At 41.9% G+C, this 110,381-nt stretch overlaps 2 protein-coding genes and 1 pseudogene across 2 annotated transcripts; 1 reads left to right on the top strand and 2 right to left on the bottom strand.

Annotated features, from left to right (window-relative positions):
* Positions 1–10,030: 10,030 nt before the first annotated feature.
* Positions 10,031–28,201, bottom strand: LOC130683129 (olfactory receptor 1J4-like; annotated as a pseudogene).
* Positions 28,202–39,120: 10,919 nt separating this feature from the next.
* Positions 39,121–67,131, bottom strand: LOC130683128 (olfactory receptor 1J4-like). The gene is given in 5 exon segments (XM_057499409.1): positions 39,121–39,966; positions 39,969–40,111; positions 59,473–59,481; positions 64,977–65,494; positions 66,979–67,131. Coding segments are annotated over 5 exon segments (1,623 nt in total). The 3' UTR covers positions 39,121–39,166.
* A 28,037-nt stretch (positions 67,132–95,168) lies between these two features.
* On the top strand, positions 95,169–96,184 carry LOC130683037 (olfactory receptor 1B1-like). Its single transcript, XM_057499001.1, has one exon. It carries the CDS (start codon positions 95,177–95,179, stop codon positions 96,182–96,184), a length of 1,008 nt encoding a protein of 335 aa, XP_057354984.1. The 5' UTR covers positions 95,169–95,176.
* The last annotated feature ends 14,197 nt before the right edge of the window (positions 96,185–110,381 follow it).

Here is a 110,381-nt window from a genome sequence, read left to right as displayed (position 1 = left end):
CCCATATATATACAAATCAAGTACAGTGATAAATATATGTGTGTTTGTGTCTATGTTTCTCTCTATGTACATGTCATTTTCCATAAGTTAAAAATGATCAAATATTGGTTATTTCATGTAGCCCAATCTAATATATTGAACAATTAATATTTATCCGGTAAATTACTATGACAAAGGGGCAAGAATACACACTGGAGAAAAGACAGTCTCTTCATAAATGGTGTTGGGAAAACTGTACAACTACGTGCAAAAGAATAAAACTGGACCAGTTCCTTCCACCATACACACAAAATAAACTGGAAATGGCTCAAGACTTTATGTAAGATGTTAAACCAGAAAACTCTTAGTAGAAAACATAGGCAGTGAACTCTTGGATATTGTCCATCTGGATATGTCTCCCAGAGAAGGGAAGCGAGAGAATAAACAAGTGGGACTTCATCTAAGTAGCAAACTTCTGCACAGCACGGTGCCTAACTTTCTCTACCTGGGATGGTAAGTGCATGTGAAGGGTCAGGAACCTGAGGGCCTCAGTCACATGCAGGTGTGTGACAGTGACAGGAGCTCCTCTTCAGGACAGAGTGCTGGGGCACCAGTTATCTCAGCTGGCAGGGCCCCACAGGGAGGTTGCGTAGGACATACTGGAGATCATGGTTGCAGGTCAGAATCCCCCAACCATGCCCATGTGCGTGTGCGCGCGCGCACACACACACACACACACACACACACACACACATTGCTGAGTTGAGGATCCATTCACCTGTGTCCAATTCCCTTCTAAGGGGAGGAACGCCAGTTTGTGTTTCATTCCTAAACAGTCATTCACATACAGGTCATAAATTACACACAAGCTAACACATGCACAATATGCAATAATGTGTCACCCACAAATACACTCGTAATCCATCACTGACAGAGAAGCACCACACATCAGCTAAAACACACAACTCACACACCACAAATACCTAATTCATCACTATACATTTATGTCAGCAAAAACACACAAGGCCACACAATAGAAAAATCTCACAAGAAATCTGCTGCAACAACGCCCATGCACACCCACTATAACAAGTCGCGCACACACTCCCATCCCTGAGAGGCGAGCTTCAGCCTCTTCTGATCTACCCCTTTCCCAGGGATGCCCTCAGAGGAAGGCAGGTAGACCTATTTGGTCACAGGCACCTTCATGAAACCACCACCAGCATCCATGCACCACCAACACACACATGGTGCTGACAGGCAGAGGCCAGCACTCCAGACACATCCTGCTCTCACACCCGGACGCGTCCCCACAGAGTCCCACAGCACTAGCACCCGCTTGAGCCCTATGACTCCGCTCCTCAGAAGGTTGGGAGGCCTTTCCTCCAGCAGCAGAGACAACAATCGTACCCCCACTGCTGAGCTCTGACCCGCTCAGCTGTGACCCACCCAGTGGGGAAATGTGCCAGTCCTGACAGCAGGATGCAAATATTGAGGCTCACAGGCCTGAAGCAGGAGTCAGTAGTCACATGCTGGGAGGCTGATCACTTGGTGTGCATGTGCTAAAGAGAGCCCAGATAGAATCTAACTCGGGAAAAGAATCAGCCTGTAGTCAGATAGATAGTACACACACACACACACACACACACACACACACACACACACACACGCACACACTACTGTCCAACCACACACAATAATGCATGCACACACCCACACTCATGAACACAGATATTCATATGCTCACCCTCAAGCACACAGGCAGATCCATAGCCAAGTGCAGATATCCAGCGCCTCTGACCTGTTCCACTCATCTTTGCATTTAGACACCTCTTCCAGACTGTGGCCCAAACCCTGTTTGTCTTCACAGGTAAGGAGGCGCCATCATGGGTTAATTGGCCAACTTCTTACCACCAATTTGGATAAGTGTGTCCAGGGAGAACTGAAGTCACAGGGGACAGTGTTCCTCATAGGGATGTTTTGAACCTATACTATGAGGGCTCAGTTCCAAGGTCAAATTTTCTTTGCTAGGTTCTTGTTGACACCCAGATATTTAAATTTAATTTTTAAATGATTTCATGCTTAGAAAAGCTGTAAAGATGATAGTCTGAATTTCTGGACCACCCTCACTGACACTGCATTGAGGTTAATATTTTACTAATTTTTATTATGTGTGTATGGCAGGTGTCAAGTTTGGAGATTCAGGCTGTGGATGTTTGGTAGGCATACCCCAGTGTATTATCAAAAGACACATTTGGTTCAGTTGTCAGAAGCCCCCACTCTTCACTCAGGAAGAGAATGTAAGGGAAAGTTTGTTACTCACCCGAAGAACTCCTGGGGAGAGCTGAGTGGGTGCAGGAGGTCGAGTAGGTTTGGTGAAGCAGACGGAATGGTATTGGGATTTTGTAGTGGTTAAGGGAGGGACTGGGGGAAAGTTTTGTTGAAGAAACACATCATGTACAGCGGTAACTGAGCAAATTGCCTGTGTTCGTTATCCACATGTAGCAATAAGCACCCGAAGGGACCAAATGCCCCTTGACCGGCCAGCAGAACGCCTGAGGCCAGGGGTCATCAGCAACCATAGCTGGCACATGGCATTGCGTCTCATTCCAGGCTTTCAGGGCGGAGTCAGCTTAGATCACATGTTTGGATATTATTTTGCACGTTTCCTGACTGGCATCAGTGATTTCATTTTGTTGTGTCATGTTGTGGCCTCCACGGTGGCACCGGGACCCCCTAGTCAGTCAGCACAATAAGGGTGATGGAGTGGTTGAGTTGAATGCAGGCTGGCTGGTGAGCATAAGGCTGATGAGCTTTAAGAAGCAATGTGAGTGCTGGTCACTATCACCACTGCCTAGAACTCCAGAAGGGATGAGGCCTGTTTTCTGAGGCCCCATATTGTACGTTGGGCAGTGACAGGAATGGCAGGGTGGGCACGATGCCAGTGGAGTCACCTGCCAAGGTCAAGGCATTCCTCAGAGGCATGTCAGTTTGGCCTCAATGACCCAGAAACTGTGTCCACATCACTACGTAATCCCCATGATGCCACCCCAGTGATAACACACCCAGTGCTGTGCCCTTGCACACGGGGGTCAGGCTTGTTGCCAGGAGGGCCATGGCGGAGGAGAGGGAATGCTGTCTGCACGTAGCCCAGGGCCGAAGGGTGGAGGCTTCTCTGTAACCTGATGTTTCACATGCTTACTGAGCCAGAGGGAAAGAAATGGAATATGGACTGTGATCTTAGGAAGTTTGGGACTGGTGTCTATAAAGATATGTTTATATTGATCACTTTAATCATAAGATTGGGCCTTAATAGTCTGAAGCATTGTGAGGACAGAGACATGTGTGCTCTTATTCTGTCTCTGGTATTTGAGAGGCAAGGAATTCTCAGATTTCTTTAAGAAGAAAAGTAAACCCTGAATAAGAAATCATTGTGACCATTGGTAAGGACACATGGCTACACCACTGGCAAAGGCCAACAGCTAAACAGGTGAAATGGGGTCAGTTGTTAGCGAGGGCATCTTCTGATGTCAGGATGTTTGCCTGGGTTTGGCCAACTGTACTGACCCTTGAGGACATCCTAGTTGAGGGATGAAGACGAGCATCGTTCTATCAGCCTCCATCAGGGTGCTGGTGGCACTCTGTTCAGAAAACAGATGAACTCACTTTGAAGTTCCTTTTGTTGAACCCAAAGGTTCCCCAGGAATCCCAGGGATCAAGGAGGTGGTGGCCTCCTCCAGCACTGTGACATCAGAAGTGATTTTTGGCCAGGGAGGCGGCCTCCCACAGGGGGAATATGTCCAAGGCTCAGGTTTGCTTTGTCCTGTGGATGCCGTCTCCATCTAACTGGGTGCACCCCACGTCTGTGCTGAGCTTGCCAGGTGCTGCCTCCATGACCAGGACACAGTAGACAAAGGTGTGCAGAGCATCACAGGTTCAGGTCTTGTGCGAATCTCAGTTTCTCTGAGGGCCCCGTTTACAGGCAGCAATGGTTGCTCTAATGGTGTGCAGCATGGGGCCTAAGCAGGAAATTTCTAAACGAGAAACCCACAGGCAACTCTTAGCCATTACATGTGGTCTGTAGACACTAAAGTACATACTAGGTCATGTCCTGAGCTTTAATTGCAAAGGAGTCTCCAGGAGGCACTAAGGGAAGTGTCTGTATCACGATCATCTTTCATAACCCCAGTGCCTTCTAGGTAATGGGCCCCATTCCAAGTGGGCTCTAGTGATCATGTAAATAGTTCTGAGTAGTGTTTGCAAATGTGAAATACAATGCCTGCAGAAGCCAAAGAGATCTAACAGGTGTCGGCCTGCTTGAGAGCTGACAAAGTTGGGAGTGTCTTTAAACTCTATCTATGAGATATGCAACATCCCTCAGTGGACCAGATGGTGCTTAAGAATTTCACTGGATTGGCAGGTCCTTGAACCTTAGTTGGGGAATATGCCATCCCCTTTAGGAAAGGCCGTAGCAAGTGTTTGAGTAGCTTCTGTGTGTCAGTTTCCTCCTAAGGGGTATGTGATCCATGTATTGACACCCCTCTGTGCCTGGGGACAGCTAGATCTGTTCAAAGCCTTTCCAGCAGGAGGCGTGTGTGGTGAGTGGACTCTTGAGGCTCCCCACAGGCACCCAAGTAAAGGTGTATGGTGTCCCTTCAAGAGTGAATGTAAATTGAAGCAGACCGTCTGTTAAACTTGGCTCTTATTATATGTGGCCGTGTAAGAGGAGCACCTATAACTGCCCAGGATTTGTCAGTGAGGACGGAATGGCCTTGGTCATTTTAGAGACTTAATGGATGGGACCACAGTATGCAGGTTATTGTATGCACTACAAGTGACCATTCATCTAGGTTTCAGAACAGGCCAAATTGGGCAGTTAAATAAAAAACAGCAGGAATAATTACCCCTTTTCTTAAAAGATCTTGGCTAATTGCTCTCAAGCCTGGGGAGTCTCATTTCAGTTTATACCGAGGCATACTAACAACTTGAAAAGTTGCAGCAGATGCCCAGGCTCCCATTTCATGAAGCTAACAGTTTTCTCCAGTTTTGGTTCATTGCAGTGGCCACATAGCCATCTAGAACATCCCTCCCAGTGATGGAAATCCAAGGCGGCTGGGAACTACCAGCACTGAAAAGTTAGACAAGGTTATTCTGCCAATGGTCGGTGTCAGGCAGGCTTGTTTTCCTTCCATCTGTGTGTAATAACACCCGGAGACCATGGAGAGCTCTTTCCTGAAATTCAGTGGACTCCTAGGATTGCTGTGATTTGACAACTGGGATCAGTCCAGTCCATAAAAGGTTTCTTAGTGTGTGGTGATGAATGGGTCACCTGGGGGGCGAAAGGGTGATGGTCCCTAGGTGGCACCCAGGCCCAGGGGCATGCCATGTCCCTAATGAGGCTGTGTTAGATCAGGGAATGCACAGTGGGTTCTGCACCAGGGACCTGGGTTCAGGGGAGGAAGAGATCGGATGCCCTGTGTAGCTTGTCAGAAGAGCCTGAAGCTCCTTGGGCTTCTTATTGAGAATCATAACTAGGAAGCCAACACCAGAGTCACCAGAGGCAAGTCTTTTGATGAGGGTCCTGCAGTGGGGGAAGCTGGTCCTGGAAAGTCAGGGATGGGGGTCTGAGTCCATAGTAGGCTCTGTGACTGTGGTTAGCTTTGACCTGGGGATCAGGTGCTCCTCAGAGCAGCCAATAATCTTAGGCCATCAAGTGACTCTCTAAGAGTAGGCATTTAACTAATTAAAGGGAGCAGGGAAGCCTTAGAATTTGCTGGTGTTCCCTGAGGAATAGCTACTGGCTGTAAGCGTCAGCGGTTGTCTCCTCAGGACTGGATAGAACTTCCTGTCCATTGGAGCACTCAGCAGAGGGAAACACCCCTTGATCGTATCAACGTTCCTTAATACTCGGTGTCCCTCTTCTGAAGCTGCCATTTGGTGAGGACATGTGCTTTAATGAGTACAGGAGGAGGGTGGGCTGTTTTCCAGGCCATGGACCCCAGTGCAGCGGAGGAAAGTCTGCGGATGGGCCCGGGTGTTGCAGTGGGAGGTGCTCCCATTTCCAGGAATCTATTGGATCCTGCTATTCTTTGAGAATCTGATGGGATCCCTTATTAATTGAGGAAGGACAGTTATGCCCGCCAATTGTCACACCTTGTCAGGAGGTAATGATAATATGAGCCAGCACTGTGTAAGCGCAAGAGCCATTTAGCATCTTTTTCATATGATAACTGCATGAAATTAATAATTTTGCATTTCAAATTGAGTGATATCTTAGGCCCCTTCATCGGTTTCCTCCCCTTATTGTTGTGTGAGTGGTTATAGGATATACATTCATGGGTCTTCTCTACCCAGAACCTGGTGGTAGGCTTCCTCCTCCAGGCAGGCCCCATCAGTACCGTCACACTTAGGGAACTGCCACAGTAGCTTCCTCATTGGCTTTAGGGGAACCCTTTTCCTAATTGTCTGTGGCCCAGGACGGCTCAGGACCACAGTCCTTGTTGCAACAGAGGCACAGAAAGCAGCAGCAGCCGTGGCTTTTCAGGACCTGGTGAGCCTTCCTCTTGGCTCACAAGTGATGGAGACGTTGCTGTTCTCTCTCTCTCTCTCTCTCTCTCTCTCTCTCTCTCTCTCTCTCTCTCTCTCTCTCTCTCTCTCTGTCTTTCTCTCTCTCTCCCTTTCCCCTTCTTCACCCTTTTGTCTCTCTTATTCACAAATGCTGGCTCATTCATGAACGTTTATCCAAAGGGCACGTGAGTAGGTTTACTAGGGTTACATTTTCCCCTTTCAAGAATCAAGTTATCTGAAATGCCGGGAGGGTAAATAAGTTCGTTTTCATTCTACTCTTCTTGGTTCATTTCTTCTTTGTTTGAAAAGTTGAAAGATAACATCATCCAAATTACCCAAACAGGTGTGCTGGTCTCCCAACTTTTCTACCCCATTTACACCCACACTTGTAATAACCAAACTCGGTAGTTTATTTTTAAATAAACTTTTTATTTTGTCTACTTTTTTTTCATAGAAAGATTATAAAAATAATACAGAGACTTCCTATACCCTTCACAAGGTTTCTGCTATTGTTAATATCTTACATAACCATGGTCACTCAGCACCATCAAGACATTAGCACTGGTAGCTTACCACTAAGTGAACTACAATCTCTTTGGATTTTGACGAGTTTTCCCACTCACGTCCTTTTTGTGTTCTGGGATCCATTTCAGAAGAGACTTTGCATTTAGACCCATGAACTTTAATGTAATCTTTTAATTTGAGGAGCTGCCCCTGTCAGTAAGAATCAGCTGATAGATAAGGCAGGATACAGCGGACCCAGGAAAGCTGTTTCTAAAGCCGCCCCAGCCGTCATCTAATCAAGAAATGACGTGGCCTTCTCGAGTGAATTGACTGTAGAATCCATTTCAGATTCATTGTTTTCTGGTACATTATTCTTGTTCCCTTTACTCAAGTGAACAGGTATTAAGTATATTATTCCCTCTTCATTTTATTTATTGCACTAATGTGCATATTACATGAAATTGATCATTTTAGCCCTTTGAAGTGTATAATTCAGTGGCAGGATGTACATTCACCATGTTGTGCAACCACCACCAATATTGAGTTCCAGAGTCTTGCATTCCTTCAAACAGAAACCACGTGCTCGTTAAGTCACTCCCCATTCCTTCCTCCCCACAGTCCATGGGAAGCAGTAGTCTTCTTTCTGTCTCTATGGATTTGCCTGTTCTGGATATTTCATATAAACAGAAACATGTAATATGTGCCCTTTTGTGTTTGGGTTATTTCACTTAGCGTATTTCCAAGGTTCATCCGTGTTGTAGCATCTATCAGTACTTCATATTACAACCTCTCCACTGTACATATTACAACCTCTCCACTATACATATATACATGTTTTGTTTATCCATTTATCTGTGGACGGACATTGGGATTGTTTCTACCTTGGGAACGCTAAACAGAGCTGCTGCATTCACGTACAAGTGTTTGTTTTAGTACCTGTTTTCACGTCTTTTGGGTATAGAGCCAAGAGTGGAGTTGCTAGATCATGTGGTAATTCTAAGTTTAACTCACTGAGAAAGAACCAAAGTGTTTCGGTTGGAGGCACAGTGGCTGCACCACAGTTACCTTTCACCAGCAATGTGTGAGGGGTCCAGTTTCTCCAAATCCCAGCCAACACTGGTTATTTTTCATTTACAAAATTATGAGGATTGTAGTGGTTTGGAAATGGTGATTTTGATTTGCATTTTCCTAACGTCTAAATATGTAGAGCATTTTTTCATGTATTAGTTGGCCATTAGAATATCTTGTTTGGAAAATGTTCACTTTTTGGGCCCAGTTTTTATTTGGGTTGTATGTCTTGTAATTTTCTCAAGGTTTGCTTCATATTTTTGGGGTGTCTGTTATTAGATGCATATGTTTATAATTGTTCCTTCTTCCTAGTGGTTAACAGTTTAATCAATATAAATTATTCTTCTTAGTCTCTTGGTCCAGTTTTTTATTTAAAGTCAATTTGTCTGACATGAGTATAGTTAAAGTTATTTTTCAGTTGCTATTTGCAAGGAATATCCATTTCCATCCTTTCATTTTCAACTCCTTTGCCTTTGAATTTAAAGTGAGTGTCTTATTACCTGTATACACATGGATCATGCTTTTTAAAAAACACATTCTGCCAATCTTGGCTTTTTAATTCAAGACTTTAGTCCATATATATTCAAGGCAATTATTGATGAGAAAATTCTCACTTCTCCATTTTGCTATTTTGTTTCCACATGCTTAGTAAATATATTATTACTAAATTATCCATTACCTCCTTTTCTGTTTAATGTTTTTAGTGCATTTTTTATTTTCATGTAATTTCCTTCTTCTGTATATATTTTAGTTGTTTTCTCAGTGGTTACCTTGGAGATTCCAATGATTGTCTTAAACATAAAGCCACATAGATTGAATCACTACTACTAAGCTCCAATAGCACACAAAAAGGCTTGTCCTATGTTTCTCCATGTCTCCCTCTCTACATTGTTATTGTAACAAATGACATCTCATTGTTACATATTGTGTGACTATTTACATAGATTTATAGGTATTGTTTTATGAATTTGTGTTTTAATATGGTAGGAAATAAAAATGAAAAATAAAATAATACTGGCTTTGATTTTTACCTATGTAGTTGTGTTTTCCATTTATCTTTATGTCTTCTTATGATTTTAAGTCACCATATGATATCTTTTCATTTCAACCTAAAGGACTCTTAGTCAATGTATTAAGGTGAATGGAAGATTTGAAATCTTTCAACATTGAGAATGAGTTAACCCTACACATACTGAATCTTAAAAATGGAATATAAGAGGACTTTTGGATGCTATATATAAGGATCAAAAACATCCAAACAGGTTATGATATGAAATGATATTAGAAACCAGGATAATGGCAATATAAAACAAATGCAGGATTTCAAAGTCACACATTTGAGATTGAGTCTTAGGCCAGCTACTTATTTAATATCTATTGGCTTTAGTTTGCATCTCTGGAAATTTGGAACATATTAGCACCCTTTTAAGTGGCTTGAGCTGAGGATTAAATAAAATGTAAATGATTAATTAGGACAGATGTGATAGACACCATTCAGTAAATAAAGCAGTGTCATAAGTTCTTCTGATTTTCGAACACATGAAATGAATGAAGTTTGTGGTACTAAGAAAATTCATATGAATATGTATTCATAACAGTACCAGATAAAGAGGGTTATTGAGGAAAAAGATGGAGAAAAGAACACTTATCTTAAAGCCCTGGGTCTGGGCTCACAGGCTCACAAGCTTGCAGTGAACATACAGGAGGGACTGGAATGTCACTGTAGAAAACTTCATCCGTACACAGTATTCCAAGAGCAGGCAGGGTAAATAATCAGGTGAAGAAATAGGTGAAGAAACATAAAATGAGACTGTGAGCAGAATGGTGATAGCAATAAGTATTATTCAAGTAGCAACTTACAAAGGAGACCTATTTTACAGCCCCCACCAGTGCCCATGACAACAGGATTGCATTAATGACTTAAGGTGGAGACCTTGCCTCTGATAATTTTCTGAAAGGCACATTTCATATCATTGTTCCTCAGGGTGTAGATGAAGGGGTTCAGCATGGGGGTGACCATAATGTACATCAACGAAGCAATGATGTCCTTGTCTTTGGACTTTCCTGATGAGGAGAAAAAGTAAACACCTGCAAGTGTCCCATAGTATAAACACACTACGAAGAGGTGGGAGCCGCATGTAGACAAGGCTTTGGAGATTCTTTTGAGAGATGGGACCTTCAGGATAATGACTGCCATGCGGATATAAGAGCCCAGGATCCCACTCACCGACACCATGAAGACCAGTCCACCTTCCATGTGGATGAGCAGCTCATTGAGGGAGGTGTCTGAGCAGGAGGACTTGAGCACAACAGCAAGATTACAAAACAAGTGGGGAATGATCGTCCCTGCACAGAAGGACAACCAGCCCACAGGGAGGGTGTGCAACAGAGCCTGGGCCCAGGAGGAGAGCCAGCACCCAACCATGAAAATGTGACACACATTGTCCCTCATGATGGTGGTGTAGTGGAGAGGGTGACAGATGGCCACATACCTGTCATACGCCATCACTGTGAGAAGGAAGCCATCAAGGGAACCAAAGAAGATGATGAAATACACCTGTGAAATGCATCCCAAATATGTGATAGATCGGCTCTGACTACGCATGTTTGTCAGCATCTTTGGGACAGTGATGGATGAAAGGGAGACGTCAGAGAGGGCCAGGTGGCTGAGGAAGAAGTACATGGGGGTGTGGAGGCGCGAGTCCAGCCTGATGAGCAGGATGATGAGCAGGTTCCCCAGCACCGTGGTCAGGTACATGCCCAGGAACAGGGCGAAGAGCACACCCTGCTGCTCTGGGGGGACGGGGAGCCCCAGGAGGAGGAACTCAGACACGCTGCTCTGGTTCCCAGGCCTCATGCTGGGCTGCTACCTCCTGGGGATAAGGGAGGGAGAGGAATATGAGAAGAAACAGTGGAGATACATTCCAAGTTACAACTTTTGTGAAATCAGCAACTTTTAAACTACATTCCTCTTAATTTGTCCTGCCTGTGGGTGGTGCCTCGTCATGTATACCAGGCTGGCTCCAGGAATATATGTATACATGGGAATATTATATATGCCAAATATATGGAACACACACATGTGTGATATGTTACATGTATGTATATATCCCCATATATATACATATATATACAAATTCAAGTACAGTGCTAAAAATATGTGTTTGTGTCTGTGTGACTCTCTACACGCCATTTGCTGTAAGTAAAAAATGATCAAATATTGGTTATTTCATGTAGCTCAATCTAATATATTGAACAACTAATATTTATCCGGTAAATTATTATGACCAAAGGAGGCAAGAATACACACTGGGAAAAAGGCAGTCTCTTCGTAAATGGTGTTGGGAAAAGTGTACAGCTATGTACAAAAGACTAGCAGTGGACCAGTTCCTTCCACCATACACACAAAATAAACTGGAAATGGTTCAAGACTTTATGTACAATGTGAAACCAGAAAACTCTTAGTAGAAATCATAGGCAGTAAACTCTTGGGTATTGACCATCTGGATATGTCTCCCAGAGAAGGGAAATGAAAGAATAAAAAAGTGGGACTTCATCTAACTAGCAAACTTCTGCACAGCACGGTGCCTATCTTTCTCTTCCTGGAATGATAAGTGCACCTGAAGGGTCAGGAAACCGAGGGCGTCAGTCACACGCAGGTGGGTGACAGTGACAGGAACTCCTCTTCAGGATAGATTGCTGGGGCACCAGTTATCTCAGCTGGTCAGGCCCCATAGGGAGGGCACGTAGGACATACTGGAGATCATGGTTGCAAGTCAGAATCCCCCAACCATGCATGCACCCACACATACACAGACACATTGCTGAGTTGAGGATCCATTCACTTGTGTCCAGTTCCCTTCTAAGGGGAGGAATGCCAGTATGTGCCTCATTCCTAAACACTCATATGCATACAAGTCATAAATTACACACAAGCTAACACATGCACAATATGCAATAATGTGTCACCCACAAATACACTCGTCATGCACTACTGACACACAAGCACCACACATAAGCTAAGGTGCACAACTCCCACACCACAAATATGTAGCTCACCACTTTACATGCATGTCACTAAAAACACACAAGGCCACACACAATAGAAAAATCTCACAAGAAATGTGCTCCAACAACACCCTTGCACACCCACCACACACTCACTACAACAAGCGGTGCACACACTCCCATCACTGAGAGGCAAGCTTCAGCCCCTTATGACTGACACCGTTCCCGGGAAGGCCATCAGTGAGGGGCAGTTAAGCATCTTCGGTTGCAGGCACCGTCATTAAACTACGGCCAGCATCCATGTACATGGTAACACACTCATGGTGCAGACACACAGAGGCCAGCACACAGGACATGTCCTGCCCTCACCCTGGATGTGTCCCCACACAGTCACACAGCACTAGCGCCCACTGCGAGCAGAGGTGTGAGCCCTCTGACCCTGTTCCTCAGCAGGTCGGGAGGCTTCTTCTCCCACAGCAGAGACAACAGTCTTACCCCCACTGCTGGGCTCTGACCCACTCAGCTGTGACCCGCCCAGTGGGGAAGTGTGCCAGTTCTGACAACAGGAAGCAAATATTGAGGCTCACAGGCATGAAGCAGGAGTATATACTCAACACATTAGGAGGCTGACAACTTGGTGTGCGTGTGCTAAAGAGAGCCCAGATTGAATCTAACTCGGGAAAAGAATCAGCCTGTAGTCAGATAGTAAACACACAGAAACACCCAGACACACATGCGTGCACATGCTACTGTCCAAACATACACAGTAATGCATGCACACACCCACACTCATACACACAGATAATCATACACACATCCTCAAGCACAAACCCAGATTCACTGCCAAGTGTACATTTCCAGCGCCTCTGACCAGTTCCACTCATCTTTGTGTGTAGACACCTCTTCCAGAAGTGGCCCAAATCCTCATTTTCTCTTCATGGTAAAGCAGGAGCCATCGTGGGTTAATTGGCCAATTTCTTACCTTCAGTCTGGATGAGCGTGTCCAGGGAGAACTGAAGTCACAGGAGACAGTGTCCCTAATAGGGATGTTTCGAATCCATATTTCCTGGGCACGGTTCCAAGCTCAAACTTTTCTTGGCTAGGATCCTGCTGAGATTTGTATTTACATTTAATTTTTAAATGATTTCATGCTTAGAAAAGCTGTAAAGATGATAGTAGGAATTTCTGTACCACCTTCACTGACACTCCATAAAGAGTAATATTTTACTAAATTACATTTTGTGTATATGGCAGGGGGTCGGGGTTAGAGATTCAGGCTGTAGATCTTTGGTAGGCATGCCCCAGTGTGTATTATCAAAAGGCATGTTTGGTTCAGTTGTGAGAAGCTCTCCTCTCTTCACTCAGGAAGAGAATTTAAGAGAAAGTTTGCTATTCATACACAGAACTCCTGGGGAGAGCTGAGTGGGTGCGGGAGGTCGAGTAGGTTTGGTGAAGCAGAGGGAATGGTATTGGGACTTTGTAGTGGTTAAGGGAGGTGCTGGGGAAATTTTCCTGGAGAAATACATCATGTGCTGCGGTAACCGGGCATATTGCCTGTGTTCCTTATCCACATACAGGATAAAACACACAAAGGGGACAAATGCCCCTTGACCGGCCAGCAGAACACCTGAGGCCAGGGGTCCTCAGCAACCACACCTGCCACAGAGCCCTGCCTCTCAGTCCGGGCTTTCAGGGCGGCGGCTGCTCAGATCACATGTTTGCCTAATATTTTGCATGTTTTGTGACTGGCATCAATGATTTCACTTGGTTGTGTCATGTTGTGGCCTCTGTGGTGGCACCAGGACCCCCAGTCAGTCAGCACAATAAGGGCGATGGAGCTTGAATTGAACGCACGCTGGCTGGTGAGCATAAGGCTGATGAGCTTTAAGAAGCAACATGAGTGCTGGTCACTGTCACCACTGCCTAGAACTCCAGAAGGGATGAGGCGTGTTTTCTGAGGCCCCATGGTGTACCTTGGGCAGTGTCAGGAATGGTGGAGTGGGCATGATGCCAGTGGAGTCACCAGCTAAGGTCAAGGCATTCCTCAGAGGCATGTTAGTTTGGCCTCAATGACTCACAAACGGTGTCCACGTCACTATGTAATCCCCACGGATGCCACCCCAGTGATTGCACACCCAGTGCTGTGCCCTCGCACACAGGGGCTCAGGCTTGTTGCCAGGAGGGCCATGGCGGAGGAGAGGGAATGCTGTCTGCACTCAGTCCGGGGCCGAAGGGCTGAGGCTCCTCCGGGACCTGATGTTTGACATGCCTATTGAGCCAAAAGGAACGAAATGGAATATGGACTGTGATCTTAGGAAGTTTGGGACTCGTGTCTTAAACATATGTATGTATTTATGACTTTAAGCATTGATTGGGCCTTAGTAGTCTGAAGCATTGTGTGGACAGAGACATGTGTGCTTTTATTCTGCATCTCTGGTATTTGAAGCAAGGAATTCTCAGAGTTCTTTACCAAGAAAAGTAAATCATGAATAAGAAATCATTGTGACCATTGGTAAGGACACATGGCTACACCACTGGCAATGGCCAACAGCTAAACACATGAAATGGGGTCAGTTGTTGGCAAGGGCATCTTCTGATGTCAGCATGTTCCCCTGGGTTTGGCCAACTGCACTGAGCCTTGGAGGCATCCTAGTTGAGGGATGAAAACGAGCTTCTGTCCACCAGCCTCCATCAGGGTGCAGGTGGCACTCTTTTCAGAAAATATCTGAACTTACTTAGAAGTTCATTTTGCTGAACCCAAAGTCTCCCAGGAATCCCAGAGATCAAGGAGAGGGGTGGCCTCCTGCAGCACTGTGACATTAGAAGTGATTTTTGGCCAGGGAGGCGGCCTCCCACAGGGGGGATATGCCCGAGGCTCAGGTTTGCTCTGTCCTGTGGTTGCCATCTCCATCTAACTGGGTGCACCCCACGTCTGTGCTGAGCTTTCCGGGTGCTGCCTCTATGACCAGGACACCGAGGCCAAATGTGTGCAGAGCATCGCTGGTTTAGATCTTTTGAGAAGCTCAGTTTCAGTGAGATCCCAGTTTGCAACCAGCAATGGTTGCTCTAATGGTGTGTGGCATGGGGACAAAGTGGGAAATGTTCTAAACGAGAACCCCACAGGCAAGTCTTAGCCAATATGGGTCATCTTTAGACACTACAGAACATACTAGGTCATGTCCTGAGCTTTAATTGTAAAGGGGTCTCCAGGAGACACTAAGGGAAGTGTCTGTATCATGACCATCTTTCATAACCCCAGTGCCTTTTGCTGTAATGGGCCCCATTCCAAGCAGGCTGATTGCTGGTGGTCATGTAAATAGGTCTCAGTACTAATTGTAAATGGGAAATATGCCACCTGCCAAAGCCTAAGTGATCTAACAGGTGTTGGCCTGCTTGAGAGCTGACAAAGACGTGAGTAGGCTTTAAACTCTACCAGATATGCAGTATCCCTCAGTGGATCAGATGGTGCTTAAGAATTTTACTGGAGTGGCAGGTCCTTGAGCCTTAGGTGGGGAGTATGCCAGTCCCTTTGGGAAAGGCCGTAGCAAGTGTTTGAGTAGCTTGTATGTGTCTAGTCAATCTCCTCCTAAGAGGATGTGATCCATGTATTGACACCCCTGGGTGCCTGGGGACAGCTAGATCTGCTCAAGCCTTGCCAACAGGAGGTGTGCGTGATGAGTGGACTGTTGAGGCTCCCCACAGGCACCCAAGTACAGGTGTATCATGTCCTTTCAAAAGTGAATGGAAATTGAATCTGAGAGGCTATTAAAGTTGGCTATTAATATATGTGGCCATGTAAGAGGTGCACTGTTAACTGCCCAGTACTTGTCAGTGAGGATGGAATGGCCTTGGTCATTTCAACTCTGTTATGTAGAGGAGACTTAGTGGATGGGAACCCAGCATGAAGCTTATTGTATCCAACACAAGTGACCATTCGTACATCCAGGTTTCAGAACAGGCCGAACTGGGCGGTTAAATAAAAAAAAAACAGCAGGAATAATTACCTCTTCTCTTGAAAGTTCTTGGCTAATTGCTCTCAAGCCTGGGGAGTCTTGTTTCAGTTTATACTGAGCCATACTAAGAACTTGAAGAGTAGCGGCAGGAAAACGGCATCCCATTTGGTGAAGGCAGCAGTTTTGGCCTATTTTTACTTAATTGCAGGGTCCACATAGCCATCTCGAACATGCATCCCAGCGATGGAAATCAAAGAAGGATGGGAACTATGACATCTGAAAAATTAGACAAGGTTATTCGGCCAGTGGTCAGGGTAAGGCAGGCTTATTTTCCTTCCATCTGTGTGTAATAGCACCTGGAGACCATGGAGAGCTCCTTCCCGAAATTCAGTGGGCTCCTGAGATTGCTGTGGTTGATACTGGGATCAGTCAAGTCCAAAAAAGGTTGGTTACTGTGAGGTAATGAACGGGCCACCTGGGTGGCGTAAGGGTGATGGTCCCTAGGTGGCACCCAGGACCAGGGGAATGCCATGTCCCTAATGAGGCTGTGTTAGATCAGGGAATGCACAGTGGGTTCTGCACCAGGGACCTGGGTTCAGGGGAGGAAGAGATCGGATGTCCTGCATAGCTTGTCAGAAGAGCCTGAAGCTCCTTGGGCTTCCTACTGGGAATCATAACTAGGAGCCCACTCCAGAGTCACCAGAGGCAGGTCTTTTGATGAGGGTCCTGCAGTGGGTGAAGCTGGTCCTGGAAAGTCAGGGGTGGGGGTCTGAGTCCATAGTAGGCTCTGTGACTGTGGTAAGCATTGACCTGGGGATCAAGTGCTCCTCAGAGCAGCCAATAATCTTAGGCCATCAAGTGACTCTCTAAGAGTAGGCATTTAACTAATTAAAGGGAGCAGGGATGCCTTAGAATTTGCTGGTGTTCCCTGAGGAATAGCTACCAGGTGTAAGCGTCAGCGGTTGTCTCCTCAGGACTGGATAGAACTTCCTGTCCATTGGAGCACTCAGCAGAGGGAAACACCCCTTGATCGTATCAACGTTCCTTAATACTCGGTGTCCCTCTTCTGAAGTTGCCATTTGGTAAGGACATGTGCTTTAATGAGTACGGGAGGAGGGTGGGCTGTTTTCCAGGCCATGGGCCCCAGTGCAGCGGAGGAAAGTCTGCGGATGGGCCCGGGTGTTGCAGTGGGAGGTGCTCCCATTTCAAGGAGTCTATTGGATCCTGCTATTTCTTGAGAATCTGATGGGATCCCTTATTAATTGTGGAAGGACAGATGCCGGCCAATTGTCATACCTTGTCAGGAGGTAATGATAATATGAGCCAGCACTGTGTTAGCGCAAGAGCCATTTAGCATCTTTTCCATATGCTAATTGCATGAAATAATTAATGAATTTGCATATCCAGTTGAGTGAAATCTTAGGCCCCTGCTTCTGTTTCCTCCCCTTATTGTTGTGTGAGTGGTTATAGGATATACATTCATGGGTTTTCTCTACCCAGAACCTGGTGGTAAGCTTCCTCCTCCAGGCAGGCCCCATCAGTACCATCACACTTAGAGAACCACCACAGTAGCTTCCTCACTGGCTTTAGGGGAACCCGTTTCATAATTGTCTGTGGCCCAGGACAGCTCAGGACCACGGTCCTTGTTGCAACAGAGGCACAGAAAGCAGCAGCAGCCGTGGCTTTTCAGGACCTGGTGAGCCTTCCTCTCGGCTCACAAGTCATGGAGACGTTACTGTTTCTCTCTCTCTCTCTCTCTCTCTCTCTCTCTCTCTCTCTCTCTCTCTCTGTCTTTCTCTCTCTCTCCCTTTCCCCTTCTTTACCCATTTGTCTCTCTTTTTTACAAACGCTTTCTCATTCATGAATGTTTATCCAAACGGCATGTAAGTAGATTTACTAGGGTTACTTTTTGCCCTTTCAAGAATCAAGTTATCTGAAATGCTAGGAGGGTTAATAAGTTTGTTTTCATTCTACTCTTCTTGGTTCATTTCTTCTTTGTTTGAAAAGCTGAAAGATAACATCATCCAAATTACCCAAACAGGTGTGCTGGTCTCCCAACTTTTCTACCCCATTTACACCCACACTTGTAATAACCAAACTCGGTAGTTTATTTTTAAATAAACTTTTTATTTTGTCTACTTTTTTTTTCATAGAAAGATTATAAAAATAATACAGAGACTTCCTATACCCTTCACAAGGTTTCTGCTATTGTTAGTATCTTACATAACCATGGTCACTCAGCACAATCAAGACATTAGCATTGGTAGCTTACGACTAAGTAAACTACAATCTTTCTTTGGATTTTTAATAGTTTTCCCATTCACGTCCTTTTTGTGTTCTAGGATCCATTTCAGAAGAGACATTGCATTTAGACCCATGAACTTTTATGTAATCTTTTAATTTGAGGAGCTGCCCCTGTCAGTAAGAATCAGCTGATAGATAAGGCAGGATACAGCAGACCCAGAAAGCTGTTTCTAAAGCCGCCCCAGCCGTCATCTAATCAAGAAATGACGTGGCCTTCTCGAGTGAATTGGCTGTGGAATCCATTTCAGATTCATTGTTTTCTGGTCCATTATTCTTATAGTTCCCTTTACTCAAGTGAACAGGTACTAAGTATATTATTTCCTCTTCATTTTATTTATTGCACTAATATGCACAGTACATGAAATTGATCATTTTAGCCCTTTATAGCGTATAATTCAGTGACATGATGTACATTCACCAGTGCTGTGCAACCACCACCAATATTGAGTTCCAGAGTCTTGCATTCCTTCAAACAGAAACCACGTGCTCGTTAAGTCACTCCCCATTCCTTCCTCCCCACAGTCCATGGGAAGCAGTAGTCTTCTTTCTGTCTCTATGGATTTGCCTGTTCTGGATATTTCATATAAACAGAAACATGTAATATGTGCCCTTTTGTGTTTGGGTTATTTCACTTAGCGTATTTCCAAGGTTCATCCGTGTTGTAGCATCTATCAGTACTTCATATTACAACCTCTCCACTGTACATGTATACATGTTTTGTTTATCCATTTATCTGTTGACGGACATTGGGATTGTTTCTACCTTGGGAACGCTAAACAGAGCTGCTGCATTCACGTACAAGTGTTTGTTTTAGTACCTGTTTTCACGTCTTTTGGGTATAGAGCCAAGAGTGGAGTTGCTAGATCATGTGGTAATTCTAAGTTTAACTTACTGAGAAAGAACCAAAGTGTTTCGGTTGGAGGCACAGTGGCTGCACCACAGTTACCTTTCACCAGCAATGTATGAGGGGTTCAGTTTCTCCAAATCCCAGCCAGCACTGGTTATTTTTCATTTACAAAATTATGAGTATTGTAGTGGGTCGTAAATGGTGGTTTTGATTTGCATTTTCCTAATGTCTAAAGATGTAGAGCATTTTTTCATGTGTTAGTTGGCCATTAAATATCTTGTTTGGAAAATGTCTGTTCACTTCTTGGGCCCAGTTTTTATTTGGGTTGTATGTCTTGTAATTTTCTCAAGGTTTGCTTCATATTTTGAGGTGTCTGTTATTAGATGCATATGTTTATAATTGTTCCTTCTTCCTAGTGGTTAACAGTTTAATCAGTATAAATCATTCTTTTTTGTAGCCTTTTATTTTATATGATTTTATTTTATTTATTTATTTTGTATTCATTAATGTACAATTACATAAAGAACATTATGTTTACAAGGCTCTCCCCTACCCCAAGATCCCCCCACAAACCCCACTACAGTCACTGTCCATCAGCATAGTAAGATGCTGTAGAAACACTACTTGTTTTCCAGGTGTTGCACAGCCCTCCCCTTTCCCCACCCCCCACATTATACATGCTAATCATAATACCCCCTTTCTTCTTCCCCGACCTTATCCCTCCCTACCCTCCCATTCTCCACAGTCTCTTTCCCTTTGGTAACTGTTAGTCCATTCTTCGGTTCTGTGATTCTGCTGCTGTTTTGTTCCTTCAGTTTTTCCTTCGTTCTTATACTCCACAGATGAGTGAAATCATTTGGTATTTGTCTTTCTCCACTTGGCTTATTTCACTGAGCATAATACCCTCTAGCTCCATCCATGTGGTTGCAAATGGTAGGATTTGTTTTCTTCTTATGGCTGAATAATATTCCATTGGGTTTATGTACCACATCTTCTTTATCCATTCATTTACTGATGGACACAGATTGCTTCTATTTCTTGGCTATTGTAAATAGTGCTGCAATAAACATAGGGGTGCATCTGTCTTTTTAAAACTGGAGTGTTGCATTCTTAGGGTAAATTCCTAGAAGTGGAATACCTGGGTCAAATGATAAGTCTATTTTGAGCATTTTGAGGAACCTCCATACTGCTTTCCACAATGGTTGAACTAATTTACATTCCCACCAGCAGTGTAGGAGGGTTCCACTTTCTCCACAACCTTGCCAACATTTGTTGTTGTTTGTCTTTTGGATGGTGGCGATCCTTACTTGTGTAAGGTGATATCTCATTGTGGTTTTAATTTGCATTTCTCTGATGACTAGCGATGTGGAGCATCTTTTCATGTATTTGTTGGCCATCTGAATTTCTTCTTTGGAGAACTGTCTGTTCAGCTCTTCTGCCCATTTTTTAATTGGATTATTTGCTTTTTGTTTGTAGAGGTGTGTGAGCTCTTTACGTATTTTGGATATCAAGCCTTTATCGGATCTGTCATTTACAAATATATTCTCCCATACTGAAGTGTACCTTTTTGTTCTATTGATGGTGTCCTTTGATGTACAGAGCTTTTCAGCTTGATATAGTCCCACTTGTTCATTTTTGCTTTTGTTTTCCTTGCCCAGGGAGATATGTTCATAAAGAAGTCGTTAATGTTTATGTCCAGGAGATTTTTCCCTATATTTTTTTCTAAGAGTTTTATGGTTTCATGACTTACATTCAGATATTTGATCCATTTCAAATTTACTTTTGTGTATGGGGTTAGACAGTGATCCAGTTTCATTCTCTTACATGTAGCTGTCCAGTTTTGCCAGCACCATCTGTTAAAGAGACTGTCATTTCCCCATTGTATGTCCACGGTTCCTTTAGCGTATATTAATTGACCATATATGTTTGGGTTAATGTCTGGAGTCTCTAATCTGTACCACTGGTCTGTGGCTCTGTTCTTGTGCCAGTACCAAATTGTCTTGATTACTGTGGCTTTGTAGTAGAGCTTGAAGTTGGGGAGTGAGATCCCCCCCCCCACTTTATTCTTCTTTCTCAGAATTGCTTTGGCTATTCAGTCTTTGGTGTTTCCATATGAATTTTTGAACTATTTGTTCCAGTTCATTGAAGAATATTGTTGGTAATTTGATAGGGATTGCATCGAATCTGTATATTGCTTTGGGCATGATGACCATTTTGACGATATTAATTCTTCCTAGCCAAGAGCATGGGATGAGTTTCCATTTGTTAGTGTCTTCTTTAATTTCTCTTAAGAGTGTCCTATAGTTTTCAGGGTATAGGTCTTTCACTTCCTTGGTTAGGCTTATTCCTAGGTATTTTATTCTTTTTGATGCAATTGTGAATGGAATTGTTTTTCTGATTTCTCTTTCAATTGTTTCGTTGTTAGTGTATAGGAAAGCCACAGATTTCTGTGTGTTAATTTTGTATCCTGCAACTTTGCTGTATTCCAATACCACTTCTAGTAGTTTTGGGGTGGATTCTTTAGGGTTTTTTATATACAATATCATGTCATCTGGAAATAGTGACAGTTTAACTTCTTCTTTACTGATGTGGATTCCTTGTATTTCTTTGTTTTTGTCTATTTGCCATAGCTAGGTCCTCCAGTACTATGTTAAATAACAGTGGGGAGAGTGGGCATCCCTGTCTTGTTCCCGATCTCAGAGGAAAAGCTTTCAGCTTCTCTCTGTTCAGTATGATGTTGGCTGTGGGTTTATCATATATGGCCTTTATTATGTTGAGGTACTTGCCCACTGTACCCATTTTCCTGAGAGTTTTTATCATGAATGGATGTTGAATTTTGTTGAATGCTTTTTCAGCATCTATGGAGATGATCATGTGTTTTTGCCTTTCTTTTTGTTTATGTGGTAGATGATGTTGATGGATTTTCGAATGTTGTACCATCCTTGCATCTCTGGGATGAATCCTACTTGGTCATGGTGTATGAGCCTTTTGATAGATTTTTGAATTCGGTTTGCTGGTATTTTATTGAGTATTTTTGTGTCTACATTCATTAAGGATATTGGTCTGTAATTTTCTTTTTTGGTGGGGTCTTTGCCTGGTTTTGGTATTAGGGTGATTTTGACTTCATAGAATGAGTTTCAGAGTATTCCCTCCTCTTCTATTTTTTTTGAAAACTTTAAGGAGAATGGGTATTGTATCTTCTCTGTATGTCTTATAAAATTCCAAGGTAAATCCATCCGGCTTGGCGGTTTTCTTCTTAGGTAGTTTTTTGATTACCGCTTCAGTCTTTACTGGTAAGTGGTTTGTTTAGATTTTGTGTTTCTTACTTGGACAGTCTTGAAAGGTTGTATTTTTCTAGGAAGTTGTCCGTTTCTTCTAGGTTTTCCAGCTTCTTAGCATATAGGTTTTCATAGTATTCTCTAATAATTCTTTGTATTTCTGTGGCGTCCTTTCTCATTGTTTCCTTTCTCATTTCTGATTCTGTTGATGTGTATTGATTCTCTTTTTCTCTTAATAAGTCTGGCTAGAGGCTTATCTATTTTGTTTATTTTCTCAAAGAACCAGCTCTTGGTTTCATTCATTTTTTTCTGTTGTTTTATTCTTCTCAATTTTGTTTATTTCTTCTCTGATCTTTATTATGTCCCTCCTTCTGCTGACTTTAGGCCTCATTTGTTCTTCTTTTTCCAATTTTGATAATTGTGACATTAGACTATTCATTTGGGTTTGTTCTTCCTTCTTTAAATATGCCTGGATTGCTATATACTTTCCTCTTAAGACTGCTTTCGCTGCGACCCACAGAAGTTGGGGCTTTGTGTTGTTGTTGTCATTTGTTTCCATACGTTGCTGAATCTCCATTTTAATTTGGTCATTGATCCATTGGCTATTTAGAAGCGTGTTGTTAAGCCTCCTTGTGTCTGTGAGCCTTTTTGCTTTCTTTGTACAATTTATTTCTAGTTTTATACCTTTGTGGTCTGAAAAGTTGGTTGGTAGTATTTCAATCTTTTTAATTTACTGAGGCTCTCTTTGTGGTCTAGTATGTGGTCTATTCTGGAGAATGTTCCATGTGCACTTGAGAAGAATGTGTATCCTGTTGCTTTTGGATGTAGAGTTCTGTAGATGTCTATTAGGTCCATCTGCTCTACTGTGTTGTTCAGTGCCTCTGTGTCCTTACTTATTTTCTGTCTGGTGGATCTGTCCTTTGGAGTGAATGGTGTGTTGAAGTCTCCTAAAATAAATGCATTGCATTCTATTTCCTCCTTTAGTTCTGTTAGTATTTTTTTCATATATGCTGGTGCACCTGTGTTGGGTGCATATATATTTATTATGGTTATATCCCCTTGTTGGACTGAGCCCTTTATGATTATGTAATGTCCTTCTTTATCTCTTGTTACTTTCTTTGTTTTGAAGTCTATTATGTCTGATACTAGTACTGCAACACCTGCTTTTTTCTCCCTATTGTTTGCATGAAATATCTTTTTCCATTCCTTGACTTTTAGTCTGTGCTTGTCTTTGGGTTTGAGGTGAGTCTCTTGTAAGCAGCATATAGATGGGTCTTGTTTTTTTATCCACTCAGTGACTCTATGACTTTTGATTGATGCATTCAGTCCATTTACATTTAGGGTGATTGTCAATAGATATGTACTTATTGCCATTGTAGGCTCTAGATTCGTGGTTACCAAAGGTTCCAGGTTACTTTCCTTACTATCTAAGAGTCTAACTTAACTCACTTAGTATGCTGTTACAAGCACAATCTAAAGGTTCTTTTTTGTTCCTCCTCCTTTTTCTTCTTCCTTCATTCTTTATATATTAGGTATCAAATTCTGTACTTTTTGTCTATACCTTGATTGATTTCGGGATTAGTCAATTTAATTTTGCATTTGCCTTGCAGTCAGCTGCTCCACCCTCTCTGCCATGGTTTTACTACCTCTGGTGACAGCTATCCAACCCTAGGAACACTTCCACCTATAGCTGTCCCTCCAAAATAGACTGCAGAGATGGTTTGTGGGAGGTAAACTCTCTCAGCTTTTGCTTATCTGGAAATTGTTTAATCCCTCCTTCAAATTTAAATGATATTCTCACTGGATAAAGTAATCTTGGTTCCAGGCCCTTCTGCTTCATGGCATTTAATACATCATGCCCTCCGTTCTGGCCTGCATAGTTTCTCCTGAGAAGTCTGATGTTAGTCTGATGGCCTTTCCTTTGTATGTGATCTTATTTCTGCCTCTGGCTGCTTTTAACAATCTGTCCTTATCCTTGATCTTTCCCATTTTAATTACTATGTGTCTTGGTGTTGATTTCCTTGGGTCCCTTGTGTTGGGAGATCTGTGGATCTCCATGGCCTGAGAGACTATCTCCTTCCCCAGATTGGGGAAGTTTTCAGCAACTACCTCCTCCAATACACTTTCTATCCCTTTCTCTCTCTCTTCTTCTTCTGGTATCCCTATGATGTGAATATTGTTCCTCTTCAATTGGTCACACAGTTCTCTCAATATTCTTTCATTCTTAGAGATCCTTTTTTCTCTCTGTGCCGCAGCTTCTTTGTATTCCTCTTCTCTAGTGTCTATTTCATTTATTGTCTCCTCCACCATATCCAACCTGCTTTTAATACCCTCCATCATGTTCTTTAACGTTTGGATCTATGACCTGAATTCATTTCTGAGTTCTTGAATGTCTTTCTGTACCCCCATTAGGATGATGATTTTTATTTTGAACTCCCTTTCAGGAAGAGTCACGAGGTCCATATCATTTAAGTCTTTCTCGGGAGTTGTATTAATAATTTTACTCTGGACAAGGTTCCTTTGGCATTTCATGTTTGTATATGGCGCCCTCTAGTGTCCAGAATCTCTATTCTGGAGCTTCTCAGCCCCTGAAGCAATGTCGGGGGTCGCAGGGGAGCGGTACTGGTGCCTGGTGGGCGGAAAGAGCTGTTCCCCACCTCCCGGCTCCTGTGCCTGTCTCCACTGCCTGAGCCAGTGGGCTGGTCACACAGGTATAAGTTTTTGTCCCAGAGCAGCCAGATATGGATCCCTGCTTTCCAGAAGCAGCCGGAATCCCAGTCTCCCCAGGAACTCTGCCTGTATTAACTTTCCAACCCAGTAGTCATGCGAGTCTCATGAAAGCACCATGAAATGTAGGTTTGTGCTCCCAGTGCAGATCTCCAGAGCTAGGTATTCAGCAGTCCCACGCCTTCCACTCCCTCCCTGCTCTGTTTCTCTTCCTCCTGCAGGTGAGGTGGGGTGGGGGAGGGAGCTGGGGTCCTGTGGAGCCACAGCTCTGGTACGTTACCCCATTCACTGAGGTCTGCTCTTTTATACAGGTGTGTGCAGTCTGACGCTGTCCTCTTTCCTGTTGCTCTCTCAGGATTAGTTGCACCAATTAAATTTTCTAATTGTATCCACTTTTAGGAGGAAGCCTCTTTCTCTCCTCTCATGCCGCCATCTTTAATCTGTCCTATATATCGTTCTTTTTACTCTCTTTGTCCAGTTTTTAATTGCACGTCAATTTGTCTGACATGTATAGCTGAAGTTATTTTTCAGTTGCTATTTGCAAGGAATATCCTTTTCCATCCTTTCATTTTCAACTCTTTTGCCTTTGAATTTAAAGTGAGTGTCTTATTACCTGTATACACATGGATCATGCTTTTTAAAAAACCCATTCTGCCAATCTTGGCTTTTTAATTCAAGACTTTAGTCCATATATACTTAAGGCAATTATTGATGAGAAAGTTCTCACTTCTCCATTTTGCTATTTCGTTTCCACATGCTTAGTAAATATATTATTACTAAATTATCCATTACCTCCTTCTTTTCTGTTTAATGCTTTTAGTGCATTTTTTATTTTCACGTAATTTCCTTTTTCTGTATATATTTTAGTTGTTTTCTCAATGGATATCTTGGAGATTCCAATAATTATCTTAAACATAAATCCACATAGATTGAATCACTACTAAGCTCCAATAGCATACAAAAATGCTTGTCCTATGTTTCTCCATGTCTCCCTCTCTACATTGTTATTGTAACAAATAACATCTCATTGTTACATATTGTGTGACTATTTACATAGATTTATAGGTATTGTTTTATAAATTTGTGTTTTAATATGGTAGGAAATAAAAATGAAAAATAAAATAATACTGGCTTTGATTTTTACCTATGTAGTTGTGTTTTCCATTTATCTTTATGTCTTATGATTTTAAGTCACCATATGATATCTTTTCATTTCAACCTAAAGGACTCTTAGTGAATGTATTAAGGTGTATGGAAGATTTGAAATCTTTCAACATTGAGAATGAGTTAACCCTACACATACTGAATCTTAAAAATGGAATATAAGAGGACTTTTGGATGCTATATATAAGGATCAAAAACATCCAAACAGGTTATGATATGAAATGATATTAGAAACCAGGATAATGGCAATATAAAACAAATGCAAGGTTTCAAAGTCACACATTTGAGATTGAGTCTTAGGCCAGCTACTTATTTAATATCTACTGGCTTTAGTTTGCATCTCTGGAAATTTGGAACATATTAGCACCCTTTTAAGTGGCTTGAGCTGAGGATTAAATAAAATGTAAATGATTAATTAGGACAGATGTGATAGACACCATTCAGTAAATAAAGCAGTGTCATAAGTTCTTCTGATTTTCCCACACATGAAATGAGTGAAGTTTGTGGTATTAAGAAAATTCATGTGAATATGTATTGATATCAGACCAGATAAAGAGGATTATTGAGGAGAAAGATGGAGAAAAGAACACTTATCTTAAAGCCCAGGGTCTGGGCTCACAGGCTCACAAGCTTGCAGTGAACATACAGGAGGAACTGGAATTTCACTGTAGAAAACTTCATTCATACACAGAATTCCAAGAGCAGGCAGGGTAAATAATCAGGTGAAGAAATAGGTGAAGAAACATAAAATGAGACTGTGAGCAGAATGGTGAAAGCAATAAGAATTATTCAAGCAGCAACTTATAAAGGAGACCTATTTTACAGCCCCCACCAGTGCCCATGACAACAGGATTGCATTAATGACTTAAGGTGGAGACCTTGCCTCTGATAATTTTCTGAAAGGCACATTTCATATCATTGTTCCTCAGGGTGTAGATGAAGGGGTTCAGCATGGGGGTGACCATAATGTACATCAACGAAGCAATGATGTCTTTGTCTTTGGACGTTCCTGATAAGGGGAAGTAGTAAACACCTGCAAGTGTCCCATAGTATAAACACACTACGAAGAGGTGGGAGCCGCATGTAGACAAGGCTTTGGAGATTATTTTGAGAGATGGGACCTTCAGGATGATAACTGCCATGCGGATATAAGAGCCCAGGATCCCACTCACCGACACGAGGAAGACCAGTCCACCTTCCATGTGGATGAGCAGCTCATTGAGGGAGGTGTCTGAGCAGAAGGACTTGAGCACAACAGCAAGATTACAAAACAAGTGGGGAATGATCGTCCCTGCACAGAAGGACAACCGGCCCACAGGGAGGGTGTGCAACAGAGCCTGGGCCCAGGAGGAGAACCAGCACCCGACCATGTAAATGTTACATACCTTGTCCCTCATGATGGTGGTGTAGTGGAGAGGGTGACAGATGGCCACATACCTGTCATACGCCATCACTGTGAGAAGAAAGTCATCAAGGGAACCATAGAAGATGATGAAATACACCTGTGAAATGCATCCCAAATATGTGATAGATCAGCTCTGACTACGCATGTTCGTCAGCATCTTTGGGACAGTGATGGATGAAAGGGAGACGTCAGACAGGGCCAGGTGGCTGAGGAAGAAGTACATGGGGGTGTGGAGGCGCGAGTCCAGCCTGACGAGCAGGATGATGAGCAGGTTCCCCAGCACCATGGTCAGTTACATGCCCAGGAACAGGGTGAAGAGCACGCCCTGCTGCTCCGGGGGGATGGGGAGCCCCAGGAGGAGGAACTCGGACACGCTGCTCTGGGTCTGTGGATTCATGTAGCACTTTTATGTGCCTGGGATAAAGGAGGGTTAGGCATATCAGAAAAGACGATGGGGATATGTTCCATATTGTAGTTTTCTGACAAGAGAATGGCTTTTTAACTACATTCCTGTTAATTAGTCCCACCTGTGATTGCATGCTTTGTCACTGCATCCCAGTATACTTCCTGGAAATATCACACTAAAAGCAGCGAAGAACCCCTCACGCACAGAAGCAGGAGGACATTCACGGTTTCATCCAACCTGTATCTATTGAATTGAACATTGAGTCTGGACCCTGCCCTCCACTAGGAAGTGAGAATGCAGCAGGGAGCAGGAATACAAGGGCCCTGCCCTCTGTGCTATGCTATTTCATGAGCTTATGGGGTTATTTATGGCACTGTGTCAGCGCCAGTCCCTAATAGTTCACTGTGTCAGGAATAGTAGATGAGCCCCAGCAAACTGGTGTCAGTTGTTTCTGCCTTAAAGTAACGTGAGACTCCGGTGCTGAGGTGGTGTTGGCGCGCTGTCACTCTCCTCCTGTGAGCTGGCCCGTCTCATCAGACCGCAGCCCTGAACTCACCAGTGCTCTAGAAATCGATGGTCGTTTAGAGCCCATTGACGTCAGAATCATTCTCAACCCAGAATATCCGCGAAGAATCTTTTATGAAAATGGGGAACATATTGGGATTATTCTATGTGTGGGGGACTATGCTAAGGGCTTTACATGCACTTCCTACTGAAATCCAACATCCGCCTCCATTACCAGATAAAATCTCAGATCTGCAGCAAGATTGGGTGTTTTTTCCCATTTAAGCTGTTAGGAAAAGGAACCACAAATCATAAAACTTCCATAGGCATGCAACAGCAGCTTGTGAAGATGGGATACATAAATATACATAAACACATACATCCAGAAATGGGAATATATATGTACGCATATGCATTCCATCTATATATACATTCCATCTACATATGAGTATGTTTATATGTATACTTATATGGATGGAATATATCTAAACATCTGAAACATATATATACACAAACACATATATAAGATATATATGTGTGTATATACTGATATGTAAAAATTAAAATATAGGTTTATATATATGCTATATTCCATAAATATGTACAAATACAGGACTATGTAATTGCCATTTTCTGTGGTTGAGCATGATTAAATATTGCTATTTAGTGTAATTCAACCTAATATTATTGTGTGATCAGAACCCATGCTTTAACATGAAACTCCCCTTTAGGTGGTTATGAGCACCTACACCCTGTGTTATCTTTGACTGCAAGGAATCTGAAGTCCAAAATTGCCCTAGTGCTCGGGCTAGGTAACTCCTTCATTCACATCTGTATATTTTACAGTTGACAAAGGCTCGCACAAACATGAACTTGTATTCTAGCCACAGATGTTTATGAGGGCCTGTAGGCTTCCATTCTATAGACATGTAACCTGAGGCCACAGGGTTTAGTGACCTTGCCAAGGTCTCACTGCCACTTGGTGTGGCTTCTGCCCTCAAACTTCACCCAGCACGGTGCCTAAGAATCTCTGCCTGGGATGGTAACTGCAAATGAAGGGTCAGGAGACTCTGAGGGCCTCAGTCACACTCAGGTGTGCAGCAGTGACCGCAGATCCTCTTCAGAACAGAGTGCTGGGGCACTGGTTATCTCAGCTGTTGGGGCCCCACAGGGAGAGTGCGTATGAAATAGTTGAGATCATGGTTGCAAGTATAATCCCCTAACCATGCGCGCGCGCGCGCACACACACACACACACACACACACACACACTTACTTCTGAGTTGAGGATTCCATTCACCTGTGACTGATTCCTATTCTATGGGAAGGAACACCAGTATGTGCCTCATTCCTAAACACTCATATGCATACAAGTCATAAATTATGGACAAGGTAACGCATGCACAGTATGCAATAATATGTGACCCACATATACACCCACAATGCACCACTGACAGACAAACACCACACATCTACTGAAACACAGAACTCACACACCACATACACATAACTCATCACTATACATACACATCACAAAAACACACAGGACAACACACAATAGCAAACTCTCACAAGAAACATGCTTCAACAACACCCACGCACACCCACCACACACTCACTACAAGAAGCAGTGCACCTACCCCCATCACCGAGAGGTGAGCTTCGACCCCTTCTGACCCACCCCCTTCCCCAGGAGCCTGACAGCGGGGGCAGCTAAGCCTCTTCGGTCACAGGCACCATCACTAAACCATCACTATTGTCCATGCACGTGGTAAAACACACATGGTGCAGACACACAGAGGCCAGCACATAGGACACGTCCTGCTCTCACACCCAGACATGTCCCCACACAGTCACACGGCACTAGCACCCGCTGTGAGCAGAGCTATGAGCCCTCTGACCCTATTCCTGAGAAGGTCGGGAGACTTCTCCACAGTGAAGACAGCAGTCTTGCCCCCGGGACTGGGCTCTGACCCGCTCAGCTGTGACTCCCGCCCGGTGGGCAAGTGCACCTGTCTGACAACAGGAGGCAAATACTGACCCTCACAGGCATGAATCCAGAGTCCCTTGCCACACGTTAGCTGACTGATGACCTGTGTACTTGCACTAACACAGACCCCAGACAGGACCTAACTCAGGAAAAAGTCAGACTGTAGTCTAATATAGTACACACGCACATGCAATTGTCTAACAACATGTACACAAACTTACAACATACATGCAGACACACACACCCTCATGAGCACAGACATACTCATGCACAAACCCACAAGCGCACAGGCAGATCCATCACCAAGTACAGAATTTCAGGTTCTTCTCACCTGTGCTCATGGTTGGTGAGTTTACACCCCTCTTGCAGACTGCCTCCTGGACCATCAGCTTATCTTCGTAGTGAAGGAGGAGCCACCACAGGTTAATTGGCCAATTTCTTACTGCTGGTAGGGAGCCATGTGTCCAGGAGCCAGAGGGAACTGGAGTCACATGGGACTGGCTCCCTAATGCCAGATATGTCTTGGACTCCTTTCTTCTGGGGCACAATTCCAAGTTCAAACTTTTCTTGGACATGATTCCAGTTGGGACTCAGACTATTTTTTAACTTAATTTTTAAATGATTTAATACTTAGAAAAAAGTTGTAAGGATGATAGTATGAAATCCTGTATCTCCTCTTCTGCACTGCATGACAGCTAACGTTTTATCATATTTGCTTTAGTGTGTGTGTGTGTGTGTGTGTGTGTGCATGAATTCTAGATTCAGCCTACACATCTCAGTAGGCACACCACCGCTCACATTATCAGAAGGCACATGATTCAGTTCATGTGTCAGAAGCTCTTCACTCTTCAGCAGGGAGAGAATTTAGGAGAATGTTTATTACTCACACAAAGGACACCTCGGGGAGACCTGGGTGGTCTGAGTTGGGTTAGTAAAAGCAGAGGGATTGGCTTTTGGACTTTGTAGTGCCTAAGAGGTGGGATAGAGTAAAGGTTTCTTCTGGAGAAAGAGACCGTGTGCTCTGCTATCTGAGCAGTTTTGCCTTACTGTTTTTCCGCATGTGGCAGTAAGGACCTGTAAGGACACAGAAGCCCCCTTGGCCGGCCAGCAGATGACCTAAGTCTAGGCGCTACCAGCAGACAGGCTGCCAGGGAGCATTGCCCTCTTTGGGGATCTGAGGGCTGTGGCAACTTGGACATTATTGTGCACAAATACTCATTGTCATCAGTGATTTCATTTTGTCGTGTAATGTTGTGGCCTCCACGGAAGCGCCAGTGACCCCCAACTGGTCAGCAGAATAAGGGCAACTGAGTAATTGGATTGCATGAGGGCCTGCAGGTGAGAATAATGTTGGTGAACTTTGTTTAGGGGCAAGAACTCAAAATGCAGAGTGTAAATCAAATTATGAGAAAAAGCCTGAGTTGGAAGAATAAATTAGCATAGGAGTGAGGGATAGTTAGCCAAAAAACAAAAAAATCCTTCATGGACTACAATCTCACACTTAGCATTTCGCATGGGCAGCCAAGAGCCAATATGCTGCTAGGGAGCATTTGGATGAGGACGAAGTACGGGGCTGCTCCGGGTAGCTGGGGTTAGTGTCTAAGGGCAAGACTGGGAGACCCTCCAGGGTTTAGGTTCAGAAATGAAGCCCACCAGAGAGAGGGAGAGAGGGTGGGCTGTGTTAATCTGAAGGCTTCTTTGAGACCAGTCGGATAGGCTCAACATGGCGAGGCAGTTGAGAGGGTTCTCTGTGGCACACCCCAAGATTCCTATGCTTTAAAACATGGCTTTCACTCACAATGGCTTACATAAAATTATTGTGTAATGCATCCTTCAATAACAGCGGTAACAGCGGTATTATCAGAGAGCCGGGCTAGAAAGGCAGAGTCTGGGGGAGGAGCCTGAGGTGCAGAGGTGGAAGGAGAGGGGAAAGTAGCCTGTGATGTTTGGGGTTGGGGTGGGGATGGTGAAGAAGGGATAGAAGAGCAGGAGGGGTTAGAGGGTGAAGGGAGCTTTGATGGAGACGCACAGAGGGCTGCAGATCACAGAGACTTCCACCTGGGTGAGGCCAGTGGGTGGATCAAGGTCACCATTGCAGATGAGGGCAGCTGGGGGTCTGACCTCATGATCAGGGATGGGTCCAGCTGTAGGGCTGACGTCATCATACTGCATGGGCCCAGCTGCGGTTTGCTGCTACATGCAGGGATGAATCCAGCTGAGTCTGATGTCATCAATAGTGTTAAGTCCAGACGTAGGTGTGATGACACCCTCAGGCAGGGCCCAGCTGCAGATCTCATTAATGTCATATGAATTCATCTGGTGGCCCTTCAGGCTGTCATGGCGTTGGTTGAGGTCATGGATCTCACTGAGTGTGTAACAATCTTTGAGGCATAAAGCCTCACTGCTCAGGGAGGTGCAGAAATGTATAAAAGCAGCTGGAAAATGACACACCCCTTGATGCAGGAAAGCTGCTGCTATATTGGCATGACGTTGGAGACAAAATAATTCTAAAGGGGCTTGCTGTCTGCATCCCAACATTAGGTTTCCCATTCCCCTTTCAGTTATGGTCTGACATGAATTTTAATAGATGGGATGTGGACATAGGGCATTAAATCAAGAGACTTAACACTGGGGCATGAATAAGCATCCTATGTGATGTGGCTGCCTTGTGCGTTTAGAATGATCAATAGGAACTGCTTTAAATTCTGTAGAAATTTACCAGCAACATGGAAGTGCAATTATGGCATCAGCTAATGATTAGGTATGACTGTGGTATTGAACAGCCCAAATAATTGTGGGTGGCATGGCAGCATGGCTGAAATATAGCCCAGTGGCTGTCCTGTTGCTAGGTGGGGTCCAACCAATAGCTTGCAGTGTTCTAGGCCAAAGCTGTTATCCAATGTAGTCATTTCCAGGCTATTAAAGTTGTGAAGTCTAAGTAAGAGCATTTGTACTATGTGGGTGCTATGACCTGAGGCACAGGGGACACTGACTAATATGGAGATAGTCTGGACTAGTTCATACCCCTTTTCCAGATCTGTTTAGCTGATGGGGCTCTACATTTCTTAATTGACAATTCTCTTGGATGAAACCAATTTTAATCTTTTTTTACCTTTCTCAGCTATACACAACTGCTGCAGGAGTGGGACTGAGCAATGACTTCCACTTTGTTATTGAGATCATGATTGGCATTATTAACTAAATATCCTTTAGAGCCAGAAAACTTTGGCAGAGCTTGCAAACTAGGCAAATTATCAGGGTGGCAGAACAGCTCTAGTATATACTTAATGGCATTAAATAGTACTGGTTCATCACTAACAATCTGTCCTTGGCTTCCATCCCAGCTGGAATGATGGCAAGAATGAGAATGGATGGGATGGTTCAGAGTGTAGTTGATGGGGGTGAATGCCTAGTTCAAAAAGGCCTTCTTAAAACTGACATGGGAGGTGCCACATCAGAGTGCAAAGAAAGGCAATTAAGGTCTTTGGGGTATTTTAATATGGAATAGAGAGACCCAACATTCAGAATCTAGAGTAAATAGGACCATTGGCAGGTGGATACTATTTAGAAGACCATTTGTTTACTGTAATTTCAGTAAGATTAGTAAGCAATCACTGTGATATTCTGTGAAACCAGCAGCCAGTGACAAATAGGGAAGATGAAGTCCCATTGAATTCCTTGATCAAGAGTGCAATGTTGTGTTTTTTGAGAAGTAAAGTCAGTATCTTGGTCACTGTCAGCATTGTGTGGACTCCAAAAGGAATGAGTTAGTGTTTTAACGAAGCCCTGTATGGTAGTTTGAACAGTGGTATGACTCATGGTAGTGGTGAGTAAAATGCTGTTGGAGAAATCTACCAGGGTCATGGCATCACTACTCACATCAGTTTGAGAGAAGTGGCTCAAAAGATCTCTTTTCCTGTGACTACGTAGAATTTTCATTGGGATGTCACCCTAGTGATTATGTAGCCAGTGATGGGTCTTGTTGCATAAGGGGCATAGGTTTGTCACTGTCTGATCCATGACAGAGGAGAGGGAACACCCTTTGGGAAGGAGCCCACGACACAAGGGCAGAGTCTCTTCTATGACCTAACGTGGACAAGCCCATTGAGCCAAAAGGAAAGAAGTGGACACTAGATTGTCATCTGAGGCAGTTTTGGTCCTGGTTTCTAAAATGTGTTCATGTCTATTAGCTTAGGCATTAGACTGGACCTGAGCACAGACATGAGTGATCTTGATTTGTATCTCTGATATTTGGGAGGCAAGGAATTCCCAGAGTTCTTTACACCAGATAAGGCAACCCTGAATGAGAAATTGTTGCTGTTGACCAGACCAAATGGCCAGTTGCTCAAGGTGTGTTATTGGAGACAATTGTTGCCCGGGACATTTTCCAGTGCCATGATGACTACCTGGAGTTTGGTGCTTTGTCCTGAACCTGAATCCTGTTGTTGATTGGGAATATCCCTCTCCTAAGGATAAGTAAAATTGTGTCTATTTGCACATTGCATGATACTATATACAGAAGACCATAAAGACTCCACCAAAAAACTATTTAAAAATTAATAAATGCAGTAAAGTTGCAGGATCCAAAATCAATGTATAGAAATCCCTTGTGTTTCTATATACAAATAATATATTTAAAAAATAACAGAAAGATAATTAAGAAAACAATCCCAGTTAAGTTGCATCAAAAAAAATTAAAATACCCAGGAATAAATCTAACCTGGGAGGTGAAAAATTATCTGTACCCTGAAAACTATAAAACATCAGTGGATAAAGTTGAGGGTGACACAGGTAAATGGAAAGCTATTCTATGCTCATGGATAGGAAGAATTAATATTGTTAAAATGGCCAGGCTGCCCAAAGCAATCTCCAGATTTAAAGCAATCCCAATCCAAATGCCAATGGCATTTTTCATTGAACTAAAGCAAAGAACCCTAAAATTTGTATGAAACCACAAAAAATTCCAAATAGCCAAAGCAATCTTGAGAAAAAAAAACAAAGCTGGAATAGTCATGCTCCCTGATTTCAAATTGTTACTACAAAACTACAGTAATCAAGACAATATGACATTGGCACAAGAACAGTCTTACAGTTCAATGGAACAGAATGGAGAGCCCAGAAATAAACCCACGCATCCATGGTCGATTAATGTATAATAAAGGAGCCATGAATATGCAGTGGGGAAAAGACAGTCTCTTCAATCAATGGTGTTGGGGAAACTGGTCAGCTCCATGCAAGAGAAAGAAACTAGATCACTGTCTAACTCCACACACAAAAGTATACTGGAAATGAGTTAAAGACTTAATATAAGACATGAAACCATGAAATTCTTAGAAGAAAACATAGGCAATAAACTCTTGAATAAAAGCATGCGATTTTTTTCTTGATGTGTCTCTCCAGGCAAGGGAAACAAAATGAAAACTGAACAAGTGAAACTACATCAGGCTAAAAAGCTTCTGTACAGCAAAGGACACCATCAACAAAACTAAAGGGCAACCTATGGAATGGGAGAAGATATTTACCAATGATATATCTGGTCAGGGGATAATATCCAGAATATATAAAGAAGCCATACAACTCATCATAAAAGAAAACAAATAATCTGATTACAAAATGGGCAGGGTACCTGAACAGACATTTTTCCAAAGAAGACATACAGGTGGCCAAGAGACACATTTAAAGATGCTCCACAATGCTAATCATCAGGGAAATAGAAATCAAAACCACAATGAGATATCACCTCATACCAGTCAGGGTGGCCACTATCCAAAAAACAATAAATAACAAGTGTTGGTGAGGAAGTGGAGAAAAGGGAACCCTTCTGCACTGTTGGTGGGAATTAAATTGGCTCAGCCACTATGGAAAGCAGTATGGAGGTTCCTCCAAAACTGAAAATAAAAATACCTTGCAACCAGAAGTAATGTACTTCTAGGAATTTACCTACAGAAAACAAAGTCCCTGATGTAAAAGATGTATGAATCTCTGTGTTTATTGCCATATCATTTATATTGTCCAAGGTATTGAAGCAAACAAAGTGTCCATCAATCAATGAAAACATAAAGAAGTGGTATGTATACACAATGGAATATTATTTAGCCATAAAAAACAAAGAAATCCTCCTATTGTTGACAACATGGATAGGCCTTGAGGATATTATGCTAAACGAAATAAGCCTGGTGGAAAAAGACAAATACCATATGGTTTCACTTGTTTGTCGAATCTAAAAACAAAACAAAACACAGGTAACAAAACAACAGTAGACCCATAGACATTGAGAAGTGGCTGGTGGTTAGCACAGGGGTTGGGTTGGGATGAGTGGGTGGAGAGGGTAAGGGGGATAAAGGGGCCCAAAAATCTCAATCATAATGTAAGTTGGTCACAGGGATGGAAGTGCAGCATGGAGCATATCGCCGATGAATGGTGCTGTAACATCTTGCTATGTTAACACATAGTAATGGCACGAGTTGGGGCGAGGATTTAATAATGTGTATAACTGTTGATCCACTCTGTTGTATACTTGAAACTGATATATGATTGTATATCAACTATACTCCAAAAAGAAATGGTCATCCGGGGGGTGTGAAATATTGATTTGATTTACATTTTCATAGTGGTTTCTGATTTTAATTTTCCTAACGAATAATGATATTGAGCATCTTTTCACTGTTAGTTGGCCATTTGAACATATTTGGAAATTATCTATTCCAGTTTAGCCCATTTTTTTCTGGGGAGTTTCTTTTGTAATTCTGTCAAGTTTTGCTTCATATATTTGGGGGGTTCTATATAATATGCCTATGTTTACAATTGTTACACCTTCTTGATGGATTGACATTTTAATCAATCAATATGAAAATTCTTCTTGCACTATTGTAATAGTTTTTGACTTAAAGTAGTTTTTGCTCAAATTAGTATAGCTCCCCTAGTTCTTCTTTGGTTACCCTTTTGCATGGAATATCTAGTTCCATCCTTTCATTTTTCAACCTCTTCAAGTCATGGGTCTAAAGTAAGTCACTTAAAAACAGTGTATAGAAGGATAAAGCTTTTTTAAAAAATCCATCCTCAAATCACTGCCTTTTAATGCAAGATTATGATCTATTTATATTTAAGGCACTTACTGATAAGGAAGTATTCGCTTCTGCCATTTTGCTATTTGATTTCTGCTTGCTGACTATGTGCTTTATTCTTGAAATTTCCACACTGCCTTCTTTTGTGTATAATTTCTTTCAGTGTATCTTTTTTATTTTCATTTAATATTCCTTTTCTGTATATATTTTAATTATTTTCTTGGTGCTTTCCTTGGAAATTATGATTATCATCTTATACTTAAGCAACGTAGTTTGAATTAGTGCCACCTAAGCTGTGACAGTGTACAAAACTCTGGTCCTGTTCATGTCCACCCCTCCCCCTCTACTTTGTTGTCACAAGTGCCACTTTTTACATTGTGTGCCCATTAAAATAGATTTACAGTTATTGTTTTAGGAATTTGTCTTTTAATCAGATAGAATGCCAAAAAAAGGAGTTACAAACAAGTACAATAATGCAGGCTTTGACTTTTACCTGTGTAGTGGCTTTACCAGTGAGTTTTGTGTCTTAGTAGGATTGGAGTCACCATCCAGTATCTTTTCATTTTATCCTGAAGGACTTCTGGATGAACATATTGAAGTATAAGGACATATTTGAAATCTATAAACTTTGAGAATGAGTTAACCATAAGTATAATGATATTTTTAAATGAAACATTAAAGAGTACTTATTCTTTGCCTTACTTCAGGATCAAAACTTCCAAACTGGTGGATGGTGTTAAAGATCAGGATAATGGCAACAAACTTAGATGGTTTAACACATGGTTTTAAAGTCTCACATGTCTGACATTAGGTTGTAATACTGGGACATATTGGTGTCACTGGGGTTTAGTTTGTTCCTCTGGAAACATGGAGAGTATTAGCAGCCTTATCAGTACCTTGTGCTGAGGAATAAATAAAATACACATTTAAATGATATAAGTTAATGCCACCTGTGACATACACCATTCAGTAGGTAAAGCAGTTCGGTAACTTCCTTGGTAAAGAAGCTTGGTAATTTCTTCCAAATTCCTCGCAAATGAAATAAAGGAAGTTTGGTGCTAAAAAGAAAATTCATGTCAAGATGCGTGGTTATGTAACAGATAAAGGCAACCCCTGAAGAAAAAGAGGGAGATAAGATTTCTTAAAGCCCAGGGAGGTGTACACACAAGTCTCACAAGCTTGAAGTGAACATCAAAGGACACCTTGGAATTTCACTGTACAACATTAATACACAGAATTCAGAGAGCAGGTAGGGAAAGTAAACAAACAGGTGAAGAGAAGGTGAGAGGAGACATAAATTGAGAATGGGGGATTGTGGGCACAAGAGCTGTCCAAGTTACATCTTTTAAAGGAGAGCTACTTTACAGCTCCCATGAGTGCCCAGCACAGGGGGATTGAATTAATGACCCCAGGGGGCATTCTTGGATCTGAATATTTTCTGAAGAGCACGTTTCATATCGTTATTCCTCAGGCTGTAGATGAAGGGGTTCAGCATGGGGGTGACCACCATGTACATCACAGAAGAAATTATGTTCTTGTCTTCAAACTTCCCTGATGCAGGGAAATAGTAAACACCTGCAATTGTCCCATAGTATAAAAGCACTACAGAGAGGTGAGAGCCACATGTAGACAAGACTTTGGAGAATTTTTGGAGGGAGGGGACCTTCAGGATGATGACTGTAATGTGGACATATGAGCCCAAGATCCCACTCACTAACAGAAAGAGGACTAATCCGCCTTCAGGGAGGATGAGCAGCTCATTGAGGGAGGTGTTTGAGCAGGAGGACTTGAGCACAACAGCAAGATCACAAAAGAAGTGGGGAATGATCGTCCCTGCATGGAAGGACAGGTGGTTCATAAGGAGGGTGTGCATCAGAGCCCGGGCAAAAGAAAACAACCAGCACCCAACCACAAGGAGGATACACACCTCGTCCCTCATGATGCTGGTGTAGTGGAGAGGGTGACAGATGGCCACATACCTGTCATACGCCATCACTGTGAGAAGAAAGCTGTCAAGAGAACCAAAGAATACAAAGAAATACACCTGTGAAATGCACCCAGAATATGTGATAGATCGGCACTGCCTCTGCGTGTTCGTCAGCATCTTTGGGACAGCGATCGATGCAAAGGAGACGTCAGAGAGTGCCAGGTGGCTGAGGAGGAAGTACATGGGGGTGTGGAGGCGCGAGTCCAGCCTGACAGCAGGATGATGAGCAGGTTCCCCAGCACTGTGGTCAGGTACATGCCCAGGAACAGGGCGAAGAGCACACCCTGCTGCTCCGGGGGGAAGGGGAGCCCCAGGAGGAGGAACTCGGACACGCTGCTCTGGTTTTCTCGCCCCATACTGGGCTGTTACCTGCTGGGGATAAGGGAGGGAGAGGAATATGAGAAAAAATGATAGAGGTACCGTCTCCATTATATTTTGTGAAAACAGTGTCTTTTATGTGACATTCCTATTAATTTGTCCCTCCAGTAAATACATGCCTTGTCTGTGCTTCCCAGTCTGGCTCCTGGAAATATCACACTAAAAGCAGCGAAGATCCCCTCACGCACAGAAGCAGGAGGACATTCATGGTTTCATCCAACCTGTATCTATTGAATTGAACTTGGAGTCTGGACCCTGCCCTCCACTAGGAAGTGAGAATGCAGCAGGGAGCAGGAATACACGGGCCCTGCCCTCTGTGCTATGCTATTTCATGAGCTTATGGGTGTTATTTATGGCATTGTGTCAGAGCCAGTCCCTAATAGTTCACTGTGGCGGGAATAGTAGATGAGCCCCACAAACTGGTGTCAGTTGTTTCTGCCTTAAAGTAACATGAGACTCCGGTGCTGCCGTGGTGTTGGCGCACTGTCACTCTCCTCCTGTGAGCTGGCCCGTCCCGTCAGCCCAGAGCCCTAAGCTCATCAGTGCTCTAGAAATGGGTGGTCGTTTAGACCCTTTGATGCCCGCATCACTCCCAACGCAGAATATCCTCCAATGATCTTTTATGATAATGGTGAATGTATTGGGGATCAAACTATGTGGCAGCTAATATGCAAAGGGCTCTCCATGCATTTCCTACTGAAATCCAACATCAGTCTTCCTTTGTCACATGAAATCTTCATTGCTGCACAAAGAAGTAGTGTCCTTTCCCACTTCAACTGTTGCAAACGGAAACATAAATTCTGTAAAGTCCGTAAGCATACAACAGTAACTGTCAGAGATGGAATACATATATACCCATATTTATAGATACACACACACACATGTATAGATGAAAATATATTTATACCTATATATGCCACCCCTCAGTAAGTATCCAATATATTTATACAAGTATATATATATATTCCATCTGTGTATGTGTATTTGGAATGTATGTGTGTGTATATAGCTCTAGTATATATGTAAATAAACATACATATGGTTAATATATATACTATGCATATATATGCACCCCACATATATAGATTAAATATGGTGGTTTATATATCAATATATGTATATTTGTGTATATATATAAATTCATAGGAATTTATATATAATTAATATTTTCTGTAGTTGAAAATCAGCAAATATTACTTGCTTTATGTACTACAATCTAATGTTGTGTGATCAAAACCCAGCCCTCAACATGGAACTCCCCCACTTCAGTAGTTATGAGCACCTACACCTTGTGTTATCTTTGGCTGCAAGGAACCTGAAGTCCAAAACTACTCTAGAGCTCAGGCTAGGTGACTCCTTCATTCATATCTGTATACTCTACAGCTGACAAAGGTTCACATACATGAACTTGTATTCTAGCCATAGGTACTTATGAGAGCCTGTAAGCTTCCATTCTATGGACATGTAACCTGAGGCCACAGGGTTTAGTGACCTTCCCAAGGTCTTACTGCCACTTGGTGTGGCTTCTGCCCTCAAACTTCACCCAGCACAGTGCCTAACTGTCTTTGCTTGGGATGGTAAGTGCACGTGAAGGGTCAGGAACCCGAGGGCCTCAGTCACATGCAGGTGTGTGACAGTGACAGCAGGTCCTCTTCAGGACAGAGTGCTGGGGCACCGGTTACCTCAGCTGGCGGAGCTCCACAGGGAGGGTGCATAAGACATACTGGAAATCATGGTTGCAAGTCAGAATCCCCCAACCAGGTGCACACACACACATACACACACACATACACATTGCTCAGTTGAGGATTCCATTCACCCATGTCGGATTCCCATTCTAAGGGAAGGAAAGCCAGTAGTGCTTCATTCCTAAACACTCATATGCATACAAGCCATAAATTACACACATTGTTAGAAATACACCATATGCAATAATGTCACCCACAAAAACACTCACAATGCACCACTGATACACAACCACCAAACATCTGGGGAAAAACACAACTCACACACCACATATACATAACTCATCACTATACAGACCCACCACCAAAAACATACAGAACCACACACAATTCAAGAATCTCATAAGCAACCTGATCCAACAACACCCACGCACACCCACCAAACACTCCAACAAGCAGCACACATACACCCATCACTGAGAGGTGGGCTTTGGTCCCTTCTGACCCACCCCCTTCCAGGGTGGCCATCAGCGAGGAGCACGTCATCAGTCACAGGCACCATCATTAAACCACCGCCAGCATCCATGCACATGGTAACACTCACATGGTGCAGACATGCAGAGGCCAGCACACAGGACATGTCCTGCTCTCACCCTGGATGCATCCCCACACACAGTCACATGGTACTAGCACCCTGTGTGAGCAGAGGTGTGAGCCCTCTGACCCTGTTCCTTGGAAGGTCGGAAGGTTTTTTCTCCCAAGATGGAGACAACAATCTTACCCCAACTGCTGGGCTGTGATCCACTCAGCTGTCACTCCCGTCCAGTGGAGAAATGCTCCTGTCTGACGACACGATGTGAATATTGAGGATCACAGGCCCGAATCCGGAGTCCCTAGTCACACGTTAAGAGGCTGATAACCTGGTGCATTTGCACTAATACAGACCCCAGATTGGATCTAAGTCAGGAAAAAAATCAGGCTGTAGTCAGACACATAGTACACATGGCACACACACACACCCAGGCAACTATCAAGCAACACATACACAAGCTGACAACATACACACACACAGAAACACACATGAGCACAGAGATACTCATACACACACTCAGGCAGATCCACCTGCAAGAGTAGATTCCCACCACCTTCTGACCTGTGCTGCTCAGCTTTGAGTCCAGACACCTCTTCTAGACTGTTCTCCAAACCCTCAGCATCTCTTCACAATAAAGGGGGACCACTTGTGGCTAATTGGCCAATTTGTCCATGCCGGTTGGGGAGTCTGTATCCAGGAGCCAGAGGGGACTGCGACACAGGGGACAGTGCTTTAATGCCTGGATGTCTTGGACCCTTTCTTCCTGGGCACAGTTCCAAGTTCAAATTTTTCTCAACTAGGTTCCAGTTGGGACTCAGAATTTTTAAATATTGAATTCTTAAATGATTTCATACTTAAAAAATGTTGTAAAGATGACAGAATGAATTCCTATATGCCCTTCACTGACTCCATAAAGGTCGACATTTTACCATATTTGTTTTGTTATGTTTGCGTGTGTGTGTGTGTGTGTGTGTGTGTGTGTATGTGTGTGTGTGTGTTTCTATCAAAGGTTGAGGCTACAGAACTTTGGTAGGCATAGCACATAATCAAAAGGGACATGATTTGGTTCGTATGTCGGAGGCTGATGACACTTTTCACAAAAGAGAATTTAAGAGAAAATCTGTCAGTCACAGAAAGGACCCCTGGGGAGAGGTAGTTAGGTGCAAACTAGATGGAATGGGCTTGGGACTGGTGGTTAAGGGCAGGGAGGGACCAAGGGAAAGTTCTTGCTGGAGAAACATACCATGTGCTGTGCTATCCAAGCAACCTTACCTGTGTTGTTTTCCCATATGTAGCAGTGACTACCCACCAGGAACAAATGCCCCTTGGCTGGCCAGCAGGTAACCTGAGGCTAGGCATTCCCAGCAAGCACAGGTGCCACAGAGCTCTGCCTCTCTTTCCAGGTTTTCAGGGCGGTGGCAGCTTGCATCACATATTTGGGTATTATTTTGCACATTTCCTGATTGGCATCAATTATTTCATTTTGTTGAGTAGTATTTTGGCCTCCAAGGCAGAAGCAGTGACCCCACATGTGGTAGCAGAATAAGGGCAACTGACATGAGTGTAACCTGTTTATATTCTCGGTGAAAACGAGGTTGGTGAGCTTTGTTTAGGGGCAGGAGCCCCAAATGCAGAGAGTGTGAGTCAACTATGGGGAGAAGCCTGAGTTAGAGGAATAAATTACACAGGAGTGACAAGTGCTTGGAGAATAAAAGAAAAACCCTAATTTTTTAGGCTTAGGCCTAATTTATTAGACTTAGTATTTGACATGGGCAACCAAGAACTAATACGTGGCCCATAAGCATTTTGATCAGGACATAATAAGGGGCTTTTCTGGGAAGTTGTAGTTAGTACTTTAAAGAGGAATATTCGGAGAACAACCATCGTCCCAGGTTAGGCTCAGAGATAAGACTGTCCTGACAGATGGTAGGGCGTAGGTGGTGGTATTGTGAAGGTTTCTGTAAGACCAGCCGGATAGGATCCACGTGGTCAGGCAGTTCGAGTAATTGTACAGCACACCCAACAATCCCTACGCTCTAAGTCATGGCTGCTCGCTCAGTACTGCTTACATAAAATGATTGCGGAATGCCTCCTCGGCTGGTGTGTGTATCAGAGAGCGGGGCTAGAAGTGCAGAGATCTGGGGAAGGAGCAGGAGATGCAAGGATGGAAGGACAGGGAGAAGTAGCTTGTGATGGTTGGGGTGGGGTGGTGAAGAAGGGATAGAAGAGCAGGAGGGCTTAGAGGGTGAAGGCAGCTCTGACGGAGACGCGCAGAGCGCTGGAGATCGAGGAGACTTTTCCCTGGATGAGTCCAAAGGGTTGATCCAGGTCACCGGAGGGAGGTGTCCAGCTGTGAGTCTGGTGTCCGACGGTGGTCGTTCAGGCCATCAGGGTTTGGTTGAAGGCGATGGCATGGAGCTCTGTGGATTTATAACAATGCTGGCTGAATTTAGGACTTTGAGGCATAAAGCTTTGCTGGTCAGGAAGGTACAGGAATATGCCAATGTAATTAGAAAATGAGGGACTCCATGAACTGGAAAAGATGGTGCCATAATGACATCTCATTGCACAGAAAATAATCCCGAAGAGGCTGGTTGCCTGCAGCCCCGCATTAGGCTTCCTACCGCCCTTTCAACTATTGTCTGACATGAATTTGGAGAAGTGATTTCTCACATAGAGCATTCTTTCCAGAAGCTTAGCGGCGGGGCATGCAGGGAGCATAGGTGCTACCTCCTGTGTGATGGGTCTCCCTTGTGAGTTTAGAGTGGTCACTAGTGTCTGCTTTACAGTATAGAAAAATTTGTGAGAAAAGTGGGACTGCAATTACGGCATCATCTAATGGTTGGGTATGGCAGTGGTGCTGAAGAGCCCAAATCATTATGATCAGCACATGGCTGAATATAGAGCCCAGAGGCTGTCATGTTGCTATGTGGGGTGCTCCTATCAGCCTTCAGGGTTTGGGCCAAAGTTATGATCCAAAGTACTCATCCAGATATCCAGGCTATGAACTTCCAAGAGGCTGCGTAACAGCGTTTGTACCCTGTGGGTGCTATGATCGTGGGCATGGGGAGATGCTAATATGAGCATAGTGTGGACCAGTTCATACTCTATTTCCCCATCTGTGTGGCTGAGGGGGGCCTGCATTCATTAACGGATGATGCTCCTGGATGAGACCACTTTCTTGACCTCTCTTCCCATCCACATGGCTGCAGTACTGGGATGGAGAATAATCTGCCCTTTCTGAGTGAGATCATGATTGGTATTAAATTAAATATCCATTAGAGCCAGAAAAAGCTTGGGACCGTGACAAAATCAGGGTTTTAAAACTGCTCTAGTGTGTAGCTAGAGGGTGTTAAATAGCGAGTACTATATAACTGACATTTGGTCCTCAGTCTGGCTTCCATCCCAATTGGAATGGGAGGAGAATGAGAAAGGATATTGGAAAGGGGGGATGCTTACTTCAAAATGGTCTCTAGAGAAGACAATTCATGAGTCTATAGCATCTTCCTATGACTGCTTTGTGTGTGGGTTGGTGAGGACTTCGTAATATGGGTGAATTTTAAAACCACAATGTTGTTCATGTGAAACCTTGATAAGGTTGTATATCAATGATACTTTAATAAAAAAATTAAAATTAAAACAAAGCACAAAATGGTGTCTATAAACCCTGACATATGACATCTCACCTCAGAGAGAAAGGAAGGGCAATTAGGATATTTTCAGCACAACGTTCGGCATTTAGTATCATGAGGGTCATTACAGGAGCAATGTCCATTTAGAGGACTACAGTTATTTTGTAATTTCAGTAGGGTTACTTTAAACAAGTCTTTGTCCCAGCAGCCAGGGACCAGTAGGGAAGGTGAGTCCCATTGAATGCCTGGTCCAGGAGCCCGATGTTGTGCGGTTCGAGAAGTAAAGTAAATGCTGTCAGCATTGTCTGTAACTCCAAAAGGAGTAAGTAGGGTTTTGGGGCCCTGTATGGGCAGCTTGATCAGTGGTATGACTGATGGGTGGGCAAATAAGATGCCAGTGTAGAAATCTAATGTCAAGATAAAACCAGTGGGGTGACAGTTTGGCATCAGCAGTCCAGTAAAATCTGTGCCAGCAACACAGGTTGGTCTTCAGGGGATGTCACCCCAACAGCTATGCAGCCAGTGATGAGTGTGTGCACACAAGGTATGTAGTTTGCCACCACGAGGCCACTGAATACCAGTCTGCCCCACACTGAAGGGCAGAAGCTTCTCTATTATTTGATGTTTCATTGACCCATTGAGCCAACAGGTAAGGAATAGAACCTGGACGGTCTTCTGAGGAAGTTTTGGCCCTGGTCTCTAAACTCTGGACACATCCATCACCTTGGGCATTAGATTGGGCCTCAGTATCTGAGTCATGGTGCAGGCAGAGCTACGTTTGATCTTATTTTGCGTCTTTGATATTTGAGACACAAGGAATTTCCAGTGTTTTAACCAAAAAGGAATAGCCCTCAATGAGAAATTGTTATTGCCAAATGGCTAGAACGCTGGCAATGGCCAACAGCTGGAGATGTATAACTGGGGGCAGTGTTGCCTAGGGGGTCCTCCAATGTCGAGATGATTGCCAACGACTTAGGCAATTGTGCTGACCCTCTGGTGAAAAGCAACAGCCCTCCAGAGAGCTCAATATATGTGTTGGCAGGGCTAAAACTCATAAAATATATTAACTGTCTTTGCCATTCGCTTAGTTGATCCCAAAGAGATCCAGGTAGTCAAGAGATTCTTTAGATGGGTGACCTCTGACAATTGGTGAGAGACTGAGGATGGGGGAAGATCACCTCCTGCAGGTGGAATATGCTAGAGGGCTCAGCTTTGCTCCATCCTCTAGGTACTGTCTTTATTTCCACAAAGACTTTCCATGTCCCTGCTGAGCTTGTAGGGTACAAGCTGCTGCCACGACCCAGGGCATGGTGGGTAAGTGGGTACAAGGATCATAGTTTCAGGTATTGAAAACTGGTTTCCAGAAGAGCTCAATTTGCAGCCAACCGTTGTTGCTCTAATGGTGTGTAGCATGGTTCCTAAGCAGGCAGTCTCTTATACTAGAATGCCATGGGCTACTTGTAGCCATTATGGGTAGTTCATGGACACCCAGAGGCATTAGGTGGCATCCTGATCCTCTGTTATAAAGGAGTGTCCAAGAGGCACTAAGGGAAGTTCTATTTCACAACCATCTTTAATAACTCTAGTGCCTTTTATGGTAATGGGCCCCTTTCCAAGTGGGCTGATTTGCTGGTGATTGTGTGAACAGGTCTGAGTAGTATTTGCAAGTGAAGAATAAGCTGCCTTTAGAAGTCACAGAGATCGAATAGATGTTGGACCTCCTTGAGAGTGGTTGAAGGTGACAAAGTTAGGACTTGCCTTTGAATCAAACCAGGTATGGAATGTTCCTCGGTGGATCAATGATGCTTAAGAATTTAACTGAGGTGGCAGGTCCCTAAGCCTTAGGTAGGGAATATGCCATCCCATCTTAGTGATGCACTGGCAAATGTCTGTACGTTCTACGTGTGTCTGGTGGATCTCTTCCTAAGAGGATGTCATCCATGCAGTGCTGCAGCTGAGTGCCTGGGGACAGCCTGGTCTGACTAAAGCCTCACAGCAGGAGGGTGCAGGGACTAGCCTGGCAAGGTGCATACTTGGCCCTTCAAAGGTTTATGCAAACTGAGGTTGAGAGTTCACACTTGAATTAAAGTTGACACTCAATAGAACATATTAGAAAAATCCTTAACAGTAAAGTGTTTGCTTTTAGAAATTGAATGGACTTGGTCATTTCAACTGTGTAAGATACACAGGCTTTGATATTTGGGAACACAACATGAAGGTCATTGTATCCACCACAAGTGACCATTCATTCTGAACAGGCCAAATTGGGCTCTTATAGCAGGAATAATTACCCCTTCTATTAAAAGATGTTGTATAATGGGCCTTAGTCTTTGAAGGTCTGGTTGCATTTATAATGAGCCATATTAACAACTTACAGTGTTGTGGCAGGTGGATGGGATCCCATTGGGTGAAGCCATCTGCTATGGCAAATGTTTTCATTTTATTCCAGTGGGCACATAACTGGTCAGATGCTAGAAATCCAAGGGAGTTGGGAGCTTGACCCTTGACAAATTAGACAAGGTTGTTCTGCCAATGGTCAGGCTAAGGCAGCCTTGTTTGCCTTTAATCAGTGTCTAATAATGCCTGGGGAACATAGAGAGTTCCTTCCCTGAAATTTAGTGGGTCCCTGGGTCATTGTGATGGGGCAACTGTGATTATTAAGTCCATAAAAGGTGGCTTAGTGTGTGGTGATGAACTGGCCACCTTGGTGGTATAAGGATGATGGTCCCTAGGTGGTACCCAGGCCCAGGGGCATGCCATGTCCCTAATGAGGCTGTGTTAGATCAGGGAATGCACAGTGGGTTCTGCACCAGGGACCTGGGTTCAGGGGAGGAAGGGATTGGATGCCCTGTGTAGCTTGTCAGAAGAGCCTGAAGTTCCTTGGCTTCCTACTGGGAATCCTAATTAGGAAGCTGACACCAGAGTCACCAGTAACAGGTCTTTTGATGAGGGTCCTGCAGTGGGGGAAGCTGGCCCTGGAAAGTCAGGAATGGGGGTTTGAATCCGTAGGAGGCTCTGTGACTGTGGTAAGCGTTGACCTGGGGATCAGGTGCTCCTCACAGCAGCCAACAATCCTAGGCCATCAACTGACTCTCTAATAGTAGTCTTCTGACTATTTAAAGGGAGCAGGGAAACCTTAGAAGTTGCTGGTGCTCCCTGAGGAATAGCTACTGGGTGTCAGTGTCAGCGGTCATCTCCTCAGGACTGGCTGGGACGCCCTGTCCATTGGTGTGCTCAGCAGAAGGATACACCCCATAAACATACCAACTTTCCTTAATACTTTGTGTCCCTCTTCTAAAGGTTCCATCTGCTGAGGACATAGCTTTAATGAGTATCCAGGAGGGTTTGTATTTTCCAGGCCATGGACCCCAGTGTGTAGAGGAAAGTCTGGGAATGGGTGCAGGTGTTGGGGTGGGCAGTACTCCCATTTCCATAAGCCTACTGAAACCTGTTATTCCTTGTGAATCTGTTGGGATCCCTATTAATTGGGGTGCCTGCCAATTGACACATCTTGTCAGAAGGTAATGGTAATGTGAGCCAGCACTGTATAAGTGCAAGAGCCATTTAACACCCTTTCATCTGCTAAATACATGAAATTTTTAATATAACTTGTATTTCCAATTGAAAGAAATCTTAGACCACTGTTTCAGTCTCCTCCCCTTATTCTTGTTTGAGTGGTTATAGGATATACATTATGTGGTCTTCTCTACCCAGAACCTGGTGGTAGGCTTCCTCCTCCAGGCAGGCCCCATCAGTACCACCACACTTAGGGAACCACAACAGTAGCTACCTCACTGGCTTTAGGGGACCACTTTTTGTAATTGTCTGTGGCCCAGGACAGCTCAGGACCAGGGTCTTTGCTGCAAAAGTGGCACAGAAAGGAGCAGCAACTGTGGCTTTTCAGGACCTGGTGAGCCTCCCTCACGGCTCTTGGGAGTGTGGACCTCAGAGGCCACGGAGTGCCTGCTGTTTCCCTCTGTCTCTCTCTTTCCTCTCTGTCTCTATTAAATGACAGTTCATTTATGGGTGTCTAGCTGATGGGCTTGTGTCTGGATTACTTTTGTTCCTTACTTTCTCTTTCAGTCTAATCCTGTCATTTGAAATTGTTTTAGATATATTTTGTTTTCATTCTACTTTCCTTGGTTCTTTCCATCTTTCTTTGAAAAGTTGAAGGATAAAATGATCAAACTATAAAAACAGGTGTGCTCATCATCTCAACCTGTATACCCCAATCCCAGCCAACCTCACAGTGACCAAACTCAGCATCTCTTTTTTTTTTAAATAATTTATTTTTATTTTGGTATCAATAATCTACAATTATATGAAGAACATTATGTTTACTAGGCTCCCCCCTTCACCAAGTCCCCCCCACATACCCCTTCACAGTCACTGTCCATCTGCGTAGTAAGATGCTGTAAAATCTCTACTTGTCTTTTCTGTGTTGCACAGCCCTCCCCGTGCCACCCACACACTGTACATGCTAATAGTAATGCCCTCTTTCTTTTTCCCTGCCCTTATCCCTCCCTTCCCTCCCATCCTCCCCAGTCCCTTTCCCTTTGGTAACTGTTAGTAAATTCTTGGGTTCTGTGATTCTGCTGCTGTTTTGTTCCTTCAGTTTTCCTTTGTTCTTATACTCCGCATATGAGTGAAATCATTTGGTACTTGTCTTTTTCCGCCTGGCTTATTTCACTGAGCGTAATACCCTCTTGCTCCATCCATGTTGTTGCAAATGGTAGGATCTGTTTTTTTCTTATGGCTGAGGAATATTCCATTGTGTAAATGTACCACATCTACTGGCTGACATTTAGGTTGCTTCCATATCTTGGCTATTGTAAATAGTGCAGTGATAAACATAGGCATGCATCTGTCTTTTTCAAACTGGAGTGCTGCATTATTAGGGTAAATTCCAAGAAGTGTAATTCCTGGGTCAAATGGTATTTCTATTTTGAGCATTTTGAGGAACCTCCATACTGCTTTCTACAATGGTTGAACTAATTTACATTCCCACCAGCAGTGTAGCAGGGTTCCCCTTTCTCCACAGCCTCGCCAACATTTGTTGTTGTTTGTCTTTTCGATGATGACGATCCTTACTAGTGTGAGGTGATACCTCATTGTGGTTTTAATTTGCATTTCTTTGATGATTAGCGATGTGGAGCATCTTTTCATGTGCCTGTTGGCCATCTGGATTTCTTCTTTAGACAACTGTGTATTCAGCTCCTCTGCCCATTTTTTAATTGGATTATTTGCTTTTTGTTTGTTGAGGCCTGTGAGCTCTTTATATATTTTGGATGTCAATCCTTTATCGGATAATCATTTATGAATATGTTCTCCCATACTGTAGGGTACCTTTTTGTTCTATTGATGATGTCCTTTGCTGTACAGAAGCTTTTTAGCTTGATATAGTCCCACTTGTTCATTTTTGCCTTTGTTTCCCTTGTGCGGGGAGATATGTTCATGAAGAAGTCACTCATGTTGATGTCCATGAGATTTTTGCCTATGTTTTTTCGAAGAGTTTTATGGTTTCATGACTTACATTCAGGTGTTTGATCCATTTGGAGTTTACTTTTGAGTATGGGGTTAGACAGTGAGCCAGTTTCATTCTCTTACATGTAGCTGTCCAGTTTTGCCAGCACTACCTGTTGAAGAGACTGTCATTTCCCCATTATATGTCCATGGCTCCTTTATCAAATATTAATTGGCCATATATGTTTGGGTTAATGTCTGGAGTCTCTATTCTGTTCCACTGGTCTGTGGCTCTGTTCTTGTGCCAGTACCAAATTCTCTTGATTACTGTGGCTTTGTAGTAGAGCTTGAAGTTGGGGAGTGAGATCCCCCCCACGTTATTTTTCCTTCTCAGGATTGTGTTGGCTATTTGGGTTCTTTGACGGTTCCATATGAATTTTTGAACTATTTGTTCCAGTTCATTGAAGAATGCTGTTGGTAATTTGATAGGGATTGCATCGGATCTGTATATTGCTTAGGGCAGGATGGACATTTTGATGATACTAATTCTTCCTAGCCAGGAGCATGGGATGAGCTTCCATTTGGTAGTGACCACTTTAATTTCTCTTAAGAGTGTCTTGTAGTTTTCAGGGTATAGGTCTTTCACTTCCTTGGTTAGGTTTATTCCTAGGTATTTTATTCTTTTTTATGCTATTGTGAATGGAATTGTTTTATTGATTTCTCTTTCTATTAGTTCATTGTTAGTGTATAGGAAAGCTATAGATTTCTGTGTGTTAATTTTGTATCCTGCAACTTTGCTGTATTCCAATACCACTTCTAGTAGTTTTGGGGTGGATTCTTTAGGGTTTTTTATATACAATATCATGTCATCTGGAAATAGTGACAGTTTAACTTCTTCTTTACTGATGTGGATTCCTTGTATTTCTTTGTTTTGTCTAATTGCCATAGCTAGGTCCTCCAGTACTATGTTAAATAACAGTGGGGAGAGTGGGCATCCCTGTCTTGTTCCCGATCTCAGAGGAAAAGCTTTCAGCCTCTCTCTGTTCAGTATGATGTTAGCTGTGGGTTTATCATATATGGCCTTTATTATGTTCAGGTAATTGCCCTCTATGCCCATTTTGTTGAGAGATTTTATCATGAATGGATGTTGAATTTTGTCGAATGCTTTTTCAGCATCTATTGAGATGATCATGTGATTTTTGTCCTTCTTTTTGTTGATGTGGTGGATGATGTTGATGGATTTTCGAATGTTGTACCATCCTTGCATCCCTGGGGTGACACCCATTTGGTCATGGTATATGATCCTCTTGATGTATTTTTGAATTCGGTTTGCTAATATTTTGTTGAGTATTTTTGAATCTACGTTCATCAGGGATATTGGTCTGTAGTTTTCATTTTGGTGGGGTCTTTGCCTGGTTTTGGTATTAGGGTGATGTTGGCTTCATAGAATGAGTTTGGGAGTATTCCCTCCTCTTCTATTTTTTTGAAAACTTTAAGGAGAATGGGTGTTATGTCTTCTCTGTATGTTTGATAAAATTCCGAGGTAAATCCATCTGACCCGGGGGGTTTTGTTCCTGGGTAGTTTTTTGATTACGGATTCAATTTCGTTGCTGGTAATTGGTCTGTTTAGATATTCTGTTTCTTTCTGGGTCGGTCTTGGAAGGTTGTATTTTTCTAAGAAGTTGTCCATTTCTCCTAGGTTTTCCAGCTTGTTAGCATATTGGTTTTCATAGTATTCTCTAATAATTCTTTGTATTTCTGTGGGGTCCGTCATGATTTATCCTTTCTCATTTCTAATTCTGTTGATGTGTGTTGACTCTCTTTTTCTCTTAATAAGTCTGGCTAGAAGCTTATCTATTTTGCTTATTTTCTCGAAGAACTAGCTCTTGGTTTCATTGATTTTTTCTATTGTTTTATTCTTCTAAATTTTATTTATTTCTTTTCTGATCTTTATTATGTCCCTCCATCTGCTGAACTTAGGCCTCATTTGTTCTTCTTTTTCCAATTTAGATAATTGTGACATTAGACTATTGATTTGGGATTGTTCTTCCTTCTTTAAATATGCCTGGATTGCTATATACTTTCCTCTTAAGACTGCTTTTGCTGCGTCCCACAGAAGTTGGGGCTTTGTGTTATTGTTGTCATTTGTTTCCATATATTGCTGGATCTCCATTTTAATTTGGTCATTGATCCATTGATTATTTAGGAGCGTGTTGTTAAGCCTCCATGTGTTTGTGAGCCTTTTTGCTTGCTTTGTACAATTTATTTCTAGTTTTATACCTTTGAGGTCTGAAAAGTTGGTTGGTAGGATTTCAATCTTTTGGAATTTATTGAGGTTCTTTTTGTGGCCTAGTATGTGGTCTATTCTGGAGAATGTTCCATGTGCACTTTAGAAGAATGTGTATCCTGTTGATTTTGGATGTAGAGTTCTATAGATGTCTATTAGGTCCATCTATTCTAGCATGTTGTTCAGTGCCTCTGTGTCCTTACTTATTTTCTTTCTGGTGGATCTATCCTTTGGGGTGAGTGGCGTGTTGAAGTCTCCCAAAATGAATGCATTGCAGTCTATTTCCTCCTTTAGTTCTGTTAGTATTTTTTTCACATATGCTGGTGCTCCTGTGTTGGGTGCATATATATTTAGAACAGTTATATCCTCTTGTTGGACTGAGCCCTTTATGATTATGTAATGTCCTTCTTTATCTCTTGTTACTTTCTTTGTTTTGATGTCTATTTTGTCTGATACTAGTACTGCAACCCCTGCTTTCTTCTCTCTGTTGTTTGCATGAAATATGTTTTTCCATCCCTTGACTTTTAGTCTGTGTATGTCTTTGGGTTTGAGGTGAGTTTCTTGTAAGCAGCATATAGATGGGTGTTGCTTTTTTATCCATTCTATTACTCTGTAACTTTTGATTAGTGCATTCAGTCCATTTACATTTAGGGTGACTATTGAAAGATATGTACTTATTGCTGTTGCAGGCTTTAGATTTGTGGTTACCAAAGGTTCAAGGTTAACTTCTTTAGTATCTTACTGCCTAACTTACTTCACTTATTGAGCTGTTATATACACTGTCTGGAGATTCTTTTCTTCTCCCCCTTCTTATTACTCCTCCTCCATTTTTTATATGTTGGTTGTTTTATTCTGTGCTCTTTCATGTTTCCTTTAACTGCTTTTAGTGGGTAGTTGATTTTTTTTTTTTGCCTTTAGTTAGTATTTGGTTGGTCTGCTTTCTTTTCTGTGATTTTATTTTCTCTGGTGACATCTGTTTAGTCTTAGGAGTGCTTCCATCTAGAATAGTCCCTCTAGAATACCCTGTAGTGGTGGTTTGTGGGAGGCAAATTCCCTCAACTTTTGCTTGTCTGGGAATTGTTTAATCCCTCCTTCATATTTAAATGATAATCTTGCTGTATACAGTATCCTTCGTTCAAGGCCCTTCTGTTTCATTGCATTAAATATATCATGCCATTCTCTTCTGGCCTATAAGGTTTCTGTTGAGAAGTCTGATGATAGTCTGATGGGTTTTCCTTTATAGGTGACCTCTTTCTTCTCTCTAGCTGCCTTTAAAACTCTGTCCTTGTCCTTGATCTTTGCCATTTTAATTATTATGTGTCTTGGTGTTGTCCTCCTTGGGTGCTTTCTGTTGTATATTCTGTGTATTTCCGTGGTCTGATTGATTATTTCCTCCCCCAGTTTGGGGAAGTTTTCAGCAATTATTTCTTCAAAGACACTGTCTATCCATTTTTCTCTCTCTTCTTCTTCTGGTACCCCTATAATGCAGATATTGTTCCTTTTGGATTGGTCACACAGTTCTCTTAATATTGTTTCATTCCTGGAGATCCTTTTGTCTCTCTCTATGTCAGCTTATATGCGTTCCTGTTCTCTGGTTTCAATTCCATCAATGGCGTCTTGCATCTTATCCATTCTGCTTATAAATCCTTCCAGAGTTTGTTTCACTTCTATAATCTCCTTCTGGATGTCTGTAATCTCCCTCCAAACTTCATCCCTTAGCTCTTGTATATTTCTCTGTATCTCTGTGAGCATGTTTATGATTTTTATTTTGAATTCTTTTTCAGGAAGACTGGTTAGGTCTGTCTCCTCAGGTGTTGACTCTGTGATCTTTGTCTGTCTCAAATTTTGCCTTTTCATTGCGATAGAGATAGTTTGCAGAGCTGGCACGAGTGATGGCTGGGAGAACTTCCCTTCTTGTCGTTTTGTGGCCCTCCTCTCCTGGGAGAACAGCGACCTCTAGTGGCTTGTGCTGGGCAGCTGCATGCAGACGGGGCTTCTGATTCTTGCCCAGCCACTATGGAGTTTATCTCTGCTGTTGCTGTGGGCGTGGCCTACCTCAGGCTGCTGCTCCAATATGGCGGAGCCACATTGGAGGAGGTATGGCCGAGTGACTGTTTATCTCCATGACGGTCCCCTGAGATGCCCTGCTATCCAGGGGGTTAGGGTTCCCAGAGTTCCCTGCCTCTGGACTAAGGGTCGTGGGATGCTTCCTTCTACCTGTGGGGTCCCTGTCCCTTTAAGACTTCCAAAAAGCACTCGCTTTTCTTTGTCTCTGGGGTGGCAGCTGCAGGGACCCACTCACAGGTATTACTATCCTGTTTCCCTAGTATCCAGCACCCGACGCATGCACTGTGTCTGTGCTCTGGTGTGAATGGCTTGGACTGGGTGCTTGGCAGACCTGGGCTCCCTCTCCCTCCCCGCTCCGACTCCTCTCCTCCAACCAAGAGCTGGGGTGTGGGGCACTGGGTCCCGCCGGGCCGCAGCTTGTATCTTACCCCCTTCGTGAGGCACTGGGTTGTCACAGGTGTGAGTGTAGTCTGGCTGTTGTCCTGTGTCTTCTGGTCTCTCTTTTAGGAAGAGTAGTCTTTGTTGTATTTTCAAAAATATATGTGGTTTTGGGAGGAGATTTCTGCTGCTCTACTCACGCCACCATCTTGGCTCCGCCCCTCCTAGCATTGAAATTTAAAGGAGAGATTAAATAATTTCCAGATAAGTAGAAGTTGAGGGAATTTACCTCCTGCAGACTGTCTCTACAGTGTATTTTGGAGGGACTGCTAAAGGTAGAAGTGTTTCTAAGGCTAAGTAGCTGTAACCACAGAATATAAAACCATAGTAAAGGAAGTAGACCAATTAATTACTAAGCAAATACAAAATTAAATCCACTACCCACAAAGTCAGTCAAGGAATAGACAGAGAGTATAGAATATAATATCTAATATATAAAGAGTAGGGGAGGAAGAAAAAGAAGAGAAGAAAAAAGGAGAACCTTTATATAGTGTTTGAAATAGCATAAAAAGCAAGTTAAGTTAGACTGTTAGATAATAATGGGCTGCCCTTGAACCTTTCATAACCATGAATATAAAGCCTGCAATGGCAATACGTACATATCTATCAATAATCACCCTAAATATAAATGGACTGAATGCACCAATCAAAAGACATAGAGTTACAGAATGGATGAAAGCACAAGACCCATCTATTTGCTGCCTACAAGAGACTCACTTGGAACCCAAAGACATACACAGACTAAAAATGATGGGGTGGAAAAAGGTATTTCATGCAAATAGTAGGGAGAAAAAGCAGAGGTTGCAGTATTTGTATCCGACAAAGTAGACTTCAATGCAAAGAAAATAACAGGACACAAAGAAGGACAATACACAGTGATAAAAGGATCAGTTGCAGAGGGGATATAAACATAATAAATATCTATACCCTAGCATAGGACCACTTAGTTTTGTGAAAAAATACTAACAGAATTAAAGGTGGAAACAGAATGCAATGCATTCATTTAAGAAGACTTCAACACACCACTCACTGCAAAGGACAGATCCACCACACAGAAAATAAGTAAGGAGACAGAAGCACTGAACAACACATTAGAACAAATGGACCTAACAAACATGTACAGAACACTCCACCCAAAAGCAGCAAGATACACACTCTTTTCATGTGCACCCAGAACATTTTCCAGAATAGATCACATACTAGAAAACAAAAACAGCCTCAGGTAATTCAGAAGGATTGAAATTGTATGAACCAGCTTCTCAGACCACAAAGGTATGAAACTAGACATAAATTATGCAAAGAAAACAAAAAGGCTCACAAACACATGGAGGCTTAACAAAACAAAATCATCTTAAATAATCAATTGATCAATGACCAAATAAAAACAGAAATCAAGCAACATATGGAGACAAATGAAAACAACAGCTCAACACCCCAAAATCTGTGGGATGAATAATCCCAAATGAACAGTCTAAACTCATAATTAATGAAACTAGAAAAGAAGACCAATGAGGCCCAAAGTCCGTAGGAGAAAGGATATAATAAAGATCGGAGAAGAAATAAATAAAATTGAGAAGGATAAAACAATAGAAAAAAATCAATGAAACCAAGAGCTGATTCTTTGAGAAAATAAACAAAATAGATAAACCCCTGGACAGACTTATTAGGAGAAACAGAGAATCTACACACATAAACAGAATTAGAAATGAAAAAGGAAAAATCACGACAGATACCACAGAAATACAAAGAATTATTAGAGAATCCTATGAATATCTATATGCTAACAAACTGTATAAACTAGAAGGATGGACAGCTTTCTAGAAAAATAAAACCTTCCAAGACTGACCAAGGAAGAAACAGAAAATCTAAACAGACCAATTACCAGCAACGAAATTGAATCAGTAGTCAAAAAGCAACACAAGAACAAAACTCCTGGACCAGATGGATTCACCGCTGAATTTTATCAGACTTTAGAGAAGACCTAATAGCCATTCTCCTTAAAGTTTTCCAAAAAATAGAAGAGGAGGGAATACTTCCGAACTCATTCTATGAAGTCAGCATCACTCTAATACCAAAACCAGGCAAAGACACCACAAAAAAGAAAATTACAGACCCATGTCCCTGATAAACATAGATGCAAAAATACTCAACAAAATATTAGCAAACAGAAGTCAAAAATACATCAAGAGGATCATACACCATGACCAAGTGGGATTCATCCCATGGATGCAAGGATGGTACAACATTCCAAAACCCATCAACATCATCCACCACATTAACAAAAAGAAGGACAAAAACCACATGATCATCTTAATCGATGCTGTAAAAGTATTCAACAAAATTCAACATCCATTCGTGATAAAAACTCTCAACAAAATGGGTATAGAGGGCCACTACCTCAACATAGTAAAGGCCATATGTTACAAACCCACAGCCAACATCATACTTAACAGCAAGAAGCTGAAAGCTTTTCCCCTAAGATCTGGAGTAAGACAAGGATGCCCACCCTCCCTGCTTTTATTCAACATAGTACTGGAGGTCCTAGCCATGGCAGTCAGACAACACAAAGAAATAAAAGGCACCCAGATTGGTAAGGAAGAAGTCAAACTGTCACTATTTGGAGATGACGTGATATTATACATAGACAACCCTAAAAAATCCACTCCAAAACTACTAGAACTAATATCTGAATTCAGCAAAGTTGCAGGATACAAAATTAATACACAGAAATCTTTTGCATTCCTTTACAGTAATGATGAACTAGCAGAAAGAGAAATCACGAAAACAATTCCATTCACAATTGCATCAAAAAGAATAAAACACCTAGTAATAAACCTAACCAAGGAAGTGAAAGACCTATACCATGGTAACTAAAAGACAATCTTAAGAGAAATTAAAGAAGTCACTAACAAATGGAATTTCATCCCATGCTCTTGGATAGGAAGAACTAATATTGTCAAAAAGGCCATCCTGCCTTAAGCAATCTACAGATTCAATGCAATCCCTATCAAAATACCAACAGCGTTCTTCAGCACAATGGAACAAATAGTTCTAAAATTCATATGGAACCACAAAATACCCCAAATAGTCAAAGCAATCCTGAGGAGGAAGACTAAAGCAGGGGGGATCTTGCTTTCCAACTTCAAGCTCTACTATAAAGCCACAGTAATCAAGACAATTTGGTACTGGCACAAAAACAGAGCCACAGCCCAGTGGAACAGATTACAGACTCCAGACATTAACCCAAACATATATGGTCAATTAATATTTGATAAAGGAGCAATGGATATACAACAGGGAAATGACAGCCTCTTCAACAGCTGGTGTGGGTACAACTGGACAGCTACATGTTTGAGAATGAAACTGGATAATTGTCCAACCCCATACACAAAAGTAAATTCGAAATGGATCAAAGACCTGAATGTAAGTCATGAAACCATAAAACTCTTAGAAAAAAACATAGGCAAAACTCTCTTGGACATAAACATGAGCTGCTTCTTAATGAACATATCTCCCCGTGCAAGGGAAACAAAAGCAAAAATGAAGAAGTGGGACTATATCAAGCTGAAAAGCTTCTGTACAGCAAAGGACACCATCAATAGAACAAAAAGGTATGCTACAGTATGGGAGAATATATTCGTAAATGACAGATCCGATAAAGGCTTGACATCCAAAATATATAAAGAGCTCATGCACCTCAACAAAGAAAAAGCAAATAATCCAATTAAAAAATGGACAGAGGAACCAAACAGACAGTTCTCCAAAAAAGAAATTCAGATGGCCAACAGACACATGAAAAGATGCTCCACATCACTAGTTATCAGAGAAATGCAAATTAAAAGCACAATGAGATATCACCTCACACAAGTAAGGATGGCTACCATACAAAAGACAAACAACAACAAATGTTGGCGAGGTTGTGGAGAAAGGGGAACCCTCCTACACTGCTGGTGGGAATGTAAGCTAGGTCAACCATTGTGGAAAGCAGTATGGAGGTTCCTCAAAATGCTCAAAATAGACTTACCATTTGACCCAGGAATTCCACTTCTAGGAATTTACCCTAAGAATGCAGCACTCCAGTTTGAGAAAAACAGATGCACTCCTATGTTTATTGCAGCACTATTTACAATAGTCAAGATATGGAAACAACCTAAGTGTCCACCAGTGGATGAATGGATAAAGAAGATGTGGTACATATACACAAGTGAATATTATTCAGCTATAAGAAGAAAACAAATCCTACCATTTGCAGCAACATGGAGGGAGCTAGAGGGTATTATGCTCAGTGAAATAAGCCAAGCGGAGAAAGACAAATACCAAATGATTTCACTAATCTTTGGAGTATAAGAACAAAGGAAAAACTTAAGGAACAAAACAGCAGCAGAATCACAGAACCCAAGAATGGACTAACAGTTACTAAAGGGAAAGAGACTGGGGAGAATGGGAAGGTAGGGAGGGGTAAGGGCGGGGAAGACGAAAGGGGGTATTATGATTAGCATGTATAATGTGGGAGGTGGGGGAAAGGGGAGGGCTGTGCAATATAGAGAACACAAGTAGTGATTCTACAACATTTTGATATGCTGATGGACAGTGACTGTAATGGGGTTTGTGGGGGGGGACTTGGTGTAGGGGAGAGCCTAGTAAACATAATATTCTTCAAGTAATTGTAGATTAATGATCACAAAAAAGGGGGGGTTTTCTCCCTCATAGGATAAAATTAACTGCAAATCAATGATTAATGCATGCTTTACATATCCTTAATTTTGTTCTTTTAAAGGGTATTGTATGATCAGCTATGGATGTACATTTTTCTGACAATATTTCTTTCTCTTAAAAAAAAAATCTGTTCCTGTGTGGTGGTCTCCAATAGGTACTTCACAATGGTATAAAGGTCATATCAAAGTGTGGGCAAAGGGTTTGTTTGTGTTTGCATAGAGGATCAAAGCCTAATTTGGCTACCCAGAAAACTAATTAAGAGATGATATGAAGAAGAATGTCCAACATCAACATCCTCTGGAAGAGTCATTCCAGAAGATGATCATCTAAAAACTTCAACAAAGATCCTGGCACTGTGCAGTTATAGCTGCAGTCATCCCGCCGGTTCCTGGACTTGCCATTGGAATGAAGAAGGAGATATCTAAGCTGGCATGTGCATACAGTAAAACAACAAATTTGACTGGATCTATATTGTTGGAACTTAACCAAGGATTAGGAGAAGTGCAAGTTGCAGTGCTCCAAAATTGTGTGACTATAGACTATCTACTGTTAAAAGAACATATGGGATGTGAACAGTTCCCAGGAATGTGTTGTTTTAATTTGTCTGATTTTTCTCAAACTATTCAAATTCAGTTAGACAATATCCATCACATCATTGATAAGTTTTCACAAATGCCTAGGGTACCTAACTGGTTTTCTTGGTTCCACTGGATATGGCTGGTAATTGTAGGTCTGCTTTTGTTGTGTCTCTGTATTCCTATTATGTTAATGTGTGTACGCAATTTAATTAGTAGTTTGTTAAAACCTATACATGCTTATGTTACTCTACAAGAAGTTATGTCAAAGAAATAATCAATCTTCCTATGTTTTCTTCCGTCTGCTACTTCTATAGCTTTTCTTCTTCCTTCCTAATTACAACCCTTTAGTAGAATTCGTGCCTCATATTGAAAATTACCGAGTATCATAATTCTTCCAAGTGGTAAAGATACCTCAAGACAAATGCTGGGCATAGAAGCCACAGGGCATAAATCTGCAAAGAAGTAAAAAGCTAACCTTTTCAAAGAATATTGCTTCTCTCTCACTTACCAACTTTACATTTCCCTGTATGGCCCTGGAAGATGGCCGGTTAGCCAGAGATGGGTAAGATTCCTCAAGGGAGGAGCAACCTAAGACAGGCACAGTCACAGGGGGGCCATCAGGTGAGAAATTGGGAATCAACTCAAGTGAGGCTTAGAACCTCACCCCCCCTGTTTTGAGATAAATCTGCATCCGTGGATGTTTTGTTGCCCTTGTCTGCTTGGATTAATACTTAGTCTATAGGCACAGACCTGATCATCTACCTTTGCCCTCTTACAGCACTAAATTATGTTTTCTACCTTTATCTTGCATCTACCAACCACTTCAGCATTTTATTTTAAAAAAATAATAGTAAGGGAGAAATGTGGGATTCACATATAAATCAAGTATAAAAATCAAATGAATAATCATATCTGACTTGATTGTTTATAGTTCATGATGCGTGATCGAAACCGAAAGTTTCTGTGATATGACTGCCCTTGCACTGTTCACCATGTAAGAACTTACTCACTATGTAAGAACTTGTTCACCATGTAAGAACTTGTTCGTTATGCTTCAGAAGATTGGAGAGTGTTGAGATTAGGCTTGGGGTTGATTAATGATTGTGCATTGAGTCCCCTATACAGAATTTTATTGTTGTTAACAACCATTTGATCAATAAATATGAGAGATGCCCTCTCAAAAAAAAAATACATATGCCACAAGAACATGAAAAAAAGTTGATTGTATGAATTCTGCATAGGGAAGGATTTTTATAACTCCAGCAAAGGAGGTTATATAAAGGATGTCTTGATTTTATAATAAACAAAATAAGAACTTCCTTAAAAGAAGTCACAAAATTAAGAGATAAAAAATTAACTGGGAACATTGCCAAGACAAAGAAGACAAGGATATCATATCTTTAACAAAAAAAGGCCCATACAATTCAAGAATTCCCAGTAGTTAACAAGTAGATGACATGAACAAACAATTAATAATAAAAAATTAAAAATTAACAGTCTTAGGAAAATAACTCCCTTACCAATAAGAAAAGAAATTAAAACAAAAGCAAGGAGGTACCATTTTGGCTGTCATATGAGATATAATTAAGGGGAGAACATGAACACCAAAATACAGAGAGGTTGTAGATATAAAGACAGTCGCAGTAGGAAATTTTGGCAACATGGATAAAGAGCCTTAAAATGTTCCACTTAGACATTCTCCTCTTCAAAATATTAAAAATAACAGAGTATGAATATAAAAATAATTTCAGAGACTTTCTTTGTATCAGTGTTTGTAATAGTGAAACCTTAGGAATCACCTTATCATCCAATGGTGGAATATTGTGTAAATCATGGGCCTTCTGTTGTAATCTCAGAGAGCCAATTGTTCAAGAAGAGTTAATATGGAGTCAACTCCTCAGATTAAGGAAAAAAGTATATATAATTGCACCTGTAATATTTTCTCAGCAATAAAACATAAAAAGCCACTAGAAAAAGACAGGTGGAAAATGATATGAAAATTATCAGTGGTTTTCTTTAGATGAAAGGATAGTGAGTGTTTTCTTCTTTTTTCCCCCTATTTATGTTTTAAAAATGTAATCAAATGAGCATGTATTGTTTTATAGTAGAGACAAATGAAATAAACTAGAGATTAAGAACCAAAGAATTAAGGACTTGTCCCAGTAACTAATAATCACTCACTGTCAGTCGTAGACCCAATCCCCATTGTGTGGCTGTGGGCCAGACCCCTGACCCCTCTGTGCCTAGGTTCCTACCCTAGAACCATTCTTGCTCTCAGTCCCAGCAGGTAGTACATGGTAGGGGGCCAGCTTTCTGCTTGTGGAGGTTCAGCCCTGCGAGTGAGCTGCTTCCAAAGGCAGGGCTGGGAATGGTTCCTGAGACTCGGAGCACTTGAGCCTTGCAGGTCTAGTGAGCGTTCCCTGTAGCTGGGGGCACCTGGCAGTCATAGACTGGGCTGCGTCCCAGGCCCTGGATTCTGTCTGAATTCATCCTTTTGGTGCTCCCACTCTCTGGGTTGAAGGCCCTTGGACACCTGTGCCCACTAATCACGTCACTCTTGACCAAGTTGGCCTTAACATTTCCCTCAGCCTGACTGAACTTTTGATGGGCTTTTTCCTGACTTTAAGTCTGCAAGCTCTACTTTCTCAGAATATTTACTTAAGAAAATTTTCAATTTTGTGGTTTGACTCTACCTGGACACCTATGACTGCTAATCATGCTGCCCTGTGGGGACTACTGGCCACTCCTTCTTCCCGGAGGCTGCGCTTTCCTTGGCCACTTGATCCTAGTCTAGTCCCACCTCGTTAGTCATTCTCCCTGTGCGATGCTGAGCATCCATCCTCTCCTGAATTTGACTTTTCAAAGTTACAATGGAGAAGTCCAGGGAGAAGGCATTTCAAAGGCCCTGAGCTTCAAGTCTGGGGAAGAACCCTTTACTGAGTAGAGTATTTTCCCCAGCCGAGGAGTCTCCACAAATCACCCCTCATGTTCCTGTTCCTCAGGCTGTAGATAAAGGGGTTCAGCATGGGGGTGACCATCGTGTATGCCACAGATGCCACCATTCCGGTGTCTGCCGAGTAGGAGGAGGAGGGCTGGAAATACACCAGAAAGAGTGTTCCATAAAGGAGAGTGACCACTGTCAGGTGGGAGCCACAGGTAGAGAAGACTCCGTGCTTCCCCCCAGCAGAGGGGATCGTGAGGATGGTGCGCATGATGTGCGCATAGGAGACCAGGACGCAGCCGAGGGCACCAGGCCCGACAGGGCCGCTTCAGTAAGCATCACGATCTGGAAGATGTGAGTGTCTGAGCAGGCCAGTGTGAGGAGCAGGAGGAGGTCACAGAAGGAGTGTGGGATGGAACGGGAGGCACAGAAGGAGAACTGAGACATCAGGAGAGTGAGTGGGAAGGCCAGGAGGTGGGAGCAGAGCCAGCACACAGTGACCAGCAGCAGGCAGCGCTGGGGGCTCACGATCGTGGTGTAGTGGAGAGGAAGGCAAATGGCCACGTAGCGGTCACATGCCATCACAGCCAGCAGGAAGTCATCCAGCAGGGCCAGTGCCATGAAGAAGTACATCTGCAGGAGGCACCTGGTGTGGGAGATGGTGTGGTGCTGTGTCTGGATGTTCACCAGCACCTTGGGGACAATGGTGCAGGAGAAGCAGGTGTCGATGAAGGACAGGTTGGCCAGGAAGAAGTACATGGGGGTGTGGAGGCGAGGGTCAGAGCCGATGGCCAGGATGGTGAGCAGGTTCCCCGACACAGTGAGCAGGTACATGCCCAGGAAGATCCCAAACAGGAGAGGCTGCTGTTCTGAATGCTCAGAGAGGCCCAGGAGCAGGAGGTCAGGGATGCCGTTTGGTTTCTGATTTTCATTTAAAGTAGAACAATTGAAGGAAAATCTTACCTAAATATACATAGACTCCAAAAAGTTATGGCATTCAAAGCCTTTTTTTCCCCATGTTCCTTTTAAAGGTCCTAGAAATACACTGTAAACATGTGCAGAGGTAAGAACTATGGACAGTGATGGGAGATTTTTTGGGGGTTGAACTTTGCATATTAGTACATTGTCCTGTAGACCTCCTGGATGAGGCTGAACTGGAGATTACCTGGGAAGAAACTTCCTAATTCACAGTTCACCCCAACCGCCCGTTATGGGAAAGCTATCAATTTCATTGTCATGAGAAGTTTGAATAAGACATTGTGGCAAATATGTATTTACTAAGAAATTATTAAGAAGAGCTCTCTTTCTGTCTCTGTCTCTCAATTGAGGGGTAGAGAAGCAATAAGTAATTACATGCATAGGTTGTCACTGGGACTCAGAAATTCTTGGTATGATGGGAGTATCTGCCCTCTTTTTCTTTTGAAGACCTATCAAATGAGCTAATGTAGATAAAATCACTTTATAAACTCAAAGGCGTTTTACAAAGAAAAGATCCCATTGTCTTCATCATCAGCATTCCTGTCAGCAGCATCAAGTCCCTAGGAGTTTGGCCTGGGGTCCTATAGACCAGGTGGGAAACCTTTCTCTGCCCTTTCTGGCTGTGCTATCCTTTGCAACTTATACACCCTCTTTGCGCCTCAGTTTCCTAGATTGTTAATTTCACTGTTAATGCAGATATTGTAAACTTATGGATAAGGAATGAGATGACATATTCAAAATGCTAGCATGGAGTAGACCTTCAATAAATTGTGATAACAGTTATTAATATTGCTAGTAATTGTAGATAAAAAGGAACCTGGGGTTCCTGATGCACCAGAAAAATGTTTGAGGGCATGCCTCCCAGCTCTAAACCCCCACTGCTTTTATATTTTGGGTGAATTATTTACATCCTCTGAGCCTCATTTTTTTTTCATCTGTAGAATGTGGACATAAACCTACCATATAGGACTGTTGAAAGCATCAACATGCCAGAATCCATTAAAGGGTTTTTCAGGACCTGTGATATAAAAACCCAAATGAGAGCTTCTGTCTTGTGCATTTGCCTGGTGTGGAAGGATGAACATGCCAACAGGCAACACCAGTGTGTGCTAATATCATGCACTTTGATGTGGGCGTGCAACCCAGTCCCTCTGAGTTTGACAAACTTTCCCTGGCCGCTGGCTCTTTTGTACACCAAAATGTTGAGCAAGTTTGCTCCATCTTTCTGGCCTCAGTTTCTGCATCTGCTTGAAGAAGATAATAACTGCCTAATGCATAGCATTATCATGAGGTTTAAATTAGTAAAGGATCGTACAGAACTAGAATGATGATGGGCTTATATCAAGTCCTCTTTATGTTAACTTTTTCTGATTTCATTGTCTTCTCTTGAAGGAGTTTCTGGAGTGACCAACTAATTGTCTGTGTTTGCCCAACACTTTTCTGCTTTCAAAACTGGTCAGCCCACTTACCCCAGTCCTGGCACACAGGGCCTTTACTTGGTCATCATCTTTGGGAAGTTGGGCTCTGAAAACTGTAGATTCATATGTACAGTTGTAAGCGCCACTGTCATCAGTACCATCATCATGACCTCGGTGGCAATGGCTCTGATGTAGTGGTACCATGACAAAGCATCCACTTGGACAGGTCAAGTGTGTAGACCCTGGTTCGAGTCCCAGCAGTACGTCTTGTAAATCATTTAGCGTTTCAGAGTTTCAGTTGTAAAATGAACCGAAATAAATCTACCTCACATAATTCTGAGTCGCAAGGTGGAAAAATGAAATAGATCTTGCTAAACTGCCAGTTGTGGAGATTGTTACTGTCCTAGGCTGATTTTGAGAGCCACTCACGATTGAGTGGGCTGACAGTGAAGTCTATGCATCCAGGTGTCCTGAGCACTGTTGATGTCCTCTTACAATGTCTCCACCACTGCCAAGGGCCTGGGGCCTGCTGATCTGGATTGACTTTGGGCTAGACTCTCAGGGAGTTCGTGAATATTAAATCAAGACCCTCCTCATGGTGTTAAGAGAGCCAAGTTGTATTCAGCTGAGTGTGAGGAAGGGGCAGGAAAGAAGTAATAGGGGAGGTGGAGCCAAGATGGTGGCATGAGTAGAGCAGCAGAAATCTCCTCCCAAAACCACATGTATTTTTGAAAATTCAACAAATACAACTATCCCTAAAAGAGAGACCAGAAGATACAGGACAACAGCCAGGCTACATCCACACCTGCAAGAACCCAGCATCTTGCGAAGGGGGTAAGATACAAGCCGCAGCTCGGCGGGACCCGAGTGCCCCTCACCCCAGCTCCCAGTGGGGGGAGAGGAGTCATAGCAGGGAGGGAGAGGGAGCCGAGGACTGCTGAATACCCAGCCCCAACCATCCACACCAGAGCACAGACACAGTGCATGGGGTGCTGGCTACTAGGGAAACGGAACAGTAAAACCTATGAGTGGGTCCCCACAGCTGGCACCCCGGGACAAAGAAAAGCAAGTGCTTTCTGAAAGACTTAAAGGTACAGGGACCCCACAGCTGGACGGAAATGTCCCGGGACACTTAGCCTAGCACCTGGGAATCCCGGGGAACTCTGGGGGCGCTAACCCCCTGGGCAGCAGTGCAGCTACGAGGCCTCTCACTGAGATAAACAGCCCCCTGCCCTTTTTCCCCATCAACGCCGCCCCGCCATAGTGGAGCAGCAGCCTGAGGCAGCAGGGCAGAGCTTCTTTCACGGTGGCCAGGCACGAATTAGAAACCCCATCTGCACGCAGCTGCCCAGCACAAGCCGCTAGGGGTCGCTGTTCTCCCAGGAGAGGAAGGCCACAAACCAGCAAGAAGGGACGTTCTCCCAGCCGACACATGGGCCAGCTTCCCACCACTGCCACTATAGCCATGAAAAGGCAGAATATGTTACAGACCAGACTAACCCAGACATCCTCCCCTGAGAAGGAATCTGGGGAGATAGAGCTAACCAATCTCCCTGAAAAAGAATTCAAAATATAGGTCATAACCATGCTGATGGAGCTGCAGAGAAATATGCAAGAGCTAAGAAATGACGTCTGGAAAGAGATTACAGAAATGATACAATCTCTGGAAGGATTCATAAGCAGAATGGATAAGATGCAAGAGGCCATGGATGGAATAGAAACCAGAGAACAGGAACATGTAGAAGCTGACGCAGAGAGAGATAGAAGGATCTCCAGGTATGAATGAATATTAAGAGAACTGTGTGACCAATCCAAAAGGAAAAATATCCACATTATAGGGGTATCAGAAGAAGAAGAGAGAGAAAAAGGGATAGACAGTGTCTTTGAAGAAATAATTGCTGAAAACTTCCCCAAATTGGACAGGAAATAATCGTTCAGACCATGGAAGTATACAGTACTCCCAACAGAAGTGACCCAAGGAGGACAACACCAAGACACATAATAATTAAAATGGCAATGATCAAGGTCAAGGACAGAGTTTTAAAGGCAGCTAGACAGAGGAGAAAGGTCACCTACAAAGGAAAACCCATCAGGCTATCATCAGACTTCTCAATAAAAACCTTACAGGCCAGAAGAGAATGGCATGATATATTTAATGCAATGAAACAGAAGAGCCTTGAACCAAGAATACTGTATAAAAAAAGAATACTGTATTGAGCACAATTATCATTTAAATGTGAAGGAAGGATTAAACAATTCCCAGACAAGGAAAAGTTGAGGGACTTTGCCTCCCACAAACCACCTCTACAGGGTATTTTAGAGGGACTATTCTAGACAGAAGCACTCCTAAGACAAAACAGATGTCACCAGAGAAAATAAAATCACAGCAAAGAAAGCAGACCAACCAAATACTAACTAAGGGCAAAAAATAAAATCAACTGCCCACAAAAACAGTTAAAGGAAACACAAAAGAGCACAGAATAAAACACCCAACATATAAAGAATGGAGGAGGAGGAATAAGAAGGGATAGAAATAAAGAATCACAGGACAGTGTTTATAACAGCTCAATAAGCAAGTTAAGTTAGACAGTAAGATACTAAAGAAGCTAACCTTGAACCTTTGGTAACCACGAATCTAAAGTCTGCAATGGGAATAAGTACATATCTTTCAATAATCACCCTAAATGCAAATGGACTGAATGCATCAATCAAAAGACATAGAGTCACTGAATTGATAAAAAAACAAGACTCATCTATATGCTGCTTACAAGAGACTCACCTCGACCCCAAAGACATACACAGACTAAAAGTCAAGGGATGGAAAAAGATATTCCATGCAAAAAACAGGGAGAAGAAAGCAGGGGTTGCAGTACTAGTATCAGACCAAATAGACTTAAAAGCAAAGTAAGTAACGAGATAAAGAAGGACATTACATAATGATAAAGGGCTCAGTCCAACAAGAGGATATAACCATTATAAATATATATGCACCCAACACAGGAGCACCAGCATATGTGAAACAAATACTAACAGAATTAAAGGAGGAAATATGATGCAATGCATTCATTTTAGGAGACTTCAAAACACCCCTCACTACAAAGGATAGATCCACAAGACAGAAAATAAGTAAGGTCACAGAGGCACTAAACAACACATGAGAACAGATGGACCTAATAGACATCTATAGAACTCTACATCCAAAATCAACAGGATACACATTCTTCTAAAGTGCACATGGAACATTCTCCAGGATGGACCACATACTAGGCCACAAAAAGAGCCTCAGTAAATTCCAAAAGATTAAAATTCGACCAACCAACTTTTCAGACCACAAAGGTATAAAACTAGAAATAAATTCTACAAAGCAAGCAAAAAGGCTCACAAACACATGGAGGCTTAACAACACGCTCCTAAATAATCAATGGATCAATGACCAAATTAAAATGGAGATCCAGCAATATATGGAAACAAATGACAACAACAACACAAAGCCTCAACTTCTGTGGGACGCAGCAAAAGCAGTCTTAAGAGGAAAGTACATAGCAATCCAGGCATATTTAAATAAAGAAGAAGAATCCCAAATGAATAGTCTAATAACACAATTAGCAAAATTGGAAAAAGAAGAACAAATGAGGCCTAAAGTCAGCAGAAGGAGGTTCATAATAAAGATCAGAGAAGAAATAAACAAACTAGAGAAGAATAAAACAATAGAAAAAAATGAATGAAACCAAGAGCTGGTTCTTTGGGAAAATAAACAAAATAGATAAGCCTCTAGCCATACTTATTAAGGGAAAAAGAGAATCAACACACATAAACAGAATCAGAAATGAGAAAGGAAAAATCACGACGGACCCCACAGAAATACAAAGAACTATTAGAGAGTACTATGAAAACCTATATGCTAACAAGCTGGAAAACCTAGAAGAAATGGACAATTTCTTACAAAATACAACCTTTCAAGACTGACCAAGGATGAAACACAAAATCTAAACAAACCAATTACCAGCAAAGAAATTGAAGCAGTAATCAAAAAACTACCCAAGAAGAAAACCCCCGGTCCAGAAGAATTTGCCTCAGAATTTTATCAGACATACAAAGAACATATAATACCCATGCTCCTTAAAGTTTGCCAAAAAATAGAAGAGGAGGGAGTACTCCCAAACTCATTCTATGAAGCCAATATTACCCTAATACCAAAACCAGGCAAAGACCCCACAAAAAAAAGAAAATTACAGACCAATATCCCTGATGAACGTAGATGCAAAAATACTCAATAAAATATTAGCAAACCGAATTCAAAACTACATCAAGAGGATCATACACCATAACCAAGTGGGATTCATCCCAGGGATGCAAGGATGGTACAACTTTCGAAAATCCATCAACATCATCCAACATATAAACAAAAAGACAGACAAAAACCACCTAATCATCTCCATAGATGCTGAAAAAGCATTCAACAAAATTCAACATCCAATCATGATAAAAACTCTCAAAAAAATGGGTATACAGGGCAAGTACCTCAACATAATTAAGGCCACATATGGAAAACCCGCAGCCAACATCATACTGAAGAGCGAGAAGCTGAAAGCTTTTCCTCTGTGATTGGGAACAAGACAGGGAGGCCCATTCTCCGCACTGTTATTCAACAAGTACTGGAGGTCCTAGCCATGGCAGTTAGACAAAACAAATAAATACAAACAATCCAAATTTGTAAAGAAGAAGTTAAACTGTCACTATTTGCAGATGACATGATACTGTACATAAAAAACCCTAAAGAATTCACCCCAAAACTACTAGAACTAATATTGGAATACAGCAAAGTTGCAGTATACAAAATTAACACACAGAAATCTGTGGCTTTCCTATACACTAACAATCTCTTGGACATAAACATGAGTGACTTCTTCATGAACATATCTCCCTGGGTAAGGGAAACAAAAGCAAAAATGAACAAGTAGAACTATATGAAGCTGAAAATCTTCTGTACAGCAAAGGACACCATCAATAGAACAAAAAGGTATCCTACAGTATGGGAGAATATATTCATAAATGACAGATCTGATAAAGGCTTGACATCCAAAATATATAAAGAGCTCACACACCTCAACAAACAAAAAGCAAAGAATCCAATTAAAAAATGGGCAGAGAAGCTGAACAGACAGTTCTCCAAGGAAGAAATTCAGATGGCCAACAAGCACTTGAAAAGATGCTCCACATCACTAATTATCAGAGAAATGCAAATTAAAACCACAATGAGATATCACCACACGCCAGTTAGGATGACCAACATAGAAAAGAATAGGTACAACAAATGCTGGTTAGGATGTGGAGAAAGGGAAACCCTCCTACACTGCTGGTGAGAGTGTAAACTAGTTGAACCATTGTGGAAAGCAGTATGGAGGTTACTCAAAAAATTAAAAGTAGAAATACCATTTGACCCAGGAATTCCACTTTTAGGAATTTACCCTAAGAATGCAGCAGCCCAGTTTGAAAAAGACAGATGCACCCCTATATTTATCGCAGCACTATTTACAATAGCCAAGACATGGAAGCAACCTAAGTGTCCATCAGCAGATGAATGGATAAAGAAGATGTGGTACATATACCCAATGGAATATTATTCAGCCATAAGAAGAAACAAATCCTACCATTTGCAACAACATGGATGGAGCTAGAGGGCATTATGCTCAGTGAAATAAGCCAGGTGGAGAAAGACAAGTACCAAATGATTTCACTCATATGTGGAATATAAGAACAAAGAAAAACTGAAGGAACAAAACAACAGCAGAATCACAGAACCCAAGAATGGACTAACAGTTACCAACGGGAAAGGGACTGGGGAGGATGGGTGGGAAGGGAGGGATAAGGGTGGGAAGAAAGGGGGCATTACGATTAGCATTATAATGTGGGGGGAGGCACGGGGAGGGCTGTACAACACAGAGAAGACAAGTAGTGACTCTGTAGCATCTTACTATGCTGATGGACAGTGACTGTAATGGGATTTGTGGGGGGGGACTTGTAGGGGGGAGCCTAGTGAACTTAATATTCCTCATGTAATTGTAGATTAATGATACCAAAATAAAAAATATATACATATATGCTATTCCAGAAAAAAGAAAATAGAGAATTAATTTCTCCATTATATCAGTTGTTGTCTTAATGTTTATTTCAGTGTCTGGAAGAATTCAGAAAACTAAAGAATACTTTATAAAATATGTTTCAATTCTAACAATTTTTATTTTAAAGTGAAACATTTCAACAGTTATATGAGGAAGGATGCTGGAGAATTGTTCTCATTTACGTTTAGGACAAGTCATTTAAAACAAGTAGATTTCCTTAAATACACATTAAAAACTAGGGGCTATTGAGGATCACGGGAAGATCATGGCGTGAGTAGTTCAGAGGAAATCTCCTCCCCAAAACATATATATTTATGAAAATACAATAAATACTACTATTCCTGAAAGAGACACCAGTGGATGCAGTACAATAGCCAGGATGCATCTACATCTGCGAGAACTCAGCATCACATGAAGGGGGTAAGATACAAGCTGCGGCCAGGCAGGACCTGAACGCTCCCCTACCTCAAAATCCGGCGGGAAGAAAGGAGTCGGAATGGGGAGGGAGTGAAAGCCTAGGTCTGCTAAACAACCAGCTCTAGAAATCCGCACCCAGAACGCAGACACAAGGTGCATGGGTGCTGGATATTAGAGAAACGGAAAAGCAAAACCTGTGGGCAGGTCCCTGCAACCGGTGCCCCTGAGACAAAAGAAAAGCGAGTGCTTTCTGCAAGTGTTAAAGAGACAGGGACCCTATAGCTGGATGAAGTTGTCCCAGCATCTGGGAATACCAGGGAAACTTAGGTACCCTAAACGGAGGCAGTGCAGCTCTGAAGCCCCTCACAGGCTAGGCAGCCTGCCAGTTGTTCCTCCAACTGGCACGGACTCCGACACACAGGCCCAGTAGCAGGAGAGTGGGAGCATGTGCCGGGGGCAGAAGCACTGGAAGGAACCAAGAACAGATCCTTGGCACCACATGAGAGGCTTGTGCTAGCCCACAGTGGTGCGACCGAACAGCCCAGGTGTGGCTTGCGTGCACCGGTGGCATTGAAGCCAGAGGCCAGTAGAAGCCTGTGTGGAAAAGCCCCACGCACACTGGCAGCAGAGCCAGAGGGAGCAGGTGCGCTCCCAGGAGCCGACTGGAATCCCAGCCCAACGCACAGCCACCCGGGCCAGACCCAAAGGCCACTGCTGTCACACAGCTACCTGGCAGGGTCACCGCTAGCATGGAGGAGTGTGCCTGGTGTGCCTGCCACTCCCCACAGAGCTCCACCCTGCTCTGACGGACACCCTGCCCACAGTAGCTTAGGAGATTAACCCGGTGGCTGCTCCAGGAGTGCAGGTAGACATCACAGGCAGCAGAGAAGGGCAAGGCATCCAGCAAGCAGGGAAGGACTTTCTTCTTCCAGCTGACACACCCACAACCTGCCTACATACACTGCTATCATCATGAAAAGGCAAAACAATCTGGTCCAGTCCAAGATAGTTACACCTGAGAAAGGATCTGCAGAGGAAGACCTAACCAGTCTCCCTGAAAAAGAATTCAAAATAAAAATCATAAATATGCTGACAGAGCTGCAGAGAAATATGCAAGAGCTAAGGGATGATGTCCGGAGGGAGATTACAGATGTCCAGAGGGAGACTACAGAAGTGAAACAAACTCTGGAAGGATTTATAAGCAGAATGGATAAGATGCAAGAGGCCATTGATGGAATAGAAACCAGAGAACAGGAACACATAGAAACTGATGCACAGAGAGATATAAGGATCTCCAGGAATGAAACAATATTAAGAGAAATGTGTGACCAATCCAAAAGGAACAATATCCGTATTATAGGGGTACCAGAAGAAGAAGAGAGAGGAAAAAGGATGGAAAGTATCTTGGAAGAAATAATTGCTGAGAACTTCCCCAAACTGGGGGAGGAAATAGTTGCTCAGACTATGGAGGCACACAGAACTCCCGAGAGTCGGGATCCAAAGAGGTCAACAGCAAGAAGCATTATAATTAAAATGGCAAAGATCAAGGACAGGGACAGAGTATTAAAAGCAGCCAGAAAGAGTAAAAAGGTCACCTACAAAGGAAAACCCATCAGGCTATCATGAGACTTCTCAACAGAAACCCTACAGGCCAGAAGAGAATGGCATGATATATTTAGTGCAATGAAACAGAAGGGCCTTGAACCAAGGATACTGTATCCAGCACGATTATCATTTAAATATGAAGGTGGGATTAAACAATTCCCAGACAAGGAAAAGTTGAGGGAATTTGCCTCCCACAAACCACCTCTACAGGGAATCCTAGAGGGATTGCTCTAGATGGGAGCACTCCTAAAAAAAGCACAGAACAAAACACCCAACATATGAAGAATGGAGGAGGAGGAAAGAGAAGGGAAAGAAATAATCATCAGACTGTGTTAATAACAGCTCAATAAGTGAGTGAGGTCAGGCAGTAAGGTAGTAAACAAGCTAACCTTTGGTAACCACAAATCTAAAGCATGCAATGGCAATAAGTACATATCTTTAATAATCACCCTAAATGTAAATGGACTGAATGCACCAATCAAAAGACACAGAGTAATAGAATGGATAAAAAAGCAAGACGCATCTATATGCTGCTTACAAGAGACACACCTCAAACCCAAAGACATGCACAGATTAAAAGTCAACGGTTGGAGAAAGATATTTCATGCAAAGAACAGAGAGAAAAAAAGCAGGTGTTGCAATACTAGTATCAGACAAAATAGACTTCAAAATAAAGAAAGTAACAAAAGACAAAGAAGGACATTACATAATGATAAAGGGCTCAGTCCAACAAGAGGATATAACCATTATAAACATATATGCACCCAATACAGGAGCACCAGCATATGTGAAACAAATACTAACAGAATTAAAGGAGGAAATAGAATGCAATGCATTCATTGTGGGAGACTTTAACACACCACTCACCCCAAAGGACAGATCCACCAGACAGAAAATAAGTAAGGACACAGAGGCACTGAACAACACGTTAGAACAGATGGACCTAATAGACATCTATAGAACTCTACATCCAAAATCAACAGGACACACATTCTTCTCAAGTGCACATGGAACATTCTCCAGAATAGACCACATACTAGGCCACAAAAAGAACCTCAATAAATTCCAAAAGATTGAAATCCTACCAACCAACTTTTCAGACCTCAAAGGTATAAAACTAGAAATAAATTGTACAAAGCAAGCAAAAAGGCTCACAAACACATGGAGGCTTAACAACACGCTCCTAAATAATCAATGGATCAATGACCAAATTAAAATGGAGATCCAGCAATATATGGGAATAAATGACAACATCAACACAAAGCCCCAACTTCTGCGGGACGCAGCGAAAACAGTCTTAAGAGGAAAGTATACAGCAATCCAGGCATATTTAAAGAAGGAAGAACAAACCCAAATGAATAGTCTAATGTCACAATTATCAAAATTGGAAAAAGAAGGACAAATGAGGCCTAAGGTCAGCAGACGGAAGGACATAATAAAGATCAGAGAAGAAATAAATAAAATTGAGAAGAATAAAACAATAGAAAAAATCAATGAAACCAAGAGCTAGTTCTTCGAGAAAATAAACAAAATAGATAAGCCCCAAGCCAGACTTATTAAGAGAAAAAGAGAGTCAACACACATCAACAGAATTAGAAACGAGAAAGGAAAAATCACGACGGACCCCACAGAAATATAAAGAATTATTAGAGAATACTATGAAAACCAATATGCTAACAAGCTGGAAAACCTAGGAGAAATGGACAACTTCTTAGAAAAATACAACCTTCCAAGACTGACCCAGAAAGAAACAGAAAATCTAAACAGACCAATCACCAGCAACGAAATTGAATCAGTAATCAAAAAACTACCTAAGAACAAAACCCCCAGGCCAGATGGATTTACCTCAGAATTTTATCAAACATACAGAGAAGATATAATACCCATTCTCCTTAAAGTTTTCCAAAAAATAGAAGAGGAGGGAATACTCCCAAACTCATTCTATGAAGCCAACATCACCCTAATACCAAAACCAGGCAAAGACCCCACCAAAAAAGAAAACTACAGACCAATATCCCTGATGAACGTATATGCAAAAATACTCAACAAAATATTAGCAAACCGAATTCAAAAATACATAAAGAGGATCATACACCATGACCAAGTGGGATTCATCCCAGGGATGCAAGGATGGTACAACATTCGAAAATCCATCAACATCATCCACCACATCAACGAAAAGAAGGACAAAAACCACATGATCATCTCCATAGATGCTGAAAAAGCATTCAACAAAATTCAACATCCAATCATGATAAAAACTCTCAAAAAAATGGTCGTAGAGGGCAAGTACCTCAACATAATAAAGGCCGTATATGATAAACCCACAGCTAACATCATACTGAACAGTGAGAGGCTGAAAGCCTTTCCTCTGAGATCAGGAACAAGACAGGGATGCCCACTCTCCCCACTGTTATTCAACGTGGTACTGGAGGTCCTAGCCATGGCAGTCAGACAAAACAAAGAAATACAAGGAATCCAGATTGGTAAAGAAGAAGTCAAACTGTCACTATTTGCAGATGACATGATATTGTACATAAAAAACCCTAAAGACTCCACTGCAAAACTACTAGAACTAATATCGGAATTCAGCAAAGTTGCAGGATACAAAATAAATACACAGAAATCTGTAGCCTTCCTATACACTAACAATGAACTAATAGAAAGAGAAATCAGGAAAACAATTCCATTCACAATGGCATCAAAAAGAATAAAATACCTAGGAATAAACCTAACCAAGGAAGTGAAAGACCTATACCCTGAAAACTATAAGACACTCTTAAGAGAAATTAAAGAGGTCACTAACAAATGGAAACTCATTGCATGCTCCTGGCTAGGAAGAATTAATGTCGTCAAAATGGCCATCCTGCCAAAGCAATATACAGATTCAGTGCAATCCCTATCAAATTACCAACAGCATTCTTCAATGAACTGGAACAAATAGTTCAAAAATTCATATGGAACCGTCAAAGACCCCAAATAGCCAATGCAATCCTGAGAAGGAAGAATAAAGTGGGGGGGATCTCACTCCCCAACTTCAAGCTCTACTACCACAAAGCCACAGTAATCAAGAGAATTTGGTACTGGCACAAGAACAGAGCCACAGACCAGTGGAACAGAATAGAGACTCCAGACATTAACCCAAACATATATGGCCAATTAATATTTGATAAAGGAGCCATGGACATACAATGGGGAAATGACAGTCTCTTCAACAGATGGTGCTGGCAAAACTGGAAAGCTACATGTAAGAGAATGAAATTGGATCACTGTCTAACCCCACACACAAAAGTAAACTCCAAATGGATCAAAGACCTGAATGTAAGTCATGAAACCATAAAACTCTTAGAAAAAACATAGACAAAAATCTCATGGACATAAACATGAGTGACTTCTTCATGAACATATCTCCTCGCACAAGGGAAACAAAGGCAAAAATGACCAAGTGGGATTATATCAAGCTAAAAACTTCTGTACAGCAAAGGACGCCATCAATAGAACAAAAAGGTATCCTACAGTATGGGAGAATATATTCATAAATGACAGATCCGATAAAGGATTGACATCCAAAATATATAGAGAGCTCACACACCTCAACAAACAAAAAGCAAATAATCCAATTAAAAAATGGGTAGAGGAGCTGAATAGACAGTTCAAAGAAGAAATCCAGATGGCCAACAGGCACATGTAAAGATGCTCCACATCGCTAATCATCAGAGAAATGCAAATTAAAACCACAATGATATATCACCTCACACCAGTAAGGATCACCATCATCGAAAAGACAAACAACAACAAATGTTGGCGAGGTTGTGGAGAAAGGGGAACCCTCCTATACTGCTGATGGGAATCTAAACTAGGTCAACCATTGTGGAAAGCAGTATGGAGGTTCCTCAGAATGCTCAAAATAAAAATACCATTTGACCCACAAATTCCACTTCTAGGAATTTACCCTAAGAACGCAGCACTCCAGTTTGAAAAAGACAGATGCACCCCTATGTTTATTGCTGCACTGTTTACAATAGCCAAGATATGGAAGCAACCTAAATGTCCATCAGTAGATGAATGGATAAAGAAGATGTGGTAAATATACACAATGGAATATTACGCAGCCCTAAGAAAAAAACAGATCCTACCATTCGCAACAACATGCATGGAGCTAGAGGGTATTATGCTCAGTGAATTAAGCCAAGCAGAGAAGGACAAGTACCAAATGATTTCACTCATATGTGAAGTATAAGAACAAAGGAAAACTGAAGGAACAAAACAGCAGCAGAATCACACAACCCAAGAATGGACTAATAGTTACCAAAGGGAAAGGGACTGGGGAGGATGGGTGGGAAGGGAGTGATAAGGGTGGTGAAAAAGAAAGAGGGCATTACTTTTAGCATGTATAGTGTGTGGGGGACATGGGGAGGGCTGCACAACAGAGAGAAGACAAGTAGTGATTTTACAGCATCTTACTACACAGATGGACAGTGACTGTGAAGGGGTATGTGGGGGGGAACCTAGTAAACATAATGTTCTTTCTGTAATTGTAGATTAATGATACCAAAATAAAAAAAAAAAATAAACTAGGGGCTATCATTTTTATGTTATTCTTTATTGTAATTAACCTGGTAAGTGAGACACACAAATGCTGGCATTAAATGTGAGGGGTAGTTCTTAATCATAATATGCTCATCTAGGTAAGTCAGAATATGCTTATATACATTCTTAGATTAATCCTAGAATGGAATTTTATTTTTAAATTCTAATGGAGATTATTCGGAATCTCTGAGGATATGTTCATAGTTCCCCAGGGGTCGACACATCTCAATTTGTAAAATACTGGTCAATAACAAAGTTCTCAAATAGTTTTCCCTGTATCACATTGCCTTCCTTCTTTTCTAAGCGATGGTATTAGCTAACATACAATCAAGGATTGTAGACTCATGTTTATATTATTATTTTTAGCAAAATGAAATTGGAAGAATGAATCAAACCAAGTACAGCAAAGTAAAACCTAAACGTTTGTTAACTTCAATGAGGAATCTCTCAAAGTCTGTCAAAATAAGAAATTAAACAGTGTTGAAGGCTTTTATTTTGTGATACACATAAGGAAAAAGAGAAAGTTCTGATAATCCTCATCTCACTTAACAGTAATTTTTAAAGCATTTGTATAATTAAGGAATAACCAGCTTTCAATTTTAGTTTTATTATCAAGCCAAGAAATTATCAGGACACCCAATCAGTGATATGGGTTTCTCTTAAAAGCCTCTGTTCTCAGAATGTGGCAACACTTTCTAAAGTCTTTGGAATTTTTAAGATCGCTTTGTTCATATTTTATCTTCCAGGATAGATTAATTTTGACAAGAGAACAGAACAAGTTGGTAACAGTGATGAATATTTAGACAAGTCTCCAAATTTGATGTTCTTGTGCAAGTTCTCAACCTAACAGTTGACCAAATCAGACTCTTTGAATGAGTCTTATTGTAAAGAAAGGCATTTTTCCCACTGGCTGGTGAGCAGTTTAAAGGCCATTTACTTCATCTTTTTTTCCTGAGATTCCCCTTGCTAATTATGAAAATGATGACAGTCTTTGGAATTCCCGTTAATTAGGTTCCTAAACATAGATGAGTATTGAGAATGTGATGCTATCTTGCTGGCAGAGGTCACACATGGGCCTGCATCCCTGCCACACCCTGTCTGCACTGGCTAAGCAATACATCTGTCTGTCTCACGTGTATTCCCAGGACTAAAGCACCATATAGGTTTGTACGAGGACATTTTATTATTATAAAAAATTAATACTAAATTGATCCCCAGATTAGGGTTGTTTAATTAGCTTAGTAAAGAGATGGGAGAATCGATTAGCAAATTGACTATGAAAAGAGAGGAAATAAGTAGAAATAATACATAATTCCATAAGTTTTACTCTTGGCATACAAGAGTGCTGTCGGACAATGACAGACAAGATATGGCCTATCAGTGGGGTCAGGGAATTAGGGTTCATGAGAGAAGGGTGGTTACTCTCTGCCCATTCATCCAGCTGTTTTTTTCCTGAGTGCTAGCTTTCTGCCAGGCAATGTGCTAGGACAGAGGATACAGAGGGGGGTTTATCACAGCCCCTTCCCTCCAGGTGCAAAGTGAAAAAGAATTTACGTTGGTTCTCATAACTGCAATGATCACAGTGGTAGCAGTGGAAGTAGCAACAATAGCAATTATCAGTCGAGCCTTTTACAACCTGCCAGGCCCTATATACAGTGCTTTATATGCAATATTCCCACCCTTACAGTAGTCATTAAAAAACTAGATATTACTGTGATTTAATAGATAAAGAGATGAGGCCCCAGGAAGGCTAAGTAATTTGCGAAATGCACAGAGCTTGCAAGTGACATGTCCCAGAATTATACTGAGGGTTACTTGGCTCCCACATTTTGGTCTCAGGAATTACATCACATTTTAGTTATTCTAAGGAAATAATAAGATGATGAGGGTGTGAATGACTGGGATAATAGTAGACAAGTGTCTGCCATTTGGGGTGGTCTGGGCATAGACTGAGTGACCTCATCTCTCCCATTAAGAGGAGTGGAGTGGAGTCTTAGGGTGGGGCTTCCAGTGCTTTTACCCTTCCCCTGAGATCGTGTCCATACTCCCCTGCTCTAGACGGCAGATGTTGCCCTTGACGTCCCTCCAGGAGACTCTACGGGAAAGGTCTCTGGGGCCCCTCAGCCTCTAAATCTCACCTGGCCCTGACTTCCAGTCCCAGGAGTGGATCTGTCCTTCAGCACCATGGCCAGATCCCTGCAGCCGGGCAGTGCGCTGGAGCCGCGAAGCCCTGGTTCAGGGCAGTCCTCTCTTGCCAGGTGGGCGTGTGGGTGCGGACTACCTTCATTCTACGGCTTGTCTCCCTGTGACGCATTCCTGTGTTTCCTAATCAGTAACCGGTCTCTCACTCTGAAGCCATCCTGTTTAACATCCTCCTTTCTTCTTCATGTCCTCCCAGCCGTCCCCTCTCCTCACTCAGACGAGCTCTCTCACGAGCCCTCCTTTGCGGTGCCGTGCTTGATGTCCAAGTCTCCTACCTGCCTTTACTTCTCCTTCAAATCTACAATTTCAGGTTCCTCTCTCCTACCCTGTCCACAATACCACCCTGTCCGCATCACCACTTCCTCTCACTCATCATCCATTAGTTTTTCTCCTTTTCCCCCTAAAAACAATCTTTCCTACTCATTATCTCTGCCCTAATCATTAAAAACAATTCCCATCCTTAATTCTGCTCCTCTCTGTTCTCATATCAACAATTTTTCCTCTTACTTTCCTTGTTCTTTTCATTGTTCCAGTCTCTCTGTACTCTTTTTCATCATGCATTTGCATTCTCTCTCTTTTCCCACCACTCCGCATTTTTCTTCATTTTCTCTTTCCATTGTCATTCCCTACATTGTGCCTGCATTTCTATGTCTCTGACACTCACCTTTCTTCTCAGTCAACTCTCCATGGCAACACACAATTACTCTTAGAGACTTGAAACTTTAGGAAGAAAGTTTAGAAGAAACTCCCAATTAAAAGTAAATTCTGCTTTTAAGTAATTGTTTTCTGAATTTTAGTCATATACATACCATTTATACACAACATATGCACATGTGAACACACGCATGCACTCACCCAGTTATACCACATTCACACTATTCATTCAGATGCCAGTTGTTCTCTGAGAAAATGGAGGGCATATTTGGTGTCAACTGGAACTTTTATGTGTTATACCTGCTGCAATTTTGTTATCTCCTAGGAATCATGACCTCAGCACATCCCTGACTTCACCTAAGGCTGAGATGAGTCCTGTTCCAAATAAACTCTGCAAGCACCTTTGAGTATCACACTACTTATCCCACTGTTTTTCATCCAATGTTTGTCTTCCTTTCTTTCCACCCTGTGGCTTCCTCACAGAATTGTGTGGTTTGTCTTAACATCCCATCACAGGTAAGAAACCAATATTTGTAGGACAGATGAATTAATCAAGGAACAGATGAATAAATAAACTAATGATATTCTGAATTACATGATTACTTTCTGCACTTGTTCTAGTGGAAATTGTTTTCTGGGGACCATAGGCAAATTCAGGTATTCAGATCAGTTTTTAGAAACTCAGTCTGTTCTGTTCTCTCTTCCTCTATTTCTAGAGCACAGATTTCCACTTGCTAATCCCTATTTACAGTAACAATTGTACTTTGTAAGAAACATATTCTTTGAAAATTGCTCTTAAAAATTATTAAAAGATCCTCCACACTCCTCCACCTCCTTTCTGGCTTTTCTTTGGCTGTCCTGTTTCTTTTTCTCTCCCAAGCCTCATGATTCCTCTGGATCCTTCATTTATATCACTGTCTCTCCCTTCTCTATGCTGATTGTTACGTGCTTCATTTTTTACCACAGCTATAGGTTGGATACTCCTGCCCTTTACTATGGCAGTGAGGTTGGCCAGGTTGGAGATGTAGATTTATGAATAATCAGCCTTAAGTAGGTCAGGGAGTCTCTAGGACTGGATATGTTGTTCTTCAGATTTATCTTGGGGAGCCTCCTCAGTGGAGGGAGTGGGAATGAAAGTGAGAAGTAGATATAGAAAAGAGATAACCTTGGGCAAAGGAGAGTGAAATTCATAATATTACAGTAAGGAGACTCAGAAAAAAACAAATGTGAAGACCGGGGGGAGAATAGTTAATAATGCCAGCAATAGAGAAGGAAAATGAAGCAGGGTTGGTAGAAGCAATGAGCAGATCAAATTCTCTGTGTTAAATTCCAGTTCTGCCATTGACTAGCTGTATAATGTTGAGCAAGCTGCTTAATTTCTCTGCACCTCAGTTTCCCTATGTGTAAAATGTGATTAACTGGTATTTACCTCCAAGAGTACAGGTTTAACAAAATTCTGCACACAGACTGCTTTGTAGTGTGTTTGGGCACAAAATGTCATCTACCACTATTCCTGCTACTATTATCATAGATCATCAAATATGGTGAGGACAGTCCATTTATAACCTTGAAAGCAAAAATTTGACTAAGTTACTTGATAAGTAAACTGTATTATACTAAATATATGATGTGGAGCAAATAATTGCTACATCTTAAGATATAAATCATAATTTTTAAACACTAATAAGCAATTTATTTAATTCTAAAAATTTTGCAAAAGTTATTTCTATGTCCACATTGTGGTTGAGAAATTAAAAACTTAAACATGTCAAGAAACTTCCCCATGAAAGAGAATCAATAAATGGGAACAAAGAAATATGTGCTCCAAACTCTGTAGAAAAATAATAGAACAACACAGGTACATGTGATAGAGAATGGATAGATACACTGTGGCATAGTCACACAAAGTGCTATTATATAGCAATGAAAAATAAATGAGCAACAGTTATATACAACAATATCCTTGAATCCAAGTAATATAATACTGTGGCACAAAATCAAGTCACCACAAATGAGTGACCTTTTGTTACCCTTTTATAAATTTCAGATAATCTCAAATTTAATAATATTCTTCTTGGATTTATTCTAGTAGATATATATCATATATAAACATGTATTAGTGAAAAAACGGAGTGAGTAACCCAAGGTCAGGAAGTTGGTTACCTTAGCCAGAGAGTGACAGGAAAGGTGATGGAGAAGGCTCATGTAAGTGGACAAGAATTAGAATGAATGTTCTGGTTTCTGTGTTTGACAGTAAAAAATGGGGGTGTGTAATAATAATATTCTAAACCAAGGTAACAAGCAAGTGGTGATACTTGGACCAAGGAAGAGAGTGCAGCATGAACCAAGGATTATGATTACTCCAGTCCTGGGCTCCTGAGGCTGGAGAAACAGAGGCAGTTACGAGCCTTCCACCTCTGTCTCTTACAGCCGTGCTGGAAGTTTCTCCCTCTTATTCTAGATTCCTGTCTAAATTTCCCCCTGGCTCTAGATCTCCAAAGTCCATCCCAAATGTAAAAGTCTCCATCAGAAACTCACCATAGTATTTGCTAGTGGAAGCCAGAGAAATAGGAAGGTAGTTGAGAACATGGGACATACCTGGGATTAGGGAAAGACAACTGAGGGCAACTTCTAGGCTTCTTGGCTCATGTAGATCTCATAGTTAAATTCCCATGTGCTGTGATATTTTACATTTATCCATAAGGTCTTCAAAAATTGTTTTGGAGGTAAATCTCTGGTTCTCCCAGTTTAATGAGATACTACGTAATTCTGGGTTCTTCATGATGTACTGGCTTGAGTGTCCCAATACTGAATGTGATTGAATTAACTGAGTTGGATGTTATTTTGAGCTGGAAAAGTGTGTTTTGTCTTACTTATGAAGGAATGAAAGCAGTTCCAACTCAGTTGCTATCCTTCACTTTAATGTTTATATTTTTCATAAGAAAAGTTTCAAAATGGGAAATACATATATAGACTGAGACAATGAAATACATATACTCAACATCCAACTTTAAAAAAAACCATTTGCCTTCTTTTGATTTAGATTCTCATTTTGAAAAATTAGACTGTTACAGATATAATTAAAAGCCAAGCTACTTCTCCATCCTATTTTCTAACCCCCTCACTCCCCAAAGGTATCCACTATGCTGCAAAAAGCATTCCTTATTCTTTTGCATGATTTACATTTTTACATGTTTTAAAACTTATCTGTTGTACTTACTATCATATAAAACTGGCCTTTAATACAGACTCTGTTTCATTTATTTAACAAATATGTAATGATTGTCTCCTTATTACTCCTTATTACCAGGTACTCAGAAGTCAATGATGAATATAGGTACACATATGTATATATGCACCAGATGCATATGAATGTGTACATGTTGTGTGTATGCACAGAAACATATGTATTCAAGTGTCTTACAGTCTACATTGAGCGGCAGGCAGAATCAGTAGTTACAAAATGAGTTGAAGAGTGAAAAGTGCTCTAGAGAAACAGTGTGGAGGGACTCAATGAAGACGTCAAGTAGAAATGAAACCTGAGTCCTCAAGATGAGGACTTTCACCAATTAGTTTGTGGGGTTGAAGTTTGGCTCTGGAGGGGTGGGATGACTTTCCATGGAGGAGGTAACAAGGTATGTAAAAATGTTTCTATTTTTGGATAATGTAAAGGGATATAGAATTCGAGCTTGGTAATTGTTTTTCCTTAATGCTTTGAAGATATTATTTTGTTATTTTTTAGAGTCTCGTTGCTAAGAAATCTGTGAGAAAGTCTGCTAAACTTGCCTTTGCAGATAGTCTTTCTCTCTGGTTGATTTTCTTTATTATTGTTATTATTATTATTTATCTTTTTTTGTATCACTAATACATAATTACATGAGCAACATTGTGGTTACGAGACTCCCCTCAGTATCGTCCCCACCACATACCTCATTACAGTCACTATCCATCAGCATAGTAAGATGCTATAGAATCAGTACTTGTCTTCTCTGTGCTACACTACCTTCCCCTTGCTCACCCCCACTACATTATGTGTGCTAATCATAATGCCCTTATTTCCCTTCTCCCTCCCTTCCTTCCTACACCCCCCAGTCCCTTTCCCTGTGCTAACTGTTAGTCCGTTCTTGGGTTCCGTGATTCTGCTGCTGTTTTGTTCCTTCAGTTTTTCTTTGTTATACTCCACAGATGAGTGAAATCATTTGGTACTTGTCTTTCACCGCCTGGCTTATTTCACTGAGCATAATGCCCTCTAGCTCCATCCATGTTGTTGCAAATGGTAGGACTTGTTTTCTTCTTATGGCTGAATAATATTCCATTGTGTATATGTACCACATCTTCTTTATCCATTCATCTGCTGATGGACACTTAGGTTGCTTCCATTTCTTGGCTATTGTAAATATTGCTGCGGTAAATATAGGGGTGCATCTGTCTTTTTCAAACTGGGCTGCTGCATTCTTAGGGTAAATTCCTAAAAGTGGAATTCCTGGGTCAAATGGTATTTCTATTTTTAATTTTTTGAGTAACCTCCATACTGCTTTCCACAATGGTTCAACTATGGGACCACAATGGTCCCACCAGCAGTGTAGGGGAGTTCCCTTTTCTCCACATCTTCACCAGCATTTGTTGTTCCTATTCTTTTCTATGTTGGCCATCCTCACTGGTGTGAGGTGATATCTCATTGTGGTTTTAATTTGCATTTCTCTGATAATTAGTGATGTGGAGCATCTTTTCAAGTGCCTGTTGGCCATTTGAATTTCTTCTTTGGATAACTGTCTGTTCAGCTTCTCTGCCCATTTTTAATTGGATTAAATTTTTAATTGTCTGTTCAGCTTCTCTGCCCATTTTTAATTGTTCATTTTTGCTTTTGTTTCCCTTGCCCAGGAAGATAAGTTCATGAAGAAGTTGCTCATGTCCATGTCCAGGAGATTTTTGCCTATGTGTTTTTCTAAAAGTTTTATGGTTTCATGACTTACATTCAGGTCTTTGATCCATTTTGAATTTACTTTTGTGTATGGGGTTATACAATGATCCAGTTTCACACACTTACATGTAGCTTTCCAGGTTTGCCAACACTAGCTGTTTAAGAGGCTATCATTTCCTCATTGTATATCCATGGCTCCTTTATTGTGTATTAATTGACCATATATATTTGCATAAATATCTGGGCTTTCTTTTCTGTTCCACTGGTCTGTGGTTCTGTTCTCGTGCCAGTACCAAATTGTCTTTATTGCTGTGGCTTTGTAGTAGAGCTTGAAGTTGGGGAGCCAGATTCCCCCCTGCTTTATTCTTCCTTCTCAGGATTGTGTTGGCTATTCGGGGTCTTTGGTGGTTCCGTATGAATTTTAGAACTATTTGTTCCAGTTCATTGAAGAATGCTGTTGGTAATTTGATAGGGATTGCACTGAATCTGTAGATTGCTTTAGGCTGAATGGCCATTTTGACGATATTAATTTTTCCTAGCCAAGAGCATGGGATGAGTTTCCATTTGTTAATGTCCTCTTTAATTTCTCTTAGGAGTGTCTTGTAGTTTTCAGGGTATAGATCTTTCACTTCCTTGGTTAGGTTTATTCCCAGGTATTTTGTTCTTTTTGATGCAACTGTGAATGGAATTGTTTTCCTGATTTCTCTTTCAGCTAGTTCATCATTAGTGTATAGGAAAGCCACAGATTTCTGTGTGTTAATTTTGTATCCTGCAACTTTGCTGAATTCTGATATTAGTTCTAGTAGTTTTGGAGTGGAGTCTTTAGGGTTGTCTATGTACAATATCATGTCATCTCCAAATAGTGACAGTTTGACTTCTTCCTTACCAATCTGGATGCCTTGTATTTCTTTGTTTTGTCTGATTACTGTGGCTAGGATCTCCAGTACTATGTTGAATAAAAGTGCAGGGAGTGGGCATTCCTGTCTTGTTCCCAATGTTAGGTGAAAAGCTTTCAGCTTCTCACTGTTCAGTAGGATAATGTCTGTGGGTTTGTCATATATAGCCTTTATAATGTTGAGGTACTTGCCCTGTATACCCATTTTGCTGAGAGTTTTTATCATTAATGGATGTTAAATTTTGTCGAATGCTGTTTCAGCATCTATGGAGATGACCATGTGGTTTTTGTCCTTCTTTTTGTTTATGTGGTGGATGATGTTGATGGATTTTCGAATGTTGTACTATCCTTGTGTCCCTGGGATGAATCCCACTTGATAATATCATATGATCCTCTTGATGTATTTTTCAATTTTGTTTGCTAATATTTTGTTGAGTATTTTTGCATCTATGTTCGTCAGGGATGTTGGTCTGTAATTTTCTTTTTTTGTGGTGTCTTTTCCTGGTTTTGTATTCGAGTGATGCCGGCTTCCTATAATGAGTTCGGAAGTATTCCCTCCTCTTCTATTTTTTGGAAAACTTTAAGGAGAATGGGTATTATGTCTTCTCTAAATGTCTGATAAAATTCAGGGGTAAATACAACTGGCCCGGGTGTTTTGTTCTTTTGTACTTTTTTGATTACTGCTTCAACTTCGTTGCTGGTAATTGGTTTGTTTAGATTTTGTGTTTGTTCCTTGGTCAGTCTTGGAAGGTTGTATTTTTCTAGGAAGTTGTCCATTTCTTGTAGGTTTTTCCGCTTGTTAGCATATAGATTTTTATAGTATTCTCTAATAATTCTTTGTATTTCTGTGGTATCCATCGTGATTCTTCCTTTCTATTTCTGATTCTGTTTATGTGTGTAGATTCTCATTTTTTCTTAATAAGTCTGGCTATGGGTTTATCTATTTTGTTTATTTTCTCAAAGAACAAGCTTTTGGTTTCATTGATTTTCTCTGTTGTTTTATTCTTCTCAATTTTATTTATTTCTTCTCTGATCTTTATTATGTCCCTCCTGCTGACTTTGGGCCTCATTTGTTCTTCTTTTTCCAGTTTTGATAATTGTGACATTAGCCTATTCATTTGGGATTGTTCTTCCTTCTTTAAATAGGCCTGGATTGCAATATACTTTCCTCTTAGAACTGCCTTCACTGTTTCCCACAGAAGTTGGGGCATTGTGCTGTTGTTGTCATTTGTCTCTATATATTGCTTGATCTCTGTTTTAATTTGGTCATTGATTCATTGATTATTTGGGAGCATGTTGTTAAGCCTCCATGTGTTTGTGAGCCTTTTTGTTTTCTTTCTACACTTAATTTCTGGTTTTATACCTTTGTGATCTGAGAAGTTGGTTGGTAGAATTTCAATCTTTTAAAATTTACTGAGTTTCTTTTTGTGGCCTTGTATGTGGTCTATTCTGGAAAATATTTCATGTGCACTTGAGAAGAATGTGTATCCTGCTGCTTTTGGGTGTAGAGTTCTGTAGATGTCTGTTAGGTCCATCTGTTCTAGTGTGTTCTTCAGTGCCTCTGTGTGCTTACTTATTTTCTGTCTGGTGGATCTGTCCTTTGGAGTGAGTGATGTGTTGAAGTCTCCTAAAATGAATGCATTGCATTCTATTTCCTCCTTTAATTCTCTTAGTATTTGTTTCACATATGTCAGTGCTCCTGTGTTTGGTGCGTATATATTTATAATGGTTATATCCTCTTGTTGGACTGAGCCCTTTATCATTATGTAATGTCCTTCTTTCTCTCTTGTTACTTTCTTTGTTTTGAAGTCTATTTGGTCTGATACAAGTACTGTAACACCTGCTTTTTTCTCCCTGTTAGTTGCATGAAATATCTTTTTCCATCCCTTTACTTTTAGTCTGTGTATGTCCTTGGGTTTAAGGTAAGTTTCTTGTAAGTAGTGTATAGATGGGTCTTTCTTTTTTATCCATTCTATTACTCTGTGTCTTTTGATTGGTGCATTCAGTCCATTTACATTCAGGGTGATTATCAATAGATATGTACTTATTGCCATTGCAGGCTTTGTATTCATGGTTACCAAAGGTTCAAGGGTAGCTTCTTTACTGTCAAACCATCTAATTTAACTTACTTTATTATGCTATTATAAACACAGTCTGATGATTCTTTATTTCTCTCCCTTCTTATTCTTCCTCCTCCACTCTTTATATGTTAAGTGTTTTATTCTGTACTCTTTTGTGTTTCCCTTGACTGCTTTTGTGGATAGCTGATTTTATTTTTTCATTTAGTTAGTGTTTGGTTGGTCTGCTTCCTTTGCTGTGATTTTGTTTTCTCTGGTGACATCTATTTAGCCTTAGGACTTTAGGACTGCTTCCATCTAGAGCAGTCCCTTTAAAATACCCTGTAGAGGTGGTTTGTGGGAGTCAAATTCCCTCAGCTTTTGCTTATCTGAAAATTGTTTAATCCCTCCTTCAAATTTAAATGATAACCTTGCTGGGTAGAGTATTCTTGGTTTGGGACCCTTCTGTTTCATTGCATTAAATATATCATGCCATTCACTTCTGGCCTGTAAGGTTTCTGTTGAGAAATATGATGATAGCCTGATGGGTTTCCCTTTGTATGTGATCTTTTTTCTCTCTCTAGCTTCTTTTAAAGTCTGTACTTATCCTTGATCTTTGCCGTTTTAATTGTTATATGTCTTGGTGTTGTCTTCCTTGGTTCCCTTTTGATGGAAGATCTGTGAACCTCCATGGCCTGAGAGACTATCTCCTTCCCCAGCGTGGGTAAGTTTTCAGCAAGTATTTCTTCAAAGACACTTTCTATCCCTTTTTCTCTCTCTTCTTCTTCTGGTACTCCTGTAATGTGAATACTGTTCCGTTTGGATTGGTCACACAGTTCTCTCAATATTCTTTCATTCTTAGAGAACCTTTTTTCTCTCTGTGCCTCAGCTTCTTTGTATTCCTCTTCTCTAATTTCTATTCCATTTACCATCTCATCTACTACATCTCATCTGCTTTTAAATCCCTCCATTGCATGTTTCATTTCAGATATGGAATTTCTTAATGATTGAATCTCCATCTTAAATTTGTTCCTGACTTCTTGAATGTTTTTCTGTACCTCCATGAGCATGTTTATGATTTTCATTTTGAACTCTCAGGAAGATTGGTGAGTTTAGTTTCATTTGGCCCTTTTTCTCATGTTTGTGTGATTTTGGTCTGAACCAGGTTCCTTTGACATTTCATATTTCTATGTGGCACCCATGTTTGTATGTGGGCTCTATTTCTATGTGTGCTCTAGTGCCCAGAAGTTCTAGTCTCTGGAGCTGCTCAGCCTCTGGTGAGGTTGGGGGTTGCAGGGGAGTGGTGCTGGTGCCTGGCTGGAGGAAAGAGCTGTTTCCTGCTTCCCAGCTGCAGTGCCTGTCTCCAGTGTCTGAGCCAGTGGGCCAAGCTCCTAGGTGTAAGCCTCTGTGCTTTGCATCTCTAGCTGTTGTAGGTGGGGCCTCCCTCTGGCTGGCCTGATGCCAGTGCAGTGACTGCCGGTTTGCTAGCCAGACCCAGCAGGTCAGGAGGAAGGCGCAGCAGGCTGTGTGTCACAGTGGGGGTCCTCAGAGCTGAGTACCCAGCCAGGGGGATGGAACACCTGAAGCTCCTCAATGTTCCCAACCTGCTGGGCAGAGTGCACCCAGACAACTTTGCCCACCTACCTATCCCTTCTCCCGTGCAGCAAGTTTCATGCAATCCCCACCCCTTCAGCAGCCCTCTCACTGCTAGGAAGCCTCTCAGACCGCCCACCTTTCCTTTGTCCCAGTGCAACCAGATGTGGATCCCTGTCCTCCACAAACGGCCAGAATCTCAGTCTCTCAAGCACTCCACCTGTCCCAGCTCCCCAATCTCACCAACCTCCAGAGCACCACACAATGTAGGTTTGTGCTCCAAAGCATATCTCCAGGGCTGGGTGCTCAGCGGTCTTAGGCTTCTACCCACTCCTCACCCCATTTCTCTTCCTCCTGCCAGTGAGCTGGGTGGGGGAAGGGCTTGGGTCCTGCCAGACCAAGGCTTTGGTACATTACCCTGTTTCATGAGGTCTGCTCTTTTTTGGGGTGTATGCAGTCTGGTGCAGCCTTCTTTCTTGTTACTGTTTTAGGATTCTTTGTATTAACTGTATTTTCATACTATATGTGGTTTTGGGAGGAGTTCTCTGTTTCACCTCTCATGCCACCATCTTGAATCAATCCCCCTGATTGATTTTCATTTCCCTCTATATTTGCTGTTTAGCAGTGTGCCTTGCATAGTGTTTATGTATGGATTTTCTAAAATGTGTTTATTTTAGGAATTATTGTGATTCTTCAATATAAGGATTCTTTCTTTTATTAAGTCTGGAAAATTCTGTTTGTGTCTCTTCAGTCTTGCCTCTCCTTCATTTTCTCAATATTCTTCTTCTTGGACTACTTCGATGTTAGGGTGAATCTCATTTTTTCTTCCACAAATCTTACTTCCTCTCTCCACATCCTGGTCACCTTGCACTGTCTTCTGGGCATTTTTCTCAGAACTAGCTTTGCTGTTCAGCCTCTGTCCAACCCAACCATTAAGTTTGAAATTTGAATATGAATATTTTCATGTTGTGGCCATTCTTTTGGGGTCTTTTCCAAATCTCTTGTTTTATTTTTATAATATTTTGTTTCTAGCCATCTTTATTCCATTTTAGACACAAAGTATTTGAAACATAATTTGTTACTTCCTAATAGATTAATTTTATGATGTTCTGAGGAAGATTATCCTATTATTTTTTGATTGTTGATTGTCTCCATAATGAATAGGTTTTGTGTGTGTGTTCTAATTTTGAATAGAGAGCTCATCTTCTTGGTTTTTCTTTATTGAAATATAGTTTATATATAATATTATATTGGTTTCAGATGAACAACAAAGTGATTTATCAATCATATGCATTACTATATTTTCATACTATATGTGGTTTAGTATAGTATAGTTGGATAAGTATAGTTATTACCAACTGTCACCATATAAATATATTATAATAATATGTGGTAAAATCCTTATGCTATACTTCCTATGACTAAATTATCTCGTAATTAAAGTTTATACCCCTTTATCCCTTCACCTGTTTCATCTGCTCACCACCCCCAACTCCCATGGTAACCAATTGTCCATTCACTCTGTTTTATTTGTGAGATTCTTTCACATTCTTGGGTCTTTAAGTCCTTGAGGAGAACTTTTATGTTTTCTTTCACAAAGTACCCCAGAAGTCTTTATCATGCTGAGAATGATTTTTATGTTAGTTTGTAGTTTGAGGAATCTAGGATCATATTTACTTTGTAAATCAGCTTTCCCCATCCTGTGTACTCTACAGACTTGTAAGTGTGTTCCCATGAAAGACAGTTTCCTCTCCTTGTACTGGTTGGGAGAGATGGGTTTTCTTTGCATCTCCTATAGCCACCGCTATACATATAAATTCTTTTCATGTTTGTGTACACTATTTTACTGAAGGTTAAATATTTTAAATGTCCTGAATTTATGGGGTGGTCTCTACTTCTTGCCTCACAAAGACCCAAACTCTCATCCCCTAGTCCACATTGGGGCTAATACTTAAGCCCCCTTTTTTGGAGGACTGATACTATGCCTTCCCCCACCTATCTGTTACACAACCACCTACAATAGGACAGTTTAGATACTAATTTTTAATATTCCTCCTTGATTATTGACCCTTGTATTTCCCTTACACTTCTGAAAGCTCAGCAATGAATTTGAAAGAATGATACCATTTTTTTCTCTAAATTTCTATCTGTGTTGAGTGGAAAGTGTTACTGACTACCTCATATTTCAGGAAGCTAAGCTCAAGTTCTTAAATGAACATATGGAGACCTGCAGTAATGTGCAAGTTTACCATGTTCAGAAAACTAAGAAAAACCTGTTGAGTTTTACAAATACTGAGTAGGTGACTCAGCATGAGCCTGGTAAGATAGAGTAGTCACTGACAATGAAAGTTTTTTACAAGCCAGATCAAGCTCTTTGGATTTTATTTTGAAGGCCCTGACTTTTAAAACAGGGACTCACATGTTGAAAATTTTACTCTGACATCAGTATGGAAAACCAGGGGGGATAAGTAGAGAAACTGCTAATGAGGCTATATAATTTAGTACTGGTCAGAGATGCTAAAGCTTAAGTAGTATTAGTGAATTAAGAATAAAGGATGAATATAAGGGAAAATGCAGAGGACAAGGAGTGGTGGAGTGTGGGGAGATGAGGGAAAGATTGCCCCAGTTTTTGGTTTGGGCAATCAGATGGATGGAAATGATAATGTCATTAACCAACAAAATGGAATCAAGAAGAAAATCAAGTTATTTCATGACAACCTGAAGGTTTTTCATGACAAAAACCACCTACTTATAAAGAACCATTTCTTATATTTATAGTTTGACACATTTAATGATACATTATGTTGCTTCCAGGTTCAGAGAGAAGAAATCATGAGGATTTCAGAAGAATGAGGCATGAATGGAAGATGAGGAGCTAGAGACATTAAATACAGCAATTTTTTCATGGGCTTTGCCACCGGCAGGAGATAAGCAGGAGTTGGTTGAAAGACGATACTGAATGGAGGGTTTATGACTGTTTGAGGGACTTTATCAGGGTTTGTTGCTGACTGAAAGGGAGTCACTAGAATGGATGAACAAGAATAAATAAGGGATAAAATGCTCTAATAAGTTAAAGGAGTGAAGTCATAACCTAGCAGAGGAGCAATAGTGATCAGCTGAATTTGAGTTTTCGAGGAGTTTGAAGAACACGAATAAATTATCTGGAGTTGTCATGACCTCTAACATAAGACCCATGACTTGCTTTTTGATCCCAACTGTCTTTCAGGCAGGCTCCCTGTCACTCATCATGGGCTGTACCCCTAATGCTTCACATTCTCCAGTCTTCTTGCTCCGTGGCTTCTCAGGAGCTAGCGTCTCCTCGAGTCTCCTTTTTCTCCTGTTCCTGGCTGTCTACCTGATGACCGTGGTGGGGAACATGACCCTAGTGCTGCTCATCTCCCGGGACCCCAGGCTCCACACGCCTATGTACTATCTGCTCCGTGGTCTCTCCGTGATAGACATGGGGCTGTCCACAGTCATCCTGCCCCAGCTGCTGGCCCATCTGGTCTCTAATTCCCCAGCCATTTCCGCTTCGCGCTGCTTGGCCCAGTTCTTTTTCTTCTATGCATTTGGAGTCACGGATACACTTGTTGTCTCTGTCATGGCCGTGGATCGCTATGTGGCCATCTGTGACCCGCTGCATTACCATTCAGTGATGAGTCGCCAAGTCTGTGCCCGCTTGCTGGCCATGAGCTGGTCAGTGTCCGTAGTGCACACCATGCTGCATGTGGGCCTCCTCTTGCCTCTGAACTGGGCTGGGGATGCTGAAGGCAATGTCAACCTCCCCCACTTCTTCTGTGACCACCGACCACTTCTGCGAGCCTCTTGCTCTGACATACATTCCAATGAGCTGGCCATATTCATGGAGGGCGGCTTCCTCATGCTAGGCCCCTGCACCCTCATTGTACTCTCCTACGTCCGCATTGGGGCTACCATCGCTCGCTTGCCTTCAGCTGCTGGTCGCCGCCGTGCAGTCTCCACCTGTGGGTCCCACCTCACCATGGTTGGCTTCTTCTATGGCACCATCATTTGGGTCTACTTCCAGCCTCCTTCCCAGAACTCTCAGGATCAGGACATGGTGGCTGCCGTGATGTACACTGCCATTACCCCTTTGGCCAACCCTTTGGTGTACAGCCTCCGCAACAAGGATGTCAAGCGTGCACTCCGCAGGCTGATTGGATGTGGGGCAGTGGACTCCTGAGTAGCCTATTGGTTCACTGGTGAAAGAAGTGGGCAGATTTGGGCACAGCAGGTTTTGGAGGAATGAGAGGAGAAATGCCAGAAAGTCTCAGAGCTCCAGATTTGGCTCATGTTGCTGCAGGGCCCCCACAGCACTGTGAACGTTCCTTGTGCATGCCACATGTGCTAGGCTTCCTCATCTGCATGCTTCTGGGTTCCTCTCTCAGGCCATTTATCTTCAGGGATCAGAGTGGGCACAAATGGGTCACTAGACCTGGGTTGTTTAATTCCAGGGCTCTGAAGAAATGTGAGAATATTATTGTGAAATCTGGAATAAGGTAGAGACAGTGAAGTTAATTAGTCACATTTAATGTGAGTTGCCTGCTTATGGGATGTGTGTTGGTGTAAATCACAAAGGTAGTGGAAGAGAACAGGTTAAGTAAATAGGCATGACAATTTCATAGCTGCTTTGTTCAGTGAGCAAATACATGCCCAGCAGTGAGTGTGGAATGGAGACCATGATTCTGTTATTACTCATGTGGACCTTTTATCGTGTGAGCATTTCATTCTGATGTGTATGAATTCTGCTGTATATATTTTAATTAATTTTATATTACATTTGCAAGTAATATATACAGAAAATGTCACTAAATACTTTTCTGCATAAAACAAATAACAGCGCACTCTTTCAACAATGGAGATAACTAACTAATTGTGCTTAATGGGCATTGGCATCTATTTGGTTAGCTGCAAAATATTTGCAGTAATCATTTTAAAAAGATTTATTGCAATATAATAGACATATAATATTGTTTAAGGTATGCCGTGTATTTATTTGATACATTTATAAAATGGAATATGGTTACCCTGGAAACATTAACTAACACCTCTACCATGTCATATAACTACATTTTTGTGCTGGGAACAATTAATATCTAGTCTCTTACAACTTTAATGTTTATAATACAGTATTGTTGTCTATAATCACAATGCTGTGCATTAGATCTCCAGCACTTAGTTATCTACTAGAGGCGAGTTTGTAGCCTTAAGCAGTACCTCCCGAATCCCCCAGCACCCAGCTCCTGGTAACTACCATTCAACTCTGTTTTCCCAAATTTAGTTTTTGAAATTTCCACATATTGGTTAGCTCACACAGTATTTGTCTTTCTTTATCTGACTTATCTCACATCACATAATGCCCTAATGCATCATCACAAATGACTGGATTTCCTTCTTTCTCATGGCTGTGTAATATTCTGTTGTATATAAGTAGCTTCCTGACTGCTCACCTGCCTCACTCCTTGGCTTTTAATCCAAGCTATTCCTTGTGTATATATTTTTTGCCCAAATTGGGAGAGCTTTTTCACTGGCTTTCATTTTTTTTTCAAGGACCTTGAGTGGTCCTGCCTTGATAGAGATCCACAAAGAGGCATCCCTGTGGTGGTCACTTGGGATCCCAGACAGACATCCTTGAGAACAGACAGACTTCCTTGAGAACAGGGTCCCTCTGCTCCCTCCAGAACCAGGTGCCTGCCATGGGAATGTGGGCTGTCGTGCCTGAGACCAAGCTGGGTGTGGGTGTGGTGCATGCTGGGTAATTTAAAATTCCACGAAGATCTTCTGTCCTGTTTCATGACTTTTCCTGGCTCTGTGTCCTCATTGTTGCTGTAGACCTTTACTTAACTTCAGGATTCTGAAAAGGTTGACTCTGATATTGTTTGCCAAATTCTTTGGTGTGTCTAGGGACAGACTTCCCTGGAGAATCCTATGCTGCCATTTTTTTCTGACATTGCTCAAGGGTCCTTTTAACTCCAAATGGCTCTATTGGCATTCAGGGCATTTCTGTCTGAACTGTTGGTCCTTCACCGCAACCTAATCCTTTCCCAAGTGAGTTACTTACTTTTATTCGGTATTTAATTGAATGAGATTTATTTTCTGACTGTGCATGGATAAAGTGAAGGCTCCTGTGTCTGGGATTTTCACCTGGCCCTGATCGGCCAGCTCAGTACACACATGTGGGCAATACATTGTTACTGACTCTATATAGCTCTTCCCAGTGCTCTGGTTGACACGGTGGAATGGCTGCAAGGCTACAGGAGAGCAGAGACTGAAGTGGCAACAGCACCGAGGACAGAGACTGAGACGGCTGTGCAGGCAGAGAGGCCCAGAGGGAGAGACCGGCTTGCTGCATGCAGACTCGCTCTGAGTAGATGGGATTCCAGTGATTGACCTGCCACTGTGGAAGTAAAGTTGGGTATAAACCCTTTCACCCCAAGAACATTCTACTGTCATTTGTTTGGTCACATTGAATCCATAGTGAACTTGCCCACGGCTGAAACCCATTGGCAAGACAGTGTTTTGCTCTTAATGGATAATTGAATGATACATACCTAAAGAAAAATTTCTTGGCTGTGGTGGTTAATTTTATGAGTCAACTTGACTGACCAGTGGTGTCCAGATCAAGCATTATTTCTGGATGTGCCTGTGCAGGTGTTCCTGGTTGAGATTAACATTAGAATTTGCAGGCTCAATAACCTTCTACAATACTGGTGGGCATCGTCCAATCCACTGAGGATATGAATTGGAGATTAAGATGGAAACATAATGGTGGTCAAACTCTCTTACTGTTATCCCATAAAGCCTCATGCTTGGCAACTCATTCCACTGAGTTGAGATGTATTTATTAATGGCAAACACTGAATAATTACAGAAAAGATTGGATAGGAAAGATGGCTTCTTGAAATGAGGAAATGGGAATTGATTTCCCCTTGGGGTTTCTTCTTGTCCAACTTTGACATGTGCAAAACTCTGGTGTCCCGCCAAGGTAGGCCTTCCCTAAAGACAATTGTTTTCAGAAGCTTTATGGTTTTAGCCTCAGTGAGATCTAAGTATAAGGAAGGAGAAGGAGCAGACTCCTAAGCTATAGTCTCAGTTGGTAAAGGAAGGTAGAAGGGCTCAACCTATTCCAATTAATAATTTATATGCACTCAATGGGAGTTTCCTGGAGCTGGAAGAGTCCCAGAATAAGTACATGTAAGTGACAAGCTTCATTGGAATGAGTTGCCCTATGGAAACATTTTCATGGAAAATGCCCAAAAGTACTCCTTAATTTTGTGAGAATGTGGCAAAGAGGGAGCACAAGTGTACCCAGATATTCTAACTTGACCATATGATGTCAGATGCAGGGAGAAGGTGAGAATAAGGTTACATGCTGCCCTAATAGTCAATAGAGAGAGGAATAGAAAATAATAAATCATAATCCTCTTGTAAAAATAATGGTGTGATGTTATGTCTTGCCAATGGGTTTCAGCTCCGGGCAAGTTCAGTATGGATTCAATTTGACCAAATAAATGACAGAAGAACATTCTTGGGGTGAAAGGGTTTATTACCCGGCTTGTTCTCCCGGTGGTAGGTCGAGCACTAGCGTCTCTGCCTCTGCTCAGAGCACTGGGCCGAGCTCTTTATACAGTGACTCAGTCAATAATAGCTTATTGCCTAGGGGGTTGGAAGCAGTAGCCTAGCAGCAGGCCAGTTACATCATCAAGTGGTTTAGGTTCAGTGAGGATCCTGGCCATAGGGAACCCAACTTTCCCCACATGTTGGTACCAAGAAGGCCAAAGAATAGAATAAGGTACAAATATTATAGTCAAGGGAAAGAAAGGGGTGGAGCAATGATCAATTGTAACATGGAAAAATAGGTTTTTGAATGAAAAGATAGCTTGGGAGGGGGAATGTAGTTGTCTTGCCTGAGGGTTTCAGCCCTGCGAAAGTTCACTATGGATTCAGTGAGACAGAGAAATGACAATGGAACATTCTAGGGGTAAAAGGGTTTATACCTGGCTTTATTCTCCCAGTGGTAGGTTGAGCACTAGAAGCATGTCTGCAGGTCTGTAATCCTCCTCCATCTCTGCCTCTGCCTCTGCCAAGAGCACTGGGCAAAGCTCTTTATATAGTGACTCAGTCAATAATAGCTTGTTGCTTATGGGTGTGGGAGCAGTAGCCTAGTGATTCTGTGGATTCATGTAGCACTGTTATGTGCCTGGGATAAAGGAGGGTTAGGAATATCAGAAAAGACGATGGGGATATGTTCCATATTGTAGTTTTCTGACAAGAGAATGGCTTTTTAACTACATTCCTGTTAATTAGTCCCACCTGTGATTGCATGCTTTGTCACTGCATCCCAGTATACTTCCTGGAAATATCACACTAAAAGCAGCGAAGAACCCCTCACGCACAGAAGCAGGAGGACATTCACGGTTTCATCCAACCTGTATCTATTGAATTGAACATTGAGTCTGGACCCTGCCCTCCACTAGGAAGTGAGAATGCAGCAGGGAGCAGGAATACAAGGGCCCTGCCCTCTGTGCTATGCTATTTCATGAGCTTATGGGGTTATTTATGGCACTGTGTCAGCGCCAGTCCCTAATAGTTCACTGTGTCAGGAATAGTAGATGAGCCCCAGCAAACTGGTGTCAGTTGTTTCTGCCTTAAAGTAACGTGAGACTCCGGTGCTGAGGTGGTGTTGGCGCACTGTCACTCTCCTCCTGTGAGCTGGCCCGTCTCATCAGACCGCAGCCCTGAACTCACCAGTGCTCTAGAAATCGATGGTCGTTTAGAGCCCATTGACGTCAGAATCATTCTCAACCCAGAATATCCGCGAAGAATCTTTTATGAAAATGGGGAACATATTGGGATTATTCTATGTGTGGGGGACTATGCTAAGGGCTTTACATGCACTTCCTAATGAAATCTAACATCTGCCTCAATTACCAGATAAAATCTCAGACCTGCAGCAAGATTCGGTGCTTTTTCCCATTTAAGCTGTTAGGAAACGGAACCATAAATGATAAAACTTCCATAGGCATGCAACAGCAGCTTGTGAAGATGGGATACATAAATATACATAAACGCATACATCCAGAAATGGGAATATATATGTATGCATATGCATTCCATCTCTATATGTACATTCCATCTACATATGAGTATGTTTATATGTATACATATATGGATAGAATATATGTGAAACCTATATATACACAACACATATATAAGACATATATGTGTGTATATCCTGATATGTAAAAATTAAAATATAGTTTTATATATATGCTATATTCCATTAATATGTACAAATACAGGACAATGTAATTGCCATTTTCTGTGGTTGAAGATAAATAAATATTGATATTTAATGTAATTCAGCCTAATATTATTGTGTGATCAGAACCCATGCTTTAACATGAAACTCCCCTTTAGGTGGTGATGAGCACCTACACCCTGTGTTATCTTTGGCTGCAAGGAATCTGAAGTCCAAAATTGCCCTAGTGCTCAGGCTAGGTGACTCCTTCATTCACATCTGTATATTTTACAGTTGACAAAGGCTCGCACAAACATGAACTTGTATTCTAGCCATAGATGTTTATGAGGGCCTGTAGGCTTCCATTCTATAGACATGTAACCTGAGGCCACAGGGTTTAGTGACCTTGCCAAGGTCTCACTGCCACTTGGTGTGGCTTCTGCCCTCAAACTTCACCCAGCACCATGCCTAAGAACCTCTGCCTGGGATGGTAACTGCAAATGAAGGGTCAGGAGACTCTGAGGGCCTCAGTCACACTCAGGTGTATGACAGTGACAGCAGGTCCTCTTCAGGGCAGAGTGCTGGAGCACCACTTATCTAAGCTGTTGGGGCCCCACAGGGAGGGTGCGTAGCAAGTAATTGAGATCATGGTTGCAAGTATAAGCCTCCAACCATGCGCGCGCACACACACACACACACACACACACACACACACACTTCTGAGTTGAGGATTCCATTCACCTGTGTCTGATTCCCATTCTAAGGGAAGGAACACCAGTATGTGCCTCATTCCTAAACACTCATATGCATACAAGTCATAAATTATGGACAAGGTAACGCATGCACAGTATGCAATAATGTGTCAACCACATATACACTCACAATGCACCACTGACAGACAAACACCACACATCTACTGAAACACAGAACTCACACATCACATATACATAACTCATCACTATACGTACACATCACAAAAACACACAGGACAACACACAATAGCAAAATCTCACAAGAAACATGCTGCAACAACACCCATGCACACCTACCACACACTCACTACAACAAGCGGCGCACACACTCCCATCACTGAGAGGTGAGCTTCGAACCCTTCTGACCCACGCCCTTCCCCGGGAGACTGACAGTAGGGGCAGCTAAGCCTCTTCAGTCACAGGCACCATCATTAAACCATCACCATTGTCCATGCACGTGGTAACACACACATGGTGCAGGCACACAGAGACCAGCACACAGGACACGTCCTGCTCTCACACCCAGACATGTCCCCACACAGTCACATGGCACTAGCACCCGCTGTGAGCAGAGCTGTGAGCCCACTGACCCTATTCCTGAGAAGGCCGGGACACTTCTCCACAGTGAAGACAGCAGTCTTACCCCCGGGGCTGGGCTCTGACCCGCTCAGCTGTGACTCCCGCCCGGTGGGGAAATGCGCCTGTCTGACAACAGGAGGCAAATACTGAGTGTCACAGGCATGAATCCAGAGTCCCTCGCCGCACATTAGCTGACTGATGACCTGTGTACTTGCACTAACACAGACCCCAGACAGGACCTAACTCGGGAAAAAGTCAGCCTGTAGTCTAATGTAGTACACACACACATGCAATTGGCAAACATCATGTACACAAACTTACAACATACATGCAGACACACACAACCTCATGAGCACAGACATACTCGTGCACAAACCCACAAGCACACAGGCAGATCCATCTCCAAGTACAGAATTTCAGCTTCTTCTCACCTTTCTCATGGTTGGTGAGTTTACACCCCTCTTGCAGACTGCCTCCTGGACCATCAGCTTATCTTCGTAGTGAAGGAGGAGCCACCACAAGTTAATTGGCCAATTTCGTACTGCTGGTCGGGAGCCGTGTGTCCAGGAGCCAGAGGGAACTGGAGTCACATGGGACTGGGTCCCTAATGCCAGATATGTCTTGGACTTCTTTCTTCTCGGGCACAATTCCAAGTTCAAACTTTTCTTGGACATGATTCTAGCTGTGACTCAGACTATTTTTAACTTAATTTTTAAATGATTTCGTACTTAGAAAAAAGTTGTAAGGATCATAGTAGGAAATCCTGTATCCCCTCTTCCGCACTGCGTGACAGCTAACGTTTTACCATGTTTGCTTTAGTGTGTGAGTGTGTGTGTGTGTGTGTTTGTGTGTGTGCATGAATTCTAGATTCAGACTATACATCTCAGTAGGCACACCACCGTGCATATTATCAGAAGGCACATGATTTAGTTCATGTGTGAGAAGCTCTTCACTCTTCAGCAGGGAGAGAATTTAGGAGAGTGTTTATTACTCACACAAAGGACACCTCGGGGAGAGCTGGGTGGTCTGAGTTGGGATTATAAAAGCAGAGGGATTGGCTTTTGGAGTTTGTAGTGCCTAAGAGGTGGGATAGAGTAAAGATCTCTCCTGGAGAGAGAGACCCTGTGCTCTGCTCTCTGAGCAATTTCACCTTAACTGTTTTTCCACATGCAGCAATAGGGACATGGAAGGAGACAAAAGCCCCGTTGGACGGCCAGCAGATGACCTAACGCTAGGTGCTATCAGCAGCCATGGCTGCCAGGGAGCATTGCCCATTAGTCAGGGCTCTGAGGGCTGTGGCAACTTGGATATTATTGTGCATAATTCCTGATTGGCATCAATGATTTCATTTGTTGTATAATGTTGTGGCCTCCACAGCAGCACCAGTGACCCCCAACTGGTCAGTAGAATAAGGGCAACTCAGTAATTGGATTGAGTGAGGGCATGTGGGTGAGAATAATGTTGGTGAACTTTGTTTAGGGGCAAGAACTCAAAATGCAGAGTGTAAATCAAATTATGAGAAAAAGCCTGAATTGGAAGAATAAATTAGCATAGGAGTGAGGGATACTTAGCCAAAAAACAAAAAAATCTTTCATGGACTAAAATCTCACACTTAGCATTTCGCATGGGCAGCCAAGAGCCAATATGCTGCCAGGGAGCTTTTGGATGAGGATGAAGTACGGGGCTACTCCGGACAGCTGGGGTTAGTGTCTAAGGGCAAGGCCGGGAGACCCTCCAGGGTTTAGGTTCAGAAATGAGGCCCACCAGAGAGAGGGAGAGAGGGTGGACTGTGTTAATCTGAAGGCTTCTTTGAGACCAGTCGGATAGGCTCAACATGGCCTGGCAGTTGAGAGGGTTCTCTGTGGCACACCCCAAGATTCCTATGCTTTAAAACATGGCTTTCACTCAGGATGGCTTACAAAAAATTATTCTGTGACGCATCCTTCGATAACAGCGGTAACAGCGGTATTATCAGAGAGCCGGGCTAGAAGGGTGGAGTCTGGGGGAGGAGCTCGAGGTGCAGAGGTGGAAGGAGAGGGGAAAGTAGCCTGTGATGTTTGGGGTTGGGGTGGGGATGGTGAAGAAGGGATAGAAGAGCAGGAGGGGTTAGGGGGTGAAGGGAGCTTTGATGGAGACACGCAGAGGGCGGCAGATCACAGAGACTTCCACCTGGGTGAGGCCAGTGGGTGGATCAAGGTCAGCATCGCAGATGAGGGCAGCTGGGGGTCTGACCTCATGATCAGGGATGGGTCCAGCTGTAGGGCTGACGTCATCATACTGCATGGGCCCAGCTGCGGTTTGCTGCTACATGCAGGGATGAATCCAGCTGAGTCTGATGTCATCAATAGTGTCAAGTCCAGATGTAGGTGTGATGACTTCCTCAGGCAGGGCCCAGCTGCAGATCTCATTAATGTCATATGAATTCATCTGGTGGCCCTTCAGGCTGTCATGGTGTTGGTTGAGGTCATGGATCTCACTGAGTGTGTAACAATCTTTGAGGCATAAAGCCTCACTGCTCAGGGAGGTGCAGAAATGTATAAAAGCAGCTAGAAAATGACACACCCCTTGATGCAGGAAAGCTGCTGCTATATTGGCGTGACATTGGAGATAAAATAATTCTACAGGGGCTTGTTGTTTGCATCCCAACCTTAGGTTTCCCATTCCCCTTCAATTATGGTCTGACATGTATTTTAATAGATGGGATGTGGACATAGGGACAATAATGAAGAGACTTAACACTGGGGCATGAATAAACATCCTGTGTGATGTGGCTGCCTTGTGAGTTTAGAATGATCAATAGGAACTGCTTTAAATTCTGTAGAAATTTACCAGCAACATGGAAGTGCAATTATGGCATCAGCTAATGATTAGGTATGACTGTGGTATTGAACAGCCCAAATAATTGTGGGTGGCATGTCAGCATGGCTGAAATATAGCCCAGTGGCTGTCATGTTGCTAGGAGGGTTCCACCCAATAGCTTGCAGTGTTCTAGGCCAAAGCTGTTATCCAATGTAGTCATTTCCAGGCTATTAAAGTTGTGAAGTCTAAGTAAGAGCATTTGTACTATGTGGGTGCTATGACCTGAGGCACAGGGGACACTGACTAATATGGAGATAGTCTGGACTAGTTCATACCCCTTTTCCAGATCTGTTTAGCTGATGGGGCTCTACATTTCTTAATTGACAATTCTCTTGGATGAGACCAATTTTAATCTTTTTTTACCTTTCTCTGCTGTACACAACTGCTGCAGGAGTGGGATTAGCAATGACTTCCACTTTGTTATTGAGATCATGATTGGCATTATTAACTAAATATCCTTTAGAGCCAGAAAACTTTGGCAGAGCTTGCAAACTAGGCAAATTATCAGGGTGGCAGAACAGCTCTAGTATATACTTAATGGCATTAAATAGTACTGGTTCATCACTAACAATCTGTCCTTGGTCGGGCTTCCATCCCAGCTGGAATGATGGCAAGAATGAGAATGGATGGTTCAGAGTGTAGTTGATGGGGGTGAATGCCTAGTTCAAAAAGGCCTTCTTCAAACTGACATGGGAGGTACCACACCAGAGGACAAAGAAAGGCAATTAAGGTCTTTGGGGTATTTTAATATGGAATAGAGAGCCCCAACATTCAGAATCTAGAGTAAATAGGACCATTGGCAGGTGGGTACTATTTAGAAGACCATATGTTAACTGTCATTTCAGTAAGATTAGTAAGCAATCACTGTGATATTCTATGAAACCAGCAGCCACGGACAAATAGGGAAGATGAAGTCCCATTGAATTCCTTGATCAAAAGTGCAATGTTGTGTTTTTTGAGAAGTAAATTCAGTATCTTGGTCACTATTAGCATTGTGTGGACTCCAAAAGGAATGAGTAGTGTTTTAACGAGGTCCTGTATGGTAGTTTGAACAGTGGTATGACTCATGGCAGTGGTGAGTAAAATGCTGTTGGAGAAATCTACCAAGGTCATGGCATCACTACTCGCATCAGTTTGAGAGAAGTGGCTCAATAAGATCTCTTTTCCTGTGACTATGTAGAATTTTCATTGGGATGTCACCCTAGTGATTATGTAGCCAGTGATGGGTCTTGTTGCATAGGGGGCATAGGTTTGTCACTGTGTGATCCTTGACAAAGGAGAGGGAACACCCTTTGTGAAGGAGCCCACGACACAAGGGCAGAGTCTCTTCTATGACCTAACGTGGACAAGCCCATTGAGCCAAAAGTAAAGAAGTGGACTCTAGATTGTCATCTGAGGCAGTTTTGGTCCTGGTTTCTAAAATGTGTTCATGTCTATCAGCTTAGGCATTAGATTGGACCTGAGCACAGACATGAGTGATCTTGATTTGTGTCTCTGATATTTGGGAGGCAAGGAATTCCCAGAATTCTTTACACCAGACAAGGCAACCCTGAATGAGAAATTGTTGCTGTTGACCCGACCAAACGGCCAGTTGCTCAAGGTGTATTATTGGAGTCAATTGTTGCCCGGGTCATTTTCCAGTGCCATGATGACTACCTGGAGTTTGGTGCTTTGTCCTGAACCTGAATCCTGTTGTTGATTGGGAATATCCCTCTCCTAAGGATAAGTAAAATTGTGTCTATTTGCACATTGCATGATACTATATACAGAAGACCATAAAGACTCCACCAAAAAACTATTTAAAAATTAATAAATGAATTCAGTAAAGTTGCAGGATCCAAAATCAATGTATAGAGATCCCTTGTGTTTCTATATACAAATAATATATTTTAAAAAATAACAGAAAGAAAATTAAGAAAAAAATCCCAGTTAAATTGCATCAAAAAAAATTAAAATACCCAGGAATAAATCTAACCAAGGAGGTGAAAAATCTGTATGCTGAAAACTATAAAACATTGGTGGAAAAAGTTGAGGGTGACACAGATAAATGGAAAGCTATTCTGTGCTCATGGATAGGATGAATTAATATTGTTAAAATGGCCAGGCTGCCCAAAGCAATCTCCAGATTTAAAGCAATCCCAATCCAAATGCCAATGGCATTTTTCATCAAACTAGAGCAAAGAACCCTAAAATTTGTATGAAACCACAAAAAATTCCAAATAGCCAAAGCAATCTTGAGAAAGAAAATCAAAGCTGGAGGAGTCATGCTCCCTGATTTCAAATTGTAACTACAAAACTACAGTAATCAAGACAATATGGCATTGGCACAAGAACAGACTTACAGTTCAATGGAACAGAATGGAGAGCCCAGAAATAAACCCATGCATCCATGGTCGATTAATGTATAATAAAGGAGCCATGAATATGCAGTGGGGAAAAGACAGTCTCTTCAATCAATGGTGTTGGGGAAACTGGTCAGCTCCATGCAAGAGAAAGAAACTAGGTCACTATCTAACTCCACACACACAAAAGTATACTGGAAATGAATTAAAGACTGAAATATAAGACATGAAACCATAAAATTCTTAGAAGAAAACATAGGCAATAAATTCTTGAATAAAAGCATGCTATTTTTTCTTGATATGTCTCTCCAGGCAAGGGAAACAAAATGAAAACTGAACAAGTGAAACTACATCAGGCTAAAAATGTTCTGTACAGCAAAGGACACCATCAACAGAACTAAAAGGCAACCTACGGAATGGGAGAAGATATTTGCCAATGATATATCTGGTCAGGGACTAATATCCAGAATATATAAAGAAGCCATACAACTCGTCATAAAAGAAAACAAATAATCTGATTACAAAATGGGCAGGGTACCTGAACAGACATTTTTCCAAAGAAGACATACAGATGGCCAAGAGACACATTTAAAGATGCTCCACAATGCTAATCATCAGGGAAATAGAAATCAAAACCACAATGAGATACCACCTCACACCAGTCAGAGTGGCCACTATCCAAAAACAATAAATAACAAGTGTTGGTGAGGATGTGGAGAAAAGGGAACCCTCCTGCACTGTTGGCAGGAATGTAAATTGGCTCAGCCACTATGGAAAGCAGTATGGAGGTTCCTCAGAAAACTGAAAATAGAAATACCTTGCAACCAGAAGTAATGTACTTCTAGGAATTTACCTAAAGAAAACAAAGTCCCTGATTTAAAAGATGTATGAATCCCTGTTTTTATTGCCATATAATTTATATTATCCAAGGTATTGAAGCAAACAAAGTGTCTATCAATCAATGAAAGGATAAAGAAGAAGTGGTACATATACACAGTGGAATACTATTTAGTCATAAAAAACAAAGAAATCCTCCTATTGTTGACAACATAGATAGGCCTAGAGGATATTACACTAAACGAAATAAGCCTGGTGGAAAAAGACAAATACCATATGGTTTCACTTGTTTGTCGAATCTAAAAACAAAACAAAACACAGGTAACAAAACAACAGTAGACCCATAGACATTGAGAAGTGACTGCTGGTTAGCATGGGGGTTGGGTTGGGATGAGTGGGTGGAGAGGGTAAGGGGGATAAAGGGGCCCAAAAATCTCAATCATAATGTAAGTTGGTCACAGGGATGGAAGTGCAGCATGGAGCATATCGCCAATGAATGGTCCTGTAACATCTTGCTATGTTAACAGATAGTAATGGCATGAGTTGGGGCGAGGATTTAATAATGTGTGTAACTGTTGATCCACTGTGTTGTATACTTGAAACTGATATATGATTGTATAGCAAGTATACTCCAAAAAGAAATGGTCATCCTGGTGGGTGTGAAATATTGATCTGATTTACATTTTCATAGTGGTTTCTGATTTTCATTTTCCTAACGAATAATGATATTGAGCATCTTTTCACTGTTAGTTGGCCATTTGAACATCTTTGGAAATTATCTATTCCAGTTTAGCCCATTTTTTTCTGGGGAGTTTCTTCTGTAATTCTGTCAAGTTTTGCTTCATGTATTTGGGGGGTTCTATATAATATGCATATGTTTACAATTTTTACACCTTTTTGATGGATTGACATTTTAATCAATCAAAATGAAAATTCTTCTTGCACTATTGTAATAGTTTTTGACTTGGAGTAATTTTTGCTCATATTAGTATAGCTCCCCTAGTTCTTCTTTGGTTATCCTTTGCATGGAATATCTAGTTCCATCCTTTCATTTTTCAACTCCTTCAAGTCATTGTGTCCAAAAGTAAGTCACTTAAAAACAGTGTATAGATGGATAAAGCTTTTTTAAAAATCCATCCTCAAATCACTGCCTTTTAATCCAAGATTATGATCTATTTATATTTAAGGTACTTACTGATAAGGAAGTACTCACTTCTGCCATTTTGCTATTTGATTTCTGCTTGCTGACTATATGCTTTATTCCTGAAATTTCCACTACTGCCTTCTTTTGTGTATAATTTCTTTTAGTGTATATTTTTATTTTCATTTAATATTCCTTTTCTGTATATATTTTAATTATTTTCTCGGTGATTTCCTGGGACATTATGATTATCATCTTATACTTAAGCAACCTAGTTTGAATTAGTGCCACCTAAGCTGCGACAGTGTACAAAACTCTATCCTGTTCATGTCCACCTCTCCCCCTCTACTTTGTTGTCACAAGTGCCACTTTTTACATTGTGTGCCCATTAAAATAGATTTACAGTTATTGTTTTAGGAATTTGTCTTTTAATCAGATAGAATGCCAAAAAAAGGAGTTACAAACAAGTACAATAATGCAGGCTTTGACTTTTACCTGTGTAGTGGCTTTACCAGTGAGTTTTGTGTCTTAGTAGGATTGGAGTCACCATCCAGTATCTTTTCATTTTATCCTGAAGGACTTCTGGATGAACATATTAAAGTATAAGGACATATTTGAAATCTATAAAC

Source organism: Manis pentadactyla, chromosome 3, assembly GCF_030020395.1.
Source record: "Manis pentadactyla isolate mManPen7 chromosome 3, mManPen7.hap1, whole genome shotgun sequence".
Classification (NCBI taxonomy): Eukaryota; Metazoa; Chordata; class Mammalia; order Pholidota; family Manidae; genus Manis; species Manis pentadactyla.
Note: the sequence above shows the minus strand (reverse complement) of the source record. Positions and strands in the feature narration are given on the sequence as shown.

Excerpts from the sequence above, each read along its gene's own strand:
- LOC130683037 (XM_057499001.1), top strand. The coding sequence starts at position 95,177 with ATGACTTGCTTTTTGATCCCAACTGTCTTTCAGGCAGGCTCCCTGTCA.